Source organism: Pelophylax lessonae (genome assembly GCF_965119305.1).
Source record: "Pelophylax lessonae genome assembly, chromosome: 4".
In the NCBI taxonomy this organism is placed as follows: domain Eukaryota; kingdom Metazoa; phylum Chordata; class Amphibia; order Anura; family Ranidae; genus Pelophylax; species Pelophylax lessonae.
This window is the reverse complement of record NC_138771.1, coordinates 579,243,184-579,387,362: the sequence shown is the minus strand read 5'-3', so window position 1 is coordinate 579,387,362 and position 144,179 is coordinate 579,243,184. Positions and strand designations below refer to the sequence as shown.

At 45.7% G+C, this 144,179-nt stretch overlaps 2 protein-coding genes across 4 annotated transcripts; both read left to right on the top strand.

Annotated features, from left to right (window-relative positions):
- The first annotated feature begins 56,939 nt into the window (after positions 1-56,939).
- Positions 56,940-64,602, top strand: LOC309553968 (volume-regulated anion channel subunit LRRC8D-like). 2 transcript variants are annotated; one of them, XM_082255482.1, is made up of 2 exons: positions 56,940-57,140; positions 62,258-64,602. In XM_082255482.1, the coding sequence occupies exons 1-2, from the start codon at positions 57,125-57,127 to the stop codon at positions 64,597-64,599; spliced, it is 2,358 nt and encodes a 785-aa protein (XP_082111608.1). In that variant the 5' UTR covers positions 56,940-57,124; the 3' UTR covers positions 64,600-64,602. The 2 variants fall into 2 exon arrangements, with proteins under 2 accessions (XP_082111608.1, XP_082111609.1); XM_082255483.1 differs by having other exon boundaries at positions 56,940-57,174.
- A 17,248-nt stretch (positions 64,603-81,850) lies between these two features.
- Positions 81,851-142,390, top strand: MAP2K7 (mitogen-activated protein kinase kinase 7). Of its 2 annotated transcripts, XM_082255505.1 has the most exons (12): positions 81,851-82,046; positions 100,019-100,066; positions 103,661-103,799; positions 113,274-113,340; positions 116,075-116,188; positions 119,856-119,975; positions 127,436-127,543; positions 132,862-133,041; positions 133,147-133,227; positions 133,337-133,479; positions 138,704-138,749; positions 140,379-142,390. In XM_082255505.1, the coding sequence occupies exons 1-12, from the start codon at positions 81,929-81,931 to the stop codon at positions 140,514-140,516; spliced, it is 1,302 nt and encodes a 433-aa protein (XP_082111631.1). In that variant the 5' UTR covers positions 81,851-81,928; the 3' UTR covers positions 140,517-142,390. The 2 variants fall into 2 exon arrangements, with proteins under 2 accessions (XP_082111631.1, XP_082111632.1); XM_082255506.1 differs by lacking the exon at positions 100,019-100,066 and having other exon boundaries at positions 81,854-82,046.
- Positions 142,391-144,179: the final 1,789 nt, after the last annotated feature.

Below are 144,179 nucleotides of genomic sequence, written 5' to 3'. Positions count from 1 at the left end.
TCTTGTGAACATAAATTGGATCAGTAACAATTAGAGGAAGAGCTGTGTGTCTGCAGTACACAGGTACACACCTCTCTTTACCAGCATCTGTAATTACCGCCTGCTCTAATGAGTCACTAATCTGACATACAATTAACAGGGAGAAGCAGATCAGGACTGATAGCCTGCTGATTGCACTCTGCCTTATGGAATGTCTGGGAACAGAGCGACACCTTGTGGTGAAAGACACTAGAAAAGAAAATGCCATATGAACACATGAGAATACAGGTCCTTCTCAAAAAATTAGCATATTGTGATAAAGTTCATTATTTTCTGTAATGTACTGATAAACATTAGACTTTCATATATTTTAGATTCATTACACACAACTGAAGTAGTGCAAGCCTTTTATTGTTTTAATATTGAGGATTTTGGCATACAGCTCATGAAAACCCAAAATTCCTATCTCAAACAATTAGCATATCATGAAAAGGTTCTCTAAACGAGCTATTAACCTAATCATCTGAATCAACTAATTAACTCTAAACACCTGCAAAAGATTCCTGAGGCTTTTAAAAACTCCCAGCCTGGTTCATTACTCAAAATCGCAATCATGGGTAAGACTGCCGACCTGACTGCTGTCCAGAAGGCCATCATTGACACCCTCAAGCAAGAGGGTAAGACAAAGAAAGAAATTTCTGAACGAATAGGCTGTTCCCAGAGTGCTGTATCAAGGCACCTCAGTGGGAAGTCTGTGGGAAGGAAAAAGTGTGGCAGAAAACGCTGCACAACGGGAAGAGGTGACCGGACCCTGAGGAAGATTGTGGAGAAGGACCGATTCCAGACCTTGGGGGACCTGCGGAAGCAGTGGACTGAGTCTGGAGTAGAAACATCTAGAGCCGCCGTGTACAGGCGTGTGCAGGAAATGGGCTACAGGTGCCGCATTCCCCAGGTAAAGCCACTTTTGAACCAGAAACAGCGGCAGAAGCGCCTGACCTGGGCTACAGAGAAGCAGCACTGGACTGTTGCTCAGTGGTCCAAAGTACTTTTTTCGGATGAAAGCAAATTTTGCATGTCATTCGGAAATCAAGGTGCCAGAGTCTGGAGGAAGACTGGGGAGAGGGAAATGCCAAAATGCCTGAAGTCCAGTGTCAAGTACCCACAGTCAGTGATGGTCTGGGGTGCCATGTCAGCTGCTGGTGTTGGTCCACTGTGTTTTATCAAGGGCAGGGTCAATGCAGCTAGCTATCAGGAGATTTTGGAGCACTTCATGCTTCCATCTGCTGAAAAGCTTTATGAAGATGAAGATTTCATTTTTCAGCACGACCTGGCCCCTGCTCACAGTGCCAAAACCACTGGTAAATGGTTTACTGACCATGGTATTACTGTGCTCAATTGGCCTGCCAACTCTCCTGACCTGAACCCCATAGAGAATCTGTGGGATGTTGTGAAGAGAAAGTTGAGAGACGCAAGACCCAACACTCTGGATGAGCTCAAGGCCGCTATCGAAGCATCCTGGGCCTCCATAACACCTCAGCAGTGCCACAGGCTGATTGCCGCCATGCCACGTCGCATTGAAGCAGTCATTTCTGCAAAAGGATTCCCGACCAAGTATTGAGTGCATAACTGAACATCATTTTTTGAAGGTTGACTTTTTTTGGATTAAAAACACTTTTCTTTTATTGGTCGGATGACATATGCTAATTTTTTGAGATAGGAATTTTGGGTTTTCATGAGCTGTATGCCAAAATCATCAATATTAAAACAATAAAAGGCTTGCACTACTTCAGTTGTGTGTAATGAATCTAAAATATATAAAAGTCTAATGTTTATCAGTAGATTACAGAAAATAATGAACTTTATCACAATATGCTAATTTTTTGAGAAGGACCTGTATATGGAGATTTTATAAGGTCCTTGGTTAAAAATGCCATTGTCTGCTTATTCTGTAGAGACCCCCTCTGTCATCTTAAAGTGGTAATAAAACCTAAGCCAAAAATGTACTATATTGCTGGTTACCAATTGGTGTATATAAAGAATATTTTTGATATACAATATATCAAATAAGCAAGAAAAAATGTGCAAGTTAATATGTGCACATTTAAAAACACTCCTGGATTGAAAAACTGCAGCAATAATCAATAAAGTCCATATATTGGAGTGCTTGGTCTTCTAATGGTGATAACCAAACTCTTTGTGCACTAAGGAAGGTGCTCAAAGTGACTGGTGTAATAGATTGCACTCGCCAGAGTGCCCAACCCCACACAGGGGTCAGGGCTGGCCCAAGACATTGTGCTGCCTGGGTCCGAGAATTAAATGCTGCCCCCCCCCAAAAAAAATTCACGCCCTCCAAGAGGCCCCTACATTCTATAGGACTATGAAAGCAGTCAGAGGGATGTGAGTGTGTATGGAGTGACAGCAGGAGCAGGACAGAGCAGTAGACACTGGACAGATGAGCGCACCAGGCTTTCTACTATCTATAGTGCCACAGTGCCCTACAGGGCTGCGGGCATGGTACAGGAGAATGCGGGGCTGTGGGCATGGTACAGGAGAATGCGGGGCTGCGGGCATGGTGCATGAGAATGCAGGGCTGCGGGCATGGTAAAGGAGAATGCAGGGCTGTAGGCAAGGTGCAGGAGAATGCAGGGCTGTGGGCATGGTGCAGGAGAATGCAGGGCTGCGGGCATGGTGCATGAGAATGCGGGGCTGTGGGCATGGTGCAGGAGAATGTGGGACTGCGGGCATGGTACAGGAGAATGCAGGGTTGCGGGCATGGTGCATGAGAATGCAGGGCTGTGGGCATGGTGCAGGAGAATGCGGGGCTGCGGGCATGGTGCATGAGAATGCGGGGCTGCGGGTATAGTACAGGAGAATGCAGGGCTGCGGGCATGGTGCATGAGAATGCAGGGCTTTAGGCATGGTGCAGGAGAATGCAGGGCTGTGGGCATGGTGCATGAGAATGCGGGTATAGTACAGGAGAATGCAGGGCTGCGGGCATGGTACAGGAGAATGCAGGGCTGCGGGCATGGTACAGGAGAATGCAGGGCTGCGGGCATGGTGCATGAGAATGCAGGGCTGCGGGCATGGTGCAGGAGAATGCAGGGCTGTGGGCATGGTACAGGAGAATGCAGGGCTATGGGCATGGTACAGGAGAATGCAGGGCTGCGGGCATGGTGCATGAGAATGCAGGGCTGCGGGCATGGTGCAGGAGAATGCAGGGCTGCGGGCATGGTGCAGGAGAATGCAGGGCTGCGGGCATGGTACAAGAGAATGCGGGGCTGCGGGCATACTACAGGAGATGCAGTGCTGTGGGCATGTACCATGCCCGCAGCACTGCATCTTCTGTAGTATGCCTGCAGCCCCGCATAATGGCAGGTAGTGTGGCTGTGGAGCAGTCTCACTTACCTGTTTCTAAAGGCGCCCGGTGCCAACACGTCACCGTGCATGCGCCGCCGCTGCTCGGGAAACCCCGTACATGTTCGGCTATTCCCGGAAATAGCCGAACGTTTACGGTTTTCCCGAGCGGCGGCGCATGCGCAGTGTGCATGTCAGGCCGGCCGTGGACCTTTTTTTTTTTTTTTAGCAAGCCGAAGAAGAGAAGAGGCGGCCGGAGGCCGCCCCTCTCTAAGTGCCGCCTGGGTCCCATGGTCCCACCGGGACCCATGGTAGGGCCGGCCCTGGCAGGGGTATTAGGCAGGGTATATTGTAGCTCCTCTACTTCCTTGTTGCTCTGTGTGAGAGGGAGAGGGAAGGGACCGTGCTGCTTTCCGGTATCCAGCTCTCCTTGGTTAATACTCCGGTGGTGTAGTGTATAAAATAAACAAGGGGGGACATATAGTGTAATACTGTATGGTACGTTTATTTCAACACATAAAAGAAAGGTACGCACATTCAAGTGAAGAAAATCAGCGTTTAAAGCATATCTCTCTCAGGGGAAAGATCAAATAAGTAGCCGGCGGTATCTCGTGTAGTATTCCAGAACGCAATGCGTTCCACGGCAGATTCGGATCGGGAAGTGACGCAACAACGCTGACTTATATACACCAATCAATTTGCACTTTTGAGTGTCTATACCTGATAGGTGAACACTGCACACCCATTTGTACCCACCAATCACTTTGCACTTTAGTATGTAAATTTATGAGGTGACCACCATACACCCATCACAATATTTATATGAAATAAAATAATATATACTTTTTACTGTTTATTTATTCATCTATTATCTATTCACTATTGTCACTTTGCAAAATGTTTTAGATTTGTTATTGTGTTTATATGTGTGGATACATTTTATTAGTTTTATACTTTACCTTTCACACAATACCACATCACCTTTATTGCACTTTATATCACTAGTCACTTTATATTTGTTCAGTGAAACTGTGGTCATTAATGTTTTATAGATTTGATACATATATTATTTTCAAGATTTTTTAAGTATTTATGTACCATCTATTTATTTGTGATATTTAATAAGATTGAAGCCATCACTTTATCCCTATTGGGCAGCGCCAATTCCCTACCCCTTTATACACTCATAATGAGCTAGTATGTATTACATACTAGCTCATTATGAAACCTTACCTTCGCACGAAGCCCCCGTAGCGCTGCCCACTCACTGGTGACACGGCCAACATGTTCAGCCATCTCCCTTAAGGGTTTACGTTCTCTGGCCATCTGATTGGCTGGAGCCGCGATGACGTCACTCCTGCGCAGGAGCCACCGTTCACGGCACAGGGCTCTGAAGGAAGGACAGGGATGTCACTGGCTTCATGCAAAGTAAATATCTACTAAACGGTGCATGTTTAGGAGATTTTTACACTACCTATAGGTAAGCCTTATCATTGGGATACCTACAGGTACAAGTTACAGAGGAAGCTTTACTTCATCTTCAAGAGAGTAAAAGATTTGGGAGAAACTGTCTAAATTTTGACATACCTTTCCAATTCTTTTGAATATCCTGGAGCAGGGGTAAGCAACCTTTTGAGAGATGGAGGTCTACCTGAACAACATGAAAGAGATCAAAGTTTACCAGGGTTCATTCCCCCCTCAATTTCTTAAAAAAAAAACAAAACTTAGAAAAATATAATAAAACTGCAAAAAAAAAAACTTAGCTTACCTTAATTGGACAGCGGCAGTAGGGCAGTGCCTGGTGTCAGTAGTTTTTGTAATTTTTGTCTGTCTTTTTTTTTTTTTTTTTTACAATTGTATTTTTGGCTATGATTTTGCTGCCCAGTTTGGGGGCGTTGGTGAAAAAACAGGTCTATACAGACCCCTGATATTTTACATTTGGGACCAAGAAAGGAGATTGAGGACACAGTCCTCAATCTCTATCTCTTCAGCCTCAGCTGCACAGAATGAATAAATGAACAGGAATAACTTTGTACAGAGCTTCCCATTCATTAACAAAATGAAGCATAGTAAACACTGCTTATTATGCTTTAGTTATGAATGAATACAGTGAGTGATCTTTACCGATCACTCACTGTGTTCATTAAGAAAAGGAAGAGGCTGGTAAATTACATATTTGCTGACCCTTCCCTGCTCTACATCCTGAAACCTCCCCCGCAGCATAATGAGAGAGAATAGGGGGGAAGCCGGAAGCTCCCTGGGGGGTGGGGGAGAGGGGAGCGCACAGGAAGCTGAAAATAATAGTAACCTGGACAGGAGGGGTCATGGGGGCAGCATAAAAATGATCTAATCCCCTACATTTTCCTCCTGCAGGTACTGAATGCTGGCGGGAGGGGGAGGAGGAGAAGCAGGATTTCACCAGCTGCAGGAGGAAACTGGAGGGGATCAGTTCCTGTAAATGCAGCCCCTGCAACCCCTCTTGTCTATGTATAAAATGGAAAGTGACAGGAAGGCCACACAAGCCCCCTGGAGCATGGAGCCGGGGTTGCTATTGCAACCCTTGACTCTACCCCAGTGAGCAGACTTCTCACTTAAAGCGGTTGTAAACCCTAGAAACAAAAAAAAAAAAAAAAAAACCTGCAAGACAAAGGCATAATGGGCTAGTATGCATCGCATACTAGCCCATTATGTGTAACTTACCTTAGAACGAAGCCCCGACACGGACCCCCGGACATCGCTGCGGGCGCTGCCATGATCCCTCGCCGACTCTTCGCGCATGCGCGCGGGAGTGATTTTTCCGGCAAGCTCCCGGCAAGTTAATTGAAGGTCCCCCCGGACCTTCAGAGCGCATGCGCCGCTCGCGCGAGCAGCTGCATGCACTGTAAATATCTCCTAAACCATGCCGGTTTAGGAGATATTATTTGTACCTACAGGTAAGCCTTATTGTAGGCTTACCTGTAGGTAAAAGTGTCAAAAAGCGGGATACAACCGCTTTAAAACCTGGTACACAGTAATAGTTTTTTTTTTTTCATCAACCCAGGGAGCTGAAAAAAAAATCTGACAGCTCGGGAGGAGCCACTGTACTAACTTTGCGATGTTAGTACAGCGATCTTCCCTGAGCTATTGTGTGTGACAGGGGGGGATTAACCCCCCCCTTCCCCGCCAGTACACACCAGTCAACACTCACAGCTTGGGCGCTGATCGGCAGATCTTTTTCTGTCATGCCCCTTCGACAAAAGCCAGCGGAAAGGCCAGCTTCTGTTGGATCGGCTGCAGTTCACCTGGGCCAAATGTCGGCCGGACATTCGGCCTGTGTTAACTAGGCTTTACATTTTGTTCAGGGACGTTTATGTGGCTGTACAATTACTGAGCTCCATATCTACACAATATTCCTGCGTACAAATTGGAGTTCCCGGTACAGGCTGGAAATAAATAAATATTTGAACGTGTCAGTTTTCGATATGCAGGATAACCCTACATGGAAAAGCTCACGTTTTATGTCATTTCTCATAAGTATCAGATTCCAATCACTATAAATGTGGAAATACAATACAGTGCTTTGTTATCCCTGCAGATCATTTCCACAACTCTGCAGCTGTAAGATATGCAGAAGGATCCTCTTGCAAACACCTCCTTTATCAGAACTGTATTATTTCTAGTGAGGGGTGGCTGTAGAATCTTGCAGGTCTCGGATAAGATGTGTGGGCTCATTCTCCTGATAGTCCCAAAAAGTGAACTTGTATTGACAGAGAGGAGTCAGTGTCTGCTTAGGTCTGTTTCTCTAAAGTTGGCCAAACGCAACTCGAATTTCAGCCAATTCCTGTAAGTCATCACACGCCTCAACAAAGTTACATTACAAAATCAAAGGAGCCAGCCAATCTGCAACATTCACTGGTTGGGTGTTCTGACAGCTGGGGTGCTTATTGTTGAAACCTCATGTTTGACCGGGGAGATTCGTCCAACCTCGCTGTTAAGCATGGAAGGGAGAATCTATGGATTTCTCTCATTCAACCCACAACCTGCACAACTGTCTCCAAACCCTACTTTGCAGACTGGATTATGTGCCACTAATCACTCATCTTTAGACCCCTTATCCCATGTTCTTTTCAATATCCCCCAATCCTCCCTCGCTAACCTTTCAGTATATTGAAGGCCAATCAGTTACTTTATTGATGGTAAAGCACACAGAAGTGCAATCTGAAGTCACCTTTCATTCATTTAATCCCAGAAAGATTGGTTGCTCCAGACCAGCCCTTCTCAACCAGGGTTCCTCCAGAGGTAGCTAGAGGTTCCTTGAAGTGAGCAGTTTCTGACTATCAGACAAGTAAATCTCAGACCCCAATGATGTTTTAAGTTATCTGTTAAGTGGGAAAAAATGAATTGAAAAGTATTAAGAGAGGTGCATGGAAGCCAGTCAGCCCCCAGTCTGATGTACTTGCCCTCCAGTCTGCCACCAACCAAGTAGACCTGTCTCATGATATAAATAAAGAACAGGGGTTTAGTTGACACGCATTTGCAAACGCATGTGTAAGCTGCAGGGCCACTACACGGCACCCTGTTTTATCTGCAGTCCTAACACTTTTAATTTGAGTGTCTCCACACTGAGAGCACATGGCTGCCAATGGATAGATAGGAGGCAGGTGGGAGGGAGCAGCCCAAACCTCCCCCAACCCACCCCCATCCATTACTGGTCTAGTATCTCAAAACTCTAATAGCGATGTTCTTGTGATGGTACAAACTGAAAACGACCAGCTGAGAAGCATACACCTCCAACCCCTTGGCGGATGCAGTGTAAAACACAGATTGGGACTTTATATGAGGCAATTGGCCTGTATAGCACAATACCTCCATCCCTAATTTCATAAAATATTTGGGACTTTACATGAGACAAGCAGGTCATGCTATGGTCTCCATCCCTATATATGAAAAAACTAGGGGCAAATCAGACTGCATCCACCAAAAAACGCACGAAAATCGTACGGTGGGACATTAAATGAAGCATCAAACTGTTGGCAAGGTGCCTCCATCCCTGGTTACATATACAATGTGGGCTATGTGGGACTTTAGGTAAGACACCAGCAGGTATGCCCAGCGTCTCCATCCCTGTATCAGAAAAAACAAATTGAAAAGGAATAAGAGAGGTGCATGGAAGCCAGCCAGCCCCCAGTCAAGTGGGATTCTTCCCAATGACCACAAATGTAAGGAGCATTCTTCCCATTATGTTTTTTACCTACAGGTAAGCCTATAATAAAACTTACTTGTAGTTAAAATGAATATCTCCTAAACGTTCACCGTTGAGGAGATATTCACCTTGAATGCAGAAGGTGACGTCACCGGCATATACCTTGCCAGGCCTTCAGAGCTTTGTGCCGGCACCGAGGTGTCTCTCTCGCGCATGTGCAGGAGTGATGTCCTAGCCGCTCCGGCCAATCACATAGCCGGAGTGCGTGAACCCGAAAGAAAGACCAGGGGAAAATGTCAGCCCTCTCAGCGGTGCTAGCGCGCCACTGTAGGGCTTAGTTTCAAGTTAAGTGTTTCATAATATGCTAGTATGCGATGCATACTAGCACAATATGCAACTGCCTTACAGGTGTTTTTTTTTTTTTTTTACCAGCTGTGGTTTACTACCGCCATAATCTGTAGATAAAAGTATCTAAAGGGAGACTATGCACATAAGACTTTGAGTTGCACCAAAAAAGTTGAAATTACATTACATAAAAATTTTTTATTATATATTAAAGTTTAAAAAAGACAAGGTAAACAATACATATAACTTTGTATAAGAATTACAAAGACATGTCAGCATTGACTCATTCCAGGGAATATGTGATAGGCAGGATTTTTTTCCCCTGCTGGAGCAAATTGGTTCATGCTTTTACATTACTGTTTTTTTTTTTTTTGTTTTAATTTTACTTCCTCTGGATCAATTGTAGGTATGGGATTGTACATATACGATTGCATTTTCCCTTTTATTAGTTGATCTAGATGGATTTGTGTGGTTTTTTTTTTCAACCAGACTATGTATGTAAGTATGAAACTTTAGAAGCTCGTATTATAGCACTACTGTACTAGTTCGGTTACAGTGACTTCAGTCGGTACAGCTAGCTTGGGGCCGAGGGAATTTCTCTGTCGCTCATTGACAGACGCAGTCCTCCTTGATTAATATCAACTTGGGTTATACTGCCCTCTACAGGAGTAGGACTAGGCAGAAAAGAAAAACGTTCTGGCCACACCTTAGGGGCAGTCCCAGAGGGTATATCCTCTCTCTCTCTCTCTGCTACAGGAAGTCAGTTTTTTTCTGTCTAATTAGGAGTAAGGACCTAAGTTCCTTGCTGGGATCTTTGGTCCTGGCAAGATTTTTTAGAAATACTTTTTTAGGCAGCTTTTCTTCTCCAGTGTTCCTGTGAGATCTTCAAGCAAGTACGCTGAAACTGGGCGACGGGCTGGATGTTGAGATCCAGTGGTCACCCCAGTTCAGCCTGCGAGCGCGTGCAGGCCATAGCTCCGCGCTGGGTCGGCCGCGACATAGTCCCACTGGACGGGGACTGACCCTGCGAGTTAAACGTCTCGCCTTGACGCCAATGACCAGCGGAGTCACGGCGTCCAGATTGGTCGACAGCCCCCCCCACTCCGGTGGAGAGGGGTTCTGTCAGGAGTTGGCGCCCGCCTGGTTCCGGTATGGTGAGTAAAATGTTCCCCCTCTCCCCCTGTCGGGTTTGTTGGTGGACGCGGGCCCCTCTCTGGGATGGATGGACGTGAACCTAACAGGTGTCATTAATCCCCCTCTTAAAAGCTTGGTTTGGGAGCTGACTATCTATTGTCACTATATGACACTGTAAGGGAGATGACTGTAGTCAGTGGCAGACTGCTAAAAGGCATTACTGTTGAGGTATAGAGGTGATAGTATCCTACTTGACACTATACAGGCCGATGCCTATGCCTGGATACAGCATCCGCAGGTCGCCATCCTTCTATAAGCCGGTCACCTCCCGCAGGCCGCACAGCCTCCCGCAGGCCGCACAGGCCGAGGACTACCTCCCGCAGGCCGCACAGGCCGAGCGCACACCTCCCGCAGGCCGCTGCTAACGTGCACAAGCCGCCGCTATCCTCCACAGGCCGCCGCCATTTTCCCACAGATCGCACGGAGCTGCCATATTGGCGTAGCCTCGTGTCTCCAGCATGGGGGCGGCCATGTTTGAGGTGACCAAACACCTCGTGGAGTAATTGGGAGGCTCCGGAAGGCGTGTAAAGGGGCGGAGCCGCCTCCTTTACCCGGGAAAGCAAGCCAAAGACTTCCTGTCTGTAACAGACAGTGCTGGAAGCAGGTTGAATAGAAACTTTTGAGCATCAGGTGGTGAGCCTTGGGGTCTCTCTCTCTCTCTCTGTGGGGTCCAAAAGCAGGTAACACTGAGGGGCGCTGCTGCGCTGGGGACTAAAGAAAAAAAAAAAAAAAAAAGAAAGAAAAAAAAGTTTTCTTTTGTTTAAAATTGCAATTTTTTTATTTTTTGGCAAGTGTCTTGTATAATCATGGACCCCCACCTGATCCCCTCGAGGTGGCTGCAGGACCCTCCAGTTCCTCACAGAGTATTGATGCATTATCAGCAGTTTTGGAGTCTTTGGTATCCCGGGTGGAGATGGCCTGTCAGGGACGGGGGTCAAGAAAGCGACCCCCGCCTACCCCTATTTCATCTGATACTTCAGATTCAGATTCTGAGATGGTCATTGCAGCTGCAGGTCCCTCTGCTAGGGCTGTTGTCTCAGGTAATGTCTCCTCAGATAGTGAGGAGGAGGTTTCTACCTCCGCCATAGCACAAGAAGAAGCGTTGGGGGACGCACTAGTTGTGTCTGTCCGGGAAACCTTAAGACTTGAGGTTACACCGGCAGAAGTAACCGAGATGGAAATTCCTTTTGGTACTAGTAAGCCTACCAAGACCGCGAAGATTTTTCCCTTACCCAAATATTTTGGTAATAAAATTAAAGAGGAATGGGATCATCCGAAACGAATCCTTACTATTTCCAAACGCATTGCTAGACGCTATCCATTTAAGGAATCCCTCATTAAAAAATGGACGGTACCACCAGTGGTGGATCCACTGATTTCCAGACTAAATAAAGCCACTGTTATCCCGTTGGAGGACGCTCTGTCCTTTAAGGATCCGGTGGATCGAAAAGTGGAAGCGGGATCCCGCACTGTTTTTTCCCTGATAGGGTCAACCTTTAGACCAGTGGTTGCCATTGGTTTAGTTTCACAAACATTGACAGAATGGGCACAATTGCTACGCCATGACTTAAAGGGGAGAAGTATCCCCCCGGCAGCGTCTGATTTGATGGAGCAAATTATACAAGGACTACAGTTCGTCTGTGATGCAGCCCTGGATGCCACCCCCTTGTTAGGGCATGCATCGATGTCAGCGGTAATCCTCAGACGTGTGCTGTGGTTAAAGTGTTGGTCGGCGGATCAAGGTTCCAAGAAAGCTTTGGCTAATCTCCCTTTTCAGGGGTATCGCCTATTTGGGGCCACCCTAGATGAGATCATAAAGGATGTCACTGGGGGCAAGAGCACTTTTTTGCCGCAGACTGCTAAAGGACCTCGTAACAGGCGAGGACCTTCCTTTTCCGCTCATAAAAGGTTAGTTCGCTCCGCTGGGGCGAGCGTGAAGGGCAAAGCCCCTTCAGGAGGTTTCAAAGGGCGCTGGTCGGTTAAACAAAAGGCCGACTCAGCCAAACCTGAAGATAAAACTAATACAGCCTGAAGGTGCGCCCCCACCCAGCTCAGGGGTGGGGGGACGTCTTCACCGGTGTTCAGATCCAGGGCTTTCCTGAAACCCGGACTAAGGGGTTCAGGAGATCATACGATCGGGATACAAGATCGAGTGTCGATCACTTCTACCGGTGCAATTCTTCCCTTCCAACATTCTTATGCTACAGGGAGCGGTAGTTTCCGTTCCTTGAGCAGAACGTTTTCTTTACCTTTTCCAAAGATCATTCCCAGTTCCCTCCAGGAATCAGATCCGGTTGAGCGAGCGGACCAGGGAGTCTCTGGTCCGGTGACTCCGGTCTCTAAAGCTCAGCCAGGAAAAGTTATCACTTCCGATAGGAATCAAGTTTCTGATAAATGTGTGGGAACTGAGAGCGATCAGACTTTGTCTGATTGCCTGGACCAAGCAGCTCTAGGGCAGTCCGGTTCGGATCCAATCAGACTATGCCATGGTGGTAACTTAGTTAGATCACCAAGGTTTTCACCAGCTGTGTCTTCAATAGGGCATCCCGGAGGTGGATCTGTTGGCATGTCGGGTCAACAGGAAGGCGCGGAGGTTGGTAGCTCGCGCCCGCGATCCTCTAGTGGACACAGCAGACGCGCTGAGCGCCCCGTAGGGGCAGTATCAGCTACTGTATGTCTTCCCCCCTCTCAAGTTGCTGCTGAGATTTCTCCGCAGGATAGAGGTGGAGGGAACTCCAGTTATCCTGGTAATTCCGGGCTGGCCTCGTCAAGCCGGGTACGCCGACTTGGGCAGACTAGTCGCGGACGCTCCTTGGATGACTTCCTCTCAGGGAGGATCTGCGGTCTCAAGGACCGATCTTCCATCGTGCTTTACAGTCACTGGCCTGGCCATTGAGACCCAGGTACTGAAGGACAGGGGATTGTCAGCTTCAGTTATTCCTACTCTAATTAAAGCAAGGAAAGCGACTTCCAGCAAAGTCTATTATCGCACATGGAAGACTTATATCGCGTGGTGTGAATCTTTGGGATTTCCCCCACGTAACTATTCGATGACCCGAATCTTGGCTTTTCTGCAAAAGGTGGTTGAGCAGAAACTATCCTTGAGCACTATCAAGGGTCAGGTTTCAGCGTTAGCAATCTTCTTTCAGAAGCCTCTGGCTACTCATTCCTTGGTGCGGAATTTCATCCAGGGGGTGCGGCACTTGGCTCCGCCAGTGCGCGCGCCCTTACCGCCCTGGGATCTTAATTTGGTGTTGTCGGTTCTGCAGAAACCTCCCTTTGAAAATATTAGGGAGATTCCCTTGCTTACATTATCCCAGAAGGTGGCCTTCTTGGTGGCTATCACTTCTGCACGCAGGGTATCAGAACTGGCTGCATTATCGTGTCATTCCCCATATCTGGTGATTCATAGGGATAAGGTAGTTCTTCATCCGAAGCCATCCTTTCTTCCTAAGGTGGTTGCAGACTTTCATCTGAATGAAGATATTGTGCTACCTTCCTTGTGTCCTAAGCCCAGTCATCCTCGGGAATGTGCGTTGCATTCCTTGGATGTAGTGCGGGCAATCAGGGTATACCTGAAGACTACGGAATTGTTCCGTAAGACGGATTCACTTTTTGTGATCACGGATGGCCCCAGAAAGGGGTTGCCTGCATCTGCCGCGACTATCTCCAAATGGATTAGGCAGACGGTGGTACAGGCTTATTCTATTAAGGGTCGGAATCCTCTGTTCCCTGTTAAGGCGCACTCCACTCGAGCGCTCAGTACTTCCTGGGCCTACCGCCATCAGGCGTCAGTGGTCCAGGTGTGCAAGGCGGCTACCTGGTCGTCGGTGCATACCTTTACAAAATTTTATAAAGTTGATGTGATGGCATCGGTGGATGCCTCATTTGGCCGCAGGGTTTTGCAGGCCGCAATTTGAGGAGACCGGTGGTCTACCTCGAGGGTTTTTTTCCGTTGGAATTTCAGTTGAGTCTCATCTTTTGATTGATGAGCCTTAAAGACTTCTAGTTGGCACCGGTTGGGCCTTCTAGATTGGATTTTGATTTCCATTTTCCCACCCCTCATTTGTGGCACTGCTTTGGGACGTCCCGAGTTGATATTAATCAAGGAGGACTGCGTCTGTCAATGAGCGACAGAAAAAAATGGATTTTTGTAAGATCTTACCGTAAAATCCTTTTCTCTTAAGCTCATTGACAGACGCAGTACCCGCCCCTCTGTTTTTGAGTTGGGTTGGGTTAAATTCTCTAAACACTGCTTTGTGACATAACTGACTTCCTGTAGCAGAGAGAGAGAGGATATACCCTCTGGGACTGCCCCTAAGGTGTGGCCAGAACGTTTTTCTTTTCTGCCTAGTCCTACTCCTGTAGAGGGCAGTATAACCCGAGTTGATATTAATCAAGGAGGACTGCGTCTGTCAATGAGCTTAAGAGAAAAGGATTTTACGGTAAGATCTTACAAAAATCCATTTTTTTCCTGGGAAAAATATATAGCTGTCAATTTTAACCTGTCCTTCTGAAAGCCATTTCTAGATGTGATGCTGAACCAGAGGCTTCAGTATTTTGGTCTTGATGAACCAAGCTGCACTATCACCTAAAGCCCAATTGATCTTTCAGCTTAAATCTGCTTGTACAATCCATGTGCATCAACATTAAAAGTGTGCAGTTTTGCTTTAGGAAAAAGCTACAGCCTGAGCAGCAAAGTCGGTCCCCTCTCTTTGTGGAAGGAGTGATTCCTCTGCAGAGGTTTGACGCACTCCTTGCTGAGCCAAAGCTCCAACAAGTCCAATGGTCAAATAATGAACCATTTTTCACTAAAAGATGCAGAGGCTGGTTGTGCTGTGTGAAATCTGTATGTAGCATTGTATAGCAATGTGTTTCAGCAGAAGTCAACTTCCGATAGCAAAATCGAGTCGGGTTGAGTGCTGCTCGGTCATTCACAGGAAGCCTTGCATTTTCTGAATGAGTACAAGGCTTCCTCTGGCTGACATAGAGAGGCTGGCAGATGATGTCACGATCTTCAACTCCAATCAGAGGAAGCCTTCTATTTATTCATAAAATACAAAGCCTCCTGTAAATGAGCTGCACTCATATATATATATATATATATATATATATATATATATATATATGTGTGTGTGTGTGTGTGTGTGTGTGTGTGTGTGTGTATATATATATATATACACACACACACACACCTCATAGAATTAGAATATCATCAAAAAGTTAATTTATTCCAGTAATTCAATTAAAAATGTGAAACTCATATGTTTTTATATAGATGGGTTGCACACAGAGTGATTTTTTTATTTTTTTTATTTTGCATTTCTTTCTTTTAATCTTGAGGATTATAGCTTACTGCTAGTAAAAAAAAAAAAAAAAAAAACAGTATCTCAGAAAATGTGAATATTACAGAAGGCCAATTAAAAAAAAAAGTTATCATCAAAAAGTTCATTTATTTCAGTAATTCAATTCAAAAAGTGAAACCTATATTTTTATATAGATGGGTTACACACAGATTGATATATTTCAAGCATTTCATGCTTTTAATTTTGATGATTATGGTTTACAGCTAGTGAAAACCCAAAATTCTGTATCTCAGTAAATTAGAATATTACATAGGACCAATGAAAAACTGATTTTTATTACAGAAATGTTGGCTTACTGAAAAGTATGTCCAAGTACAGTATAGTATGCACTCAATACTTGGTTGGGGCTCCTTTTGCATGAATCATGCATCAATGCGGTGTCGTTTGGAGGCGATCACCCTTTGGCACTGCTGAGGTGTTATGGAAGCCCAGCTTGCTTTGATAGCGGTCTTCAGCTCGTTTACATTGTTGGGTCTGGTGTCTGTCATCTTCCTCTTGACATTATCCCACAGATTCTCTATGAGGTTTAGGTCAGGCAAGTTTGCTTGCCAATCATGCACAGTGATACCATGATCATTAAACCAGGTATTGGTATTTTTTGCAGTGTGGGTAGGAGCCAAGTTCTGCTGGAAAATGAAATCAGCATCTCCATAAAGCTGGTCAGAGGGAAGCATGAAGTGCTCTAGAATTTCCTGGTGGAGGGCTGTACGGACTTTGGACTTGATAAAACACAGTGGTCCAACTCCAGCACATGACATGGCTCCCCAAATTATCACTGACTGTGGAAACTTCACACTGGACCTCATGCAACTTGGATTCTGTGCCTCTCCACTCTTCCTCCAGACTCTGGCAACTTGATTTCCAAATGAAATACCAAATTTTCCACAGTCAGTGATGACTGATTTGAATTCAATTACTGAAATAATTTAACTTTTTGATGATATTCAAATTTCTCTATCGCTCATTGACAGACGTAGTCTTCTTGATTCTCAAGAGCTGGGTTATGTTGTCTCCGCAGGAGTAGGACTAGGCAGAATGACAAAACGTTCTGGCTCCACCCTAGGGGGCAGTCCCTGAGGGTATATCCTCCCTCTCTCTGCTACAGGGAATCAGTTTTTTTCTGTCTAGTCAGGAGTAAGGACCTAAGTTCCTTGCTGGGATCTTTTGGTCCTGGCAAGACTTTTTTTTTTTTTTTTCTTTAAGAAAAAGACATTTTTTAGGTAGTTTTCTCCAGTGTTTTTTTCCTGTGAGATCTTCAAGCAAAAATGCCGGACTGGGCGACACTTGTGGTCACCCCAGCCGGCCTACGAGCGCGTGCAGACCAGGCATTGCGCTTGGTCGGCCGCGACATATTCAAGTAAGTATGCGGGGCCGGGCGACGGGCTGGATGTGAGATCCAGTGGTCACCCCGGTTTCTGCCTAAAAGCGCGTGCAGACCAGTGCGCTGAGTCGGCCGCGACGGAGTCCCAGTAAAGGGACTGACTTTGCGAGTTAAAAGCTCGCTTGGACGCCAGGACCAGAGAGTCGAGGCGTCCACAAACCCCCACCTCGGTGGAGAGGGTATTATGAAGAGAGGGTGCCTGTCGGTTCGGTATGGTGAGTAAAACGTTCCCTTTTTTCCTCATTTATGAGGCAGTATATATTATGGGCCCCTCCAGATATGGTCAGTATATATCTGACACTTACAAGTCCCCCTTGTAATACAGCATGTGTTTGTGGGAAGTGGACTTGGTTCAAGAGCTAACACTCTACCCAGCAGACTGTAACATTACAGCAAACATAGGAGGTATAATCCTACCTTATGTGCAGTGTATCTCTGTAGATCCATATGTCACCTCTCAGCAGAGTGCAGGTGGATGTGCTGGGAAGACGATATCGGCGGTCCGCCGCCATTTTGCCGTAGACCGAATGCATGTATGGCCTCAGGTCACGCCGGCCGCCATGTTTTTGGAGTCTTATGTCTCTTCTATGGGGGCGGCCATGTTTTGTGAGCCCAGCTTCCTCGTGGAGGGCTGGGAACGCCGGAAGGCGTACACAGGGGGCGGAGCCACGCCTTCTGCCCGGGAAAAAGCAAACAGCTCCTTCCAGTCTGTGTAAGACAGACGCTGGCTGCAGTTTGTTGGAAACTGCACTGCATCGGTTGGTGAGCCTTGGGGGTCCCTCTCTCTCTCTCTCTGGGATCGAGAAGCAGGTACTCTGAGGGGCGCTATTGCGCTAGGGGGAGACACACAAAAAAAAAAAAAAAAAGAAAAAAAGGTTTTTTTGTTTATTGCTGGCAAAAGTGTCCTGTATTAACATGGACCCTGCCACTCATGTATCTCCTCCGGATCCCCTCGAGGGGTCTGCGGGATCCTCCAGCACCCCATTGACAATTGAATCTTTGTCAGCCATTATGGAAACTTTTGTGTCCCGGGTGGAAGTGGCTTGTCAGGGACAGGGCGCAAGAAAGCGACCCCCGCCTAACCCCTTATTATCTGAAACCTCGGATTCAGACTCTGAGCCTATTTCTGCAGTTGCAGGTACTTCATCTGGTATTGGTGTCTCGGGTCCTGTCTCTTCAGACAGTGAGGAGGATGTTTCGGCATCTGCCATAGCCCGAGAGGAAGCGTTGGTAAACGCACTCATTGTATCTGTTCAAGAGACTTTAAGGTTACAGGGTATTCCATCAGAAATAGCTGAAACTGAGATCCCTTTTGGGACTAAAAAGCGCATCAAAGTGGCAAAGGTTTTTCCATTGCCCAAATGTTTTGGCAATCCAATCGATGAAGAATGGCGTCTGCCAAAACGCACTTTTAATATTTCCAAACGCATTGACAGGCGTTATCCGTTTGAGGAAACCCTTATTAAGAAATGGACAGAACCACCTGTGGTGGATTCACCAATTGCTAGATTGAATAAAGCCACGGTTATTCCTTTAGAAGACGCTCCGTCTTTTAAAGATCCAGTGGATCGCAAGATAGAAGCTATGTCTCGCACCATGTTTTCCTTGATTGGATCAGCTTTCAGGCCAATAATTGCTATTGGTCTGGTTTCGCAGGCTGTAACTGAATGGACCAAGTGGTTACGCCGGGACTTAGAAGAAGTCCCTCAGGCGGTATCAGATTTGTTGGAGCAAATGATACAGGGGTTACAGTTTGTATGTGATGCGGCGTTAGACGCCACTCCATTAATGGCGCGAGCATCAGTCTCAGCAGTGGTTCTCAGGCGTACACTGTGGCTAAAAGGTTGGATAGCCGACCAAGGTTCCAAAAAAGCATTGGCTAATATCCCCTTTTCAGGAGAACGTCTATTTGGAGCCAACTTAGATGAGATCATTAAGGATCTCACCGGTGGAAAAAGCACCTTTTTACCGCAAAATTTTAAAGGTAGAGGAACTCGTCAAAGACGAGGGCCTTCTTTTTCTGCTCACAAGAGGTTTTTTCGTCCAGCGGGTGAAAAAACTAAGTCCTCCAAGGTTCCTACAGGAGGCATCAGGGGTCGTTGGTCGGGCAAGCAAAAGCCCGCCCCCTCCAGACCTGAAGATAAACCATCCAAAGCCTGAAGGTGCGCCCCCACCCATAACTGGGGTGGGGGGACGTCTTCGCCGGTTCCCGGATCCATGGCTTTCCAGAATCCCGGACAAATGGGTTTGCGAAGTCATAAAGTCAGGGTACAAGATCGAGTTTCGATCTCTCCCACCGGCGCGATTCTTCCCTTCCAATATCCGACTATCTCCGGATCGTCTAGAAGATCTGCGGAGAGCAGTCACAGATCTACTACAACAAGGAGTGGTAGTCCACGTTCCTTGGACAGAACGGTTTCAAGGGTTTTATTCAAACCTGTTTACAATACCCAGGAAAGAGGGCAAAGTGCGTCCAATTCTGGACTTAAGAGCACTCAATTCTTTCGTCAACATAAGAAGATTCAGAATGGAGTCCATTCGCACGGTAGCAGCCTTCCTGCATCCAGGGGATGTCCTAGCGTCCATAGACATCAAGGACGCCTATCTTCACATTCCCATTTTCGCAGGACATCAGCGTTTTCTACGCTTTTCCGTAGAGGAGAACCACTATCAGTTTGTGGCGTTACTTTTCGGTCTCGCCACGGCTCCGCGGGTCTTCACAAAAGTGTTGGCCCCAATGTTGGCACTTCTGCGCCAAAGAGGTATATCGATTCTAGGTTACCTAGACGATCTTCTGCTTCATGCAGAGTCTCCTCAGACCTTGCTACAAAACATAGAAATTACTATGATTTCTTTACAGGAATTCGGGTGGCTGGTGAACCAGCAAAAGTCTTTTCTGGTTCCCACCCAGAGGCTCGAATATCTGGGTCTAATTCTAGACACAGTCAGGACAAGAGTGTTTCTTCCGGTAGGGAAACTTCGAAAGATTCAATCAGCAGTCCAGTTGTTACTGTCCAACAGCTGGTCTTCCCTTCGGACTTGCATGAGGGTTCTGGGGTTGATGGTGGCTTCATTCGAAGCAGTCCCATTTGCCCAGTCCCATACCCGAATTCTTCAGCAAGAGATTCTCCTCAGATGGAATCGGAATCCGGAATCCCTGGACAATCAGATACGATTGAGCAAACAGACCAGAGAGTCTCTGGTTTGGTGGCTTCGGTCTCCAATGCTCAGCCAGGGAAAGTCATTTCTGCCAATATATTGGACGATAGTGACCACGGATGCCAGTCTATCCGGATGGGGAGGAATTCTCGGTCAATTATCTGCCCAGGGACTTTGGTCCCCGGAAGAATCCAGATTACCGATAAATGTATTGGAACTGAGAGCGATCAGACTTTGTCTGATTCACTGGACCGAGCAGCTCCAGGGCAGCCCGGTTCGGATCCAGTCGGACAATGCCACGGCCGTGGCTTATGTCAATCACCAGGGGGGCACCAAGAGTGTCCGAGCGGCCAAAGAAGTGGCTTGCATTCTTCGCTGGGCGGAACGATTTGTTCCAGCAATCTCTGCGGTGTTCATTCCGGGGGTGGAGAATTGGCAGGCAGATTATCTCAGCCGTCAGACCCTGGATCAGGGGGAATGGTCCCTCCATCCAGACGTTTTCCACCAGTTGTGCCTACGGTGGGGCACCCCGGATGTGGATCTGTTGGCATCACGATTCAACAGGAAAGTTTAGAGATTCGTGGCTCGCTCCCGCGATCCTCTAGCAGAAACCGCAGACGCACTGATCGCCCCGTGGGGGCAATACCAGCTAATATATGCCTTCCCTCCTCTCGCGTTACTGCCAAGACTTCTTCGCAGGGTAGAGGAGGAAGGAATCCCAGTAATCCTGGTAGCTCCGGACTGGCCTCGTCGAGCTTGGTACGCCGACATGGTCAGACTGGTGGCGGACGTCCCGTGGAGACTTCCTCTCAGAGAGGATCTACTGTCTCAGGGACCGATCCTCCATCCTGCTTTACGATCGCTGGCTTTAACGGCCTGGCTATTGAGACCCAGGTGCTGAAGGACAAAGGTTTGTCAGCTTCAGTTATTCCTACTCTAGTTGAAGCAAGGAAAGCGACTTCCAGAAAGATTTATCATCGCACATGGAAGTCCTACATTGCATGGTGTGAACCTTTGGGGTTCTGTCCTCGGTCTTATTCGATTAGTCGAATATTGGCTTTTCTGCAACAAGGGGTTGAGCAGAAACTGGCCTTGAGTACTATCAAGGGTCAGGTCTCAGCATTAGCCATCTTCTTTCAGAAGCCTTTGGCTACTCATTCCTTGGTGCGGAATTTCATCCAGGGGGTGCGACATCTGGCTCCGCCAGTGCACGCGCCGTTACCCCCCTGGGATCTTAATTTAGTGTTGTCGGTTCTTCAGAAACCTCCCTTTGAAGATATTAGGGAGATTCCTCTACCCACGTTGTCCCAGAAGGTGGCCTTCTTGGTGGCTATTACTTCTGCACGCAGGGTGTCAGAACTGGCCGCATTATCTTGTCGTTCACCATATCTGGTGGTTCATAGAGATAAGGTGGTTCTTCGTCCGAATCCATCCTTCCTACCAAAAGTAGTTTCAGAATTTCATCTGAATGAAGAAATTGTATTACCTTCCCTGTGTCCTAAGCCCAGTCATCCTCGGGAATTTGCTTTGCACTCCTTGGATGTGGTCCGGGCGATCAGGGTATACTTGAAAACGACAGACTCGTTTCGCAAGACGGATTCACTTTTTGTGATCCCAGATGGACCCAAAAAGGGGTTGCCTGCATCTGCCGCGACCATTTCCAGATGGATCAGACAGACGATAGTGCAGGCTTATTCTATTAAGGGTCGGGAGCCCCCGTTCCCTGTTAAGGCGCACTCCACTCGGGCACTTAGTGCGTCATGGGCCTTTCGCCATCAGGCGTCAGTGGTCCAGGTGTGCAAGGCGGCTACCTGGTCGTCGGTGCATACCTTCTCTAAACATTATAAAGTTGATGTAATGGCATCGTCTGATGCCTCATTTGGCCGCAAGGTTTTGCAGGCCGCAATTTGAGGAGACCAGTGGTCTACCTCGAGGGTTTTTTTCCGTTGGAAAATTTTTTCTTTAGTCTCATTCTTTGTTTATAATCAGCCTTTAAAACTTCTAGTTTGGCACCGGTTGGGCCTACTAGATTGGATTTGATTTTGTCAATCCCACCCCTCATTTGTGGCACTGCTTCTGGATGTCCCAGCTCTTGAGAATCAAGAAGACTACGTCTGTCAATGAGCGATAGAGAAAAATGGATTTTTGTAAGAACTTACCGTAAAATCCTTTTCTCTTAAGCTCATTGACAGACGTAGTACCCGCCCCTCTATCATTGAGTTGGGTTGGGTTAATTTCTCTGTACTGCTTTAAACAGAACTGATTCCCTGTAGCAGAGAGAGGGAGGATATACCCTCAGGGACTGCCCCCTAGGGTGGAGCCAGAACGTTTTGTCATTCTGCCTAGTCCTACTCCTGCGGAGACAACATAACCCAGCTCTTGAGAATCAAGAAGACTACGTCTGTCAATGAGCTTAAGAGAAAAGGATTTTACGGTAAGTTCTTACAAAAATCAATTTTTTATGAAATGCACCTGTATGTGCGTATATATATATATATATATATATATATATATATATATATATATATATATATATATATATAAAATATTGAAGGGGATTGCTGAACATAAAAACGTATTGGAGAAATCCAATTAAACAGACATTCACAAAAATCTGTCAAAACATGTCCATAATTACAGTTTTGGGCTTTACTGTTAGCGCCCTTCCTCAGATCAGATTATATCTCTTCACAGAATCGATACTCATGATTTAAATACTACATCTTTTTTTGAGCCACCTGTCACATTAATCAGATACCCTGTTTACCTGAAAATAAGACCTAGCCTGATTTTTGGGGATAGCTGCAATATAAGCCCTACCCTGAAAATAAGCCCCAATTAAAATCCTTGTAAAAACATGTAATCCATTTTGTAAAAAGATCATATGTGCACTGTCTGTTTGTAACTTTATTGGGGAAAATACCTTATTTACAGCTCCACTGGGCGCTCACGTGACCAGCGGGAGATCTTCTCCTCTCCTCCCGGCTGACGTCAGCACCCCCTCCCTCTGCAGTGCTCAGAGCAGGGCTGATGTAAGCTGGGATCTCGACCCCTCCCTCTGCAGTATTCAGAGCAGGGAGGTCAAGTAAGTGCCCAGCGGCGCTGTAAAAATTGTATTTTCACAAAGTTACAAATGGAGGCTTACTGGACATTATATAATTACATAATTTTTCAATGAGTTTAACCAAGGTTTATTTTTGGGATTACAGAATGTTATAATGCTGACTCCTGAGCTGACAGGGGAAGAGAAGACAGGGGACACAAAACCTTTTAAAAAATATTTTATTGTTTTGTTACAGGTTTTTTTAAAAACGTAAAGCGAGGTAAATGACACAGCACAAGGACTGTGCTGTCTATCATGCTTTAAAGGATCAGGAGATATATATATATATATATTGTGAGGGACTAGCTCGGTAGCGGGTGTGGATAACCCCTTTGGGGGGGTTCGTCACACAGGGAGATAGCCGAGGAGTGGTTTAAAACAACAGTTTATGGTTTATTCTTCCAATTTCTTCAAACAAGTGCATGCAGCAAAAACATCAAAATAAAATAAAACACAAAATAAATCCTGGCCGCTGTGGGCGTCTACCTTCTCACACACAGGAACCTGCCTAAGGAGTCTTCCCAACCTACTGTTGGGCAGACACTGCTGATCCTACAGCAAACACTCAAATGTCCATTTGTGTTTTCTTTACACAGAAAAAGTTCAACACCTCACCTTTAGGGCTCTTTCACACGGGCGGTCCGATCAGATCCGCCTGTCAGTTTTTTAGGCGGATCTGATCGGATCCTCCATGCAGCTCTATGGGACAGCGGGTGTCAGCGGAGGTCACCTCCGCTGACACTCGCTGCCATCCGCATCCGATCCTGTGCTGAAATCTGGAGGGATGGAAACCCTATTTTTCCATCCGTTCAGTAATCGGAGCGGAGCGGATCTGATGAGAGCGGACAAGCGGTCCGCTCTCCTCCGATCCCCCATAGAGGGCAGCGGGTGCTGAGACACCTCCCTCTCCGCTCTGCAAGCGGAGACGGAGCTGTCATCCGCCCGGCTCAGCGGGGATCGCGGATCGATCCCCGCTGAGCAACACGGATCCGCCTGCGGAGGCGGACCGTGTGAAAGAAGCCTTAGAAGTCTCTCGTCTGACTGCTCTCCCCAGCTTACACAGCCTCAGGAGACAGCAATCAATAGACTCCCTTTGAACAAATTATAGAGGTCTTAATTGCCTCATTCTGAACAGCTGAAAGTTTTCTCAACTTCCGTACACCTTCCTGCCTACCTCTGCAGCCGACACCTGATAGTAATTGGTGAATTGTCTAAACCAAGCAGAAATATATCTCCCGTCGGTGACAACACCCATAGATTTACCTGACTTCCTGTCACAATATATATATATATATATATATATATATATATATATATATATATATATATATATATTTTTTTTTTTTTTTTTTTTAAGGGTTACAACCACTTTAAGATCGTCCTTGTACATACCGTTAATAAATAAGACATCCCCTGAAAATAAGCCCCAGTGTGTTTTTTGTAGCCAAAATTAATATAAGATCTGGTCTTATTTTCGGGGAAACACGGTAATACAAATCAGTCAGTAACATGTTAATTATTTAGCAGGCAAGAACAGGGGCTCCAGTGTATCACATCAATCCAATCACTTCCGGCAAAGGCATCCACATATTGACCTAATATTATAAAAAAATATAAGAATACCAGAAATACATATATTAATCCAAATGTATCCATAATCAGTCCGAGTAAATATCAAGCTTAAATGAATCAATAAATCCCCTATACTAGTTAAATAAAAAGATGTAAGTCCAATTCCGAGTTTAACCCTTTAGGTTGTAAACTATCAAGTGTATGTATCCATTGGACCTCCCGTTTTCTCAACATTAGTTCCCGATCACCTCCACTACAGTTCTTGGGATCAGTGGCGTCACTAGGGTTGGTGTCACCCGGTGCGGTAACTCATGGTGTCACCCCAACCCCTTTTAATAATGTGTTTTTATTTAACTAATGTAACTCGTAAATCATAGCTCCCATATAACACTAAATGTAATGGCAATAGCGACATTAATAACTAGGAGAATTAAAATGACCTTTAAATTACAATATTATGCATCCTCCATGCATCTCTATGGGGCAGCGGATGTCATCGGAGACACCTCCGCTGACACCTGCTGCCATCCGCATCCGATCCTGTGCGTGAAATCTGGACGGATGGAAACCCTATTTTTCCATCCGTTCAGGGATCGGATCGGATGATTGCAGAGAGGCGGTCCACTCTCATCCGATCCCCCATAGAGAGCAGCGGGAGCTGTGACACCTCCCTCTCCGCTCTGCAAGCGGAGACGGAGCCGTCATCCGCCGGCTCAGCGGGGATCGGCGGATCGATCCTCGCTGAGCAGCACGGATCCGCCTACAGTGGCGGACCGTGTGAAAGAGCCCTGAGAGCCTGCCAGACTGGTTGATGTGTTTTTTGTTTGGACTACTTTATAGACTGTAGATATATATATATATTTAGCCTGCTCTGTTTCCCCCTTGTTGCAGTTTCTCTCTTTTTGCAGTGGAGACAGTGCTGAACTGGAAAGCTTCTCCAACAGAGGAGGAGCAACAAGCATTTTGGGGGAGACCAGGGATGAAGGAGGACTGCAGTGCAACTGGCTGCATTGGCAGCTGTACTCTGTGAAAGTGAAACTGCTCTTGATGAGAAAGCACTGCAGGCTGCAGCCACTACATGGATGGGACTTGACTACATTGCTGGATGGAGTGGAGAGAGCTGTGAGCAAAGCAGCAGAGCCCACTGAAAATTTGTCTTTGGTGGGCCAAGTCCAGGCTGGACTTCTGGGGAGTGGAGACCATTGCCAAAAGTAGGGCTGCAGCCTGCATGCAGAGAGAAGAGTTTGCGGTTACTGAGTCTGTCACTGTGCTAGCCAGCCTGTGCATAATGCAGCATTAATAAGGGACAGACAAATTGCACCAGTGCCACCAGATCAATTATTTGCACTAAGTTCACTTCACATCACCCGGCCTGGCCGCCCGCACATGACTACTCACCTCCTCTCCCTAGTCCCCGCGACTGGCTCCGCCCCCGCCCGCTCTGCCTGAACGTGAGAGCAGGGAGTGAGGGAGGGGAGGCTCAGGGCGCGCGGCCCGGCCCAGAGGAGGCGGAGCAAAGAAGTCCAGCCTAGGCACTGGCTGGCAGCAGACTGAGTGACACTGACACACTCACTGTCTGTCTGACACAGTACGTCTATGCGGCGGCGGCGCAGCGGCGATGCCGGCCCGGCGGCCCGCACAGTAAGAGACAAGAGAGGCAGAGCGGTGTCACCCTCCACCCGGCGGACACCCGGGTGCGGCCCGCCCCCCCCCGCACCCGGCTCGTGACGCCTCTGCTTGGGATATATATATATATATATAGCTAGTCAGTACACAGGCATGTGCATACATACACCTTATTGTCTGCTTGTGCTAACTTCTTCTTTTTTTCCCCAGTGTACAAGATTACAGAAGGATAATATCAACACAAATTCAGGAACTTACACAAATTGCATTTAGAATACAATTTAATGAAAAAAGATTCTGAATTTGAGCAGTTCTGCAAAGAAGAGTGGGCAAATATAGCAAAGTCTAAATGTACAAAGTTAGTATAGACAAATCCCAACAGACTAAAGGCTGTAATTAAAGCAAAAGGTGGTTCAACAAAATACTGACATAAGGGGGAGATCCTTTTTCCAACTCAGTGTTTCGGTTTTTGAATGTTTTTAATTTTTTCCTGACCTGTTATATCTTTCACTTGGATGTTAGAAGTTGCACTGAATAAATACAGCTGGATAAAACAAAAACTGTCTTCATTTCAGGCTGCAAAGCAAAATAATTTAAATATGTTAAAGGGGTTGATTCATTTCTATACCCACCGCATAGAAAATTGTCATTTTTCTGATTTCTTAGATATTGAATTATAAATTATAATGTATTTTATTTGTAGTCTTTGACCTGTCTCCTGACCTGTGTGTTTTTGTTTTTTTTCACAACCAGTTTGTATTGTATTTTAGAAATTAGGACACAATTATTTTCCTAATTATGCCGCGGCTTATATTGGTGCCTTGCCAAGAGTTCAATGAAAATTCAAAAGCTAGAAATCTGGTGAGGAAGGTGTGGTTGGATCCATTTCTCCACTGTCTACTACTTCTGGACATCCTCTTGAGAGAAGTAGATTGAGGAATAATCAGAGCCCTTAATGCTAGAGCTTCATAATCCAAATGGGCTATGAGACATTAAAGTGTAACTCCACTTTTGTTGAGAAAAAACAATCCCCTCTGGGTGATCTATGTACAATACATGGATTTTAACAAATGCAGATTCCTACCTTTTGTTATTCTGAAGAAATCCCTGTTTGTGCCTCTGTGCTGAGTGGGTCTAATGGGAGTGGTTTCATACTTATCATTCAGCTGTGGCAGCTGCAGGGCTCTAATGAGAAAAGCTGCTGGGCCTGCATCCCTTTAGATGTGATTTCCTATTGGGAGTATTTCATTAAAAATGACATTTTTGTTGCAGGGGATGCCTGAAATTTTACTTGTATCTCAGGGCAGACTTCTGGGAAAATTGGTGAGCCAATCACACAAACAGGAAATTATGTTTCTGGGGTGTGGTCAGTAAACATTCTGTGTACAGAACAACTACAGGTAGCCATATTGGATTGCATTCTAAGAAAATTACAGCGACTGCAGATAGAAAAGAAAAGGTCATTTTTAATAACATAAACAATAACTCACCCTAGCAGTGCGCTCCGAGTCGCATGCGGTGTCTGTCATCGCATAATGTGGACTGGCACTTAGTGTTTGTTTTCCTATGGGACACCTTCCTTGATTCTTGACCGACTTGAACACACCACCTCTCCTCTGGCCTTATGTATTGATGTTAATTGCAATTAAGTATGTACCGCCCCTAGTTTTAGGAGCGGTTTTCACATTATATAAGTTTGATTTTATTGTACATGTACATGCTACGAGGAAGGCGTAAAGCCGAAACGCGTCAGTATTTGTCATGTTGTCACCACTATCCCTGTTGGAATAAAGAATTTTACTTGGAAGAAGCCTTTTCGTGTGCCGGCTTTATTCATATATCATTTTTAATAACATTCAATTACAATATGATTTGTGTCGGAATTGTATACGCTTTGTTTTTTCTTTATTTGCCATTTTCTTTCCCCACGAAAGTGGAGTTACCCTTTAAACATACTTCGCATTCCTTGTAGTCTCATGTTTATTGTATCAGGTGACTTCTGGTTCATGTGTCTTGGAACAAGATCCAGAATAGAGCACTTCATCTCCATCCTGATCAAATGTTTGTAATCCCCATGGACCATTCTGGAGAACCTCTACTGGCTTTTTCATCCACTGAGGAAATATTTCATCTGTTTGCAAGGAAATTAGGATCCGAGCCATACAGAGTAATTTGCCATCAGGGGTATGTATTGTATGTGCTCCATCTGGTGGATCAATATATTGCTCTTTTAGAGGTTTTTGTCTTTCTGCCAAAGGTTACTAAAGTCATTTTAAGGAAAATTGGCCAAAAGTGTCTAGATGTTGGATTAAAACCAGAGCTAACAAAAAAGCTGCCTGAAGCTATGCATTTTTTATGCTTCCGGGCCAGGCTGGCAAGCATAACAAGAGGCTGAACCTGTTAAACTAGAAATGCTAAGTAAAGCTCTCCTCTGCCTTCTGATAACCATATTGGTCAAGTAACGTTGGAAGAATTGTCCTTGTTCAGCTGCCCACATTAGTATGTGCAGGCTTACCTGTAAGATCACTTCAAGGATCTTCAGATATAAACTTTTTTCCATATCGTTAAGATTTTATGTCTAAATTCTCATTATATACAATATGTAGGATATCCATATTTCCTAATCACATAATCAGGCTTTGCTTACTGCTTGCTTGCTTTGCAGTGCTACCATTGTTGTGCTTTACTACTCCTCACAGTGCAAGTAAGCCAACTTAATAAAACCAATGCACTCCTTGTGTGGGTCTTCTCTTAGTATTTGTTAACCACTTAAGCCCCGGAAGATTTTACCCCCTTCCTGACCAGTGCCTGTTTTGCGATTTGGCACTGCGTGACTTTAACGGACAATTACGGGGTCGTGCAACGCTGTACCCAAACGAATTTGGCGTCCTTTTTTCCCCACAAATAGAGCTTTCTTTTGGAGGTATTTGATCACCTGTGCGATTTTCTTGATCATGCGCTATAAACAAAAAAAGAGCGTCAATTTTGCAAAAATAACAATATTTTTCACATTTTTTCAAAATTTTTTAACATTTTCGGGCAATTTGTTTTATGCTACATATGTTTGGTAAAAAAAAAAAATCGCAAAAAGCGTATTTTGATTGGTTTGCGCAAAAGTTATCGCGTTTACTAACAAAGGGAAAGGTTTTTGTCATTTTTGTTGCTTTTTTTTTTAACGCGTAATGGCGGCGATCTGCAATTTTTTTTTTTGCGGTACTGCGACATTGCGGCGGACAGATCGGACCCTTGACTGACATTTTTGACACTTTTGGGGTTACCAGTGACATTTCTACAGTAATCAGTGCTATATATATGCACTGTTACTGTAAAATTACACTGGCAGTGAAGGGGTTAACTTTTTTTTGAGAGGGGGGGGTTATGTGTGTCCCTAGGGGCGTGATTCTAACTGTGATTGGCTGTGGCTTGAGGTGTATGAACAGTGATCAACGGTCCTACATAGTAGAACCGTATGATCACCATTCCTACACAGGGGAGAATGACAGGCGGCTTGTTTACATTAGCTGCCTGCCTTTCTCCCTCTGCACTGACGATCGCCGAGTGACCGGGGGGGTCACAGCGCTCGCTCCCTAGACCCTCACAGGCCAGCGACGTAGTACTACGTCGCTCTGCCTGTGAGGGGCTGACCGCCGCAGTAAATAGTCGTGCGGCGGTCGGCAAGTGGTTAAAGCCCAACTCCAGCCAAACTGTCATTATTTTTACATTTTGGACAGGGTATGGTAGTGATAGAAAACCTGATCAGGTTTTTGCTGCAATCTGTAATCCCATTAGATTAGATGTAGGGCCAGGATGATTCCTCCTGTATTGAATTGTACTGTAACTGTATTGTCTTCCCCACACTGTAAAGCGCTGCGCAAACTGTTGGTGCTATATAAATCCTGTATAATAATAATAATAATAAGGATGTGATATCATTTCTTTCTGGTGGAGGCCATCAAAAAACTCCTTTTTCAGTTAAGGCTCATTCACACAACGTGTGTTGGGGTGCATTGCTTAACATAGGCCCAACATTATGACAAGCTGAAATCTGCTGTTTCCAATAGGCCCAGTTCACACCAATGCGCTGCACTGGGCGAAAATGAGATATGCTGCATTTAAATTCATTACATATGCGTCACAGCTTACTGCAGTGCACATTATATTTAAAAAAATAAAAATAAAATAAATATTTTGGCTCTTTCCCATCAATACAATGCATTTAAAAAAAAAAAAGCATGTCAATGTGCATTCACTCAAGTATATAACAGCAGTAAATGCAACCTAAGTGCTGTGAAACTAGCCTTAATACTAGGTTCACATCTATGCAGTTGATGTGGTTTTGCGACACGTTTTTCATTTTATAACATGCGATTCTAAAGCGCCTTGCAGTTTTTATACATTATGCATTTTTATTTTCTCTTTAACAAACTGTGAATAGCTGGTTGTTAAGGAGTGGGTTGGGAAGCCGGCCGCCACATCCTTAAAGCGAAGTTCAAGCCTGTGTAAAAAAAAAAAAAAAAAATTAGAAGTCAGCAGTTACAAGTACTGTAACTGTTGACTTTTAATATAAGGACACTTACCTGTCCAGGAATCCTGCGATGTCGGCACCCCTAGCCGATTCGTCAATTGGCTTTGGGTGCAGGCACCAGCATCTTCACTAAGGGAAATAGGAAGTTTCCTAATGCGCATGTGAGCAAGTTGTGCTGCGTTTTTTTGAATGATCCCTCTGTCTTCTGGGACCTGTGTGTTTCCCAGAAGGCAGCGGGGGAGGTGGGCCTGGAAATTTCATAAATTGCCGTGCGGCGATCTTACACAGAAGTGGGAGCGGGTACCTGGTTTTGACAGATATCCACTCCCCCCTTCCTCCCAAAAATTGCCAAATGTGGCAGTGAAGAGGGGGGGGGGGGTATCAACGAGGAGCTTCCCCTTTTGGGTGGAGCTCCGCTTGTAACAACCGGTGTGTCATTAGCTGTCATCTGACAGCTCAATGTAAACTTAAGAATTTACGGCAATAAAAAATGGTGTGAGGTCCCCCACCCAATCCATGCCAGGCCCTTTGGGTCTGGTATGGATTTTGAGGGTAACCCATGCCATAATCCAAAAGAAAGACTAAATTGATTCTGCACTCTTCACCACTAAAGATGGCTCCCCCTCTGTCATGCAGAATGTAAGCAAAGTAGGGAAGTGCAGGATGGTGGCCAAATATAGCCATGCCCCCAACTTATCATGGTATTTTGGGCTCTAGGAGGACCTTTATAGGTGGCTGCAGTTACTATTCTATGTTTAAAATCTAAAGTTTACCACATATGTTTTAATTTGAATGTGAGACTTTTGTACATAAAACTTTAGATTTAAAAAAAATAAAAATGTGATATAAGGGACATAAACTATACAATCAATCAATAGGAACTGCATGACCAGGAACAATTCCCTAAAAATTAGCCTAAATTGTAAGTTCTCCTTGTCAAAAAATAAATAAAAAGGTAAGCTAACACACCATTCCATTCCCTCCCCACCCCCTGGTTCCCACTGCACTTACCTTTGTGGGTGAGGAGCTGTCACTGCCCATGCAGCCAGCACCATGGTCTTCCCTCTTATTCTTTCCTGAGCCCTTTCACACTGCATGCAGGAATTTTGGTGTGCTTTCAAAATATGCATCAAAACCAGTCTAATGGAAGTCTATGGCACAGTGTGGGTAACCGGCACAAAAACTGCTGGTACACTGTGCTGCATCCACACTGCAGGGAAACTGCGATAGATTGGTGTGAAAGGGGCCTTAGGGATGCCAAGATAGAGCAGAGTGATTCTGATTGGTCAGCGCTGACACATGACCATTTTGACCAGAATCACTCTTATCTGCAGGGGCTGACTGGCAACTTTCAGCCCAGAGGGCAAGTACAAACCAGAGGCCCATTATGCCGCGACTCAGCCCCCCTCCCCCTTTTGCTCTTCTTGGCCTTCTCCTGACCCCCATTCCAGGCTGAAGCTCCATTCCAGGTACTCTCTACTCGCCGTCCAAATCTGGTTTCCCGACCTGGCCAACAGGGGCGGTTGGGGGGAGGTTGGGACAGTTCAGTTGGGGCTGCCTGGGGGAGGAGAGTCTCCACTGGGGCTTGGAACTGGCTTCTTCTCAGACACGGCTTACACCATCCATGCTGGGGGGGGGGGGCTGCTCTCTGTCCTTGTCTTTATCCTGCACTCAGTAGGTCAGCTGTGGGGACTTTTTACTTCTCAAGGTCTGTGGCCGAAGTGGTGCAGCCTTTTTATGGGACATCAGAGTGGGCCAGAGGGCAATTGCCCCCCCCCTGCCCCAGTCCTCCCCTGCTTATCTGTCCCTGAGTACCTAAGTAAATAAGGTTAAGAAAACCAAGGCTTTCTAATCCCAGAATTACAATGTTGGCTGCATGAAAGTGAAAGCTCATCATCCACCAAAGTAAGTACAGAGGAGACTGGGGAGGGGGGTGTTTAGCTTTTAATAAAAAAAAAGTGTACTTAAGTTTGAACCTATCATTAGCTCCATCTAATGGCTATAATTTTCCTAAATTCATTCCATTTTGTAACAATGAAAAACATTCAACCTGGAGACAAAATAGCCTAATAACATTTGGTTTTGCCCCCATTTGCACAGAACAAATGTAAATTCCGTTTCACAAGACGAATAGCCCGGCAAATGTTTAATAAATGTGAAGTACTATCAGAGGAACATGATGAAGGATAACCTAGATAGAGTAGCAATACCTAAGCATTTCAGGAAAGCCATTTTCCTGTATAGGAGGCATATAGGAGTAATAAACCGAGTTCCATGTGGATAAGCATTAGGGTATTTCTTAAGCATTAAGTGCTCGTCCAAAAAACATTATAGAGAATGTGCAAGTTGACTAATAACCAGAGCGTTCAATTGGGGACACTAGATGGCACTGTATATGCATATTGGTGTAATCCCCTCCTATAGCTCAATCGGCTCCAAAAAAGAACTGTATCAATGCAGCCATACAACCTGCTTTACCAGGATAGTAATAGTGAACACTGCAGCTTAAAGCGGTATTCAACCCAAAACCAGAAATGTCATATTTTGCAGCTTACCAATTATTAGATGTGGTGATCTGGCAAGTAGCACACCTCCTGTTTTAGAGTGGCTATACTCCGGATGAAGGACCACAGGGGGAACCTTTTGGATAGCAGCATTGACAGTCTGGGGGTAGGGGAGTATTAGATGGACTAGCAGATTTAGGTACACTTACAAATTTAAGCCAAACTCCAGCTGGTACTTTGTAAGTAGTTACAGAAAATTAAATGTTTGCTTTTGAGTTTAAAGTGGAGTTCCGGCCACAAAATCAATAAAATCGATTTTGGGCCATCCGCTTGCTAAGGGGAACCTAAAAAAGAAATGAATACTGGCATCTTTTTTTTTTTTTTTTTTTTGGTCACTTACCTTATTATAGAAGAAAATATACTCACCTTCCTTCCACTTCCTCCCTCTGCGGCCGCGGCCCGCGCCGTCACTTCCGGTTTGTGATGATTCCCGTCATTGCTCCCAGGAATCAATGCACCAGCCCCGCTCGTCACTTCCGGTGCAGGCTCGGCATTCACTGCTAAACAGCTTCTGGGCATGCCCAGAAGCTGTGCAGGGATGCCGCGCCTGCACCAGAAGTGACGAGCGGGGCCGGAGCAGTGCATTGTGGGACTCCGACGTCACGGAAGAGGACACAAAGAGGGACACTGCGGCTTCAGCTGCCCACACCTGAGATGGCAGCGCTGGAGAAGAAATTTTCAAGGTAAGTATTTCTTCTTGCAGGTAAGTGCGACCCGGGACAGTACAGAGGCTATCCATTGTAGAATGTAGTAGCCCTGACTGTCCCAGGGGTATTTTTATCTAAATTTGACCCCCGAGGCCGCAACTCCGCTTTAATACTGCTTTAAGTGGAGTATTCTATTGTATTATTCATTTGCATTAAATACATATGTCTTTCTTTGTAGAAATGATTCTACATAAACCTAATGGCATTTATTCATCCAAAACGTAGGGCACCTGGGTAAATATATGGAGGTGATCAGAGAATCTCTTACTCTGTCTGCCTCTGTATCTAACTACTTCTGGACTGCATTTATACTGCGGCAGGGAAGCCCAGCTGTGCAAAATCACGTATCTGTATGTGGTTTTGTGCACGCAATCTGGGGCATGTGCGTCGCTCCCGCTGTGGTTGCACACAGTAGGAGCCAATCAGCAGATCCGGCGGCCATCGCTCAGTAAACAAGGCAGACCGCTTTTCTGTCAGGGAGTAAAAGAGATCTTGTGTTTTAGCTAAGCAGAAACACAGATCTCTCTTTTCTTCCAGTGCATCCACTCCCCCCACAGTTAGAAAACACTCCCTAGGAGCACACTTAACCCCTTGATCGCCCCTGGTGTAAACCCCTTTCCTACGAGTGTCATTTATACAGTGACAGTGCATTTTATTAGGACTGACAACTGTATTGGTGTCACTGCTTCCTAAAAAGTGTCACTTGGTGTCAGATTTGTCCACTGAAATGCTGCAGTCCTGCTAAAAAACACTGTGATGACCAATCAGTGTAATATTTACATTGGAGAGCCCACCCACTTTTCTTTATTCCAATCCAGGGAACATCCTATTACTTAGTTGCAGGGCACAAGAAGCAACAGATTTAGGGTAGAAAGGGGTTTGATTGTTACATAGTTACATAGTAGGTGAGGTTGAATAAAGACAATAGTCCATCCAGTTCAACCTGTGTAGGTGTGTGTGGCCGTAATCATCTCTCATACCCATACTCATTGTGATTGATCATTTTTTAACCCTTTCTACTGCCTCCCCCAGTACATTTGATTTCCATCTTGTATAATGACCTGTATCTTAACCCCTCACCTCCCTTATCCTGTACATTTGAACAAGAAGCATCTTTCACTGTATGTGACCTTTACAAATGACCTCTCATCTTCTCTTCCCTCTGTGTATGACGTATGTTTCTGCTGTATATGATTAGGACACGGGACAGGTATGAGTTCCTGGTGACCCATGGACGTAAGATGGTGGATAGAGGGAAGGAGGATTAGTATCCTAATGCCCCGTACACACGTACCGATTGTCGGCCGTAAAGATTCGGCCGACGACCGATCGGCCAATTGTATGCTTGTTAGTATGATGCTTCCGACAGCCGACAGCGCATTTTCGGCCGAACAGAATCTGTTGTGCAGGCATTAAAATTTTTGTATGCCGACACCAGAATGGCCGATTGTTCGCCAGTCAGTACAGAATTCGGCCGACAATCAGCAGATTTGCAAGACTGGGCATGCTCAGAGAAGAAAAAACACAGGGAAAGTTAACCATCACATGACATCACTTCTGCAGTCGGCGGACAAAATTCTTGTGCAGTCTTTTGCACTTTTCAGCGGACAGGACAGCCCTGGACAAAAGACGGCCGATCGGTCGGCCGACGATCGGTACGTGTGTACGAGGCATAAACCCATTGTGTTTCACAGTTCTACAGGAGGAGGATTAGACCTAGCTGTTCACCAAAACTAGGGGGCTCTCCTATGTACAGAGATCCTCTCATTTACAGGACGTTAAGAATATGTAAATGGTTGGCTGGACATAGGTTCACTTTAAATCATAAAATAAAATTCTACATCTATCAACCGAATAGGGGCATCGGAATTTTGGGAATATTTTTCATATGGTGACACAAAAATTCTTTGTCATTTTGAATCCACTCCTCCAAGTATATTGCCCATCAGATACATTGTATTAGGAAGGTGTCTCCTATTTATTTTTTTCAAACCAGGGGAATGCAAATTAAAACCCCTAAAACTAAAGCTGGCAATATACATTTTCAGAGCTTCTGAAATTCGGTTGAGAACATTTTTCTATCTTGTCCCTTCAAATTTTCTCATCACTACACGCAAAATGGAACACCGATTTGACCCCCACCAACCATTAGGGGAAAAAAAAGTTCCTAATACGAATATTTTTAAATGAAAAGCTACTGGTGTATGGCTAGATTAAGTATTCTGTTGTCTGCTTCTATCTAGAAGTCAATGCTTGAGTTGAAACGGAGGAAAAGCAATTTGTTTTTTAACCCCTCCCTGCCCAGCCCCAGTGTCCCTTGAACTGGGTCTTTTCACTCAGTTGGGTGTGAAGTACTGCCCAGACAGGTAACCACTGTGATTGGCTGTCAAAGGGGTCATATGATTGGGAGCTGGTCCCGCCGGCTGCCCATGACAGCTTGGTCACTGTGTTACAAGTGCGCAGTGTGTGTGCTCTTGGCACACAACCCTCGGCCATCCGTGGACACATGTGAATGTTAAAGCCCACTCATTTGTCACCTTACACAGTATTACATGGGCAGCAAGAGGTTAAAAGAAAACATAGGGTTATTTTATATTGTACTTTAGAACTATGCATAGATTTCCTATTGTGTTACAAAAATTGCAAAGTGAAACAGTTTGTGAATGACTTTGTTGTATTATTTTATATTTTAATTAAAGCAGAGCTGCACCCAAAAGGGAAGCTCTACTTGTCTGCCTTAACAGGTACTCGCTTCCACTTCCGGCTCACCCCCTCCTCCTCACCCCGCAGCCGGGCTATTTACAAAGTGCAGCGCGATTCGCACATGTGCAGTAGGAAACCGGCTGTTCGCTGCTGGCTTCCCTTAGCCAAGATGGAGGTGCCAGCGCCCAAGAACTGATTCTTGAATTAGCTCGGGTGAGGACACTGCTGGATGCTTGGACAGGTAAGTGCCATTATAGTAAAAGTCACCAACTTAAAACTGTAAAACTGTGTGCTTTAACATGCAAACATTTTTTTGTTTATTAATCTTTATATCTTTCCCTCCCTCCCTCCCCCTCCTCCCTCCCTTTCCCTCCCTCCCTCTCCCCCTTTCCCTCCCTCCCTCTCCCCCTTTCCCTCCCTCTCCCTTCCCTTCCCACTCTCTACACCACCCAGTTAGATTCATAGAGTTCATCTGTACATTTTAAATATCCTCTATTTCAGGTGCTAGTCCAGGAGTTTCTATCCATTCCTTCCATATTTTTTCAAACTTTTTCCTACTTCCTTTTCTTATGTAAGCCATTTTATATTATATATTATATTATTAACTTTTCTCAACCAATCAGTTATATATGGTGGTTCAGACTTTATCCATTTCCCTGTTATAAACTTTCCTAGCTTGATACAGACACCTTAAAACAGCTATTCACTTTGCTACACACGTATGTCACTCTCTGCTCCATAAACCCCAAGATACACCACACCGGATCCGGCTGTAAATTTATTTCAAATACTGAATTTATCCTATCCAACACCTCCTTCCAGTATATGAGTAGCTTGGGGCACCTCCATAACATATGAATCATATCTCCAACTGCTGTCTTACATCTGGGGCAAGATGCATCTGACCTTCCCCAACATGCAAACATTTCTACTTGCAACACTCATAAACCTCTACATATATTGCATGCTAGCATTATTTGCTATTGTATTCTCACTATGGGGTTACATAGTAGTTGAGGTTGAATAAAGACATCAGTCCATTCAGTTCAACCTGTACAGGTGTGTGTGTGTGTGTGTGAATGGCCTGATCATTTCCCATAACTCTGAATGTTGTGATCTGTGAGATGTATGTCCAAGTGTCTTTTAAAAGTACCCATACTCCCCGCAGCTACCACCAATTGTGGAAGAGAGTTCTACTCTCTCACCACCCTTACAGTGAAGAACCCTTTACCCAGCTTAAGGTTAAATCTCCTCTCCTCTAATCTCATTGTGTGGCCACATATCCTCTTGCACTCCTTAAGACTAAATAGCTTTTTACCTATGCTGGGATCACCATTGAGGTATTTGTAAATCGCTATCATGTCCCCTCTCAGGCGTCTCCTCTCCAAGGAGAATAAATTAAGTGCTTGTAATCGCTCCTCATAATTAAGGTCCTCCAATCCCCTAATTAGTTTAGTTGCCCTTCTTTGAACTCTCTCCAGTTCCAGCACATCCTTTCTGAGGATTGGCGACTAGAACTGGACAGAATAATCCAGGTGTGGCCGGACCAGGGTTTTATAAAGTGGTAGGATTATAGCTTTGTCTCTGGAATATATCCCCTTCCTTATGCATGCTAATGTTCTGCCGGCTTTGACAGCTGCAGCTTGACATTGCATGCTATTACTTAGTCTATCTTCCACTAGAACCCCCAAATCCTTCTCCATTCTGGATTCCCCCAGAGGTTCCCCTCCAGAGCATAATTTGCGTTTATGTTTTCTGCCCCCAAGTGCAATACCTTACACTTCTCTACATTAAATCTCATTTGCCATGTAGTTGCCCACTCTGTTATTTTGTTCAGATCATTCTGTAAGATTTCTATATCTTGATGAGAAGTTATTGCCCTGCATATCTTTGTGTCATCTGCGAAAACTGAGATTGAGCTACTGATTCTGTCCTCTATTTTATTGATAAATAAATGGAACAAAATTGGTCCTAGGACTGAGCCCTGGGGGACCCCACTTACCACTCCAGACCAGTCTGAGTAGGACACACCCATGTAATCAGTTTTCTATACAAGAACAAACCTTGAGGTCGATGCCTGCAGACCTTAGTTTGTAGATTAAGCGTTTGTGGGGAACTGTGTCGAATGCCTTAGCAAAATTCAGATACACCACATCCACAGGTCTCACCCCTATCTAGCTCACAGCTCACCTCATAAAATAAAAGATTGGTTTGGCAAGAACGCCCATTTGTGAACTTGTGCTGATTACTACTGATGATACTGTTGACCTTAGCAAATTCTTGGATATAGTCCCTTATCAACCCTTCCAATAATTTACATACAATTGATGTCAGGCTGACCGGTCTATAGTTTCCCGGTCCTGGTTATTTATTAGTGTTAATGTTATCAAGTCTTTCCTTGATTTCGCCCTGGTTTACTAAAGGCAACTAGGCTGTGCACTCTGCAAGTTCTGTTGCTCCATAGCTTAGTAAATGAGGTAAAGATTCACTTTGCAAAGAATACCCAATCACAGGCAAGGAAAATTTTTAAAAAATGCATTTTTGCTTGCACATGATTGGATGATGGAAGTCAGCAGGGCTTCTGCTCATTTACGAAGCTGTGAAGCAACTGTACTTTGCAAAGTGCACAGTCTATTTGCCTTTAGTAAATCAACCCCTCTAAGTCTGCTGTATGAACTTGTTCTGGGCCTCCGTTCACATTTGGGAATGAGTGTTTTCAAGAGATTTTTTTTTTTTGGCACATTTTTGGCACATTTGTACACACATATTTTTCGAGCATTATCAGACTTTCAATGGAAAGCTAGTTACTTAGAGGAGGAGGAAAAAACTTATGTTTTCAAACATTTTTGAGGGACTTCCATTGAAATCTTTCGGGTCCAAGTGAGACTGTCTCAAAGAATCTCTTACTTTTTTGTGCTTTGAGCATCACAAGGCTCAAAGTATGGACACCTTTGAATATAATGGAAATCGCGATGTTGAAGATTGAAGCATAAAGTCTTTTTTAGATCTCAGAACCCCGAAAGCGTATCCAGAAAATGTGGACATTGGTGCAAATAAAAAGTAACACAGACAGTACTTGATTATTCTTTTCAGAAGTCTCTAGAAATCCTAACACAACATCTACCCTGAGGAAAAACAAAACGTATTTGAAATACATTGAAGATTTATTCTCAAAATTGTTATATTTGATTGTTCTGCACATTGGCATCTAAAAAATGCAGAGAAAGCAGCTAGTCCTATGGAGGAAATATGAAAAGCTTGTTTTTCAAGTTTGAAATCTATAAATGCAATTCTTTGTTCTGAATAAGGTTATTTTTAAAAGTATCACGTGAGAGGAGCGGCTCCGTGACTTGTCAAACAGTTTGTGTCAATAGATGGAGAAGAGGTTGCATGACGAGAACTTAAACGGTACCTGGGATTGGCCCATGCCGAATAGTGGAGGAAGTATCGCAGAGGAATGCTCCATGAGATGGACCAAGAGAATAGGGGTTTTCAATGAAGATTTGGAGAAAGAAACAAAGAAAGTGAAGGGTCCTGGTGCTATAAGGTACTGTGCTTTTGATTACCTAGAAAGACAAATTCTAAAGCTGGGCATACACTTTGAAATCTGATTTTACAATCTCTCTACAATTTGCTTTAGATGTACCAAAACTATGTAAGAGGTAGACACACCTAAACTATCCATTCAATTAGAAAAAAATCAGGCAGTTATAGCTGAACATGTTTCGTAATACAAGCCTTCAACATCATTGATAACTTTGGCGCAGCTCCTGATACCCAAAGGTGGACTTCCATGGATTTCTATCCTACATTCCTTACTCTTTAAAACATGTCATTGTTAATTTCTTATTTACTGTTTATGTTGACAGAATTATTTTGCACTCTTTTATATTACATTGTTACATTTTATTGTAATTCTGAAAACTGAATAAGAAAAGGATTGAAACAGAGAATAAAATCAGGCAGGGCCTTACACTACGTAATTGACGGTAAATCTAAAAAAGATTGTACAATTAGGTTCCCTGTTTATTCAGCCACATGAATGCCAAAAATAATTAATTAATAAGTCAGGACTCTCTGCAGGCCAGTCAAGTTCCTCCACCCCAAACTCGCTCATCCATGTCTTTATGGACCTTGCTTTGTGCACTAGTGTGCAGTCATGCTGGAATAGGAAGGGGCCATCCCCAAACTGTTCCCATAAAGTTGAGAGCATGAAATTGTACAAAATGTCTTTGTATGCTGACGCCTTAGGAGTAGGGATGATCGAACCTTTGAAAAGTTCGGTTCGACCAGAACACCCGAATTTCCTAAAAGTTCGGTTCGGATTCCAGAACCCCATTGAAATCAATGGGACCCGAACTTCTGGAATCAAAAAACACCATTTTGAAGCCCTAAAACCCAATAAATGCCCCTAAAAAGTGGCTAGGGTTCTGGGTCATGCCCCAGGGACTATGAATCAGGCAAAAAAAGTTCTTAAAAATTGTCGTTTTTGATAGAGTTATATATATATATATATATATATATATATATATATCCCAAGAACTGTATATGTATGTATACCCCTAACCCAGAATCTGCATAGTGGGGTCACCCTGACATGGCAGCGTCAGTTCACCCTGACATGGCAGCGTCAGTTCACCCTTAACTACACTACGGTCAGCCTGACATGGCAGAGTCAGTTCACCCTTAACTACACTACGGTCACCCTGACATGGCAGCGTCAGTTCACCCTTAACTACACTACGGTCACCCTGACATGGCAGCGTCAGTTCACCCTTAACTACACTATGGTCACCCTGACATGACAGCGTCAGTTCACCCTTAATTACACTACGGTCACCCTGACATGACAGCGTCAGTTCACCCTTAACTACACTACGGTCACCCTGGCATGGCAGAGTCAGTTCACCCTTAACTACACTATGGTCACCCTGACATGACAGCGTCAGTTCACCCTAAACTACACTACGGTCACCCTGACACCTAAAGCTATCCCTACAAAAACTAGATTTTTGAGTCTAACTATAGTGGTATATAGTACCCCAACTACACTGCATATTCCTTTCCTCACACTAATAATTGCAAAATGACACTGGAGCAACACAAATGCTTCCACTCTCTTCCACAGGCTCTGTATTACAGTGCTATGTTATATACTGGGGGGCATATTCACTCCTCATTGGGCTCTGGAGCCCGTAGTCACTCCAATCACATTTTACTGAGGTTTCTGGGCCTATCATGGGCTTTTAAAGCCCAGTTCCTGTCCCATTGCATTCTGGGCGGTTCTGATGGCCGAATTCCAAAATTTTACCGTAAAAAGTTTGGAATTTCGAACACCCAATGTTCGGGTTGAACCGATGGTCGACCCAAACTGTTTGATCATCCTTACTTAGGAGTTCCCTTCACTGGAATTAAGGGGCCAAGCCCAACCCCTGAAATACAACCCCACACCATAATCCCCCCTCCACCAAAAGATTTGGACTAGTTCACAAAGCAAGGTCCATAAAGACACGGATGAGCGAGTTTGGGGTGGAGGAACTTGACTCCCCTGCAACCCAATAGAACACCTTTGGGATAAATTAGAGTGGATACTGCGAGCCAGGCCTTCTCGTCCAGCATCAGTGTCTGACCTCACAAATGAGCTTCTGGAGAATGGTCAAACATTCCCATAGACACACTCCTAAACCTTGTGGACAGCCTTCCCAGAAGAGTTGAAGCTGTTAAAGCTTCAAAGAGTGGGCCAACTCAATATTGAACCCTACAGACTAAGACTGGGATGCTCATTTGGCTGTACTTCTCAGTTCGTCTTGCACTCCTGTGACCCGTTTTCAGCAGAGAGCGGACTGAAAGTCAGTCAAGACTTGGGTGTCATCACGATTATAGAGTCGGGATCCACCCACATGCCTGGACCGCCAACCGGCTCAGCCTCTCAGTGAGCTGCTGAGAGCCTGAGCCAGCCACTCCTGCCCCCACCCCAGCCCTGCGCTCCAGTTAATGTGGGGGGCGGAGGTCAGAGAATGTCAATCAGCAGCTCTGTGATAACCAAACGATCGGCGGGCGGTGTTTGATTGCTCAGTTTTCAGCGTTAGAGTCACCAGGGGACAGATGCTGCATTCACCTGGGTAAGTATGAATCTAAAAAAAAAAAAAAAAAACTTATAAAAAAAAAAAAAACTCATGCATCTTATTTAAAGTTCACATGCATGTAAAGGCAAGTGTTCCAATACTTTATACAATATAGTGTATATATGAGCTGACTGATCCTCAGGTCTCTCTTGCTTTCACTGCTGAGGCTGCTGCTGGAGGAAATAGCTGAGTGATGGCCAAACACTAAATATGAACAAGTGCTGCCTGTTTGTTTGGGGGGTTTGGCAGGTTTTTTGTTTTATGTTTTGAACGGGCTGTACACTGAAACTGTTTTTTTATTGTCTTGCGGAATAACCGTGCAGGACAAACCTGCCTGGACTGTTACTGGGTGTCCCTATCCCATGCATGGTTTACTGCTGCCATTACCAGTTGAGTCTGTTCCCCTTACAACACACATAATAATACCATGTCACTGATAAGTATAATTTGGTGCATTTAGGGTACTGTGGATCCTTGCAGCCGGAGCTGTTCGCGTGCCTGCAGTATTTCACAGGTACACTCCTCTCTATACCAGCGTCTGTAATTACTGTCTGCTCTTGTAGGTCATGAATCTGTCATACTGTTGAAAGACAAAGACAGATCAACACTGATTCAGCCAATGCACCCTGCCTTATATTTATTTATTTATTTATTTTTAAATTATAGAACGACACCTTGTGGAAAAAAAGAAAACTATAGAAGCCTTTAAAGGTATGTACTACAAGTAGATGGCGACCTCTTGTGGTAGAAAAAGGTCAACAATTCTAAAAGTACACACAATGGTATATGGCGCTCTCTAGACTGGACCAAGCTGGGGACCCATACAGTATGGTACAATACAATCAATGAATCATTGACCATACAGTATGGTACGGTACAATCAATGGGTCATTGACCAGACAGTATGGTACAATACAATCAATAGGTCATTGACCATACAGTATGGTACAATACAATCAATGGGTCATTGACCATACAGTATGATACAATACAATCAATGGGTCATATGAGTATATTGGGATGGCCAGCAGGAGCATGGAGTAGCTCTTAAACAAAAGCCCAGAGGAAAAACAGCGCCAACTAAGTGTAGCCGTGGCAGGTTTATTGGAAGTTAAAAAGTGATTGTACACTCACAAAAGTAGGTGAACACAGGCATGGTAAGGTATAGGATCATCTACTATTCCCCGGTGGGTACTGTGACTTCAAGGTGGTGAAGGCTGCCGCAGGTCAGTAGCGCTGGTGGCAGCCAACATAGCGTCCAACTCGGAAGTGCTCAAGAGGACTTGTGAGTGGGTGACGTCACTTCCAGGTCCAGGAAAGCAGGAGAAGCACACGTTTCGGAGCATGCGTGCTCCCTCATCAGTTTATGTCAGGGGCCATGTTGGGTGAGGGTTATAAGGCTGGCGGAGGCAGATGATGGGCGTCAATCATGTTATCGCAACAGGTTTAATGACTAGATGTGCATATAAAAAGGGCCAAACAGGATGTAATACCAGCAGATAACCAGTAAGCAACCTATACACTGCACCATGTATGACACCCACAATATTTAATAAGAATCCTATATATATCATAAAATGTATATAAAACATAGATAAAACATCCAATATATGGAGAAAAAAAAAGGATTAATAAAAAAATGTTTTAGGGTGGAATGGTGGGAGAAATTAGAATTAGAATTAAAATTAAAAATAATAAAAAAAAATATTAAATAAAAAAAAAAAAAAAAAAGGAGGGATAAACAAGAATATGGGGTTATCTACGCATATGGGCACATAAATATGCGTTTACGTCTGACCCCAACCGTGTGCATTCATACATGACAGCACTGTGTATGTATGTGTGTGTGTATATATATATATATATATATATATATATATATATATAGTGACAGGAAGTCAGGTAAATCTGTAGGTGTTGTCACAGAAGGGAGATATATTTCTGCCTTGTTTAGACAATTCACCAATTACTATCAAGTGTCGGCTGCAGAGATAGCCAGAAAGGTTTAAAGACGTTGGAAAGCTTCAGCTATTCAGAATGAGGCAATTAAGGCCTCTATAAGTTATCCAGAGGATGACTACTGATTGCTGCATCCTGAGGCTTTGTGCGTTAAGGAGAGCAGTGAGCTGAGAGAGCTGAGCTGAGGTGAGGTGGTGTTGACTTTTTCTGTGTGAAAAGAAAACAAATAGACTATTGGTCTTCTGCTGTATGACCAGCAGTGTCTGCCCAGCAGTAGGTTGGGACAGACACCATAGGTAGGTTCCTGTGTTGTGAAGGTAGACGCCCCAAGTGGCCAGGGTTTATTTTAACTGCCCGCATCCTCCACCATGTGTAAGGGGTTAGCTCGGTAGCGGGTGTGGGTGACCCCTTGGGTGGGTTCGTTACACAGAGAGACAGCCGAGGAGTGGTTGAAAACAACGGTCTATGGTTTATTCTTCCAATTTGCTGGAAACAAGTGCAAGCATCCAAACAGCGTAAATCAAACAAACATAAAATAAACCCTGGCCACTTGGGGCGTCAACCTTCACAACACAGGAACCTACCTATGGTGTCTGTCCCAACCTACTGCTGGGCAGACACTGCTGGTCATACAGCAGAAGACCAATAGTCTGTTTTCTTTTCACACAGAAAAAGTCAACACCACCTCACCTTCAGAAGTCTCTCAGCTCACTGCTCTCCTTAACGCACAAAGCCTCAGGATGCAGCAATCAGTAGTCACCCTCTGGATAACTTATAGAGGCCTTAATTGCCTCATTCTGAATAGCTGAAGCTTTCCAACCTCCTTAAACCTTTCTGGCTATCTCTGCAGCCGACACCTGATAGTAATTGGTGAATTGTCTAAACAAGGCAGAAATGTATCTCCCGTCTGTGACAACACCCACAGATTTACCTGACTTCCTGTCACAATATATATATATATATATATATATATATACAGTGGGTACGGAAAGTATTCAGACCCCCTTAAATTTTTCACTCTTTGTTATATTGCAGCCATTTGCTAAAATCATTTAAGTTCATTCTTCTTCCTCATGAATGTACACATAGCACCCCATACTGACAGAAAAACACAGAATTGTTGATATTGTTGCAGATTTATTAAAAAAGAAAAACTGAAATATCACATGGTCCTAAGTATTCAGACCCTTTGCTCAGTATTTAGTAGAAGCCCCCTTTTGATCTAATACAGCCAGGAGTCTTTTGGGAAAGATGCAACAAGTCTTTCACACCTGGATTTGGGGATCCTCTGCTATTCCTCCTTGCAGATCCTCTCCAGTTCTGTCAGGTTGGATGGTAAACGTTGGTGGACAGCCATTTTTAGGTCTCTCCAGAGATGCTCAATTGGGTTTAAGTCAGGGCTCTGGCTGGGCCATTCAAGAACAGTCACGGAGTTGTTGTGAAGCCACTCCTTCGTTATTTTAGCTGTGTGCTTAGGGTCATTGTCTTGTTGGAAGGTAAACCTTCGGCCCAGTCTGAGGTCCAGAGCACTCTGGAGAAGGTTTTTGTCCAGGATATCCCTGTACTTGGCCGCATTCATCTTTCCCTCGATTGCAACCAGTCGTCCTGTCCCTGCAGCTGAAAAACACATCCACAGCATGATGCTGCCACCACCATGCTTCACTGTTGGGACTGTATTGGACAGGTGATGAGCAGTGCCTGGTTTTCTCCACACATACCGCTTAGAATTAAGGCCAAAAAGTTCTATTTTGGTCTCATCAGACCAGAGAATCTTATTTCTCACCATCTTGGAGTCCTTCAGGTGTTTTTTAGCAAACTCCATGCGGGCTTTCATGTGTCTTACACTGAGGAGAGGCTTCCGTCGGGCCCCTCTGCCATAAAGCCCCGACTGGTGGAGGGCTGCAGTGATGGTTGACTTTCTACAACTTTCTCCCATCTCCTGACTGCATCTCTGGAGCTCAGCCACAGTGATCTTTGGGTTCTTCTTTACCTCTCTCACCAAGGCTCTTCTCCCCCGATAGCTCAGTTTGGCCGGACGGCCAGCTCTAGGAAGGGTTCTGGTCGTCCCAAACGTCTTCCATTTGAGGATTATGGAGGCCACTGTGCTCTTAGGAACCTTAAGTGCAGCAGAAATCTTTTTGTAACCTTGGCCAGATCTGTGCCTTGCCACAATTCTGTCTCTGAGCTCTTCAGGCAGTTCCTTTGACCTCATGATTCTCATTTGCTCTGACATGCATTGTGATCTGGAAGGTCTTATATAGACAGGTGTGTGGCTTTCCTAATCAAGTCCAATCAGTATAATCAAACACAGCTGGACTCAAATGAAGGTGTAGAACCATCTCAAGGATGATCAGAAGAAATGGAAAGCACCTGAGTTAAATATATGAGTGTCACAGCAAAGGGTCTGAATACTTAGGACCATGTGATATTTCAGTTTTTCTTTTTTAATAAATCTGCAACAATGTCAACAATTCTGTGTTTTTCTGTCAGTATGGGGTGCTATGTGTACATTCATGAGGAAGAAGAATGAACTTAAATGATTTTAGCAAATGGCTGCTATAATAAAGAGTGAAAAATTTAAGGGGGTCTGAATACTTTCCGTACCCACTGTATATATATATATATACACACACAGAGTGTGTGTGTGTGTGTGTGTGTGTGTGTGTGTGTGTGTGTGTGTGTGTGTGTGTATACACACACAGAGTGTGTGTGTGTGTGTGTGTGTGTGTGTGTGTGTGTGTGTGTGTGTGTGTGTGTCAGCAAGGGGAATATAGGACACTGTAGAATGTAATGCAACATCTTTATTGTAGCTGCTCTACCTTCCAATGTGTACATTGTTCCAGTATATGAAGGGGCTGGCATGTGAACTACAGGACAGAACTGACTGGATATTTATTTTAGGTCTTTGTATTTTTGTTTTACATTGAGAAAAAATGTTCTTCAAGAGACAGGATTTAGGACCATGTTTACAACATTAAAAAGTGGCACTTGGACTCCTACTCCCCCCTTTTCTGGCCCAGTAACATATACATTATATTACCAAAATGGCATCCCAGTCCCCTGTAGGGCTCAATATTGAGTTGGCCCACCCTTTGCAGCTATAACAGCTTCAGCTCTTCTGGGAAGGCTGTCCACAAGGTTTAGGAGTATGTCTATGGAAAAGTGTTTGACCATTCTTCCAGAAGCGCATTTGTGAGGTCAGGCACTGATGTTGGACAAGAAGGCCTGGCTTGCAATCTCCGCTCTAATTTATCCCAAAGGTGTTCTTATCAGGTTGAAGTCAGGACTCTGTGCAGACCAGTCAAGTCCCTCCACCCCAGACTGGCTCATCCATGTCTTTATGAACTTTGCTTTGTGTACGGGTACAAAACATTTGGTGGAGGGGGGATTATGGTGTGGGATTGTTTTTTAGGGGTTGGGCTTGGCCCCTAAGTTCCAGTGAAGGGAACTCTTAAGGCGTCAGCATACCAAGACATTTTGGACAATTTTATGCTCCCAACTTTGTGGGAACAGTTTGGGGATGGCCCCTTCCTTTTCCAACATGACTGCGTACCACACCGCACAAAGCAAGGTGCATAAAGACGTGCATGAGCGAGTTTGGGGTGGAGGAACTTGACAGGCCTGACTCACAGAGTCCTCACCTCAACTAGATAGAACACCTTTTGGATGAATGAGGAGTTGCGAGCCAGGCCTTCTTGTCCAACATCAGTGCCTGACCTCACAAATGCGCTTCTGGAAGAATGGTCAAGAATTCCCATAGACACACTCCTAAACTTTGTGGACAGCCTTCCCAGAGGAGTTGAAGCTGTTATAGCTGCAAAGGGTGGGCCAATAGACACCAAACTGAGTATGTGCAGAGTGACTTGTCAGGAGATGGTTAGGGGACAATGGAAGAAGGGTGGAATCAGAGAAGACCGGATCAAGCATCCTTTTTACTCAATGTGGAGGATAAACCCCTTAAGTTCCACAGTGAATATAACAGGCATGCTTTACTACATATACAGACTGATTTTACTGTTGTGGGTTTAGTAACACCTTAATTGTTAGGGAAAACAAGAAAAGTTAATTGTTAGGGTTTACATATATTTTAAACAGATATTTCATGTGAAAAAAAATTAAAAAACAAAGTACATGCCCTTACAATATTTTGACACATACATTAAAAGTTTAGGTAAAATACATAAAAAGACTGTGAGATAAAATTACAAACACAAGTGGAAATAAATTCCCTATTCTACTCACATCCACCTTCCAGTAATGTGCAGGTTATATCCCTCGCCAGCTGCTGTCTTCTTCTCCCCGGGTGCTGGATTTTCCAATGGTGCTGGGTTTTCCAATGGTATAGCTTCACTCCAACCCCTGATGAAGAGAGTTGGTGTTCAATACATGCATATTCTCTCAGCCATGCTATTATTTAATTCTCATCTGTTATAATAAAAAAAGTGATTGTGAAATGTATAGACTATTTTAATTTTGAGAATGCCTAAAAAGTCCCAAAAAACTATGTAAGAAAAGAAAAGCAATCACTCCCAGCGCTCAGGGGTCCTCCACAGAAAGATGACTATACAGGCGACACATCACATATGCTGCCCAATGCTTGGCAGATGCAGCCCTCCTCAGATGAGGGAATCCAATGTGGAACTACAAAGACAACAAAGAGGAAGGCGCAAACACCTGGTGCATTACCCGAGAAAAAACGTGTTTTTGTACAAAGACAATAGAACCAATAAAATGCATACACACAAAAGTGCAGTATGAAACAGCATTTAAGTTGGAAGATGCCATATCGTGCACGGTGCGAGTGCTTCAACAACCTCCCATGTACCAGCAAGTTGACATGTTTCGGGGCGCACCCCCCTTCCTCAGAGCTGTGTCAAAAAACTGTGTGTAGCTGGGATCAGACTACCAAATTCTGAAAGTGCAGACTTATCTTTGTTCCTTTGGATTGTCTCTACGTCCCTCTAGTGTTGGATCCAGGATTGAAAATTACAGCGGCTGCAGATTGAAAAGTAAAGGTCATTTTTAAGAACACTCAATTACAGTATGACTTGTGTTGCAACTGTATACGCTATATTATTTTTTCTTTTTTGCTATTTTTCCCCCCAAAGAAAGTGGAGTTACCCTTTAGGGCTGACTGGGTTTCGTCTTGCCTAATACATCAATCAGTGCAATCAGTTGTACGATCTCCTTTAAGTTCACCATAAACCTTGCAAACCAATAGTACAATCTGCTTTGGATATATCTGATTGGATATACAGTACATTTTTGGTAAAACTAAAACTATAAGCAGATTGTAATATATGTGGCCAGTCTTAGATTTATCAACAAACTTTTTGATGCATGGTTGTTGGTAAATCTAAATGTGCCCATACGCTTTGGGGTCTATGTATAAAATGTTTGTTGTGCAGTTGTGACAAGCTTTCGCACACTTTAGAATGAAGATTGCTGTATTTTCTCTAATATGTAGCTCCTACATCAGTGATCTCCAAACTGCAGCCCTTCGCTTGTTTTTATCTGGCCCTCAGGGCACTGTTTCATCCACTGATATCAATAATGGGGCATACGTCCCTCCCACTGACACCAATGAAGGAGCACCATTCCTTCAACTGACACCAATGAAGGAGCATAATTGCTCCAAATTACACCAATGAAAGTGCACAATTCCTCCCACTGACACCAAGGATGGGACACAATTCCTCCCACTGACACCAATGAAGGAGCATAATTCCTCCAAATTACACCAATGAAAGTGCACAATTCCTCCCACTGACACCAAGGATGGGACACAATTCCTCCCACTGACACCAATGAAGGAGCATAATTCCTCCAAATTACACCAATGAAAGTGCACAATTCCTCCCACTGACACCAATGATGAGACCCAACTCCTCCCAATGACACCAAGGATTAGACACAATTCCTCCCAATGACACCAATGATGGGGCCCAATGTCATCAATGATGGGTGCCAATTCCTCCCTAAGACACTGATTATGAGACCCAATTCCTCCCGCTATTACCAATGATAGGACCTTATTTTTTCCTACTGATGCCTTGTTCTATTTTGCTCCCAATGGCCACAGTCTGGCCCTCCTAAAATCTGATGGACAGTAAACTGGCCCTTTGTTTATAAAGTTTGTCCTATATCCTCAGCTCTACCCAGTGGCCATGCTGCATTTTTATTCCATAAATACTTCAATCAGGGAAAAAAAACTCATTATGGCTACTGGGTGGCACTCACGATATAGGAGTAACATCCATTCAAGAAAATATGGCAATTTTCATTCTAATTGTGTGGATGTTTGTCACATCCATACAACAAACTTTTAAAAATAGACCCATATTATATAAGATGATTGTACAATTGTCTTTATATGTACCATCAACTACGTAGTGCAAGGACCTGCCTGGTTTGATACAAATTGAATAGCATGTCCTCCCTTTTACAGTTTTGGAAAATGTAAAGGTGATTGTACAATCAGATTAGTTTATGACCATCCTTAAGGAGATCAGTTTGTATGGTGTGTGGCTAAGGGCCATCTTTAACACTGGACAAAAGAAGCAGCTGGCCGGGGCCCAGTCATTGTTGTAGGGCCCAAAGCACTTGCTCCTTGAGTCCACACCGCTCCGAAATAGTTTTTCCAGCATGCACACTCCGCAATGTGTGGCCTCCACCCCTAGAGTCTACAGCATCCTGCCCAATCAGCAGCACATGGAGAGAGCAGTGAACTGGCTCAGATAGCAGGGTGGCCACAACCAGTGTTGGAGGAGCATAGGGCGAGAATCTGGAGTGAGGCTGACTGTGCCTGGCCGGGGCTGTGCTGACTGTGTGTTGAGCTGGCGGTGGGGGAAGGAATGTGACAGTGGAGGAGAGAGGTGCTGACTGTCTCTGGGTACCCGACAATGACCTGCACTGGGAGGACAAACTTTGTTTAAGTCTTACTTGTCCTGTATGACTTCTCTATTCCCGGCAGGCAGTGGCGTACCTAGAGCATTTGGCACCCGAGGCGGATCCTATATCTGGCACCCCCCCCCCCCCCCCCCACTTTAAAATGTAAAAACACCTGCAAAAAATTGTAATGTCTCCAAGGATATTTATTGCACAAATTTCCCAGCCCCCCTATCACAGTGCCCTTTGCAGTCTGCCCCCCCCCCCCCTGTCTCTCTAATCACAGTTCCCCCTTTTGCACTCTCTGCCTCCCCTGCACAGTCCTACCTTTGGCATAGACAGATAGCTAATACTATTATCAATGTGTTTAAGTTTGAGTAGGAGATTGGAGACATGCTAAAGGAGATAGTCAGAGACTGAGGACATGATGCAAGAGATGGTAAGAGACTACGGACCTAAAACAAAAGAAATCAGATACTGAGGACATGATACAAGAGATGGTCAGAGACTGAGGACATGATACAAGAGATGGTCAGAGACTGAGGACATGATACAAGAGATGGTCAGAGACTGAGGACATGATCCAAGAGATGGTCAGAGACTGAGGACATGAGCCAAGAGATGGTCAGAGACTGAGGACATGATCCAAGAGATGGTCAGAGACTGAGGACATGATCCAAGAGATGGTCAGAGACTGAGGACATGATCCAAGAGATGGTCAGAGACTGAGGACATGATCCAAGAGATGGTCAGAGACTGAGGACATGATCCAAGAGATGGTCAGAGACTGAGGATATGATCCAAGAGATGGTCAAAGACTGAGGATATGATACAAGAGATGGGCAGAGACTGCAGACATGATACAAAAGAAGGTCAGAGACTGCAGACATGATATAAGATAGAAGAGCATTAGGGGGGCCCGGAGAGCACAGGGCAAGCAGAGAGCACTGGAGGAGCTGAAGGGCGCGGGGGGGGGGGGGACTGGAGAGAATTAAGAGGGGTTTGAAAAGCATTGTAGGGGGGTTGGAAGGCGCAGGGGTGGAGAGCACTGGGGGGGGGGGGAACAGGGAAAACCAGGGGGATGGAGAGCATGGGGGGAACTGGAACTCACTGAGGGGGGAGTCAGGGAGCACAGGGGGGTGGAGAGCACTGGGGGGAGATGAAGAGCACTGCGGGGAGCTGAAGAGCACTGGGGGGCAAGAGCAGGGGGGGGTGTTAAGAGCAGGGGGGGTGTTAAGAGCAGGGGGGGGTGTTAAGAGCAGGGGGGGGTGTTAAGAGCAGGGGGGGTGTTTAGAGAAGGGGGGGGGGTGTTAAGAGCAAGGGGGGGTGTTAAGAGCAAGGGGGGTGTTAAGAGCAAGGGGGGGTGTTAAGAGCAAGGGGGGTGTTAAGAGCAGGGGGGGTTGTTAAGAGCAGGGGGGTTGTTAAGAGCAGGGGGGGTGTTAAGAGCAGGGGGGGTGTTAAGAGCAGGGGGGGGGTGTTAAGAGCAGGGGGGGGGGTGTTAAGAGCATGGGGGGGTGTTAAGAGCAAGGGGGGGTGTTAAGAGCAGGGGGGGTGTTAAGAGCAGGGGGGGTGTTAAGAGCAGGGGGGGGGTGTTAAGAGCATGGGGGGGTGTTAAGAGCAAGGGGGGGTGTTAAGAGCAGGGGGGGGGGTGTTAAGAGCAGGGGGGGGGGTGTTAAGAGCAAGGGGGGGTGTTTAGAGCAAGGGGGGGTGTTTAGAGCAAGGGGGGGTGTTAAGAGCAGGGGGGGGGTTAAGAGCAAGGGGGGGGTGTTAAGAGCAAGGGGAGGGGGGGCTGGAGAGCACTAGGGGGCCAGCAAGTTGTATAGGAGAGAGGATGGGACAGCTGCATATAGATGATTTGATCTTTACATATTCCTTCTGCTGCCGCTAACTGACTGCAGGAGGGAGAGGAGAATCGGCCATTCAACAGCAGCAGGAGAAATACGGAAAGATAAATCCTTCTATATCCAGTTGTCCCATCTCCTCTCCTGTCCAGACAGTTACACAGAAGGAGGCTGCTCAGTGCTCACCTTCTTCCCGCCGGCCGCCGCCCCCGCGAGCAGCGCGGACTTTAGAAACTGCAGCTTCTTCACACTGACTGATATTCCGAGCAGCCTGACACCCGGGGCGGCACCCCCCCCCGTTAGTACGCCACTGCGCGGCAGGTCCTTCTACTGCAGGCAGCATGACATTTATTCCTGAAAGGCCATCCCCAGGATCCAATCAATATTAAAGACGGCCCTGGTGTGGCTAGATTATTATTTTTATTACAATCAGGTTGCAAAAAGTAATTTGATGGATGGTCTGTGGGATCTGTTACTAATGGACAGGCCCACTTTCAGTCATATGGTACAGATATGATTGGTAGGCATAGGCCTCATGCACTCTGGGCATCAACAACGCAGCTTTTAAGTTAAGGGTATTTGACTTTTTTTTTTCTGTCTCTAAACGTCCCTCCAAGTTAGCCCATGTGTCTATGCACACAAAGATGTTTACTGGCATTTAGAAACAGGAGCATTTAGAGGTAGAGAAAAACCCATCACTTGTGCATTTAGGAGAGGGGAGTGTTTCAGCAAAAAAAGCCTGATGCCCCTGAACACTAAATGGGTTTAGCGCTTGAAAATTCAATTATGTCCGTGGGCAGAATAAATTAATATTCTGGCCAATGAAATGATTGAATGCTAAAAAGCAGCTTTAGGCGTGTATTTTTTGCTGCTTCTCTCTTGCCAGGAAAAAGATGTTCAGAAGAGGAGGGAAAACACGCATGCATGGGGCCATAGTGAGTTTAAAGTTTTGAGGCACATGACTACCATGTGACTACACTGGTGGTGGACATATTGGGGCTTATGCCTGAGTAAGGTTGTCACCTTTTTGGGCAAAAACTAGGGCCTTACAATCTCTTTCCTATTAGTAACATTGATAAAAAGGTAAATTTTCACTAGCTAGGCCAGTAAAATACCACCCAGGTGGTGACCACCTGTATGAGAATATTGTTGCCCATAGAAACCCATCAACTTGTCATTAATGCTGATAGAAATTTGTTTAGTTGCTACAGGCAACAAGATATTTTCTTGATAGGAAACTTTCCAAACTTAAATAGGATATTAAGGAAATATTAGGATAAAGATTATTGAAGAACTGGGTATGATTTATGGCAATAGAATTGGCAGACGTGTTTCCTTGGTTACACAAAGGAGACTTGCAATTAATTCTTCCGTGGATGTGTGTTTGGGAGGAACGCCAGTGATATCTGGCGGACATTCATCATTATGTTTTTATGAGAAACGGGACTTCTTTTGGTCCCATATGGATTGTATATACAGTACATGGTTTGATTTGCCCAAGAGATCTGATATAGATTCAGGGCTATCTTTATTATTGATTGGACCCTGGGCAAACATTTCCCGAATTCACTTATCAACTATTTGCGGGCAGTGCAGGCTCAAGGGGAAGCTGCCTTGGGCCCCACAACAATGACTGGGTGCAGGGCAGCTGCCCCTTTTGCCCTGTGGTAAAGAAGGCCCTGTATAGATTTACTGTGCCCAATCAAAATCAGATAATTTTTTTTCTATGTTCTGAATTTAGAGAAGATCTAAATGTCCATTGCCTACATACTGTGAGCTAAAAGGTTTATCTCTTTATCATTTCAGAATGCTGGGAGGTATGCATCTGTACGGAGCACCCAGCCTGCAGAAGAGGACCCTGTGAAGTCACACTGACTAGCCTAAAGACTTCATAAAAGAAATGTGGGGATAACAATGGGGGTTTCCCCTTGCTGAACTGCAGTTTGCAGCTTTCTGCTCCACCTTGCCACCATAAATTTGCTTATTGGACTATGAGTGGATGCCATCATACTGCTAAGTCCTGTGGTAACAAAAGATTTGGAGGGGAGGAAAAGGGGACACAGGCACTGGCTTTTCCATAAGTGTCAACTGCTAAAGAGCTGAATACATTGCTGGAATGGAGGGAATTTGAAGATATAGGTTGTCCAAGAAGTATTTGTGCTCTTTTATTGTAGGGACCAACAACTGGGATCTGACAGGGCTAGCTGAACTCCTGGCAAATGGCTACATCCACATAATAAGGGAGCTGTATTACCTGCTAAAAAAAATGTATTTTTGTCTATTCAGTCCTGAGATTTAAACAGCCCCACACACATATCCAGATGAAAAACACCACTTACAAATAAGGCATACAGTGCTATCCTATTTCTACCTCTTCCTCCTGACTGGACAGTAAAGGTGAAGCAGTAAACAGCGTTACACAAATGTTGGCATTCATTCTCAGGGGATTATCAGAGTCACGAGAGTGACCATGGTAGATCCAAAGATGGGGGACATTTTATTATCCTGGACATGGGCATTACTAAAGACCCATCCCACACTATCCAACACTGAAAAGAATATTGGGAGAAGTGTGCAGAGGGTTATGAAAATATAAAGATCAATCCATGCAAGAAATGTATTCAGTAGTGCTCTATATCCCTGAAGCAGTTCTTGGCTCTGTTTCTGTCACCTTGTAGGTCTTCCATGAGACTAGTGTCTCCATAGTGGATTCTCCATAAACATTCATAAAGAATGCATAGCAAAGAGAAGAGACCAGGACACTCTGCTCAAATCTGGGAGCAGTTGCAGTGGTAGATCAGAGATTGGGGACATTTCCTTTTTCTGGACATGGACATCTCCAAGGACTTGATGGGATATCAAACCCTTTGCACCCTATCCAAAACTCAAAAGAGCATTTAGGTGGAGCGTGCAGAGGGTTAAAAGAATATAAAGAACAATCTTTGCAAAAATTGTATCCAGCAGTGTGATCATCATGAAGCAGTTCTTGGCTCTATTCCTGCCACATTAGAGTTCTTCAATGAGACTTGTCTCTATAGTGGACCCTCCATAAACCTACATAAAGAATGCACTGCAAAGAGGGGAAACCTGAATGCTTTCCTCAAAGCTGAGCACCAGTTACCTGATCTGGAGAAGGGGAACATTTCCTGATCCTGGACATGGACATCACTAAAGAACCGACTGGGTCCTTTCCACTGTATCCAAAACTTAAAAAGAATATTTGAGGTGGAGATCTGCTTAATACACAATAATCCTTTAATTAGCTTGTATGAGTTGTTAGGCTACATATGACTGACGTGGGTGTAAACTAAAGACCTTAACGGGGTGAGGCCAAGACACAGACTTAGTTGCAGTGGGGAAGGAAAGTATTCCAGTAGTGTCTCCAGACTGAAAAATCGTGCCTTATATTTTAAGAAATATTAGCCGTGGGGAACGAGGTGAAGGGGCTACACATCCTTTTGACTGCTCTGCAGAGATTGCAAAATATTCACGCTGAGACTTGTCTTGGATTGAGAAAGATCAACATCTGCTGTTTCTTCCTGGTTTACAAAATGCTTGCTCGAAGAGGTAAGGACTGTCAGTTCAGCAGCACTCGATCAAGGTAAGCAAGACTCCGAGAGTCGTACAATGACACCAATGATAGGGAATGCTGAGTGCAGTGCAGTTTATAAAAACTGGAAGGTGACTACGTGTGCTGAGCAAACATGAGCATAGGCAAGAAAAACCGACCCCACCCATCTCTAGAAATTCACTAGATTATTTAAAAAAAGCACTTTATAATTAATTTTATGATACAGGCTACACCATTATCCAAAGAAACAGAGAATAGAGAAATACCTAATCTGGGTGGAATAGGAGGGGCATTGGAATGTACTGGTGATACTTATCTGAGTTTGTCATTCAGGACTCCACCTGTTGGCTGCTGAGTATGCTGCGCAAACAAGTATTATGACTATCTATGCACACAAGAATATTGATCTATAACAGGGTTCTCCAAACTATGGCCTCAGGGCCAAATAGAGCCCAGTGGAAGATTTTCAGACTCTGCTGGGTTCTATTATGTAGGGGTAACTGATGTAAGAGGGGCCCTGATGTAAAGTGGACTTTGATAGGGACTGAGATGAATGGGGGACGTAAATGTATTCGGAATTTCTTTGGTTTGTTTTACTGAAGTTTTTTCTCTGTTCTAATGTACATCCCCAATTTTAGAAAAGTTGTGATGCTGTGCAAAATCTACATAAAAACAGAATGCAATAATTTGCAAATCTCATAAATCAATATTTTATTCACAAAAGAAAATAGAAAACATATCAAATGTTTAAACTGAGAAAATGTACCATTTTAAGAAAAAACGTAAAGTAATTTTCAAATTGATAACAGCAACAAGTCTCGAATTTGGGGCAGGGCAACAAAAAGCTGGCAAAGTAAGTGATACTAATAAGGAAGAACTGGAAGAACATTTTGAGGCTAATTAGGTTAAATGGCAACAGGGCAGTAACATGATCGGGTATAAAAAGAGCATCTTAGAGAGTCGGAGTGTCTCAGAAGTAAAGATGGTTAGAGGTTCACCAATCTGTGAAAATGTGCATCTAAGTATTGTTGAAAAATTTCAGAATATTGTTCATCAACATAAAAAAATTGCAAAAACTTTCAAATATATCATCATCTAGAGCAGTGTTTCTCAACTCCGGTCCTCAGGGCACACTAACAGGCCAGGTTTGCAAGAAAACTGAAATACATCACAGGTGATATAATTTGCTGCTCAGTGATTGCAGTATTCTAGACTGCATCTCCCCAAGGAAATACTTAAAATTTGGACTGTTAGTGTGCCCTGAGGACCGAAGTTGAGAAACACTGATCTAGAGTACATGATATCAAAAGATTCTGAGAATCAAGGAACAAGGTTCAAGTGCAATATTGGATGCCTGTGATCTTTGGGCCCTCAGACGGCACTGCATTAAAAACAGGCATGATTCTGTGATGAACGTCACTGCATGGGCTCAGGAATACTTCCAAAAATCACTGTCTGTGAACACAGTTTCCCGTGCCATCCAAAATTGCAAGCTAAAGTTCTATCATGCAAAGAAGAAGCCATATCTGAACATGATCCAGAAATGCCGCCGTCTTTTCTGGGCCAAAGCTCATTTCAAATGTTGGAAAGTGGAAAACTGTTCTGTGGTCAGACGAATCGAAATTTGACATTCTTTTTGGAAACCATGGGCACAGCATCCTCCAGACTAAAGAGGAGAGGAATCTTCCAGCTTGTTAGCAGCTCTCAGTTCAAAAGCCTGCATCTCTGATGGTATGGTGGAGCATTAGTGCCTATGGAAAGGGCAGCTTGCACATCTAGAAAGGCACCATCAGTGCTGAAAGATAGATCCAGGTTTTGGAGCTGCTTATGCTTGGGCAAGAATGAGACAACATTCCTCTCCCAAAACTCCAGCAACTGGTCTCCTCAGTTCCCAGATGTTTACAGTGTGTTAAAACATGATGGAATGCTACACTGTGGTAAACATGGCCCTGTCCCAACTTTTTGGAGACGTGTTGCTGCCATCAATTTTAATATTGGTTTCTTTTGTTCGTAAAATTATATATTTTCTCAGTTTAATCATTTAATGTTTTCTATTTTCTATTGTGAATAAAAAAATCATTGCATTCTGTTTTTAAGGAAATTTTTAACGCACCCCAACTTTTTTGGGACTGGGGTTGTATATCATGCTGATTAAAAAAAAATTCCCAAGTAAAAATTATTAATTTTAAATAAATTTGATTCAATCATGTATAAAAAAGGTTTTTTCAGCCCATGAATATTTGTATGATGATGATAACGCCTTTATGCTGAAAAGTTTGGAGACCCCTGATCTATAATACAGCCAATATAGCCTTCAATGGCACTTTTCCATAATTAGGGGGCAGACACTAAAATTTAAGAGAAAAAAATGGATCAAAATTTTTTTAGATTTTCTACATCATCTGAGGCTTGTACTTTTAGCAATGTATGTAAAGCCAAAATGTTTTTGTTGTTTTGGAGAATGTAAGGGAAAGGTAAAACCCCTGTCAGATTATTTGTGGATCCATTGTGGAGATTTTCTTTAATTTCCTGTCCCTAGAAGCACAACAAAAAGAGGTGAATAAGGCTCTTTGACAGGAGTCTAGATTGCAGTGGCGGCTGGTGCTCCACGGGCCCGGGGGGGTGGCAGGCGGACCACTCCATACCCCCCGAACCTCGCCAGCTCGCACACCACCCTCCCCCCCCCATCGCTGGCTCACTTACATTAAAGTGCTAAAGATGCCCTGGAACACTGCTGCCTAACCCCATTAGAAGCCTCCCATCAGCTTCATCTCCGGTGGCGGCGGCTTCCCTGGCGTCTCCTCCCTCCTCCTCATTGGCCAATAGCATGGCCTCTCCTTTTGGCCAATCGGCAAATGGGTCTCGTGACCCGCTTCCTGATTGGCCAGGAGGAGGATCCGTGTGACAATAGCGAATTTTCATTCGCTATTGACGCACAACTGGGTGGGCTCGAGCCCACCCTTTGTTTTAGCCTGTGAGAGCCTTTGGCTCTAATCACATGGTTAAAAAAAAAAAATCCCCATTGAACTAGATTAGGGGGCCGAACGCATGGATGGGGGGGCGGTGCCCCTGCGCCCCATGTACACCAGCCACCACTGCTAGATTGGAAGATTTATCCTTACCTCTAGTTCTGGTAGAATTGGTGTCAGTTTGGATTTCCTCTCACTTTCTGTCTTGGTGTAAATAGGCACCAAGACAAGAGAGAGAGAGAGAGAGGATCTTCCCAATGGAGAACATAGAAAGCAATAAAACTTTACAGATAACACTTAACAGACATTAACATGATTTGAAGGGAAAACTATAAGGCTGGGTTTACACTTATGCGATTCCAGTGCGGGTTCCCGCATCGCATCTTATTCGAAGGCAGTTCACCCTGCTCTCTGCAAACCACTGTGGGTGTCAATGTAAAGTAATGAGATCCCGAAATCGGTTCGCAGAACAACCATGCGATCCGATTTACAGTGAAAACCAAATAAAGGGTCCTGCACCATTTTGGTGCGAATGCGATGCAATTTCAGCCATACAGCACAGACATCGTATGTGATGTGCACAGCAATGTGAAGGGAATCACATGTGATGTCTGGTATCGCATAAGTGTGAACCCAGGCTAATGGTCCGTGGTCAGTTTTCTTTTATATTTCTTTTGTAAAGCTTTAGGCCCCTTTCACACTTGTGCGATATGTCCTGCGACTTGGGACTGCAAAGTCGCATGACAAGTCGTACTCCATGATTTTCACTGAGTACCGTTCATATCTGTGCAACTTCAAAGTAGTCCCTGCACTACTTTGGTCCAACTTTGATGCGTTTGAGGACCAAAGACCTCAAGATTACACAGGCATTGCTTCAAGTCCAGTCAAAATCGTGGCAAAAAATTGCGGCAAAATCACACAACTTTTAGGTCGCACAAGTGTGAAAGGGACCTTAAACTGATGTTTTTTTTAAATATTTACATAAATTCAATATATTGTATAAACAAATGTTTAAGCCCCCGTTCACATTAGGTCGCTCCGACTTAGGGGGCGGCCTGTGAAGTCGCATGCAGCATGACTTTGGCGCGACTTGCACGGACTTCATAACATGAATGTCTATGCAAGTCGCCTCCAGGTCGCCCCGAAGTAGTACAGGACCCTTTTTTCTAAGTCGGAGCGACTTGTGTCGCTCCTATTAGAACGGCTCCAGCACTACACAGCAGGGAGCATGAGGACCGCGACTTGTGAGGCTGACAAGTCGCCTGACAAGTCGGATCAATGTGAATGGACACTAAAGCTCACAGAACTGGGAAAAAAAAAAAAAAAACGACCTTTGCTGTAGGGCACTCCCCAGACTGCAAGGGTTAAATGCTAATTTTTACTAAGGGTGTCCTCGCTTACAATGCAGAACTGTTGGTCCTGCATTGTACATGATGACATCACATCTGAGTCTGTCAGATGGAACGCAGAAGACAAGAGGCTTTGGGGGACCTGTCGCATGGTAGGAGTAGCCTGCAGGAGCAAGGGAAAAGGTAAGTAAAAGGTCATTTTTACTGCTACTCTAGGCAACAAAATGAGCATTTACCTGGTACCTTAGGCAAAAAGGATAATTTTTCAGTTCTCCAGTGGTAAATAGGATAGTGTTCTTCAACAACCTGAGTTTTTCTAGAAATAGAGTACAGTGATAGTTTCAGATCATCTCTTTCTAATTAAAAAAAGGACCCTGTAAAGAGCCATTAAGAGCAGAACGAGAAGGATGTATATTTTAGTTGTATTTGAGCTTTAGATGTGTATGAAACATATTTTTGGGGAAAACAGTTATGATGAGCATTGTAAACATGTGACAAGGCTCTTATGTTTACTCATGGGCAAAAGATGACGTTTGCCCATTCTCACTGTGGGTACAGCCTATAGCCTGGCCTCTGTCAAAAAAAAAATAGGAATCAGAATGGTTAGAGAACTTTTCTCATTTGTTACTGTTGCCTTGAAAATTTGCTAGTATCCATCTCAGCTCCACTGGACCAAACTCAGTTTTTGCTCTATCGATCATCTCTCTGTCCAATTACAGACCAAGTTGCAACCAGATTGTTAGGGTTTTTTTTTTTTTAATTTCTCCATGATAAATAATTTGTGTCTTATTTCAGGAATGTTAACTGTGAACGAGGCCGCCAGTTTGTCCGAATCCCAGGCCCAATTCAAGGCCCTGAAACCATGGTGGGATGTTCTCATGGATTATCTTCTTGTTCTTATGCTTATGGCGTCCTTCTTTTCTGCCACGCTGCTTATAACAATGGATAAGGTTGTGTGTATGCCAAAGACAAAAGAGCCTGACAAGTATTTATCAAGTGAGTTAAATGAAGCAAGAATTACTCCTTCATTATCTCCAAAAAAGATTGGCCATTTCACCAACTTGGACTATCAGCAGTACATGTATGTGAGTGTTGTTTGTTACCACAAGGTGGTACCTTGGCAGTCCAAATATTTCCCTTATATGACACTTATCAACACTTTGGTTTTACTTGTTAGCAGTAATTTTTGGTTTAAGTACCCCAAAACCTCTTCTAAAGTTGAGCACTTTCTTTCCATTTTGGCCAAATGCTTTGAATCTCCATGGACTACTAAAGCACTTGAGGAAACTACCGACCAACCTCCACCAGAGAATAACCGTATGAAATCCAGCAGCACACGCTCTATGGACTATTCACCCAAAACACCACTGCTCGGTGAGATTAGATTTCCTGCCATTCAAGCCCCTGTCTCCACAATATTGGATAAAAAAGAGGAAGAACAGGCTAAAGCTTTGTTTGAAAAGATACGTCATTTCCGTTGCCATGCTGAAAACTCGGATGCGGTATACAAAGTTTATGTAGGACAGACTGTGTTTAAAGTGATGACGGTGCTATTAGTGCTTGGGTATGCACTTAGCTTGATAGGATCTTTCAGTTTCCAGCATAACTGTAAACCTGGCATACAGAATCTCATGGGATATTCTATGTTCACCTGCACACACAACTTGGCGTTCATACTTGAAAAAATTCTGTTGACTTATGTTCTATTTCTCTGCCTATATGCATTTTTGTCTTTTTTTGCTTTATTTTGGCTATTTAGAAGTTCACTCAAGACATACTCTTTTCAAAAACACAGTGATGGGACTGGTTTCGGAGATGTTCCTGATGTTAAGAATGACTTTGCCTTTATGTTGCACATGGTAGACCGCTATGACTCATTGTACTCCAAAAGATTTTCAGTATTTCTGTCAGCTGTGAGTGAAGGACGGCTCAGAGAGCTTGCACTGAACTCCGAATGGTCAAAGGACAAGTTGAAAGATACAATTGGAAGGGATGCCAAAGGACGGTATGAACTGCAACTGTCAATGTTACCCGCAATACCAAGATCTGTTTATGAACTAAATGAAGTTGAAGTTCTTAAGCTGGAATTAATCTCATGTGCAAGGTTTCTAGGAGCAGTGTCCCAGCTGAAGTCTCTCTCCGAGCTCCACATAAGCCATTGTTCTGTCAAAGTGGACCCTGATGCACTTAGTTTTCTTCAGCAAAGTGTAAAAATCCTTCATGTCAGATTCACAGATTTGGAAGAGCTCCCATCTTGGATTTACTGTTTAAAGAACGTACAGGAACTGTCCCTATCTGGTAACCTCAACTGTTCCAGCAATAAAACCATTCGTCTACAGTCCCTGCATGGACTTCGTGGTCTTCGAAATCTTTCTTTGACAAGCAACTTATCCCACATACCCTCAGCTGTAATGGATGTAGCTGGCCAGCTGTCTAAGCTAAGCATCCAGAATGGAGACACTGAGCTTGGCTTATTAGGCCAGCTTAGAAAGATGAACCGCTTGGTGGAACTCAAACTCCTTCATTGCAAGATCTCAAAAATCCCTAGTGCAGTTTCTGGCTTAACAAGTTTGCAGTATGTAGATATGACATCCAATCTCATCCAGAATGTTGATGAACTTAGTACCCTTCAACGCCTTCGAAGTCTGACCATATTGAGATTGTGCCACAATTCCATATTTCAGCTTCCACCATCTATTGAATTTTTGCGTAATTTGGAGGAACTTTCCATTTCACATAATAAGCTTGATAACTTGCCAGTCTCGCTCTTTAACCTAGTTAAGTTGAGATATTTAGATGTTGGCTATAACCTTATCAGATTTATCCCTCCAGAAGTTGTTCACCTTACACGTCTAGAGACGCTGGCAGTTACAGCTAATCAAATTTCTTACTTGCCGCATGAGTTGTTCCGCTGCTGTAGGCTTAGGTCTCTCTATGCAGGTTCTAATAAACTGTCCAATATACCCTCTGAGATTGGACAGCTGCCTTTGCTGTCTAGCTTGGATATTACGGGTAACAATCTAACAACCTTACCAAAGGAGATCTGCAACTGCTTACAAATGAAAAAAGGGGGACTGGATGTGGAGGAGCATGTGCTGGCAAGCTTACCTGAGGAACTGAGGGTCAAGTATATGTGAATGGTTATCACCATTTTGAAAGTCTACTCTGCTTGTATTTTAATGATGGACAATGTCACAATATACGCTTGATATTATTGACCAGCATATTTAGTCTCATGCTCTGGATCCATGGTATGCCTTCTGAATTCCTAGCCAAATATATTTTATTATTTGATTGTGCTGTTCATAGGTAGTGGCTCACGACCAAGGTTATGTGTTTCTTCTGTTTCTCCAATATTACAGCAAATGTATTCTGGTAAAGGACAACTTTAAGTCCCTTAACCTACAAGAACTGCCCACTGTGTTGAATACTTACCTTCAGTCCCAGTCAAGCAATTTCTATTGCACGGCCCCGCTTGGAGCCACCCAGCCTTTTTCCTGAAAACAGCTGCTTTGTACTACACGTATACTGCAGCTCAGGTCTGGGAAATCTGTTGCACCAGTGACCCCTTGGAACTTATAGTTGTATTTTAAAGTATATGTGAACCCAATCACTAAAATGTATTATACGATTTAACACATTGATGTAATATCTAAAGTGTTTTTTTAAATCTTTTGCATCTGCAGCTTTTATTAAAATAATACCTGCTGATCCTGCCATGAAGGTCCGTATTCATGCAGTTCCTGTTATAGGGCGACAGCTCTCTCTTCATGGTGCACCCGTACTGCCACCCTGAAAAAAAATACAAGTGTCTATGCTGACACACATTGCACAAATATGGTCCACTGTACTCACAATCAACAAAGCTCTTCTAAAAAAATGATTGGTAAACAGAGCATGTGCAAGCAAACAGAATGTGACTGGTGGATATGAACAGTGCTAAGATGCCAAAAATGATAAATAAATATGAAAACTATAAAGTTAACAGAATAAATTATTTCTCACCATAGTGGTCCTTGAACTTGTGCTCCTGTGGGGGTCCTTTCTACACTTACCCTTTCTTTCTGCTCAGGCCCCTCTGTGTGCTCCTCCTGTTAAGGTATTCCTTGCTCTCTCCTCCTCTTGCAGAGGTCTTTCCTGCACTTACTTTACCTCCTCTCCTGCTGAGGCCCACTCTGAGCTCTCCTCCTGATGAGGTCCTCCCTTCTCTCTCTTTCTCCTACTGAGGTTCTTCCTGTTCTCTCCTCTCCTGTTAAGGTCCTTTCTGCACTCTCCTCCTCCTGCTAAGGCCCTCCCTGTGCTCTGCTCCAAATTAGGTAATCCCTGCTCTTTAATCCTTTTGCTAAGGTCCTCTCTTCTCTCTCCTCATCTTGCTGAGGTCTTTCCTGCACTTTCCTCCTCTCCTCCTGAGGCACACTCTGAGCTCTCAACATGCTGAGGTCCTTCCTGCTCTTTCTTTCTCCTGGTGAGGTCTTTTCTGTTCTCACCTCTCCTGTGAAGGTCCTTTCAGCACTCCCCTCTTCCTTCTAAGGCCCTCTCTGTTCTTTCCTCCTGTTTAGGTCCTCCCTACTCTCTCCTCCTCCCATTGAGGTCCTCCCTGCTCTCTCCTCCTCCCATTGAGGTCCTCCCTTCTCTCTCCTCCTCCCATTGAGATCCTCCCTACTCTCTCCTCCTCCCATTGAGGTCCTCCCTTCTCTCTCCTCCTCCCATTGAGATCCTCCCTTCTCTCTCCTCCTCCCATTGAGATCCTCCCTTCTCTCTCCTCCTCCCATTGAGGTCCTCCCTACTCTCTCCTCCTCCCAATGAGGTCCTCCCTGCTCTCTCCTCCTCCCATTGAGGTCCTCCCTACTCTCTCCTCCTCCCATTGAGGTCCTCCCTGCTCTCTCCTCCTCCCATTGAGGTCCTCCCTACTCTCTCCTCCTCCCATTGAGGTCCTCCCTACTCTCTCCTCCTCCCATAGAGGTCCTCCCTGCTCTCTCCTCCTCCCATTGAGGTCCTCCCTTCTCTCTCCTCCTCCCATTGAGGTCCTCCCTACTCTCTCCTCCTCCCATTGAGGTCCTCCCTGCTCTCTCCTCCTCCCATTGAGGTCCTCCCATCTCTCTCCTCCTCCCATTGAGGTCCTCCCTGCTCTCTCCACAGGAACACTAAAAGAAATGAAAAAAATGTATTCCTTATAATTCATTATTGGTTTTTACTATTAAGATGTTTGTACAGTTATTACTTCTTTTGATATATCTGTTATAAATATCCTTGACAAGTGGACATCTACCCTCAGAAGAAGTCTTTATGTTGAAACGCGTTGGGGCTTCTGTGTCCAGTATTTTCTACATTTGTGTCTATACTGGGGGTTCTCCCCGCACATTCATGTTCATTTGTATGTCTTCATGGTTTTACTGTTCGCCCAACAATGGTTTTTTCATTTAAGTGTTTTACTGCTTTTTGTATCAATAAAATTCTTATTTTAGAGTACTACTTTTTTCATTTTCAAATGTAAATCCTTCACTACCTTCACTTTTTGATATCACACAGTCCCAATTCCCCCCCATTGTCCATTTGTGGACTTTTCACTACATTAATAAACAACTACCCTTACGAGCCAGCAGCTGAAATTTTGCGCAGTATACAGTAGATGTATACACTGAGGAAATTACATTTAGGGGCTCATTCATAACACTATGCACTACCAAGGGCCTATACACTGCTAAGTTACTCCACATCGTGGCCTGCATTTGTGGACCATTTATTAAATGCATGCTGTGGTGGTGACATCCCCGAAAGTGAAGGACTACAAGTCCCAGCATGTACCACTAAGATCTAAGGGTATGACCCCATAGATTTCATAGGTTCATGCTGGGACCTGTAGTTCTTTACTAGTTGGGAGGGGGAGTCACATCTTCAGCCGCTGAGGGGCCTGTAGTTCTTCACTTTTTTGTGGGGGGGGGGGGGGTCACATCCCCCAAAAGTTAAGGTCTATAAGCCCAAGCATGAACCCTTCCCTGATATTTAAGAATGTGCCCGCCTCCCATCCCTCAGAGGGTGTCATCTAATCTGTCCTCTCCTCATCAGCCAGAATCCTAGAATTTTACGCACCAGCACTGCAGTATCTCATGGTGACGCAGAGAGTAGGGTGACCACATTTCCAAACTGCCATTCAGGGACACCCCTCCTTCCCAAAAAAAGATGAGGGGGGAATGTAGTCTCGGGGTTGACGGGGAATTCGGCAACGGATGATTTGTCCAGCAAATGGCGGTTGTGCGCACTTAAATCATCCCGACACCATGCTTAATTATGGTGTCAGGATGATCAAATCACATTATTTCTATTACTACATTGTAATTTAAAATGAAATAGTTCATCTCACCATAATGCAGAATCAGTGGGAACCCTGAGCTTGTCACTTGCCACCAGATGCAGCATGCGACCGTCGCCTGCCACCAGATGCAGCCTGTTACTTGCCACCGTTGCCTGCTGCCAGATGCAGTGTGTCACTTGCCACTGTTGCCTGCCGCCAGATGCAGCGTGTCACTTGCCACTGTTGCCTGCCGCAAGATGCAGTGTGTCACTTGTCACAAGATGCAGTGTGTCACTTGCGAATGTCGCTTGCTGCCTGATGCAGTGTGCCACTTGCCACCCATAGCCTGCCGCCAGTTGCACTGTGCCACTTTCCACCCGTAGCCTGCCGCCAGATGCAGTGTGCCACTTTTCACCTGTAGCCTGCCACCAGATGCAGTGTCCCACTTGCCACCCATAGCCTGCCACCAGATGCAGTGTGCCATTTGCCACAAGATGCAGCGTGTCATTTGTGAACGTCGCTTGCTGCCAGATGCAGTGGGCCACTTGCCACCTACAGCCTGCCGCCAGATGCAGTGTCCCACTTTCCACCCGTAGCCTGCCACCAGATGCAGTGTGCCACTTGCCACCTGTAGCCTGCCACCAGATGCAGTGTACCACTTGCCACCCATAGCCTGCCACCAGATGTAATGTGCCACTTGCCACCCATAGCCTGCCACCAGATGCAGTGTGCAACTTTCCACCCATAGCCTGCCACCAGATGCAGTGCCACTTGCCACTCATAGCCTAACGCCATATGCTGTGTGCCACTTTCCACCCATAGCCTGCCGCCAGATGCAGTGATACTTGCCACTCATAGCCTGCTGCCAGATGCAATGTGCAACTTGCCACCGATAGCCTGCCACTAGATGCTGTGTGCCACTTGCCACCCATAGCCTGCCACTAGATGCAATGTGTCACTTGCCATCCATATCCTGCATCCAGATGCAGAGTGCCACTTGCCACCCATAGCCTGCATCCAGATGCAGTGTGCCACTTGCCACCCATAGCCTGCCACCAGATGCAGTGTACAACTTTCTACCCATAGCCTGCCACCAGATGCAGTGCCACTTGACACTCATAGCCTGCCGCCATATGCTGTGTGCCACTTTCCACCCATATCCTGCCACCAGATGCAGTGAAACTTGCCACTCATAGCCTGCTGCCAGATGCAGTGTGCCACTTGCCACCCATAGCCCGCTACCAGATGCAGAGTGCCACTTGCCATCCATAGCCTGCATCCAGATGCAGTGTACCACTTGCCACCCATATCCTGCAGACAGATGCAGTGTGCTACTTGCCACCCATAGCCTGCCACCAGATGCAGTGCCACTTGCCACCCATAGCCTGCCACCAGATGCAGTGCCTCTTGCCACCCATAGCATGCCACCAGATGCAGTGTCACTTTCCAGGGCCAGCCGCAGCCTGCCACCAGTCCGACACACCAGCCCTGGCTGGGGAATGTGACTCCTCCCGGGTGGGGATCAGGGGGGTGTCACATCTTTAGCTCTGAGGGGTTCATGTTGGGACCTGTAGTCCTTTACTTTTGGGGGATCACATCCCCCATAAGTGAAGGACTTCAAGTCCCAGCATGAACCCCTAAATCTAAGGGTGTGACCCCATAGATTTTACAGGTTCATGCTTGGACCTGCAGTTCTTCACTAGTTGGTGGGGGGGGGGGTGCGGAGGCCAAGGGGTGTCACATCTTCAGCTCTGGGGGGTTCATGCTGGGACCTGTAGTCCTTTACTTTTGGGGGGGGGTCATAGCCCTCAAAAGTGAAGGACTATAAATCCCAGCATGAAACCTGCCCTGATATCTAAGGATGTGTTCTCCTCTCATCCCTCCGAAGGTGTCATCTCATTTGTCCTCTCCTCTTCTGCCAGCATGCTCATCTGCTGACCATCCTCTCTGCAGTCTGCACTACAGTCAGTGCCACAGGATGTTTCATCTGCATGCTGCTGGAGAAGATAGAGCAGGTGGGTGGACCTAAGCATTAGACGTGGAGCACGGGGGAAGATAAATCCTCCTTCGCTCTGAATTCTGGGGCCTCAGCCTCGCTCTCCTTCTCGTGATGTCACTGGTTGCTAGACGCCAGGTGGGCTGCAGCTAGCAACCAGTTCAGGCAGTAAGCCAGCAGCCGGTGGTGAACAATGCAAAACGGGTCTCAGCCGGCCAGGAGTCCATCAGTACAGACTACAGTGAGTGACAGCTGCAATGCGGCAGCATCAGATCAGCACAGGGGGCGATTCCGGGACACTGTATTGTGCCGAAATGAAGGTGCCTCTGGGACCCAGAACAGACCTGCCCAATGCAGGACTGTCCCGGGCAATCCGGGACATGTGGTCATTCTAGTGGCGAGTCCCAGAAGTGCAGTCTAAGCTGGTGCAGTGGCTTGCACGAGTAGCGCTGCAAGCCACCAAGAATTCAAACACAGGCCCCTAGAGCCCATAGTGTCCTTCTGGATGTGCTTGCAAGGACAGTCAGTAAGTCAGGGTATAGGGGGTCAAATCCCCTCCCCCCATTTCCCCCACCAACCCCCCTAGCACAAATCCCCCCATTTCCCCTCCTAGCAAAAGTACCCCCCCCCCTCTAAATTAACCTTCTTTCCACAAATAGCCCCCCTCCTTCCACAAACCTCTCCCCCTCCTGTTTAACTAGTGCTCCTCAATAAAGCACAGGACACTGGCCAGGTCCATAGATCAAATTGTATGATTACTGCCCCATCCACATTTCCTGCTGCCAGAAGATAAGCAGCTCTTGGAGGACATAAGGGGCACTAATCATACTGTGTACAGTCCAATCTATGGATCCGGTGTCACCTGCCATGAGGAGGATCGCTGGAATGCCAGGAGAGGGAGAGCACAGCCATTGTCACTTCTCTCTAAGTGGCTAGGCAGGTTATCCATGGGGGGCAGGCCTGGGAGGTAAAGGTGAAATATGCGGGGAGGACATGGTGAAATCTGGAAGAGGGGGCAGCCCTCCCCACCACCCGTTTAGATCCAGGCATGATATGACTCCTGCCCGCTTCCTCTCTCCTATCTGCATCACCACAAAGGAGGAGGTGGAGCCACAAGCTGCTCTGTAGTGCACTCACTGCCAGCTGCCTGTCACATATACACAGCAGTGAGGGACCCGAGAAAGTCTAGAAGCGAGTAGTCTGCCGATGTGGGGTCGAGAGCCAGGAGAGTTGTCAGCCAAGCCAGGTCATACACGGAGGAACACAGGGAACAGAAGTCTGCTAGCAGAGTTGCACCTTGAAGCACAAACAAAAGGGCAAGGACTGCAACTCTTTATGTTATAGATATAGTCAGGTGTGCAGCATCATCACTGTGCGACACCCAGGCAGCAAGCGAGGGATGATGCAATCAGAGTTTATAAGAGGCAGTAATCTGCACATGTCTAACATGGCTGCCAACAGGAGGGCATGGTAAGACCTTGACAGTACCCTCCCCCCAACGGCCCCTCCTCCACCGAGCATAAACGGTTTCTGAGGAAAGCGAACATAGAAAGTGTGGAGAAGGGCGGGAGCATGAACATCAGCGGAGGGAACTCAGGAGCGCTCCTCAGGACCATAACCCTTCCACTGCATCAGGTATTGAACCTGACCACGGAACAGACAAGAATCCAAGATGCAGCTAACCTTAACATGATTGCCAACAGGAATGGGACGAGTGATTGCAAACCAGTGGCTCCAAAAGTGACCTCGTAAAGTGAAAGAAAAGTGAAAGAAATTGGAAATACGCATGCCAGGGGGAAGACCAAAGGCATAGGCCTCTGGGTTCACCTTACGAAGGATGCGAAAAGGACCGACAAAACTGGGTGCCAGTTTTTGAGTGGGCCCCCTGAGGTTGAGATTAAGGGTCGACAACCACACCCTCTTCCCGACCTGGTACGAATGAGCAGATAAACGTCTCCGGTCTACCTGGAGCATCTGACGCAGTGCAGAGACCCATAAAGACTCTTGAATCTGCACCCAAGAGGAACGGAGGGCAAGAAGATGATCCTCCACAGCTGGGGTGTCCTGTGGGCAGAACGACTCAGGCAACACAACAGGTTGGAACCCATAATTGGCCATGAATGGAGACATCCTGGAAGACGAGTTGATGGCAGAGTTCCTGGCAAACTCTGCCCAGGATAACAGATCAACCCAATTGTCCTGATGGTCAGAGATTTAGCAGCAGAGAAATTGCTCCATAGCTTGGTTGGAATACTCAGCGGAACCATTGGACTGTGGATGATAGGCTGAGGAGAAGGAGAGTCGAATACCGAACTGGGAGCATAAGGCACGCCAGAACCTAGAGACAAACTGGCTCCCACGGTCCGAGACAATCTCCTTAGGCAAGTAGTGTAAACAGAAGACCTCCGTGGCAAACACCTGAGTGATAGGCAGCCTCCTTAAAGGAACACAGTAGAACATTTTGGAGAACTGTTTGACAACAATGAGGATAACCATGTAACCTCAAAATGTGGGAAGTTCCACAATAAAATCCATGGCCAGGTGAGACCAGGGACACTCCCCATTGGTAATGGGGATGCAGTAGGTCCAAAGGAAAGTGCCGAAGAGATTTGTTCTGGGCACAGACTGAACAAGTAGCCACATACGTGGCAAAATCAGTGCAGAGAGATGGCCACCAGAACTGACGGAAAAAAAGCCCAAGACATCTGGTTCTTACCAGGATGATCGGCAGTCTTGGAATTCTGGTGCTGTCAAGGTCTTACCTTGCCCTCCTGTTGGTAGCCATCTTGGACAAGTGCAGACTGCTGCCTCTTATAAACTCTGATTGCATCATCACTTGCCTGCTGCCTGGGTGTTGCACAGTGATGATGCTGCACACCTGACTATACATATCGCCTGATGGGTTGCAGTCCTTGCCCTTGCATTTGTGCCTTAAAAAGCATCTCTGCTAGCAGTCTTCTGTTCTCCGTGTTCCTCCATGTATGACCTGGTTTGGCTGATGACTCTCCTGGATCTTGACCCCACATTGGCAGACGACCCCGCATCAGCAGACGACCCGGCTTTGGCAGACTATGCGCTTCTGGACTCCACCCTGGCTTGGATGACTACCCGTTTTTGGACTTGGCCCTGGCTAGTTCCTACTCTAACTTCCTCACTCTTGCTGTGCATTTTTTGTTGTTTGCTCCAATAAACTGCTTTATTTTACCTGCATCCCCATGTGGTCTGGTTTCCTGGTACCCTGACAGCTACGTGTGCAACAGTCTGATGCGCAACCCCTCAGGTACAAAACATTTGCCAGCAGGTCTCTCTGTGGGAGTATCAGGTTGGGAAGCCAAGATCTGATCCCCAAGAGGAGAGGTTAGGTTTGTGCGGATGGCATCCAGGATATGATCTGAAGGTATGACCGGTGTTGGCATGGAGTACTCCCTGGACAACTCAGAATACTAAGCATCAGCCTTAACATTCTTGGAACCGGGCAAATAGGAGACCACATAGTTAAAACGAGACAAGAATAAGGCCCATCTGGCCTGACGGGGTGTGAGCCTCTTAGTCTCTGAGAGATACGTCAGAATCTTATGATCGTGAGAATGAGAACAGGAAGCACAGAACCTTCGAGCAAGTGTCTCCACTCTTTGAGAGCCAGAATAATGGCCAAGAGCTCTCTGTCTCCAATCTCGTAATTGCATTCAGCTGGAGTCAGCTTCTTGGAGTTGAACCCACAAGGGGGTAAGGGTCCATCGGGTGCCTGACGCTGATACAGGAGGATGACTACTCCCATCTCAGACGCATCTACCTGTAGGACAAAAGGAAAACCAGGATTGGGATGAGACAGAATGGGAGCTGAAGCGAAAGCAGACTTAAGGGCTTGAAAGCTTTGATGGCAGCAGGCGTCCAATTGTGGGAAATGCTTCCCTTCTTGGTCAGATCTGAGATAGGTTCGGCTAAAGAGGAAAGATTCCCGATAAATTTCGGATAGTAATTGGCAAACCCAAGGAAACGCTGAATGGAACTGAGACCATTGGGGCAAGGCCATTGTAGAACAGCCGAAACCTTCTGTGAGTCCATGGAGAACCCTTCAGCAGAAATGACGTAGCCCAAGAAGGCAACCTAAGACAGGTGGAATTCACATTTCTCAAGCCTACAGAAAAGCCCATTCTAGTGTAACCATTGCAGCACCCCTATGACATCCAGTGTGATTCAATTTAGTCCGAGTAAATCAAGATGTTGTCCAAATAGACTACCATACATTGCTGCAACATATTATGAAAGGCATCATTGATGAGCTCCTGGAAGACAGCAGGCACATTGCACAAGCTAAAGGGCATCACCAGAGATTCGTAATGGCCAGTTCTGGTATTAAATGCGGTCTTCCACTTGTCGCCTTTCTTGATCCTTACAAGGTTCTATGCGGCCCTTAGGTCAAGTTTGGTAAAGGCTGTTGCTCCCTTGAGGTGGTCGACCAGTTCAGTAATCAGTGGAATCGGGTATGTATTCTTGACCGTGGTCCAATTGAGGCCCTATAATCAATGCAAGGTCTCAACTTACCTCCCTTTTTCTTTACGAAGAAAAAACTGGCACTCGCTGGAGAAGTGGACATGTGAATGTGCCCCCAGGCAAGCGCATCCGCAATGTACTTCTCCATGGCCTTATTCTCTGCAACCGAAAGAGGATAAACCCTGCCATGAGGGGGAAGGGCACCAGGTTGCATGTCTATAGCACAATCGTACGGATGAAGAGGAGGAAGAGCACCAGCGTGCACCTTGTCAAATACATCATGATACTCACAATATTCAGTAGACAACACTGAATCCGAGGAGGAGCAAAGTACCTTAGCAGGCCTATGTATACAAACAGCGCCACACTGTGGAGACCAAGAGAGGATCTCGACTGACTGCCAATCAAAGGTCGGATTGTGTGTCTGAAGCCAAGGGTACCCCAAAACAACGTAGTAGTGCAGGGACGAAATAACCTGGAAACAGGTTAATTCCTTGTGAACAGCCCCTATCTTCATATCAACCGGAACAGTCTCGTGGGTAACCTGTGCCAGTTGCAGGGGTCTGCCGTCAATCACCTAGATCAATAGTGGAGAAACACGAGGCTGCAAGGATATGGAATTCGCAACAGCAAACGTACTGTCAATAAAATAACTGCCAGCACCAGAGTCTACCAACGCCAGAGTAACCATTGAACCCGCTGCCCAGGAGAGGACAACTGTGATTAGCGGTTTTTCTTCATGGGAAACTGGGGATGAGGAAATTCCACCCAAGCTCTGCCCCTGACAGGACTTTAGGTGGGAGCGTTTCCTGGATGGGTCGGACAAGATTTCAAGAAATGCCCACCAGGACCGCAATACAGGCACTGGCCCTCCTTCCTCCTAAAGGCTAGCTTAACCTCAGAAAGGCGAGTGAACCCCAGCTGCATGGGTTCACAGCCAGATGCACCATCCCCTGGAGGCGTGGGGGGTGAGGGAGGAATGGGTGGGAAAGAAAACGTAGGAGCCAATCTGGTAGGAGGTCTCTCCCTGAGCCTGGTATCGATCAAAATCAGGAAGGAAATGAGAGTCTCAAGCTCACCAGGGAGATCCTTGGCCACAATCTCATCCTTCAATGCCTCGGAGAGACCAAGAGAGAAGACAGCCACCAGAGCTTCATTATTCCTGCCTATATCTGCTCCCATGGTACGAACTTCAATGGCATACTCGGAAAAGGTTTGTATACCCTGTTGAATGGACAGGAGCTGCTTTGCAGCAGAGCAAGGAGGCACATTGAATACCCTACGAAAGGAGGCAACAAAACTTGGGTAATCGAGTATCACGGGATTATCGTTCTCCCATAAGGGATTCTCCCAGGTCAAGGCCTTGTCCAAGAGCAACGAGATTAGGAAGCCCACCTTGGACCTATCAGAAGGAAACATTTGAGAATCCATCTCATAATAAATGCCCACTTGGTTTAGGAAGCCACAACACTGACTCGGTTCACCCCCATAGCGCTGCGGAAGGGGGACTGAACCAGTCATCCCTCTGGTAACAGCAACTCCAGCTGCAACTGCAGGAGCGGCAAGAGGAGCAGCAGTAGGTGCAACAACAGGAGGCCTGGCAGTACCAGGAGCAAGGTGTGGTATGCGTGCAAGCAACGTCTGCAATGCCTGAGTGAACTGACCCAAAAGGCGATCTTGTTGATCGAGCCTGGTAACCAGCATGGGGAGCGTGGGAGTACCTGCATCGTCAGCATACTGTCAGGGTGCCAGGAAACCAGACAACATAGGAATGCAGGTAAAATAAAGCAGTTTATTGAAGCAAACAACAATAAATGGAAGCGAGATCAGGAACAAGCCGGGGTCAAGTCCAGAAGCGGGTAGTCATCCAAGCCAGGTCAAGTCCAGAAGCGAGTAGACTGCCAACGCCGGGTCCTCTGTCAATGCGGGGTCAAGAGCCAGGAGAGTCATCAGCCAAGCCAGGTCATACAAGGAGGAACGCGGAGAACAGAAAACTGCTAGCAGTGATGCTGCAAGGACTGCAACTCATCAGGTGATAGATATAGTCAGTTGTGCAGCATCATCACTGTGCGACACCCAGGCAGTAGCCAAATGATGATACAATCCGAGTTTATAAGAGGCAGCAGTCTGAACATGTCCAAGATGGCTGCCAAAAGGAGGGTAAGGTAGGACTCTGACACCCTGTGACCGCTGCCCAATTCTCACAACTTGTGTGCATTGCACCTCTGAGATTTGCGTCTCTCTTGTTTGGCAGATGGTTGTGCGGGTCTGCACCACTGGTCCTGACCCCAGCGGTGTTCTCGGCACTCCCCATTATCTTCCAAAGGGAATAGCTACTACTGTCGTTAGCAGTTCAGAGATGGTCCCTACCTCCCAGTACAAATATAGTCTTCTGGGCTGGCAACTGCTCTGCTCCAACTTCAGCAACATGTTACCGCAATGCGCACACTTGTCCCACATTCGCAGCCACACGGATACATTCAAACATCTGTAAATTATAAATTAAAACCCGCGATTATGATGTGAAGTGAATACTAAAAAATAAATAAATAATGTGCCAATAGGATAACATTAAAATAAATGTGAATGAATACTATGTATGCAGCTGCTGTGTCTCTAAGTATAAAAGACTTAGGTAAAATGGATGGACAAAATTAAAATTAAAAACAGCGCTAGCATATGGAATGAATAAAATTGATTAGAAATAAATTATACAAATTGGTAGGAATAACAGCAAAAATAAATAGTCCTTTTAAAAGGGATTAAAATCAAAAAAAAGTGCTTGAGTGCAGATATTCAATTCAAGGTGCTCAAAGGTGACAGGTGACCCCTCTTGGTTCCCTACTCACCACAATAGTAGATAAATATTGCTTGAAATATCAATAGAGATGTTGCACCCAGCCTCCTTCCGAGGATATCACAAGACTGCTAGTGTCTCCTAGGTGGGATTGGTCAAATTCTCCTCCGTGGACCCCAAGTAGAAAGACAAAAGGGACCGCATATAGTGTAGTAAGTTTTTAACATTTATTATCCCAATGTAATAAAAAACATACTCACAAACCAAAGTAAATAGATCACAGTGTATGAGAAACAGATGATAGTGGACGCCGCTTTTAGTGTGCGTTCCACTGCCGATTCAGGAAGTAAACCAGGAGTGACGATGCGTCCGAGCCGGAACCAAGGGGGGTCACCTGTCACCTTTGAGCACCTTGAATTGAATATCTGCACTCAAGCACTTTTTTGGGATTTTAATCACTTTTATAAGGACTATTTATTTTTGATGTTATTCATACCAATTTGTATAATTTATTTATAATCAATTTTATTCATTCCATATGCTAGCGCTGTTTTTAATTTTAAATTTGGCCATACATTCAAACATCTGCCACATACCAGACCAAGATGCTTCGCTGCACAATGCCAGACTTCCTTTGGGCTCACTCCGGCATCTTCCATCTTGCTCTTCCACACACGTGTCTTCTCAGCTACACCCAACGGCGGAAGTGACGTCACAGCTCCCTTCCTCTGTTCCCGGACGCGACTCCGCCCACTTCCCCAGACTAGCTGATTCTCCGGCAGTGGCTTCTCCTGTGAGGCAGATCTCTTTGGCGTGCTCTCTCTTGCACAGTGCAGTAACCCCTTCGCTGCTGCCATAACACTACCCAGCCTGCACGAATGGTACTGCAATGCACGTTGTGTTCCCTGCTACAGACACACATACATCTGCCTCTTCTGTCTGTACTTGAGCTCCGGTTACACCTTTTTGTTCACATGTCAGCTGAACTCCCTCAATGCTACTGAAAACTGCCCTGCTTTTACCGACTGCATAGCAGACAATTTCTTCTACAGCACGTGTATTGACACAACCCTTGACGCGCCGATCCCTGCTTCCCAGGTTACTGCTTTCTTCACCATAACTTGAAAGCACACTTGCACTGATCCCTGTAAAGCAGACATTACTTTCTTCCACAGTACAATACATCCTTTCTTCGCTGACTCTCCAGCATTTTACAAAAGAAGACATGGCATTTCTTGGGTATATATTCAGTCGTTGCCATTAGCAACCACTGCTGTAACTCAGAGGAAGATTCCGAACAAGCCCCCAAATGTAGCACTGTCCCCATAGGGCTTGCTGTGTGAGGACGTCTTGGGCCTCTCTCTGATTAGCTTGTAGACAGTCACTAGGGGATTTTTCACACATCAATCCTTACTCCCATTTGCTCGTTACTCAATAAACAGTCCAGGGGATTTGGTTTTATATTTATTGTGGAACTTGGATGGGAGAAGGGAATAGTGGGATACTCCAACTGAACTATTCACAGTAGATAAGGACAACTCTCACTTGGCCTCACCAGATTATTTGTGGAAGCAGACACACTGCCTTAGCCATACTGCCATTTGTATGGAAGAATTAAGTCTTCTTGCGCTCTTTAGCAGCAGACTTGATGCAACTACTCAGGACGCTCCCTAGTAGAGTTGAGCGAACACCTGGATGTCCGGGTTCGGCGGGTTCAGCCGAACTTGAAAAAAAAGTCCGGGTTCGTGACCCTAACTTAACCCGAACTTTACCCCGATCCCGAACCCCATTGAAGTCAATGGTGACCCGAACTTTTGAGCACTAAAATGGCTCTAAAAAAAACATGGAAAGGGCTAGAGGGCTGCAAATGGCAGCAAAATCTTCTTAAGAGCATGGCAAGTGTTCTGCAAACAAATGTGGATAGGGAAATAACTTAAAATAACATAAAAAAACAGAAATTTTTTTTATCTTGATCTAGGAGGACGAGGCACCTATTGGAGTAGGAGGTTGAGGTGGCGGTGGATGTGGCGGCGTACGTGGAAGCGGCGGTGGAGGAGGACGCGGTAGCCAACACTGGTTTTTGTTTTTAATTTTATTTCTTTTTAAATTAGGGTACACCCCAAAAGAGTGAGAAAGATCAAAAATATAACAATGGCTGGGTAAGGCCAGTATACATGTCTATTCTGCACAAGGTATAGAAAAGTCCTGTGGGATCCATGCCTGGTTCATTTTAATGAACGTGAGCTTGTCCACATTGGCTCTGGACAGGCGGCTGCGCTTGTCTGTGAAAACGCCCCCAGCCGTGCTAAATACCCGTTCAGATAATACACTGGCTGCAGGGCACGCCAGCACCTCCAAGGCCTAAAGGGCAAGCTCAGGCCATGTGCCCAATTTGGAGACCCAGAAGTTGAAGGGGGCAGACCCGTCATTCAGTACGTGTATAGTACGTAAGGAACGGTAAGGAACTGTATATTGTATATGGTAAGGAACGGTGATGGCGGCGGGGGGGCTTTTTTCCCCCTTCTGGGTTGAGTCTGGCCTTGGAAAAGGTATGTGTCCCTGGTTGTGGGCCGGGCTCTTCCAAAGCTGTCTAAGTTCTGAGGCCTTCTGGTATGGACGGGGCTGCACTGGTTTTGCCTGGAACTGGGATTCTGAAAAGCCTGTGGTGTATGTGCCCCTGGAGTGGCAGTCCAGGGGTGCCATAATTCACAGTGGATTGTCGCTCTTTTTTTGTTTATAACGCAAAAAATAAAAATAAAAATTGCACAGGTGATCAAATACACCAAAAGAAAGCTCTATTTGTGGGGAAAAAAGGACGTCCATTTTATTTGGGTACAGCATCGCACGACCGCGCAATTGTCTGTTAAAGTAACGCAGTGCCGAATCACAAAATATAGCCTGGTCATTAAAGAGGTTGTAAACCTATATATATATATATATTTTGTAACCTGAAAGAGAAACACATAATGAGCTAGTATGCACCGCATACTAGCTCATTATGAAATACTTACCTTAAAACGAGCCCCTGCCGTGCCGCCTGCTTACCTCTATGATGGGCGACATGTCCAGTCGCCTGTCTTCCGGGATCGCGGCATCCGGCCATCTGATTGGCCGGAGCCGCGGTGACGTCACTCCCGCGCACGTGCGTGGGAGCCGACGGTCACGGCACGGGGCTCTGCAGAAACGGCACCAGCAGCCGTTCCTTCAGAGCGCATGCGCCAGTGATGTCACTGGCTGCATGTAAGGTAAATATCTCCTAAACGGTACATGTTTAGGAGATATTTACAGTACCTATAGGTAAGCCTTATCATAGGCCTACCTATAGGTACAAGTGTCAGAGGGAGCTTTACTTCCTCTTTAACCTCTTTACCTCCGCTCACATGGAGGCTACTGCGGCACTTTGCCACGATCCCGTCCAGCGACGTAGACCTATGTCGCTGGACTCCTCCCCCTGTAGGCGGCGCTCACGCGCCGCCGGAGGCGCGCTCCCGCTGTTTTCATTCACAGCGGGAGTCGGGCCAGTGGAGGAGCAGCGGCGATCGCCGCTGCTCTTACCCGATCGTCGGGGATCGAGTCTTGAGATCCGCCCGCTGTGTGTAAACACAGCGGGCGGATCTCCATAGTGACAGGGAGTGACACATCGGAGTGTTCAGCATAGCTGAACCTGCGATCTGTCCCTGTCTCACAAAGTCACCTCCCCCCCCACACGTCAGTAAGCACCAGGCATACATTAACCCCTCCCTCTCCAATAAAATTAACCCCTTCACTGCCAGTGTCATTTTTACAGTAACAGTGCATATATATAGCACTGATTACTGCAGTAATGTCACTGGTACCCCCAAAAGTGTCAAAAATGTCAGTCAAGGGTGCGATCTGTCCGCCGCAATGTCGCAGTCCAGCAAAAAAAATTGCAGATCACCGCCATTACACGTTAAAAAAAAAAACACCAAAAATGACAGAAATCTTTCCCGTAGTTAGTAAACGCAATAACTTTTGCGCAAACCAATCAAAATACGCTTATCGTGATTTTTTTTTACCAAACATAGGTAGCAGAAAACAAATTGGCCAAAAATTTTAAAAAAATTTGATTTTTACATTTTTTTGGGGGGGAATTTCATATAAAAAAATGTGAAAAATATTGTTTTTTTTTCAAAATAAACGCACTTTTTTTGTTTATAGCGCAAAAAGTAAAAATCGCACAGGTGATCAAATACTATCAAAAGAAAGCTCTGTTTGTGGGGAAAAAAGGACGTAAATTTCGTTTGGGTACGGCGTCGCACGACCGCGCAATTGTCAGTTAAAGTCGCACATCGCCGAATCGCAAAATGTGGCCTGGACGTAAGACAGCAAAATCCTCCGGTGGTAAAGTGGTTAAGCAGGAAAATCTTCCAGTCCAGAAGTGCTTAAAATGTTTTTTTTTATGACATGTAAGTTCCCAATAAATAACTACAACAAAGGGGCTTCCAGTCACTTGTAGAACAATATACAGCCACTTAAAGATTTGCACTATAAGTATTAAAATAGTGAAATATTCCCACATCAAATGCAGATACTGAACTTTATTATTAGCTAACAATTTACACCGTGACCGGAGCTTTACTTGGCCAAAGAACACTCTCCCCCACCTCAGCTACAGCCTATCAGCAACAGCACGCATGCGTAGTACACGGACTCCCTCGGTCGAAGAGGAGTCTTTGACATGCGCAGTACGGAGGCAGCGGGAGCGCGCCCGCTCCGCCAGCTGTCAGTCTCCCCCCCTCTTCCCCCAGCGATGTCAAGCTGTCGTCTGTCAGGGCGCCGCGCATGCGCAGAGCCGATCTGTCAGTCTTCCTCACCCCCGCGCACGCGCATTGGCCTGTTTGTTTATTATTAGTGCGCGGAGGGAAGATGGCGGCGTCCTCCCTGGAACAGAAACTCTCTCGTCTGGAGGCCAAGCTGAAGCAGGAGAACCGAGAAGCCAGGAGGAGGATCGAGCTGGAGATCAGCCCGCAGCGTGCACGGCCTAGTAAGGACGACAGAGGGGAGGGGAAAGGGCAGCAGGGAGTATGGAGGGCCCTGTGTGGGGGAGGGGGGCAGGATGCTGGGGGCCCCTCCAGGTAGGCAGTCTGACATCTGATGGAGCCCCCCTGGCTGATGAGTGGAGTCAGGAACTCTGTTCAAGGACTGGCTGTGTGCTGTACATGGAGGAAGGGACAGGAGAGGGGGCTGGAGTCAGACATGGCCATTACAGGAGGGGTCCTAGGTGGGTGGAAGGATAGGAAGAGCACTACACAGAGATCCTGGGGGGAGGTGAGGACATGGAGGTAGGTAGAGGGATGGTGAGATCAGGGGTGGGCACTACACAGAGAGCCTGGGGGGAGGTGAGGACATGGAGGTAGGTAGAAGGATGGTGAGATCAGAGGTGGGCACTACACAGAGATTCTGGGGGGAGGTGAGAGCATGGAGGTAGGTAGAAGGATGGTGAGATCAGAGGTGGGCACTACACAGAGATTCTGGGGGGAGGTGAGAGCATGGAGGTAGGTAGAGGGATGGTGAGATCAGGGGTGGGCACTACAGAGATCCTGGGGGGAGGTGAGGACATGGAGGTAGGTAGAAGGATGGTGAGATTAGGGGTGGGCACTACACAGAGATCCTGGGGGGAGGTGAGGACATGGAGGTAGGTAGAGGGATGGTGAGATTAGGGGTGGGCACTACAGAGATCCTGGGGGGAGGTGAGGACATGGAGGTAGGTAGAGGAATGGTGAGATCAGGGGTGGGCACTACAGAGATCCTGGGGGGAGGTGAGGACATGGAGGTAGGTAGAATGATGGTGAGATCAGGGGTGGGCACTACACAGAGATCCTGGGGGGAGGTGAGGACATGGAGGTAGGTAGAAGGATGGTGAAATCAGGGGTGGGCACTACACAGAGATTCTGGGGGGAGGTGAGAGCATGGAGGTAGGTAGAAGGATGGTGAGATTAGGGGTGGGCACTACACAGAGATCCTGGGGGGAGGTGAGGACATGGAGGTAGGTAGAGGGATGGTGAGATCAGGGGTGGGCACTACAGAGATCCTGGGGGGAGGTGAGGACATGGAGGTAGGTAGAAGGATGGTGAGATTAGGGGTGGGCACTACACAGAGATTCTGGGGGGAGGTGAGAGCATGGAGGTAGGTAGAAGGATGGTGAGATTAGGGGTGGGCACTACACAGAGATCCTGGGGGGAGGTGAGGACATGGAGGTAGGTAGAAGGATGGTGAGATCAGGGGTGGGCACTACACAGAGATTCTGGGGGGAGGTGAGAGCATGGAGGTAGGTAGAAGGATGGTGAGATTAGGGGTGGGCACTACACAGAGATCCTGGGGGGAGGTGAGGGCATGGAGGTAGGTAGAGGAATGGTGAGACCAGGGGTGGGCACTACAGAGATCCTGGGGGGAGGTGAGGACATGGAGGTAGGTAGAGGAATGGTGAGATCAGGGGTGGGCACTACACAGAGATCCCGTGGGGAGGTGAGGCCATGGAGGTAGGTAGAAGGATGGTGAGATCAGGGGTGGGCACTACACAGAGATCCTGTGGGGAGGTGAGGACATGGAGGTAGGTAGAAGGATGGTGAGATCAGGGGTGGGCACTACACAGAGATCCTGTGGGGAGGTGAGGACATGGAGGTAGGTAGAAGGATGGTGAGATCAGGGGTGGGCACTACACAGAGATTCTGGGGGGAGGTGAGAGCATGGAGGTAGGTAGAAGGATGGTGAGATTAGGGGTGGGCACTACACAGAGATCCTGGGGGGAGGTGAGGACATGGAGGTAGGTAGAGGGATGGTGAGATCAGGGGTGGGCACTACAGAGATCCTGGGGGGAGGTGAGGACATGGAGGTAGGTAGAAGGATGGTGAGATTAGGGGTGGGCACTACACAGAGATCCTGGGGGGAGGTGAGGACATGGAGGTAGGTAGAGGGATGGTGAGATCAGGGGTGGGCACTACAGAGATCCTGGGGGGAGGTGAGGACATGGAGGTAGGTAGAGGAATGGTGAGATCAGGGGTGGGCACTACAGAGATCCTGGGGGGAGGTGAGGACATGGAGGTAGGTAGACTGATGGTGAGATCAGGGGTGGGCACTACACAGAGATCCTGGGGGGAGGTGAGGACATGGAGGTAGGTAGAAGGATGGTGAGATCAGGGGTGGGCACTACACAGAGATTCTGGGGGGAGGTGAGAGCATGGAGGTAGGTAGAAGGATGGTGAGATTAGGGGTGGGCACTACACAGAGATCCTGGGGGGAGGTGAGGACATGGAGGTAGGTAGAGGGATGGTGAGATCAGGGGTGGGCACTACAGAGATCCTGGGGGGAGGTGAGGACATGGAGGTAGGTAGAAGGATGGTGAGATTAGGGGTGGGCACTACACAGAGATCCTGGGGGGAGGTGAGGACATGGAGGTAGGTAGAGGGATGGTGAGATCAGGGGTGGGCACTACAGAGATCCTGGGGGGAGGTGAGGACATGGAGGTAGGTAGAGGAATGGTGAGATCAGGGGTGGGCACTACAGAGATCCTGGGGGGAGGTGAGGACATGGAGGTAGGTAGACTGATGGTGAGATCAGGGGTGGGCACTACACAGAGATCCTGGGGGGAGGTGAGGACATGGAGGTAGGTAGAAGGATGGTGAGATCAGGGGTGGGCACTACAGAGATCCTGGGGGGAGGTGAGGACATGGAGGTAGGTAGAGGAATGGTGAGATCAGGGGTGGGCACTACACAGAGATCCTGGGGGGAGGTGAGGACATGGAGGTAGGTAGAGGAATGGTGAGACCAGGGGTGGGCACTACAGAGATCCTGGGGGGAGGTGAGGCCATGGAGGTAGGTAGAAGGATGGTGAGATCAGGGGTGGGCACTACACAGAGATTCTGGGGGGAGGTGAGAGCATGGAGGTAGGTAGAAGGATGGTGAGATTAGGGGTGGGCACTACACAGAGATCCTGGGGGGAGGTGAGGACATGGAGGTAGGTAGAAGGATGGTGAGATCAGGGGTGGGCACTACACAGAGATTCTGGGGGGAGGTGAGAGCATGGAGGTAGGTAGAAGGATGGTGAGATTAGGGGTGGGCACTACACAGAGATCCTGGGGGGAGGTGAGGGCATGGAGGTAGGTAGAGGAATGGTGAGACCAGGGGTGGGCACTACAGAGATCCTGGGGGGAGGTGAGGACATGGAGGTAGGTAGAGGAATGGTGAGATCAGGGGTGGGCACTACACAGAGATCCCGTGGGGAGGTGAGGCCATGGAGGTAGGTAGAAGGATGGTGAGATCAGGGGTGGGCACTACACAGAGATCCTGTGGGGAGGTGAGGACATGGAGGTAGGTAGAGGAATGGTGAGATCAGGGGTGGGCACTACAGAGATCCTGGGGGGAGGTGAGGACATGGAGGTAGAGGGATGGTGAGATCAGGGGTGGGCACTACAGAGATCCTGGGGGGAGGTGAGGACATGGAGGTAGGTAGAGGAATGGTGAGATCAGGGGTGGGCACTACACAGAGATCCTGGGGGGAGGTGAGGACATGGAGGTAGGTAGAGGAATGGTGAGATCAGGGGTGGGCACTACACAGAGATCCTGGGGGAGGGGGGGACATGGAACTACTTGGAAGAGTGCTGGATCGAAAGGATGGTCACTCCAAAAAATGATTTGGGGAGGTGGGAAATGAAGGAAGATGGAAGTCTGGAGAGCTCAGAGTAGGTCCCTTTTAGGAAGAACATTGTGGAAGGGAGAAATTGGAGGTCGGTGGAAGGATGGTAGCTTTGCTCTTTACAGAAAGAGCTCTGGACAGATGAGGACATGGCAGAGTGCTGGCCTCATGGATGGTCATTGCAGAAAGAGCCTGGAGGGAGGTGAGGACATGTACTGTCATGAAAGAGTTCTGGACTCCAGACTTGGGGAGGTTGGAGATGAAGGAACATGGAAGGATGGAGTAGCTTTGTTCTATACAGAAATAGCTCTGGGGAGGTGAGGACATGGAGGTAGGTAGAAGGATGGTGAGATTAGGGGTGGGCACTACACAGAGATCCTGGGGGGAGGTGAGGACATGAAGGTAGGTAGAAGGATGGTGAGATCAGGGGTGGGCACTACACAGAGATCATGGGGGGAGGTGAGGGCATGGAGGTATGTAGAAGGATGGTGAGATCAGGGGTGGGCACTACACAGAGATCCTGTGGGGAGGTGAGGACATGGAGGTAGGTAGAAGGATGGTGAGATTAGGGGTGGGCACTACACAGAGATCCTGGGGGAGGTGAGGACATGGAGGTAGGTAGACTGATGGTGAGATCAGGGGTGGGCACTACACAGAGATCCTGGGGGGAGGTGAGGACATGGAGGTAGGTAGAAGAATGGTGAGATCATGGGTGGGGACTACACAGAGACCCTGGGGGAGGTGAGGGCATGGAGGTAGGTAGGATGGTGAGATCAGGGGTGGGCACTACACAGAGATCCTGGGGGGAGGTGAGGACATGGAGGTAGGTAGAGGAATGGTGAGATTAGGGGTGGGCACTACACAGAGATCCTGGGGGGAGGTGAGGACATAGAGGTAGGTAGACTGATGGTGAGATCAGGGGTGGGCACTACACAGAGATCCTGGGGGGAGGTGAGGACATGGAGGTAGGTAGAGGAATGGTGAGATCAGGGGTGGGCACTACAGAGATCCTGGGGGGAGGGGAGGACATGGAGGTAGGTAGAGGGATGGTGAGATCAGGGGTGGGCACTACAGAGATCCTGGGGGTAGGTGAGGACATGGAGGTAGGTAGAAGGATGGTGAGATTAGGGGTGGGCACTACACAGAGATCCTGGGGGGAGGTGAGGACATGAAGTTAGGTAGAAGGATGGTGAGATTAGGGGTGGGCACTACACAGAGATCCTGGGGGGAGGTGAGGACATGGAGGTAGGTAGAAGGATGGTGAGATTAGGGGTGGGCACTACACAGAGATCCTGGGGGAGGTGAGGACATGGAGGTAGGTAGAATGATGGTGAGATCAGGGGTGGGCACTACACAGAGATCCTGGGGGAGGTGAGGACATGGAGGTAGGTAGAAGGATGGTGAGATCAGGGGTGGGCACTACACAGACATCCTGGGGGGAGGTGAGGCCATGGAGTTGGGTTGAAGGATGGTGAGATTAGGGGTGGGCACTACACAGAGATCCTGGGGGAGGGGGGGACATGGAACTACTTGGAAGAGTGCTGGATCGAAAGGATGGTCACTCCAAAAAAAGATTTGGGGAGGTGGGAAATGAAGGAAGATGGAAGTCTGGAGAGCTCAAAGTAGGTCCCTTTTAGGAAGAACATTGTGGAAGGGAGAAATTGGAGGTAGGTGGAAGGATGGTAGCTTTGCTCTATACAGAAAGAGCTCTGGACAGATGAGGACATGGCAGAGTGCTGGCCTCATGGATGGTCATTGCAGAAAGAGCCTTGAGGGAGGTGAGGACATGTACTGTCATGAAAGAGTTCTGGACTTAAGACTTAAAGTGATTGTAAAGTCTCGTTTTTTTTTTTTTTTTTTTCAATAAAAAATATCAAACATGTCATACTTCCCTCCTCTGTGAAGAGGTTTTGCACAGAGCAGCCCCGATCCTCCTCTTCTTGGGTGCCTCTTCTGTTCTCCTGGCCCCTCCCTCCTGTTGAGTGCCCCCATAGCAAGCAGCTTGCTGTGGGGGCAACCGAGCCGAATCACAGTTCCCTGTGTCCATACAGACACAAAGCTGCGGCCCGGCCCCACCCTCTCTCTCCTTATTGGCTGCCTGACTTTGACCGCAGCGGGAGCCAATTGCGTCGCTGCTGTGTCTCAGCCAAATGGGAGGTGGAGCTCTGGACGGCTGAGACACTTGTGGACTTTGCTGGAGAGAGATGGCTTAGTTAGGAATTAGGGGGTGCTGGGGAGGCTGCTACACACAGATTTTTTTATTGTAATGCATTAGGATAAAAAACCTTCTGACTTTACAACTCCTTTAAGGAGGTTGGAGATGAAGGAACATGGAAAGATGGAGGACTCAGGATTGGTCTCTTTAGAAAGAGATTGTGAAAATGAGGGCATGGAGATAGGTGTAAGGATGGTAGCTTTGTTCTATACAGAAAGTGCTCTGGGTGGTGAGGACGTGTAGAAACATGGAAGGATACTGGACTCAAGGGTCATCATTAAAGAAAGAGCCTTGGGAACATGGAAGGATGAAGGGCACAGAGTAGGTCCCTTTTAGAAAGGATATTGTGGAAGTGAAGACATGGAGGTGGGTGAAAGGATGGTGAGATCAGGGGTAGACTCTACACAAAGAGCATTGGTGGAGGTGAGAGCATGTCATGTCATGGGCAAGTGCTGGATTTAAGACTTGGGGAGGTTGGAGATGAAGGAACACGGAAAGATGGAGGGCTCAGGATTGGTCTCTTTAGAAGGGACATTGTGGAATTGAGGACATGGAGGTGGGTGGAAGGATTATAGCTTTGCTCTGTACAGAAAGAGCTCTGGGGAGGTGAGGGCATGTATTGTCATGGACGCGTGCTGGACTCAAGGATGGTCATTGCAGAAAGAGCTTTGGGAAAGTGGTAGATGTGGGAACATGGAAGGATGGCGGGCTCAGAGTTATGCCCCATACACACGTGCAGATTATCTGAAGACTTTTGTCTGCAGACTTACCAAAACCATATAATATGAGGTCAAATCTAAACACTTTCAATTTGTATGCAACCCGGCAGGCCCTTGCACTACATAGAAAAGGTAAGTCTGCAGACAAAAGTCTGCAGATAATCTGCACGTGTGTATGGGGCATTAGAAAGGACATTGTGGAAGTGAGGACATAAGATAGGTAGAAGGATGGTAAGATAAAGTGTGGGCGCTACACATAAAGCCTGGGGGGAGGTGAACACATGGAGCTACTTGAAAAAGTGCTGAACTGAAGGATGGTCATTGCAAAAAAAGATTGAGGGAGGTGGGAAATTAAGGAACATAGAAGGATGGTGGGCTCAGGGTAGGTCCCTTTTTTAAAAGGACATTGTGGAAGTGAGGACTTGGAGGAAGGTGGAAGGATGGTAGTTTTGCTATATATGGAAAGAGCTCTGGTAGATAGATGAGGACATGGCAGGGTGCTGGCCTCAAGGATGGTCATTGCAGAAAGAGCCTTGAGGGAGGTGAGGACATGTATGGCGCTTTTCCACTGCATGGAACCGAACAGTTCGGCTCGCTTTTGTGCTTTTCCACTGCTGGTACCGCATGGTATGGTGAAGGAACAGTTCGGTACGGTACGACGGTGCTTTTTCACTACATGGAACCGAACGGTATGGCTCTCAAAAACAGTACCACCTCGATTGTGGTTCCAATAGGTACCATACCCGGTACCATATCCCACAATCCTTTGCATGCAGTCACTACTAGCCACTGATTGGTCAGAGAATCCCACCCACCCCGTTGTTATACCACCCCCTTAACTTTAGTACTAGTTTAGTGGAAAAGCAAACCGTACCGTACCGAACCGTTCCAACACCGTGCCATGCGGTACCAGCAGTGGAAAAGCAAATCGGGCCAAGCAGGGCCGAGTAGAGCCGAGCCGGTACTTGCAGTGGAAAAGTGCCAGTAGTGTCATGGAAGAGTTCTGGACTCAAGAATTGGGGAGGTTGGAGATGAAGGCACATGGAAGGATGAAGTAGCTTTGCTCTATACAGAAATAGCTCTGGGGAGGGGAGGACATGTAGTCACGTGGAAGACTACTGGACTCAAGGATGGTCATTGCAGAAAGAGCCTTGGGGTTGGGGAGGTGGGAAATTTGGGAACATGGACGGATGGAGGACGCAGAGTGGGTGCCTTTAGAAAGGACATTGTGGAAGTGAAGACTTGGAGGTTGGGGGAAGGATGGTGAGATCAGGGTGGGCACTACACACAGAGCATTGGGGAAGGTGAGGACATGCAGTGACATAGATGAGTGCTGGACTCAACTATGTGCATTACAGAAAGAGGGGAGAACATGCAAGAACATGGAAAGATGGAGGGCTCAAGGCTCGTGCCTTTTAGAAAGGACGTTGTAAAAGGGTGGAGGTAGGAAGGATGGTGAGACCAGGGGTGGGCACTACACAGACAGGTGAGAACATGTAGTCACATGGAAGAATGCTGGACTCAAACATGGCCATTACAAGAGGAGCCCTAGCTAGGTGGAAGGATGTAGAGATCAGGACTGGACAGTATAGAAGGAGGCTTGGGGGAGGTGAGGACATGGAAGAATGCTGGCCTCAAGGATGAGAACTCCAGAAACAGACTTGGGGGAGGTGGGAGATGCAGGAACATGGAAGGATGGTGGACATGGAGGTAGGTAGAATGATGGTAGCTTTGCTCTATACAGAAATAGCTCTGGGGAGGTGAGGACACAAAGGAGTGCTGGCCTCAAGCATGGTCGTTGCACAAAGTGCCTTGAGGGAGGTGAGGACATGTAGTGTCATAGAGTTCTGGACTCAAGACTTGTGGAGGTTGGCGACAAAGGAACATGGAAGGATGGAGGGATCAGGTTTGGTACATGAAATGATAGGTTGGTCACTACAGGAAGAACCTTGAGGAAGTGTGGACATTCAGGTAGGGGGAAGGATGGTCTATACAGAAGGTGCTTTGGGGTATGAGGGGCATTGAGGAGATGAGGACATACAATGCAGGTATACATATTATCCCTACAACAAAGCTTGTTGGGGGGATGCAGGTTTATGGAAGGATGGGCAGCTGAGGACATGCAGGAACATGAAAGGGTGGGCGACTGAAGATCTGCATTTTATATCCCATTATAATGACATGCCATTATAGAAAGAGCCTTGGGGAGGTGGGAGAAAAAGAAACATGGAAGGATAGCAGACTCAGGACTAGTTAGTACCAAAGGAAGTGAGGACATTCAGGGACTTTGTGGAAGGATTGGAGCTTTGATCTGTAACGAAAAAGCAAAGGGGGTGTGAGGACAATCGGATACGTGGAAGGGTAGGCTTTACAAAAGGAAACTTGAGAAGACGAGGACATACAGGTACACAATAGGAAGATCTCTACAGAAGGAGAACATGCTGGTACATGAAGGATGGGGGCTTCAGGGTTGGTCACTAAAGAAAGAACTTTGAAGAAGTGAGGGCATTCAGGTAGGTGGAAGGATGGTAGCTTTGCTATTTACAGAAAGAGCCATGAGGAGGTGAGAATATGCAGATGAATTGAAGGATGTCCTTTACAGAAGGAGCCTTGGACAAATAAGGACATGTAGGTACCCATAGGGGGATGGTCTCTATAGAAAGCGCTTTGAGCAGGTAGGGACATGCAGGTACATGAAGGATGGTTTCTATAAAGTACACAGAAGGTTGATCTGTACAGAAGGAGCTTTGCAGAGGTGTGGACATGCAGGTACATGGAAGTGAGGATAGCCTCTACAAAAAGAGCCTTGGAGAGATGGAAGATGTAGGTACAAGGAAGTATGGTATTTTGTCAGTAAAGAAAAAAAAAAAGCCTTGGGGAGGTGGGAGATTTAGAAACGTGGAATGGTGGTTTTATAAGAAAGAGCTTTGAGGGGGAGAAGACATGCAGAAAGATGAAGCAATGGTCTTTACAGAAGTAGCCTTGGGCAAGTGAGGACATGCATTTGCATTGAAGCATGGTCTCTACAAAAAAAAGTCTGGAGAGAGATGGAAGATGTAGGTATGTGAAAAATTGTTCTCTACAGCAAGAGCATTAAGAGCAAGCTGGTTCATAGATGGACAGCCTTTAGGAGCCTTGACAAGTGAGCACATGCAGATCCATACAGTAGAATGATGGTCTCTACAGAAGGGGCCTGACAAGTGAGCACATGCAGGTACATAGAATGATGGTCTCTACAGAAGGGGCCTGACAAGTGAGCACATGCAGGTACATGGAATGATGGTCTCTACAGAAAGAGCTCTGTGGCCGAATGATGGTTTCTAAAAAAAAAAAAAAGTCTTGGGAGGGTGAGAGATGCAGGTACATGGAAGGATGGTCTTTATAGGTAATGACATGCAGGTAGTACACTCAAAGACTCTCAGCAGAAAGGTCCTGTGCAGGCAAGCACATGCAGGAACATGGAAGAATGGTCTCTACAGAAAGAACTTTGGGGATGGGGATTGAAGGATAGTTTGTAGCCAGGGGTTTTTATGGAGAGAAGGACAAGCACATACAGGAAAGGATTGGGTCTACAGGGAAAGCCATGGAAAGGTAAAGCACATGCATGGAAGGATGGTGGACTCGGGGATGGTCTCTGCAGGAAGACCCTTGGGAAAATGGTATCATTCTCTATTCAGAGGTGACCAGGGTTACAACTGTCCCAAAAATGTATCGATGTACCCATCTGGGAATGCTGATACTTACCAAGTATTTTTTAGTTGAATTTACCTTGTATACCTCTTGACAGAGTACATTATTCAAAGTCCCCCCCCCCCCCCCCATTAAAAAATGAATTGTTGGAAAAACATTAACATAGTTTTTCATTATTAGTTATTTGCAGAAATCCTAAAATCTTTTGACTGTTAGACCGCATTCACACTGATCCGACTTGGACCGCGACTTGTCATCCTGACAAGTCGCGGTCCGTCACGCTCCCATTGTTCAGTACAGGAACTGTTCTAATAGGAGCGACACAAGTCACTCCGACTTAGAATAAGGGTCCTGTACTACTTCGGGGCAACATGTACCACTGTTTGAGAGGGTGTTTATTAATCGATAATAACAAATATGTACTCTGTTCCTGGAAAAAAATGCAGTTCTAGGTTTCCTTAACTACTGAGTTGTTACCCAATGCCGCGGCATTAAACATGTGATCACAGATGAAGGAAATTGAGGTGATTTGAGGTAGAGACAACTGGTTTGTTGTTTAGCCTAAATTCAATTTCTTTTACGATTTGTTAGTATACTGGATCAAACATGGTGGTGTAGGGTTTTTTTAAAGCGTAAATCTAACAAAAAGTTGTGTCACCAGCATAGGAAGTGGTGGGAGGGAATCTTCCCAACAGGGTCACCCTATCCAAAACAATGATGGGAGTTCTGCCTAAAGGTTCTCCCTTAATACTATAAATACAAATCTAACACCTCGTAATTTGGGTTTCTGTTGTAGTTAAGGTAAAGATACTTATTTACATTAGATATAGTATCTCAGAAAAGTGAGTACACCCCTCACATTTTTGTAAATATTTTATTATATCTTTTCCTGTGATAACACTGAAGAAATGACACTTTACTACAATGTAAAGTAGTGAGTGTACAGCTTGTATAACATTGTACATTTGCTGTCCCCTCAAAATAACTCAACACAGCCATTAACTACCTCAATACCGGGCACTTAAACCCCCTTCCTTCCCAGACCAATTTTCAGCTTTTAGCGCTGTTGCATTTTGAATGACAATTGCGCGGTCATGCAACACTGTACCTAAACCAAATTTGTGTCATTTTTTCCCCACAAATAGAGCTTTCTTTTGGTGGTATTTGATCACCGCCAGGTTTTTTCTTTTTTGGTGCACAAATAAAAAAAGACCGAAAAGTTTGAAAAAAAAAAAAAAGTTTTTTTGTTTTAGGTTATAAAATTTTGTAAATAGATAATTTTTTTCCTGCACTGATGAGCACTGATGACGCCGCACTGACAGGCACTGATGAGGAGACACTGATGGGGTGGCACTGATATGCAGCACTGATGGGCACTGATAGGTAGCACTGATATGTGGCACTGAGAGATAGCACTGATATGTGGCACTGAGAGATAGCACTGATAGGCGGCGCTGATGGGCACTGATAGGCGGCGCTGATGGGCACTGATAGGCGGCGCTGATGGGCACTGATAGGCGGCGCTGATGGGCACTGATAGGCGGCGCTGATGGGCACTGATAGGCGGCGCTGATGGGCACTGATAGGCGGCGCTGATGGGCACTGATAGGCGGCGCTGATGGGCACTGATAGGCGGCGCTGATGGGCACTGATAGGCGGCGCTGATGGGCACTGATAGGCGGCGCTGATGGGCACTGATAGGCGGCGCTGATGGGCACTGATAGGCGGCGCTGATGGGCACTGATAGGCGGCGCTGATGGGCACTGATAGGCGGCGCTGATGGGCACTGATAGGCGGCACTGATGGGCACTGATAGGCGGCACTGATAGGCGGCACTGATAGGCGGCACTGATAGGCGGCACTGATAGGCGGCACTGATGGGCGGCACTGATGGGCGGCACTGATGGGCGGCACTGATGGGCGGCACTGATGGGCGGCACTGATAGGCGGCACTGATAGGCGGCACTGATAGGCGGCACTGATAGGCGGCACTGATGGGCGGCACTGATGGGCACTGATGGGCGGCACTGATGGGCACTGATAGGCGGCACTGATGGGCACTGATAGGCGGCACTGATGGGCACTGATAGGCGGCACTGATAGGCAGCACTGGTGGGCAATAATGGGCACTGGTGGGCGGCACTGATAGATGGCAATAACGGGCACTGGTGAGCAGCACTGATGGCATTGGTGGGCAGCACTGATAGGGGGGGCACCACTGGCAGGCTCTCTGAGCCCTGTTTGCCATCCCTGGTGGCCATGGTGGGCATCCCTGGTGGTCATGGGTGGGCATCCCTGGTGGCTCTAGTGGCATCCCCTCCCCCCAGGGCTGCACTGGTAATCAATCATCTGATTACCAGCACAGACCCCCCCTGTGATCAGTGAGTAATTAGAAATACTCACAGATCACCCCGGCTGCAGAATCGATCCTCTAATCTTCTCCTCACTGACAGGATCTGTCAGGAGGAGAAGAGATCGAAGCCGTTACAACGGCTGTATTGACATTACATGACGGCTGTTATTGGTCACAGCCGTCATGTGATCAGGAGGGCCAATCACAGGGCCCTCCTGCCGAGGCTTGTTGCTCTGTGTCCTAGGGACACAGGCACATCGAGATCGCGCCGCTGCGCGTGCCCGCGGCGGCGCGATCTCTCTCCTTCTGAAGGACGTTCCGGAACGTCCATTCAGAAGGACGAGACTCCCACCCGGCCGTATATGTGCTATGGCCCGGGTGGGAGGTGGTTAATGTCTAAACCGCTGGCAACAAAAGTGAGTACACCCCTAAGTGACCATTTCCCAAAGTGTCAATATTTTGTGTGGCCACCATTATTTTCCAGCACTGCCTTAACCCTCTTGGGTATGGGTTTCACCGGATCTTCACAGGTTGCCACTGGACTCTTCTATTCCATGACGACATCACGGAGCTGGTGGACCTTGCGCTCCTCCACCTTCCATTTGAGGAGGGCCCACAGATGCACAATAGTGTTTAGGTCTAAAAACATGCTTGGTCAGTCACCTTTTATCCTCCGCTTCTTAGCAAGGCAGTGGTTGCCTTGGAGGTGTGTTTGGGATTAGTATCATGTTTGAATACTGCCCTGCGGCCCAGTCTCGGAAGGGAGGGGATCATACTCTGCTTCAGTATGTCACAGTACATGTTGGCATTGATGGTTCCCTCAATGAACTGTAGCTCTACAGTTCTGGAAGCGCTCATGCAGCCCCAGACCATGACAATTCTTTACTGTAGGCAAGACACACTTGTCTTTGTACTCCTCACCTGGTTGCCGCCACACACGCTTGACACCATCTGAACCAAATAAGTTTATCTTGGTCTCATCAGACCACAGGACATGGTTCCAGTAATCCATGTCTTTAGTCTGCTTGTCTTCAGAAAACTGTTTGTGGGCTTTCTTGTACATCATCTTTAGAAGAAGCTTACTTTTGGGACGACAGTCATGCAGACCAATTTTATGCAGTGTGCGGTATATGGTCTGAGCACTGACAGGCTGACCCTTCAACCTCTGCAGCAATGCTGGCAGCAATAATACGTCTATTTCCTAAAGACAACCTCTGGATCTGACGCTGAGCACTTGCACTCAACTTCTTTGGTTGGTCATGGCGAGGCCTGTTCTGAGTGGAACCTGTCCTGTTAAACCGTTGTATGGTCTTGGCCACTGTGCTGCAGCTCAGTTTCAGGGTCTTGGCAGTCTTCTTATAGCCTAGGCCATCTTTATGTAGAGCAACAATTCTTTTTTTCAGATCCTCAGAGTTCTTTGCCATGAGTTGCCATGTTGAACTTCCAGTGACCAGTATGAGAGAGTGAGAGCGATAACACCAAAGTTAACACACCTGCTCCCCATTCACACTTGAAACCTTGTAACACTAACGGGTCACATGATACCAGGGAGGGAAAATGGCTAATTGGGGCCCAATTTGGACATTTTTAACTTAGGGGTGTACTCACTTTTGTTGCCAGCGCTTTAGACATTAATGGCTGTGTGTTGAGTTATTTTGATGGGACAGCAAATTTACACTGTTATACAAGCTGTACACTCACTACTTTACATTGTAGCAAAGTGTCATTTCTTCAGTGTTGTCGCATGAAAAGATAAAAAATATTTACAAAAATGTGAGGGGTGTACTCACTTTTTTGAGATACTGTATGTCCGAATATTCAGCTGTGATGGCATTTTGAATGTATTGCATGCATATAGTGCCGACAACATATGGGCCATTGAAGCCTATGTGTGACGTCTAGGGATGCACTGATACCTGTTTTTACCGGCAAATACGAGTATTGATACTTGCACTCACCGATATCAATTATTGATACCTTTGCGGTTCAATTTGAGCTCATACAAAATAAATAGGCTCACCTTGCACTGCAAAGAATCGCATGTGATTTGAACATGAATGCGGTGCGATTCCTGTCTGAATTGCATGCGGTTTCCTATACCGCTCCTGTGTGAATCCAGGCTGAAGTCACTATGACAAGCCTGGGTTCACACTACATTCCTGTTCAAATCACATGTGATTCCTTGCAGTGCGATTTGAGCACATTTATTTTGTATTATATTGGTTTTATGTATAGGAACATTTGCATGTGCGAATACTTAGTGTTTGCACCAATAACGGTATCAGTGCAACCCTAGTGACGTCACCGCTGCCTGCTTTACTAGCTGTTGTTGGAGGATGCTCTCCTCTGCCCTGCAGCTGCTGCTGGCTGACACAGGAGATTACTGATCAGAGCGGCCTAAAAGTAGCAAAGTATTTACATCTTTCCTACACAGGTTAGTTAGCATAGGTAATAGGAGGGGGAGGAGACAGTTTTAAAGAATAGGTTTACCTTTAGTAACATGTTGCACCTTAAATACTGGTGTATTTAACATGTTTAATGGGTAACCTGTTCCTAATGCACTAGTGTACCCTGAATCCCCCATCCTCCATGGTGACAGTGAGCGGGGGATTGTCTCCCCCACCCACTATCACAATTTAAAAACTCTTCAGCTGTACGGGGCTCTGCCCACACAGCCACGTGACGTCACACAGATCTGTGAATTGATGAACTACAAGTCCCATCTTCCGCGGCAGACAGCTTGTAGTTCTCAACTGCAAAGGTGCTGCTGAGCATCTCAAAGTTTGCTGACACTCCTGGTCTCAGATGCAATGCTCTTAAAGCTCCTAAAAATAAAAAAATTTTAATTTTTTTTCCTACAAAAAAGTGCTTATTTTATTTTTGTTTTTAAGTGAATTTAGCCATCAAGGCTAGTTAAGTGTAAGCTGGAATTTCATTTTAAGTATTCCATTTTCTTACAGTGGTCTATACATCACACCAAAAAAGAGGGGTAACTTAGGCCCCTTTCATACAGGCGGACCGTTCAGATCCACCTGTCAGTTTATTTGGCAGATCTGAACGGTCCCCTCATGCATCCCTCTGGGGCATCGGATGTCAGCGGAGACATGTCCGCTGACATTTATTTATTTCAGGTACTTGTATAGCGCTGTCAATTTACGCAGCGCTTTACATATACATTGCACATTCACATTGGTCCCTGCCCTCAAGGAGCTTACAATCTAAGGTCATCCGATCCGTTAAATCTGGATGGATGGAAACCCTATTTTCCATCAGTCCAGCAGATCGGATGGGATTGGATGAGACCGGACCGACAGTCCGTTCCCATCCGAATCCCCCATAGAGATGTATGGGGCTCTGACAGCTGTGTCTCTGCACACGGAGCGGAGAACAGCTGTGATTCTCCTGCTCAGCGGGGGATCGGCGGAGTCTGTCCGATGGACACATAGTGAGAAAGAGCCCTAAGGGGGAGAGAGGGACAGCTAGGAGCCATTATTAGGTTAATGTTTTAGTGCTCAGGCTCTAACGCTGGCCATACATGTGTGGATTGGTGGGCTGAAAAAAAAAATCTATCAGATTTCTTCATGCACTCTAAACAGTGGAGATGAAAAAAAATCTGCTGCTGTGGCTACTCTAAAACCTGAACAGCAGCTGCATTTGATTGGATGCAGTCTCTGTTCATCCTACAGCCCCTGTTCATCCTACAATTTTCCAATCGTATTGTTGTCGCATGGACAGGTGCCGACACTGAAAATTCAGTTCCTGTATAGCCTACTTTCGAGGAGAATGGAATTGACGAACAACCTGCCACCACTAAGAAGTGCCAGTTCAATTCGGGCAAATTCAGGATGAGCAGATTTAAAGATCTGTGTGGCATAATTGTTTTTTTTTCCTCCCATTTGTCATTTTTCTAGCTATTTTTAGTTTTTTTCAACTAGTTTACTTTTGCAAAAGTAATCAAGCAGATTAAGGCAACCTGCCCCCATCCCTGGCATATGAATATAGCTGTACAAACAATTTTTGGCTTGTTGTGTTGATCCATTCGATTGATTTTTTTTTTTTTGTGATCAAAACGCACTTGAAATTGCTGGAAGCATGTCATGTTTGACCAGCATTAGAACATGGAAATTGGTTAAATGAAAACCTAAGGGAAGCCATTGATTTCCAATCAGAATCTTAATAAAACAGAGAAGTGTTTAAGTGCCGGTTCACACTGTTCCGACTTGTCAGCCGACTTGGTCGCCTGACAAGTAGCGGACCGTGCTGTGCAATTGGAACCGTTCAAATAGGAGCGACTCAAGTCGCTCCGACTTAGAAAAAGGTTCCTGCACTACTTCGGGGCGACATCGGAGCGACTTGCATTGACTTCCATTATCTGAAGTCATTGCAAGCCGCGCCGAACTCGCCGTGCACGGGCAACGGCATAACTCGCCCGAAGTCGTGTCGCCCTAGTGTGAACCGACACTAAGAGTCGGTTCACACTGGGGCGACACGACTTGGGGAGGCGACTTGTCAGTCCCGTGCACCACGACTTCGGAGCGACTTGCAGAGACTTCACATAATGGAAGTCTATGCAAGTCGCTCCGGGGTCGCCCCAAAGTAGTACAGGACCCTTTTTCTAAGTCGGAGCGACTTGTGTCGCTCCTATTAGAACGGGTCCTGTACTACTCAATGGGCCGCGACCGAGCGCAACTTGTCAGGCTGACCAGTCGCGCTAGTCTGAATGGGCTCTAACACATTTGTTTTGCTACTGAAGGAAAATACAATCAAGGCATGGGAATTGCTATACAGATGAAAGGCTGTACGCCCGCTGTTAATGTAGGCGCACAGCTGGAATTGGCGTGATAAAAATGGATACCACTTGCTCTAGTGGATTTTCGGTAGGGTTTAGTGATCACGTAGAGCTCACTGGGCTTGGTGCTCCCCAGAGACCCATCTACAAAAGGTCTGGGTGTAGCCAAAGATCACGTACATTCCTTGACAACGATAAGCAAGGCAAAAAAAATTAGGCATGTTCCATGTTCATTTTAGGAGTACGAAGGTGGCTCCTGGATTTTTTCCAGCATTGTGTTCACCTAGAGATTAAATGTTTTCATTTTATGTGTACAGGGAAATGTGTTTAATATCTTCATATTCTCCATTTTCATTTGACCTTTTCTCTGCCATCCAGTCTCCATTGCTGTGTTTCTTCTTTTCAGTCATTGTCCCTCCCGTGTTACTCCTTCCCATGTTCTCTTGTTCATATGTCCTTTCTCCTCTTCAAACTATAATCTCCTCTTGTTTCCTGTTCTCTCCTGGGTTGCTTTGTATTTTATGTTGATTTTTTTTTTTTCCCCTATTTCTCCCCTAGTTATTCTCATCACTCTAAGCCCCACGCCCGCTCCATCCCAGCGAGCAGGTATCGGATCGCCCTTCTCAACTCCTTACTTGCTCCAGGCGCAGCTAACTTCCCCTTATGTCACTCTTAACATGTACCCCCCCCCCCCTTTAAATTAATTTTACTGTGTTTTCTTAATCTGCCCCTTCATGTGTATCTACAACCCCTCTTCCTCACAGTTTTCTGCTCATGCTTGGCATCGCTCTCCCACCTGTCTTTGTGCATGGGATGGGGAATGTTGCATGCAGTGTGGATCTGGCATGGAGACGACTTTGTACGGAGCATGAGCTCAGGGAAACCTAACAAACCGGGCAAGCTTGGAAAACAGAAGGTAGAAATGGGCTCCTTTTATGGCAAATGTAATACTGTAAGGTAAGATGGAGATGGCTTAAGAAATACTGTAAAGGTATAGTGTTCCTTTTTACGTCTGTAGAGGTTTCTACCGGAGGAAAACCATTAAAAGGTATTTGCTTACGGCTCAATTAGTGCGGTGTTGAAGTGTCTCCAAAGTGGCATGACAAGTCGCACTAGTGAGAACGGAGCCTAAATCTTGCCTTGTGGCAATGTACAAATCTTGCTGCACCTACTCAGAACTAATGTTTGAGCGATGGGTGAATACTGATGGGCTAAACCATTTTCTTGGATATTACTCCTCCACTATATTGCCGTACATTTGTAGACACCTGACCATCACCATATGGCCAAACGTATGGGGACACCTCTCCAAAAAATTGCGTGTTTAAGGATACTGTTAAACCTACTAGACAGACCTTTAGAGAAGGGGTGCTTCTGGCCCTGTGGAGAAGTCCCTTTTCTGATGTGGGGGAACTCAAGTGGCCTGTATAGAGCCCTGACCCTCCTTCCGGTGTAATGGGCAGAGCCCTGACCCTCCTTCCGGTGTAATGGGCAGAGCCCTGACCCTCCTTCCGGTGTAATGGGCAGAGCCCTGACCCTCCTTCCGGTGTAATGGGCAGAGCCCTGACCCTCCTTCCGGTGTAATGGGCAGAGCCCTGACCCTCCTTCCGGTGTAATGGGCAGGTGCCAATAAAGCCTTGGACATATGGTGTACATTCTTTTATAAAACAGGGCTTTCTTCTAATTTAAAAATGGTCATGGCAGGTGGAGAGGACATATGAGCTTTGTTATAAAGATATGTAGATTGTAATTTTTAAGCTAATGAGTGACAGACTTTATGCATCCATTGATACAGGGCTTGTGCATGCCCAAATTGTGGTTTTGTTGGATGTGGTTGTAAAAACAGATTTTACCTTACTGCATTCTCTAAGTTAAGGTAAACAACATTCTGTGTTTAGATCCCCAATACAATCGAGCCTGATCTTGATCCAGCGCTGTGACCGAGAGCATTGGCTCGCTGGTCACTTTCCTCATTGGACATGGAGGCAGCAGTGGGAGCAATGGCTGCTGTCAATCACAGCCTTTAAAGAGGTTGTAAACTCATACACACTTTTTTTTTGTTCGACCTGAAAGAGAAACATATAATGAGCTAGTATGCATCGCATACTAGCTCATTATGAAATACTTACCTTAGAACGAGTCCCCGCCATGCAGTCCATTTACCTCTATGACGGGCGACATCTCCAGTCGCCCGTCTTCCGGGATCGCGGCATCCAGCCATCAGATTGGCCGGAGCCGCGGTGACATTACTCCCGCGCACGCGCGCGGGAGCCGATGGTCACGGGACTCTGAAGGAATGGCACCAGCGGCCGTTCCTTCAGAGCGCATGCGCCAGTGACGTCACTGGCTGCATGAAAGGTAAATACAGTAAAACCTTGGTTTGAGAGTAACTTGGTTTAAGAGCGCTTTGCAAGACAAGCAAAATTTTCAAATAAATTTTGACTTGATATACAAGTAGCCTCAAGTCACAGCTGAGTATAAAAGAGAAGAGAGGCACCTCTAAGTGTAGTAATATGGTTAAATTCAATGAAGGTACAACATTTAGCAACTCACATGGTGGATGATTGGAACAGGCACATCTAAGACCATCATAGACCATCCTCCGCACCGTCATCCCTTCAATGCTGCCCCTCGCTTTCAGATCGCTTTACTGCAGGGTGGTCTTCCCGGTCAGGATTACAGACTGGCAGCCGGCGGTGCAGAAGATAGTCTATGTGGACAGCTTTACCCTGGATGCCTGCATACTTAGATGTGCCTGTTTTATTCATCAACCATGTGAGTTGCTAAATGTTGTACCTTCATTAAATGGAACCATATTGCTACACTTAGAGGCGCCTCTCTTCTCTTTGATACTCTGTAGCTCCTGCTGGATTTTGCTTCCAATCCCCTTGTGGAAGCGGCTATTTGTGGATGGACATTTTATGGTTATATAACCTATCGCAATGCTATAATCTTTTTATATGGACTATAAACTGAAGGACTTATGAATAAATGGTTGTGGAACGAATCATCTGAGTTTCCATTATTTCTTATGGGGAAATTCGCTTTGATATAAGAGTGCTTTGGATTACAAGCATGTTTTCGGAACGAATTATGCTCGAAATCCAAGGTTTGACTGTATCTCCTAAACAGTACATGTTTAGGAGATATTTACAGTACCTATAGGTAAGCCTTATCATAGGCTTACCTATAGGTAAAAGTGTCAGAGGAGGGTTTACTTCCTCTTTAAGGAGAGAGCAGGGCTGGGGACAAGCCATGCTATGTGTTTCAATGGGCACATTGAGCCTGGTTCAGGATCGAGCCCGCACAAGTGCCCTCCTTGGTAAGCGGTTTCGGACAAGCATGCCAAGTGATATCTTTTGAAGTTTCGTTCTTACCCTCAGGAACCCAAAATGCTATTAGAAATCAAATGGTGATCGATCCCATTAGTGTTCACCCAAGACAACAGTTCTTAATAGGCTTACAATTCTACATGTACTTTGAATGGTGTGGAGCCCCTACTGACAAAAGGGAATAAGAAATCTACAAAGCGGTTTCTTTTTTTTACTGTCATGCCTTACAAGATCAACCTTTGCCTGGAAAGCAGAGCTGCAACATCAATTACAAGACAACCAAGATGTGCACAGGGCACATTGCATGGGGTATAACAAAGTTAATGGGGTTTGCTGTGTATGATACAGAACAAAAATTGCCAACTTAGAGATGTTCAGTTTGTAAGACCCAGAGCTTAGTAAATCGGTCATCTGTCTAAAGTTATTAAATTGAAGCAAGAAGCTAAGAGCAGAATCCTAGAGGTGCCTCCATAGTTCCCTGGGAGCCCAAAACCAAGGTGCCAGCTTTGACTCGGCTCTGGATTGTTGGTCAGACGCAGCATGTTTTGTTGAACATTGGGCAATGGAGCCAAATTCTGATTCCTGATTGGGAAGTTACGATTTTTCATATTGATGTTTTGGATGCTCCTTATGTACTCTAAAGACTACACAGAGGCCCATGTCTGTGCAGATGCCTCTAGAGGTTTGCTCTTTAGCTCTCATGCCACTACAATAAATTCAGTGAAGTGACAGTTTTGCTTTTCTGTAAGGAAAATATATTGGGTTTTGAATGGGGTGTTCAGGAAATAATGGGGCACTGCTGTTGCTCGTAGCTTATCTCTGTTCCCCAATCTTTGTCCCTTCTGTGTACCACCCTCTTTTCGTCCAGCCTTACAACTTCCTCTTGCCAATGATGGACACAGTCGCTCCGACAGCTCCGCACATCATCACCCGTCACTGCCCGTCCGACCACGACACATGTTGAACATACCACAAACCAACTACTTGACACAGCGGAGCTTGGAGAGGTGAGAACATGGCTTTGTCACACTGCAGTGTAACTCTTTTGTTGAAATATTATGTTGTCTGTGCAGACATCTTCTTTTAAAGTGACGCTAAACTACAGTGGGTAAAATAATGATTTGATCCCTTGCAGATTTTGTGAGTTTGCCCACTTACAAAGAAATGAATGGTCTATAAGACCGCATTCACATTAGTCCGACTTGGACTGCGACTTGTCAGCCTGACAAGTCGCGGTCCGTCACGCTCCCATTGTGCGGTACAGGAGCCGTTCTAATAGGAGCGACACAAGTCGCTCGGACTTAGAAAAATGGTTGTGTACTACTTCGGGGCGACCTGGAGGCGACTTGCATAGACATTCATTTTGTGAAGTCCGTGCAAGTCGCGCCGAAGTCGCGCTGCACGCGACTTTACAGGTCGCCCCCTAAGTCAGAGCGACGTAGTGTGAACCGAGCCTTACTATTATAGGTGTATTTTAAATGTTAGAGACAGAATATCAACAAAAAATCCAGAACAAACCCATGATACAAATATTTTCAGTTGAGTTGCAGTTCAGTGAGTAAAATAAGGTTGTGATATCCTACCAACCAACAATATATCTGGGTGCCACAGACTGGCTACCGTATGCGCTCATGTGGTACACATATTAGTCCTGTCAATTTTAAGAAGGTGCTCCTAATGACAACTCGTTATGTGTATAAAAGAAACCTGTCCACAGAATCTTTCTTCTATTCAAACCGTACCATCATGGGCAAGACCAAAGAGCTGTCAAGGAATGTCAGGGACAAGATTGTAGGCCTGCACCAGGCTGGAATGGGCTACAAGACCATCAGCAAGAAGCTTGGTGAGAAGGAGACAACTGTTGGAGCGATTATTCGCCAATAGAAGAAATACAAAATAACCAGCAATTGCCCTTGCTCTGGAGCTCCATGCAAGATTTTGCCTTATGGGGGGAAGGATGTTCATTAGAAAAGTGGGAGATCAGCCATTAAATACACAGGAGGAGTTGTGAATGATCTCAAGGCTGTTGAGACCACAGTCACCAAACAAACCATTGGTAATACAATACGCCGCCATGGATTGAAATACTGTAGTGCACACCAGGCCCCTCTCGTCAAGAAGGCCCATGTACTGGTCCGTCTGAAGTTTGCCAGTGAACATTTAAATGATTCAGAGAATGATTGGGAGAAAGTACTGTGGTTAGATGAGACCAAAATTGAGCTCTTTGGGATTAACTCGACTCGCCGTGTTTGGAGGAAGCAAAATGCTGACTATGACCCTAAGAACACCAACCATACAGTCAAGCAGAGTGGTGGAAACGCAATACTTTGGGGCTTTGGGGTTTTTCTGCTAAAGGTACGGGCCGACTTTGCTGCATTGAGGGGCCAATGGACAGGGCCATGTATTGTAAAATCTTGGAATCTTCTTCCCTCAGCCAGAACACTGGAGATGGGTCTTGGATGGGTCTTCCAGCATGACAATGACCCAAACCATACTTCCAAGGCAACAATGGAGTGGCTCAGGAAGAAGCACATTAAGGTCATGGAGTGGCTTAGCCAGTCTCCAGGGAAAAATGCAAGAAATGTTGGACCCGGCGCTACCACTTTTTAAAATAGTATTGTGCAAATATGTGCTTTATGTGCTATAAAAGTGCATGTAGTGCAATCAATACATAGAAAGTGCTACGTGCCGTTAAAAACATCAATAGGTTTAACCTGGGCTGTGCTCAGTGTACCACATTAAAAGTGTCATATATCATACATCTGCATAAAGTGCCAAGTGCTAATAATACCAAGTGCCACGTGTTGTGATCCGTGCTAAAAACAATATATGGCGCCGGCGGATGGTCCACCAAAAAGCACCGCTGCTTACCGCACTCTTAAGCCTTTGACTCGACACTTCTTGGTCACTAGAACAAAGAATAAACCTCCATTGCGTAGCATATGTTGTGTATAGCAAAATAACTTAGCATCCACTCACAGTTTGGGGAGTTCACTATCAGCTTGAAAGGTGTTCGCCGGGCCGCTTCCGCGTTCCACCGGCTCAAACCACCATTCCCGGAAGTGACGTATTGACGTAAACAAGCCACGCCCTACGCGTTTCGTCATACGACGTCATCTGGACCTTAATCCTACAGGAAATTTATGGAGGGAGCTAAAACTTCGTGTTGCCAAGCGACAGCCAAGAAACCTTAAGGATTTAGAGAAGATCTGTAAAGAGTGGACCAAAATTCCTCCTGAGATGTGTGAAAACCTGATAACCAACTACAAGAAACGTCTTGCCTCTGTGCTTGCCAACAAGGGTTTATCCACCAAGTACTAAGTCGTGTTTTGCTTGGGGATCAAATACTTATTTTACACTGAATTTAAAACATTTGTATTCTATGTTTTTTTTCTGGATTTTCAGTTGATTTTCTGTCTGTATTTAAAATACACCTATAATAAAAATTATAGACCACTCATTTCTTTGAAAAGTGCTCAAACGTACAAAATCTGCAGGGGATCAAATAATTAATTTTCCCACTATATCTTTATTCTCCAATAACAATCTGTACACATCCACTATGTATTTTTTTCCAAGAAATTGTTTTACTTAGTTTTTCTGCCACCTTGTAATTTCCTCCATGAGCTCCCAGAGTGTATGCTAATTAAAGCACTAGTAAAGTCTACTTTTTCACTTCTACCTACAGCTAAGTCTGTAATGAGGCTTACCTGTAGGTACAGTGATTATCTCCTACATGTGCATCGTTTAGGAGATATTCGCATTTGTAGCAGCCAGTGATGTTCCCTGCACGTGTAGTACACGCTGAATGGACGGCACACTCTATCCATTCATTGCGCTGTGCCGCGAGACATTGCGACCCAGCCATTCAAATGGCCGGAGTGGGGTGCAAACCTGGAAGAAAGACCAGGGGAAGGTGCAAGCCCTGTCTGGTGACAGTGCACAACTGGAGGAGGGATCGGCTTTACAGGCAAGTCTGTCATAATGTGCTAGTATGCGGTGCGAACTAGCATATTATGACATTAACCTGGAGGGGGACTTGTAGTGTTTACTACCGGTTTTAAAAGGGTGGATATTCGTGCACAGTCTGTGAGCAGCTGCTTTAATATCTGCTCAGTGTAACCACCATATATATTCAGTCCAGTACTTCATCTTGTTTTAAGCCCAGATAAATGGAATGTTTTTGGACTCCTGAACTGTATAGGCTCAGTTTATAGTCTAATACATTTATTTTGGACAATTAAGCCCTAGTTAACGTATACAATTTTGGACGCGTTCCAGATCGCATGGAATCGCAAAACAAGTGAAATAACATAAATGTGTACATACTGTACACATACAGTATATGCAGCCCAAATGCGATGCAATTCCATAAAGGGGCCTGTGCGAGGCGATTTTGAGTTCCATGTAGTTTAAGGGGAACGTCAAGCATAGGTGTTCCAAGATAATGCGATTCCAGTGTGATTTGGACAAGTCAGTGCTGTTTTTCAGACCTCCTTTATAGGGAGAGAGGTCCAAATCACAGCTTCATCCAAATTGAATGCACAACCATTGGAATCACAGCTGAACACGCATCAAGTCGCACTGGGTGTGATCTTTGAAATCGCAATAAAAAACTTAAATTGCACTGCATAACTGCGAGCCTAGCCAAACTCCTGGATTGGCACTTAAGTCTTAGATTTACCCAGTTACGAACCAAAGGAAATTGGTGGAGAATGGCCAACCCAGATTCCAGATGCCTTCTCCAATTACAGCTATAGATCCTTCAGTAATAGGATAATCCTTGGGCCCCAGCGAAATTCTTCCAATTTCCAAATCTTTATTCCATTTCATTTAGTTTTGCAGAACTAGAAAATAAGGATTTAAAACAGATCATGTGTTCATCTATTCTTCACGGACTTCAGTGTATAAAGATGGAAACCAGTATAATGAAAATAGCAATGCGTTGAATTGTAACTCCACTTTGAATAAATAGAATCCTATGTGAGTGATCTAAACATAATTGCAGATTCTTGCCTGTTTCTGTGTTGTAGGCACTTTAGCAGGTCATGCTACTGAGTTTCTAAATCGGAGGTCTCAAATTTTCAGTACGAGGGCCACATTGTATATTTTACAAATATTTGTGGGCCAAAAAAAAGGGATTTTTGATTTACCGTAAAATCCAGTTCTCTGATGTTCATTGGTGGACACAGCTCCTCATCTTCTTGAATACGTGGGTTATACTGCCCCCTACAGGAGTAGGACACTAGGCAGGAAAGAACTGGACTACCCCTTTGGGGCCTTTGGGGCAGTCCTAGGGGTTATACTTCCACTCTCTGCTATAGGTACTTAGTTTTGTTACAAGCAGCGTCAGAAGAAAAAACCCAATTCCATTGAGGGGTGGGTGCCTTGTCCGTCAATGATTGCTCGGAGTTCCAATACATTGATCAGTAGCCCGGACTCTTCCTGAGTACAATCCGTGCCGAGGACGCCTCCCCAACCGGACAGGCTGGCATCCGTGATGACGACCGCCCAGTGCAGGGGGAAAAAAAGATTTTTCCTTGACAAAGTGCCGGAGAACAAAGCCACCAAACCAGGGACCCTCTCGTACTCCGGCTCAACAGGATCAGATTGTGTAGAGACTGTGGATTCTTGTTCCATTTTATCAGGATCTCTTTCAGAGATCTCGCGTGGAACTGAGCAAACGGAACCGCCTTGAAGGTAGACACCATCAGGCCCAGCACCTTCATGCAAGTCCGAAGAGATGACCGTCTGCTGGACAGCGGAAGCCAAATTGCCTCCTTCAATTTCTGGAGTTTTTCCAGAGGAAGAATCACCCTGGCTGAGAGTCAGACCCAGATAGTCCAGACTGGTGGACGGAACCAGAGTAGACTTCGGTTGGATTCTAAATCTTCAGAACTCCCGCAGAGTAATCTGCAAGTTGTCCTGAAGAGCAGGGACCCCAGGAGCTCAAAGTATCCTAACAGGAAGAAGGACCCTGCCAGGCGCCCCCCACCAGGCCCAGCCCCCTCGTTTGAACGTCCGGTTGCTGGCGGCGCTACCTACCCACCCCCATCGCCAGCTCAACACCCCAGACTGACCTATAACGGTATGTCCACCCCATAGGAGGGGGCATATGAGGGGTGACCAAGGCCTGCAGAAGACCACGGAGAAAGAGGAGGGGGGCGTTTGCCTGGGAAGGAGGGGAGCCCGGGGGTCCGACCATCCCAGGGAATGGCCCACGTCCACCCCAAAACTCTCTAGGGGTACAGGGGGGACAGCTACTTACCACACCAGGAACAGGGTGGGCTCCGCTTCGGACATACCACCGCTCCATAGTAATGTGGGTGCTGTCGGCCAGGAGGAACACTGCGACTCAGGCCAAAGCCATGACGTATGCGCCCTCGTGAGACATTTAACTCGCAGGCCAGCCCCCCTCCAGTGGGGCTATGTCACGGCTGACCTAGCGTGGAAATGCGGTCTGCATGCCCTCACTGGCCAGACTGGGGGGACCCTCTGGATCTAGATTATCCAGTCCGTCGCCCAGTCTGGCAATTGATTGTAGATTCTTATCAGGAACAAAATAATAGAGAGGAAAAAAATTCCATCTAAAGTCCTTACTCGTGACTAGGCAGAAAAAAAACCTATAGCGTAGAGGGGGAGTATACCCCCTGGGACTGCCCCATAGGCGTAGTCCAGTTCTTTTCTGCCTAGTGTCCTACTCCAGTAGGGGGCAGTATAACCCACGCAGTCAAGACGAGGAGCTGTGTCTGTCAATGAACGAAAGTGAAATCTGTTTTATAAATTCATTAATACGTTTTATTTTGCACTTTGTAATAGCCATGATTTGAAAATCCAAATAAATTTGAGATTATCAGAATGTCCCCTTACATCAGGTTCGCCATCAGACCCCTCTTTGGCGGAGTCCCCATCATAGTCTCTTCCTACATGTGTGCCCCCATCATAGTCCCTCCTTACATCTCTGTTCCTGTCGGAGCGCCTCTTTACATCTCTGTTCTGAAATTGCACAGAGCGGCTCTGATCCTCCTCTTCTAGGGTTTCGTGCTGCCACTCCTGGCTGCTCTTCTTCTCAGTGTGCCACTATAGAAAGCCTCTTCCTATGGTGGCACACCTATGGGCTCGATCCTAAGCTGCCCCACCTGCCTCCGTAGACCCAGTGCGGCTTCGCTCCGCTCCCTCGCCACAAGATTCGACCAATTGCTCCCACTACCTCAGCAAACCCTGAGAGAGCAAGGAGAGTCGCTGCAAATAGACACAACGCTGGATCAAGTGGGCACTCAGGTAAGTATAAGGGGGGGGTGTGTGAAGGGGGGGTGAAGGAGCGTTAATAATACCTAAACATTTTTTTACTTTACTGCAGGGAATGCATCAAGGTAAAAAATGGTTAGTCTTTAGAACCACTTTATTCCCCCCTTCCTCCCACGTGTGCCGCCCTCAGATTTTCCCCTTACATCTGTGTCCTGCTTTAGACCAACTGATCTGTTTCTCTGTGCAAGTCTAGGGATACCAGCTGCTGCAGGCCAGATACATTTTATAGTGATCTGGATGTGGCCCATGGGCCATACTTTATAGACCCCTGTTCTAAATGAAAGTGATAAGTTGGAAAGGACTGCCTGCTATAATCATGTTATCGGTTTTGGGGCCGTATTACAAGATATACATTGCATCACCTGTATACCTGTAGATGCTTAGATAGCACTGTTGAAACAAATGTGATCTTCTATGATCCTGCCACCTGCAACAGTTTATCAGCAATAGTAAAAGACATGTTTCAGTAAAAAGTATATCTAAAGCCAACATTTTTTTTATTTTGGTGAGAGTATGGAATGCTTAAAGTGTTACTAAACACACAGTTTTAATTTACATTGTCCTTTCTATTTCTGTATGTGGATGGTGGCACTAATTATTTTAAAAAAAAAAATCTAAGTACCTTTTTTCCTAACCAATATACAGCCATGACCCAGATCTTTACCAGCCTGTGTGCAGGGAAACATGGGTAGGAGGATTTTTTTGGCAGTAACATGCTGTGGGTGGATTTCTGCCAGTCACAGGCTGTATCACGCCATTCCAGCCTTCTGTCTTAGATTAACAGGGTGGAGAAGCCTCCATTAGTCTATACAAAATATCCCGCCTCCATTGTGTTTATCTGGTTAGTGGGCATGGAGGAGGAGGGAGTGGGCTGTCATTTACCACTATGTATACGCACATGTGTGACTGCAGTCACATGGGCTGCTCGGATGTAGTAGAAACTCACTAAAAAACTGAGCATGTCCAGAGTTGCCTCCACAGCTGAAAAATCCCTATCTGAATTGGGAACATGGACAGAAGGTGGAGGTTAGGGTTGCACCAATACCAGTATCGGTACCAAGCATTTGCTGGAGTACTTGTACTTACGCAAGTTTTTTATGATGTGGGTTTAGTGACACTTTTAAAATCCCTGTCAGTTTCAGTTTTTTTTGTTTGGCGGTGTCCCATTGTGAAAATTTCCCTCTGTCTTGTAGACCCAGCAGGAAGTATGATCTAGTGTCTCACCAAAGGGGACGCTAATCCCTTCTTAGACAGTTTGTCACCGAACCAACTGTCATTATTGGAAGTTTTCCCTTCCTCTCTTGGTCTAGTGATAATATAACCATTGGGATTTTCTCTCTCTTTCAGTATTGGTCACCTGGACAAACGGGCATGGATCTCTCGAACGGTTCTAACCTCTCACTACTCTAGGAATTGTGGTCTTTTGAGCGTACTCCCAGCATCGCAGAAACAAGTACTCCTTCCTCTTTCATAAACCGCTGCATGCACCACAGCAGCAGCTAAGGTAGCAGAGTTGGGATGGGGAGGAAGATTACATGTCTGGCTGTGCGAGAGAGCACTCATTCCTATGATGCGGGGTTGCACTCAATGGCCCACAAATCCTATCTTCTATGTAGGATGTGGCAAATGGTCTTTTTGGCCAGGCTTCAGGAAAGCCATACTTTGCCCACAGGTATATTTTTATTTAAAGTAAACTCAGTCTGTCTCTGCTGAAAGGCTGTTTTCCAAAGCTAATAATCTGTTGTTGGGGGTGATTTTTGGTGGGCTAAATCACCCTCTTTATTTGTATTTGGAAACTTGCACTCAAGTTCCCTTTTTTTTTATACCCACCAGTTAAAGTCTCACTTCTGCATTCTCCAATATCGTTTTTTTTTTATTGCCGATATTTTCGGACATTTAAAGAAAATTTTTATATATTTTTTTTTTTTTTCTTTTAAAGGTACTCCTGTGGAGGGATCTGGGGGTCTAAAAGACTTAAAACATTCAAAACACCAAGTTTGGCTGTTTTGAATGCTGTCATTTTTTTTTTTAATTTGGTGCCAAGTACCCAGAAGTGATGTCATGACATCACTTCCTGTTTTTTACAGGGAGACCCGATCAGAGCCGAATATGGCTTTGATCGGGTCTTCAGCGGCCGTGCAGGTAGGATGTCCGGGTCTCCCGGTGGGACGGGAGACCCGGACGAGCCGCGGAAGGAGGTGGGAGGAGGGGACGTCCCCTCCCGCTCCTTGTAATCACAGCCGTGCGGCTTCTCAGCCGCATCGGTTGTCATTACAAGACAGCCGACCGTCGGCTTACAAGACAGCCGACCGTCGGCTATGGACGCCGGTACCGGGGTGATGCCTCTAGCTGCAGGCATCACTCCGGTACAAGCACTTTCCCAAAATATCGGCAATATCGGTAACCTCCGGGGCCGATTCCAATATATTGGGGAAAGTGCATATCGGCCCCCCCAATATATCGGCTTTGCCGATTAATCAGTCAATCCCTAGTGCAAATCTTTTAGCTGCTGTCCCTTGGAAGAGCTAATGGTAAGAAGGCTCCATTGGCAAAGCGTATACCAGTACTAAATGCTCCAATACAACAGCGCCAGTAAGACACGATCTGACATGTTTATAATGCAGTGAATGTGACATTCATCATTTACTGGTGGTGATAAATTTGTGTCATTCATACACCTGCACCAGAAAGATTCACCTGCGGTAAATGTTTGGTGAATGTCCAATTCACTGCATTTTATCATGGCTATGTTGGATACTAAAACTGCAGCCAAATTCCCCCGGGCATAATCCACATCTTATACCTACAGCCCCTCTCTAGGAGAGCACTGGCTGCCGGGGTGCTTTTTACTGGTACCCCAGGCAAAAGTTTTGAGCAGTGTGATGGCTAAATGGCTATCACTGTTTCCATTGAGCTTTGGGATCTGAGTTTGAATCCCACCTGGGACTCAACCTGCATGGAGCAAACAAATCGAATGTCTATCTCTGCCCTTGTTACTGCAGATCACGGTCTCATCATTATTTACTGATTAGCTGATTATTGTTTACTTTGTATGCCCACCCTTTTTATATTTGTGATCTTTTAGTTTTTATGTAAACATGAAACTGCATCAGACTAAGAGAATAATTATAATGGTCAGGGTATTGGGATTCATTCTTTTTCTTTTTTTTCAGCACTGAAATTGACCAGAAGCTGCAAGAAATCATTAAGCAGACTGGCTATCTGTTAATTGATGGACAGGTGAGCTAAAGACACGAAGATCATTGTTATAGATATTGCTTTACTTGGTGTAGGTTAGGAAGCCCATAGTAATTAGGTACAGAATAATTTGGTTATACCATGTTCATAGCCCAGTCTCTCCAGCTTGTCCAATCAGAGAACACTTTGCATTCATTCAGAAAGTGCAAAGCATTCTCTGATTGGCGCCCTCCGAATGCAGCAAGGCAGCCACTCGCCATGGGACTGTAGATAAGTGGAGATCATTGGAGTAGCAATGTCTACTTTGGTGATTTCTAGCTTCCTGGGGGTTCAGCCAGATATGGTATATACACAGTAACAGTGCTTTGGTCCAAGCTAGACCAGTGTAACCATGTATAAAATATCCATACCTGGGCAACTTCTTTAACCACTTTAATACAGGGCACTTTCACCTCCTTCCTGCCCAGGCCACTTTTCAGCTTTCAGCACTGTCACGCTTTGAATGGCAATTGCGAGGTCATGCAATGCTCTACCCAAAAAAAATTACCATTTTTTTTTTTTTTTTTTTTTTTTTTAGACAGATAGATTTCTTTTGGTGGTATTTAATCACCACTGGGTTTTTTATTTTTTTGCTAAGAGCCCGAAAAAGTTTTTCTTAGTTTCTGTTATAAACTTTTGTAAATAAGCAAGTTTTCTCCTTTTACTAATAGGCACTGATGAGGCGGCACTAACATGCAGCACTGATATTGGGCATTGATGGGTGGCACTGATGAGGAGGCACTGAGAGACATTACTGATGGGCACTGATTTGCTTAGCTGATGGGCACTGATTGGCAGCATTGGTAGGCATCGCTGATGGGGCTGCACTGATGATCACTGACCCCCCCCCCCCCTGTCATTAGAGCCACTATCAGCTTTACTCTACTCGCGCCCTGTCAGTGTAAATAGAGGAATGCAGATAACTGGCACTTCCTAGTAACACTGTGATTGGACGCAGCTGATCACATGGTAAAGAGCCCACGTCATGGACTCTTTACCATGATCGAAGATGCAGTGTTTCAGAGCGACACATCGCACTACCGTTCGCCTCGCTGCTGAGGGCACACATGAGCAACTTGTTCTGCTGGACCTCATATGACTTTCAGTCAGAACGGGAGGGCTGTCACTTTGCTATAGGCCAGGCGGAAAGCTCTTAAGCACAGTGTAAATAAACAGAAAACATTGTAATCCTTAACAATAATTTTTCTTGTATTTGCTCCCTTTATGGTGTTATATATATACCCAGTTATCAGGAAGTATAATAGGATTGTACAGCACCTCCCCCTTGTTGAGAAAATGGGGTGTGTCCTGGGGGGGGGGGTGACAAAACTGTTCCCCATATGTACAGTCAGTGGTGTTGCCCTAGGTCTAGAAGTGTGTTACTGACAGAATCGCCAGGTACACCTGAAGGGGAAAGGAACAAATTCAGCCACCACATCTTAAGGACTGCTAAGCTGCAATATATCATTTTTTTTTTTTTTTTTGGGGGGGGGGGGGGGGGGAATGGTGTTAATCCTTTCTAGAATTGTTGTAGCTAGTTCGTTGTAGATGGTTGTCATCCCCCATCAGCTACGCCCCTCTTTGATTTCAGCACATTTACCATAGTCGCAGGATGAGGTTAAAGTGGATCTAAAGCCTCAAGGTTTTTTACTTCATTGCAATCTATGCATTAAACTCCATTCATACCTGAGCAATTCGAATCGCTGTGATTCAAAATTGCGGCAAATCACGGGATGCTTGTGCAATGTCACTACTTCTCAATGGCACCCCAATCACGGAGCGATTTCGCAGCGATTGTCAGCCGAAGACGCCTATCACACAAAAGAAGTTACAACTTTTGTGGACAGGTGTCCCGTGATTCTTTTTGCGCGATTTTAACATGATTCATAGAGTGACAATTGTGGCAAAATCGCAACGCGATTGGGGTACCATTGGAAGTGAGGGGGATCGCAAGAGATATGGATCAGGTGCAGAATCCCAACGATTCCGCCCATGATCCGGGATGGAGCCTAAAGGTAAAAAAAGTAATGTGCACCCCCCCCACCAATTCCTACCTGAGCCCGATCCGATCCAATTATGTGCACGAGAGCAGTGGCTCTTGCCACTGTCTCCCTCCTCATTGGGCAGATTGATAGCTGCAGTCATTGATTCCCACTGCTGCCAATCAATGCAGTGACAAGGGAGCGGAGCCAATTTACCTGGTCTTTGTCAATAGACACAGACTGGCCGGCTCAAGGGGAGCGAGCAAACATTGGTGCCCCCCAGGGAAAGTGGCTTTTCCTGGGGGCACTTGCCAAAGAGGAGGGGCCTGGAGCGCCAGCGGGGGACCCCAGAAAAGGAGGATCGGTGTGGCCCTTTGCACAAACACAGCAGGTAAGTATAACGTGTTGTAAAACTAAGGTTTATAATTGCCTTCATTAGTAAATCTCTCGGATCTGTATAAGACAGTGTAAAGGCAGTGTAGTAATTCACCTGTGATGGGTAGAAGATAATTGCATAAATACAGAACAGCTCCGGGTCAGTGCAATGGGGCAGTAGAGTAGTTTGGATTTTGGTCAGGTCATAATTCTGACGCAGACTAACTATTGTGTGATGACTATCTGGATTTGATGAGACCATATTTTCTGTACTCTCTTGCTGCCTGTTATAAATATAAAAAAAAATGTTTAAAATCCTACATTGTGTATTATATATGACAATGACTAAATTGCAGCTTTCACCGTTTTCTTTTTCTCAGAAATACCAGGCAGATATAAATGACTTGGAGAATTTGGGAGAAATAGGCAGTGGAACCTGTGGACAAGTCTGGAAGATGAGGTTTAAGAAGACCGGACATATCATCGCTGTGAAGGTATGTGATCATACCTATCTTGTATGGACTGTAAATAATATACTTATGACTAATCTGAAAAACCACAGAAAATGTTGGACCGTTTTAGCTTGACCTTATGATAATGATGGGGAGTTGACCTTACAATGATAATGATGGGGAGTTGACCTTACAATGATAATGATGGGGAGTTGACCTTACACTTGGCCTTTCTTTTTAAGGAAGATAACAGGCTATGGATTAGAGGATCAGTCCATATTTTAGTTATACTGGGTGTAATCTGCTGAGATTAGGGAACCCTTGGCTTGTTTTGAGTTCTCTATAGGTGATATCTGCCGTAATTCTCATTCTTGGTCTGCGGGGGGTTTGGTGTTTTCTGCTCACCTTGTGTGCATCTTGGCTCTTGTTGCTTGCTTCATAATATAAAGAAATTTAGCACAGAAATTAAGACACCCCCCCCCCCCCCCCCGTCATGATGGGCACTGCTGACCCAGAACACAAGCGCAGGGATCTCTCTGAGAGGTATTGGTTTTGCATTGACCTACCTTTTACACGATTGCTGGAGGGCTAGCTTTGTCAAGTCATATAATGAACCTTGCGCTCCATATATGTATATGTAATTGTGCCCTTTATGTGCCTCTTTGCTGATATGCTGAATAAATTGTTTAAAAGTTAGATTAATATACTTTTTCATCTGGCTTCCATAGTGCAGGAGGTGATGTCATCCTGCCGACCAAGATCATGGGAAGACCCTGCAGCACAGTGCTGGGAGAGGCTTCTCAGTAAGACCAGGACCACGTTACATTCCCCAGGTCTTGCTGGAAGGAGGATGACATCACCCTCGCCTAGGTGCCATAGATGGAAGCAAGGGAAAAGGTAAGTATGCCATCTAACTTTTTCCCCTGCATGTTTTTTTTAAAAGTTTTTTTAGGAGCAACGTCTGCTTTAGCTTGAAGAAGAATGAGGTTCAGCCTCTTACAAACCCCAGCAGTTTTGCGGCCCAGGAAAGGCAAAACAGAACCTTCTGGGCTGTTAAAGAGGAGTTCCGCCTTCCCCTAAAAAAAAATTAAAGTCAGCAGCTACACATACTGTAGCTGCTGACTTTTAATATTAGCACACTTACCTGTCCTGGAGTCCAGCAATGTCGGCACCCAAAGCCGCTTTTTGTGTCGGCTCTCGGGTGCTGCCGCCGCCATTCTGGGAAAGGGAACCCATCCATGAAGCCTTGCGGCTTCACAGCCGGGTCCCTACTGCTAATTCCTATTGGCTCGGCGGCAGGGGGAAGAAGGAGGGAGCCGAACTTCCGGGACACTGCGCCACGGCCCATGTCCCCGGAAGAGGGGAAGGGGTACCTGTCAGAAACTGGTACCCGTTTCCCCCTCCCCCCTGAAAGGTGCCAAATGTGGCACCGGAGGGTGGGAGGAAGCAAAAAAGCGGAAGTTCCATTTTTGGGTGGAACTCCGCTTTAATGTACAGTTATCTCTCAGGGAAAATAGTATAAAAGTATATCTAAAGCCAAAGCTTTTTTATTTTTTTTGCGTTGTCTCTGCTTTTGAATAAATCCTCATTATTAGCCTTGTGTAGAATTATTCCCAAAACAGAAAGATATGGTAAATCCAAAATTTGACATTTGTCCCCAGAACAATTGACAGCAGCTAAGACAGCCCATACTTTTATAATTTTTTTTCTTTAAACCGGCAGGTTGAACAAGAAAGAAATGATCTGATTCCCTCATCCACACATTCAAGGTGGATGGGGGGAATCCCTGCCGCTGTGGCATTGTGTTCTTAGAGTAGGGAGCCTTTCCCACTGTCGGAATACAATAAGTGCTGCCAGCTAGAGCCAGCAGCACTGATTGATCGGGAACACCCGACAGGCTGGTTATAAAGAAATTGATTGGTCGATTGACTTCTGTACAACCAGGGTTCCCATACATGGATCGAAATGCAGCTGTTACCTGCTGAACCAGTCGAATTGCGATCTATGTATGGCCAGGTGTAATGGCGATTTCCCCCTCACATTGGAGAACACAGTCTTAAAAATAAATTAAAATAAAAAATCAGGCATTTCAAACCTTTACTATTATATCCATATCCCAAAGAAAAGGTTGTTGCAATGTTAAACAGATATTAAACAATACTAATAAGTGAATACATTTATGTGTATAAATGACAAAATAAAGAACTAAGTGCACCACACTGTGTACTAGTGGTATAATATATATACCATCAGTTGACCAAAAATATATTCAGAATCACATAATGGACACACTAATAGTGATGATTAAATACACACAGAATAGGTAAAGTGGATGTAAACCCCATTCCTGAAATTTGAACTGGACACATATATCTGTGGTGTTTATCTCTCTCCAAAGCTCTAAGTCCCCAGTTCCTCTGTTATCAGCATGATAACTTCTGACAAGCTCTCCTACACAGGAGATAAAAGCAGCTGGAAATTGTTTGTCGGGGTGGGTGCATAAGATTAGCAGAGAGCTGGTCTATTCACAGCATAGCTGTGTATGTTTAGTCCTTTCTCTTCCTATGTGGAGGGGGTTGCCTTTCCTCCAAGCAGCTGTCTCCTAGTGTATGCCAAGACTCCACACCCAGTGCTGGAACAGGAAAAAAAAATTTTTTTAACACAATGTTCACTTGTAGAAAGCTGAAGACCGCAGATATACAAATATAAAGGAGGAGAGTAACCGCGCTAAGTGAAAAAGAAGCTGCAGGTTCAAGTGTGACCAACACCCAATAAGTAATATAGTTAGACAAGCTGCGCTATTTACTTGAAGAGGTGTCGTTCAGACATATGTGATATCAATAATCATAAGCAAACTTAAATTGTGAAAGAAAAAAAGAAATAATGATTATATTATATAAAAAATGTATATCTCCCAATATTGAAAAAAGGGAAATTATATAACGAATACAATAGAAAAAAGTTCATATAGTCTCTTAATCAGGAGAATCCCAAAAGGTAATGAAGATTGATATTCGCCAAACTTCACTAGGTGTATAATGACCACCACCAGTAGTACAAACTGCTTACCAGAATGTAATTCTATGCAAGCCAAACAAACGGGGATTTAACACCCAAGATCTCCAAATGGCTAGGCACTCCAAAGGTAGATGCTCCACTACACCTCCAGGGCTTGGACCAAGATCATATATTGGGATCATCCAACATCAGACTGCATACATATGAAAAAAGATAAATGGTACCATAGCGTAACACTGATAAATAGTAATCGAGCATTAAAGAAAAAGCACTTACAAACGTAATAGAAAGTGAGCATATAGTGTATCACACAAGCCGTGAAGGATCCCAAAAGGTAGTAGATAAATTCCGATAAGCACCAGACTCCCGCCGCTGTCAATCAAAGTCACTTAGCCAATCAGGAGAGAGAGGGGGCAGGGCCGAACGGCAGCTCAGTGTCTGAATGGACATACGGAGCTGCAGCTCTGCTTGGGTGCCCCATAGCTGGCTGTGGGGGCACCCGTCAGGAGGGAGGGACTTGAGACGAGGAGAATCCGGGCTGCTCTGTGCAAAACCAACAGCACAGAGGAGGTAAGTATAACATGTTTGTTATTGGAAAAAAAAAAACTTTACAGTCACTTTTAAGGCCTACAGGGAGCATGATAATATCTGATTGAATTCTGAAGACCTAGTAACTTTCTTTGTCTTTCAGCAAATGCGCCGTTCAGGAAACAAGGAGGAAAATAAACGTATTTTGATGGATTTGGATGTTGTACTGAAAAGCCATGATTGCCCATACATAGTACAATGTTATGGCACTTTCATCACAAATGTAAGTTTATTGATTTATTGTATACAGCCTGGAATAGAGCTCAGATGAATTTGCAGTCAATTTGGGTTGTGAACATTGATCCAGATTGGGTTCCCATCTTCTCTAGTGTGTTATATGTTTTTTTTTTTATATAGTGTATGTATAGCAGTTTTTTTTTTATCCAGGGTTCTATGGAACCTTAGTGTACCTTCACAGGTTATTAGGGGTTCTTGAGTGGGGAGCAATTTCTATCTCTCAGATAAGTAACCACTTACACCAATGATCTTTTAAGCTACCTGTAAAGGTGGGGATTCTTCCCACTGAACACAAATATAAAGAACATGCTTACCTGAAAATCACACTCTTTCGTTCATTGACGGACACCGCTCCTCATCTTCTTAAATACTTGGGTTATATTGCCCCCTATACTCCCACTCTCTGCTATAGGTACTCAGCTTTTTTTTTGCCTAATCAGGAGTAAGGACCTAGTTCCTTGCTGGGATCTCTGGTCCTAGTGATTTTTTATTTATTTTTTTCTCTCTTTTATTATTTTGTTCCTGATGAGAATCTACAATCAATTGCCAATGGCCGGCGAGTACGTGCAAGACCGCAGCTCCACGATAGGTCGGTCGCGTCATAGCCCTACTGGACAGGGCTGTCTTGCTAGTTAAGTGTCTCGCGAGGGCGCATACGACCTGGCTTCGGTCTGAGTCGCAGCGTTCCTCCTGGCCGACAGAATCCATTTGACGATGGAGCGGTGGTCTGTCCGGAGTAGTGCCCACCCTGTTCCTGGTGTGGTAAGTAGCTATCCCCCCTTTACCCCTGGAGGGTTTTAGGGTGGACGAGGGCCCCTCCCTGGGATGGTCGAACCCCCGGGCTCTCCTCCTTCCCAGACAGCGCCCCCCTCTTTCTCCGTGGTTTTCTGTAGGGCTTGGTCACCCCCCCCCATCTGCCCTCCCCTAATCCCCCGCCCCCCCATGGGTTGGACGTACCGTCTTAGGTCATTCTGGGGTGTTGAGCTAGCGAGATGGGGGTGGGTTGGAAGTGTGCCAATCCCTGGTTATTTCTCTTCCTGATCGATGCATGGGGTGCAGTTGGTGCGGAGCTGTAAGTGCCTGATCGGTGGTGGTGAGTTTTTTTTTTTTTTTTTTTTTGTGGGGTTCTCTCTCCCTCTCTCTGCTGTAGCAGCAGTAGTGCTCTGTGCTGGGCCTTGTGGTGCCACCAGCGCGGTAGGGTGTCCCTTGCAGTGTGATACTTTTTTGTGTGTGTTCCCCTCTCCATTAATGGTGTCCCTGGAGCATATTTCACCACCTGATCTCCTCTCAGAGGCTGCCGGGCCCTCCGGGTCCCGACAACTGACTGCACTGACCGGGGTCCTGGAGTCCTTGTGTCCAAGGTAGATTTGTTCCTAGAAAAAAAGGGCTAGCAAGAAGTGTCCCCTGCCTTCACCTGCTTCCTCTGTCTCATCAGATACTGAATCTGATTCAGCCACCGCGAATGCGAGTTTCCCTTCTGGGTCTGCGTCCACACACCCTACATGCTCAGATATGAGGATGTATCCTCTGCTCCTCTAGCCGCACATGAAAAGGCACTAGTGGATGCACTGATTGTATCAGTGTGGGAAACCTTAAAGATGGAGGATGCGACTAACATAGCATCAGAGGTACGAGTCACCTTTGGCACCCACAGGTCCTCCAAGGCAGCGAAGGTGTTCCCCTTTCCTGCTTTCTTTGACAATTTTTGTCACAAAACAGTGGGGTAGCCCAAAACTGTTGCAATCCCTAAGCGTTTTGCAATGCGGTACCCTTATGAGGATTCCCTCCTTAAAAAAAATGGATGGTTCCTCCTGTAGTGGACTCCCAGTTTCCAGGTTGAATAAAGCCACTGTAATTCCAGTTAAAGAGTCCCGGTCTTTACAGATCCGGCTAATAGGAGGTCGGAGGCCTTGACCCGCCATATGTTCACTGTGGCTGGTTCGGTACTTAGGCCGGTATTTACTTTTGCCCTGGTGTTGCAAGCTATAGCTGAGTGGGCAAAACTTTTACGATGGGACCTGGAAGGGGAACAGCTCCTCCTGCCTTTGTGGAGTTGGCGGATCAATTAGTCCAAGGGATACATTTTGTCTGTGATGCCTCTTTGGATGCGGCTCCCTTGATTTATAGACTGTCTGTCTCAACAGTGGTTCTGCTGCATATTATCTGGCTGTAATGCTGGACTGCGGACCAGGCTTCTAAGAAGGCCTTATCCGATCTTCCATTTGTGGGGGATCGCTTGTTGGAGCTTCCTTGGAAGACTTCATCAAAGGCCTCACAGGAGGAAAGAGTACTCTTCTTTTACAGGCTTCCAAGGGTAAGGAGCCCCGTTGCAGACGGGGGGTCTTTTCTGCTCACAAGCTGCCTTTTCATCCCTCAGGGTCTCAAGACGGGGGTTCTAAGCTCTTCAGGGCCTCCGCTGGGGGTTCTAAGAGTACCTGGTCTGGCAAGTCACAAGCGGGTTCTGCCAGACCTGTGGACAAGGTTTCCTCTGCATGAAGGGATGCCCTCACCTGTGTCTTGGGTGGGGGAACGTCTTCGCTGGTTTCCGGATCTGTGGACCTCCTTGATGCATGACAAGTGGGTCCACAAAGTAATTCGCTCCGGCTACAAGATCAAGTTTCGATCTTATCCTCCGGAAGGATTCTTCCCCTCCAAGCTGCACTTGTCCCCAGAGGGGGGATTGTTCCGGTTCCGACATCGGAACGTTTTTAAGATTTTTACTCCAAACCGGTTTACAGGTCCCAGGAAGGAAGCCAAAGTACGTCCAATTTTGGACCTCAAGGCGCTAAACTGCTTTGTGCGGGTACAAAAGTTCTGAATGGAGTCCATTTGCACGGTAATGGCATCCCTACACCAGGGGGATTTCCTCGCTTCCATTGACATCAAGGACACCTACCTTCATATCCCAATATGTGCAGGCCACCAGCGCTTACTCTGCTTTGCCGTGGGCGAGGAGCATTATCAGTTTGTGGCGTTACTCTTTGGTCTCGCCTCAGCTCCTCTGGTCTTCAGAAAAGTATTGGCCCCCTTCGCTAGCATTTTTTTGTCAGCGGGGGATCGCGGTATTAGGGTACCTGGATGATCTGCTTTTGCGAGCAGAGTCTCCGACTGCTCTTCTGGACAACTTGGAGATTACTTTGCGAACTCTGCCGGAGTTCGGTTGGATTCTGAATCTTCAGAAGTCTGCTGTGGTTCCGTCCACCAGTCTGGACTATCTGAGTCTCACTGCCTCACTCTGCCTCGGCCCGGGTGTTTCTTCCTCTGGAAAAACTCCAAAATTGCAGGAGGCAATTTATCTTCTGCTGTCCAGCAGACTGTCATCACTTCAGACTTTCATGCAGTTGCTGGGTGTGTTGGTGTCTACCTTCGAGGCAGTTCCGTTTGCTCAGTTCCACGCGAGATCTCTGCAAAAAGAGATCCTGGTAAAATGGAACAAGAATCCTCAGTCTCTAATCTCTCTCTAATCTGATCCTGTTCAGCCAGAGTACGGGAGGGTCCCTGGTTTGGTGGCTTCATTATCTGGCACTTTGTCAGGGAAAATCTTTTCTTCCCCTGTACTGGACGGTCATCACCACGAATGCCAGCCTGTATGGGTTGGGAGGCGTCCTCGCCATGGATTTTGCTCAGGGGGTCTGGACTTGAGAGTCCAGGCTATCAATCAATGTACTGGAACTCCGAGCATTCAGACTTTGTTTGAGTCATTGGAAGATTCGTCTTCAGGGGTGTTCGGTACAAATTCAATCGGACAATGCCACGGCCGTGGCTTATGTCAATCACCAAGGGGGCACAAGAAGTGCCTTGGCCGCTTGGGAAGTAGCCGGTATTCTAAGAAGGGCAGTACTTTTCATCCCAACCCTCTCTGCTGTGCACATTCCAGGAGTGGAAAATTGGCAAGCGGATTACCTCGGTCGACAGGTGTTGGACCAGGGGTAATGGTCACTTCATCCGGAGGCATTTTATCAGCTATGTCTCCGGAGTGGTACTTGCGAGGTGGATCTGTTGGCCTCTCTTCTCAACAGGAAAGAACAGAGGTTTGCGGCATGGTCTCGGGATCCTCTAGCCGACGCCACAGTTGCCTTAGTAGCTCCTTGGAGTCGGTATCGTCTGATTTACGCCTTTCCTCCTCTCAAACTTTTGCAGAGACTCCTGGATCGAGGCAGAAGGGATTCCGGTCATTCTAGTGGCTCCAGACTGGCCTCACCGGTCTTGGTACGCCGATCTGGTATGGCTGGTCACCAATGCTCCTTGGAGACTTTGTCTCAGGGAAGAACTGCTGGCCCAAGGGCCAATCTTCCACTCTGCTTTACAGTCGCTGGCTTTAACGGTTTGGCTGTTGAGGTGCTGAAGGACAAAGTTTTATCTGAATCTGTGTTTCCTATGCTCCTAAAGGCTAGAAAATCTACCTCTAGGAAGATTTAACATCGCACTTGGAAGACGTACTTTGCTTAGTGTGAGTCTCTTTGTGTTCACCCTCGCTTGTTTTCGGTGGATCGGATCTTGGCTTTCCTCCAACGGGGGATTGAGAAGCACCTGGCCTTGAGTACCATCAAGGGCCAGGTTTTCGGCCTTGTCGGTTCTCTTTCAACATCCATTGGCCACACATTCCTTGGTGCGTACCTTTTTATCCAGGGAGTTCAAAACTTGGCTCCTCCAGTGCGGTCTCTATTGTCGCCCTGGGGTCTCAATTCGGTGTTGTCGCTCTTCAGAAGCCTCCTTTTGGAAATATTTGGGAGGTTCCCCTGCTTTCATTGTCTCAGGCGGTGGCCTTTTTGGTGGCTTTTACTTCTGTGTGCAGGGTGTCTGAGCTGGTGGCGCTGTCTTGTCGTTCACTTTACCTGGTGGTTCACAGGGATAAGGTGGTTCTTCGCCCATGTCTGTCGTTCCTTTCAAAGGTCGTCTCTGATTTTCATTTGAATGAAGACTTCGTGTTGCCTTCCCGGAGTCCCAGGCCTCAGCAACCTAAGGAAATTGCCTTGCATTCCCTGGATGTGGTTCAGGGCAATCAGGGTGTACCTGGCAGCTACGGAGTCTTTTTTAGGAAGTCATACTCGCTATTTGTCCTCACGGATGGACCTCGCAAATAGTTGGCTGCTTCTGCTGCGACCATTTCCAAAAGGATCAGACAGAGTTTGATTCAGGCTTATTCCATTAAGGGTCCGGTTCCTCCTTTCCCTTTTAAGGCGCACTCTACTCAGGTGCTTAGTGCCTCCTGGGCCTTCCGTCATCAGGCATCAGCAATGCAGGTTTACAAGACAGCTACCTGGTCGTTGGTGCACACGTCCCCAATCTTTAAGGTGGATGTGTTGGCATCTGCGGATGCTTCCTTTGGCCGCAAAGTTTTGCAGGCTGCTGTTTAGAGGACTTGGTCCTCTTTGAGGGTGTGTTTAATTTTTTCAGGTGAGCGCTAGTTGTTTTATGGTTGAGTTCCATGTTACCTGGTTGGATATGTTTAGTCTTGGTAAGTATTTTTTCTTGCTGTTCCCACCCCTCATGTTTGACACTGCTTTGGGACATCCCATGTAGTCAAGATGATGAGGAATTGTGTCCGTCAAGGAATGAAAGAGAAAATGGGATTTTTGACTTGCCATAAAAACTATTTCTCTGCTGTTCATTAACAGACACAGCACCCACCCCCCTATGTAGTTGGGTTTTTTCTTCTGACACTGCTTGTAACAAAACTGAGTGCCTATAGCAGAGAGTGGGAATATACCCCCTAGGGCTGCTCCATAGGCATAGTCCAGTTCTTTTCTGCCTAGTGTCCTACTCCTGTAGGAGGCAATATAACCCATGTAGTCCTGTGTCCGTCAATGAATATCAGAAAAATTGATTTTACGGTAAGTCAAAAATCCCATTATTGTTCAGTGAGCTGTAGCTATAGTAGTTATTAGCAGGGGTTCCCTGTGACCAGAAAGTATTTTCAAGGGATACACCATGTTAAAATGTTTGAGAGAGGCTGATCTTAAGCCGCTTTTTTTTTTTTTTTTTTTTTTTTTTTTTATTTTGAACATAGAAGGGAAGGGGGAAAACTCCTGCCATAAGTAGATTTATGTAATTGCCGAGTCCCTGTACCTTGTGAGTCAAGCCTTATCTCCCCTCTTCTCTGTAGATATTACTGCTTCCATTCCTATCCAACTGAAACATTCCAACCTTTTTAAAGTGTTTCGGAGGGGATTTTTACATTAAACCAAGCGTTTGGTTGAGCATTTGTGAAAACAGATACTGATGTTGGGTCAGAAGACTTGGCTCAAAGTTGACATTCTAGTTCATGCTAAAGGTGTTCAGAAGGGTTGTGGTCAGGGCTCTGTGCAGTTCCCTACACCAAATGAATCTAAACCATGTATTTATGGAGTTGATTTGTGCACAGGGGCACTGCCATGCTGGAGCAAAAAGAGCATTCACCAAAGTGTTAAGAAATAGTCTGCATGCGGTCTAAAAAAGAAAACTCCACTGCTGGCTATTGTATTCAGGCATCTGTGGCTCCTGCAGCTGCCAAACTGCATTGGTGCTGATAAATGGTTACTACAAATGATGGGATGCAGGCACTGTGCTCGGTCAATATTTTTCCAACCGGCTAAGTGGATTTGTAAAGCCTAACTTCACCTTTAATACCATGTTACACTCATATCTCAATCCCAAAACTGTCTCTCTGACAGCTAGTGGGGGTTCTTCTCCTCTGCAGCTGCACTCCACCCATGGTGATCACCGCACTCATAGTGACACTTCCCTCTGCTCTTGAACTGATAGTCCATACTTTGGTATGGTCAGATCTAGAGAAACAGTCTGCAGGGGCCTGGCATTGCACTCACAATCCACTCATTTGCAAAAAAGTTATAAATGCACATGCATTTTTCTGCAAACGTACACTTTATTGTCAAAAGTATTGGGACACCTGCCTTTACACGCACATAAACTTTATTAGCATCCCAGTCTTAGTCCGTTGGGTTCAATTTTGAGTTGGCCCACCCTTTGCAGCTATAACAGCTTCAACTCTTCTGGGAAGGCTATCCACAAGGTTTAGTAGTGTGTCTATGGGAATGTTTGACCATTCTTCTAGAAGCTCATTTTGTGAGATCAAGCACTGATGTTGGATGGGAAGGCCTGCCTTGCAGTCTTTGAATTTATCCCAAAGGTGTTCTATCAAGTTGAGGTCAGGACTCTTTGCAGGGGGGTCACGTTCCTCCACCCCAATTTCGCTCATCTATGTCTTTATGGACATTGCTTTGTGCTCTGGTCCAAATCATATCGAGCCAGGCCTTCGAATTTCAGCCTCAGTACCCGAGAGATTTCTTTATCTTGGTATAAAGTGCATGCTGTAAGATTTATCTTCCTTGAGTTAGTGCTATATAAAGTAGATTGGAGCCAGTGCCTCTGTGTTCATTGAGCTGGCATTTTGTGGTGTTAAGTTAAAAAAATGACCTTTTTTTTCTTTTTTTGTTTTAATTAAAGACTGATGTGTTCATAGCCATGGAGCTGATGGGAACCTGTGCAGAAAAACTGAAGAAAAGAATCCAGGGTCCCATACCAGAGAGCATTTTGGGAAAGATGACTGTAGCCGTGAGTAAATCCAAACGATCAGCGCTCACACATTACTTTCATTCAGCCAGTCTGCATTTTTAGATTTCTTTGCTGTGTATCTCCAGCTGTTTGTCTACATCCCAAGTTTTGTACTTGGCTGTCAGAGAATTCTCTAGAGTTTGGTTAGAGAAAGGTGAAGGCAGACAGGCTTGCGGGGAACCTAAGTAGGGCTGCCGCGACGCGTCGACTACGTCAACGACAAAAAATTGTCGACGTGCGGAAAAAGCGTTGACGTCACACGCCGCGGGGCCGCTTGAAGCATTGCCGGCCGGGTGAAATTCCCCCGCCGGGCTCCGTCGGAGACGAGAGGTGAGCGCTGACCGTCTCCAGCACCCCTGTACTCCCTGTACTGCCACAGCTTCTGCCGCAACACATTCGCCATCCTCCCCGATCACCCAGCTGCGGCGCTACACCGGCTTGTAATGGCCTGTACTAGGTGGGAGGGCTTACTGGGGGGGTCTGTACTGGGAGGGGGGGCTTACTAAGTGGTCTGTACAGTACAGACCACTTAGTAAGCCCCCCTCCCAGTACAGACCCCCCAGTAAGCCCTCCCACCCAGTACAGACCACTTAGTAAGCCCCCCCCCCCTCCCAGTGCAGACCCCTCAGTAAGCCCTGTACTAGGTGGGAGGGCTTACTGGGGGGTCTGTACTGGGAGGGGGGGCATACTAAGTGGTCTGTACTAGGTGGGAGGGCTTACTGGGGGTCTGTACTGGGAGGGGGGCTTACTGAGGGGTCTGTAGTGGGAGGGGGGCTTACTGAGGGGTCTGTATTAATTACAGGATTAATTAGCTAATCAAAAAAACACTAAATTAAGCAAAAAAAATAAAATAAAAATAATCGTTAGATTAGTCGACTAATCGTAAAAATAATCGATAGATTAGTCGACAGACAAATTAATCGTTAGTTGCAGCCCTAAACCTAAGCTAATGCTGTTGTCTTTGGATTATAGGATGTAGGGACCGGAACTCCTATTTGAGTAGCATGGACATTCTCCTCACATTTTTCCACACGACTTAAAGTGGTTGTAAAGGCAGAAGGTGTTTTTTTTTTTTTTTACCTTAATGAATTCTCTGCATTAAAAAGAGGCGCTACAGTCATTTTTGTGTTTATTAAAACTGTAGCTTTAATAAACACACTTACCTGTCCCAGGATCCAGCGATGTGCTCACCCGAGCTGTCTCTCCCCTCGGTCTTCTGCCCCTGACATTGGCATCTCAACTGTGGGCACCCGGCTGTGACAGCTGAGCTTGCGTATAGTCCCGCGGTCTTTTGGGACCTGTGACCTGAAAAGAGAGGGAGAGGAGAGCTAGGCGACCCGAGCTGAAGTTGGAGCAGGTACCTGTGAAAACCAGGGAGAAGGCCTTAAATCTGAACTTCCCCTTTTGGGTGGAGCTCCGTTTTTTTAAGGTAAAAAAAATCCATCTGCATGCATCCCCCCCCCCATTTCCCTTATACTTACCTGAGCCTGATCTCAAACCAGTGAATTGCACAAGAGCAGAGGCTCTCTCAGCTCTTCCCTCCTCAGTGGCTCAGATACAGCAGCGGGAGCCATTGGCTCCTGTTGCTGTCAATCACAGCCAGGAAGGAGTGATCAGGGCTGAGCCACGCTCTGTGTGTCTTATGGACACAGAGCAAGGCTCGGGAGTGAGCACGCATGAGTGCCACAGAGCATTCCTTTGAGGACACTTGGCAGGGGAAAGGAACCAGGAGCGCCAGCTGGGGACCCAAGAGGAGGAGAATTGGGGTTTTTAACCACTTGCCTACCAGACACTCTCACCCCCCCTTCCTGCCCAGGCCAATTTTCAGCTTTAAGAGCTGTCACATTTTGAATGACAATTGCACTTTAATGCAACACTGTACTCATATGAAATTTTTATAATTGTTTCATACAAATAGAGCTTTCCTTTGGTGGTATTTATTCACCACTGGGGTTTTATTTTTTGCTAAATAAACGAAAAAAGTCCAAAAACAAGCGGACAAGTTTTCTCCTTCATAAAAACTCAATATATAATAAGCGCAATTTTAACCACTTAAGGACCGCCCGCCTCAATTTTACATTTTACGCTTATTTGACGTTAAATACGGGGGTTATGGCAGCAGGTAGCTGCCATAACCCTGTTATTATTTTTACAGGTTGAGAGGTCCTCTTTCATATAAAAGTGATCCCAGCGGCGGATTCGCCGCAGGATTACATTTATGGGCGGCTTGAGAGGAGCCCCTCCCGCCGCTTCCTGGAACCGTCGGTAGTGGGGAAAACGATCCGGTCCTTTCCCCTCCTAGGCAGGAAGTCGAGTGAGGGCAAGCTGGTTATACGTTGCTTCCTCCCAACCGCCTTAAAGGTCCCATTTTTTTTTTTCATGATGACAAAAAAATGACTTTTTTTTTTTTTTTTTTTTTGCTTTTTAGTGTAGATGTCATATCTGAGGTCTTTTTGACCCCAGATCTCGCATTAAAGAGGACCTGTCCTGTTCATTTCTTTTACAAGGGATGTCTAAATTCCTTGTAATAGGATTAAAAATGATAAAAAAAAATGTTTGACAGTGTAAAAATGAAAGGTAAAATAGGAAAAAAATATTTTAAAGTGCCCCATCCCTCTGACCTTGCGTGCAGAAGCAAACGCATACGCAAGTGGTGCCCACATATGTAAACTATGTTCAGACCACACATGGGACATATCACCGTGATCATTTGAGCGGGATCCCTAGCCCTAGCCCTCCTCAACTCTAAACTGGTAACCCGTAGAAAGTGTCGCCTATGGGGAGTTTTAAGTACTGTATATGCTGGCGTATAAGATGACTTTTTAACCTTAAAACATTCCCTAAAACCGGGGGGGGGGGGGTTGGTTGTCGTCCTATACGCCTAGTATAAGATAGGACTACCAAGCTGGGCCAATAGAAACGTTCCTAATCTGTCAGCCTGCTGGATATGCGGTAGCATAGCTTCGGCTACATACAGTATACCACGCTGAGCCAATCACGGAGAGCAATGTATTCTATTAATACAAAGCCAGCTCGGATTGGCTGAGTCAGAGGTTGTAACATTATCGGCCCGCCGCTCTGACTCCATCAATCTGAGCAGGCTTTGTATTCATTAATAGAATACATCACTCACTGTGATTGGCTCAGCACAGTATACTATATGAAGCCAAAGCTAAACCTGGAGTCCTCCTTAAGGTTCACATTTTGTACTCCTGTCTGATTAGTGGGTGTAAATGGCTGCTGGACAAGACCCCATCATGGGGTAGGGGGGTAGTTTTAACTGGAAAATTAGGGGGGGAGTCTTATACGCTGGCATATACTGTACAAATATTTGTCGCCATTCCATGAGCGTGCGCAGTTTTGAAGCATGGCATGTTGGGTAGTTATTTACTTAGCGTAACATTATCTTTCACATTATAGAAAAAAATTGGGCTAGCTTTACAGTTTTTTTTCTTCTTTTTTTTTTTTTTTTTATTCAAAAAAGTAGCATTTGTAAGACCGCTTCGCAAATACTTTGCGACATAAAGTGGTCCCTAAGTGGTTAATTAAACCTAATGTGATAAATCTGTGTGCAAACTAGTACTTATTCTATCAAAATCAGTACGTGGTCAACACAATAAAAACTTATGGCAAACCATATAAACCACTCATTAAACAAAATGATCAAAGTGTGTCCACCTGTGACTTTAAATCAACAACAATGGAACAAATCCAGTGTAGCGCAATCAATATTAGAAGTCGCAATCTATATATGAAAAACTCCACCGTCGTGCAATTCTAAATAGTGTTCAAAAAAATCATATCCAGTGACTTCAGTGACCACCACCTCTAGCTGGCATGTCAGCTCACCTCAAAGCAATGACCCCACTACAATCACCTGTTCATTTTTCTCTCTGGATACCACTGGGATGCTCCTCCACAAGATGTTCCACAAGGTGGAAGGAGCCGCTATTCAGGACGTTTTTTCATGTATGTATCAGCTGGGAGAGCTGATATGCTTGCGTGTATCACATTATGTGAGTTTTTTTTTTTTTTTTTTTTTTAACCATGTGTATAGTTTTAATTATTCTAAGCTGAGAGACCTATGGTTTCTCCTTATTATTTTCTGGCCCTACATTAATGATTGAGATTCCTAGAAGAGTCCAGTCTGGTCCAGGAGCATCCCAGTGGTATCCAGAGAGAAAAATGAACAGGTGATTGTAGTGGGGTCATTGTTTGGAGGTGAGCTGACATGCCAGCTAGAGGTGGTGGTCACTGAAGTCACTGGATTATGATTTTTTTTTTTTTTAAACACTATTTAGAATCGCACAAAAGTTGATTTTTTTTTTTTTTTATGTGTGTGTGTATATGTGTATATGTGTGTGTATGTATGTATGTATATATATATATAATACACACACACACACATATATACGTGTGTGTATGTATGTGTGTGTGTGTGTATATATATATATATATATATATAATATTGGGACTTGTAATGCTGATTGTGCTACACTGAATTTGTTGCAAAGTTTTTTTTGTTGTGCACTGATGCGGCGACACTAATAGGCTGCACTGTAGGCTGCATTGATTGGCACTAGTTGGTGGCACTGGTGGGACTGCAAGGATAATCAGGACACTGATAATCCATGCTCTGATTATCAGTGTAGATGTCCCTTTCACACAAGCTGGTCATCCGCTCCCCTCTCCTCTCACAAGGAAAATAATGCCTATAACCGGCTTGTATTTACATCATGATCAGCTGTGATTGGACACAGCTGATCACGGGGTAAAGAGCCGCTGATTGGCTCTTTACCCTGATCTGTGATCAGCTGTGTCCTAAGGAAATGCCCCCTCATAGCCGTGTCCTCTGCCCCGCCCCCACAGCAGTGTCCTCGAGATCTACCTGATGGCTGCCCGCTGTTGACAGGAGGATTGCGATCGACGGGTTGCCGACCCCAGGGTTACCCTATCATTGACGCACTTCCTGTCCTAGGGTGGCAATTATCATTCTAATGACTGGAGTACAGAACACCCTGCCCTCCTGTTCTCTATAACATAGGTGAAGGTGTTCTGTCATCCTCAGAAAACTGGAAACCAAGTAACTTAATAGGAGTGCAGCAAAAGTAGCATGTATGGGAAATTGGCTTGAACGTTTGCTGATCATATCAGCAGGTTTTTTTTATTCGTCAAATATACCCAAAAGCATTCAATGATTTATGTAGCAGACCAATAGGAATGAAATAAGAGATTTTCATTGTTGGGGGTTACATAAACTTAAAGTATAGTATTCTAAGCAGCTTCCTGCAACCTGACTTCTTCTTTGATCCTTCTAGATTGTAAATGCCTTGTATTATCTGAAAGAAAAACATGGAGTGATTCACAGGGATGTCAAACCCTCGAATATACTTTTGGATGCTAGTGGGCAGATCAAGCTATGTGACTTTGGAATCAGTGGGCGTCTTGTGGACTCAAAGGCCAAAACCAGGAGTGCGGGTTGTGCTGCTTATATGGCTGTAAGTAGACTGGGGGATTTTGGTAAAAAGAATGGAAAGATAACCATTAGATTTGGTACTATTGCTGGGAATGTGATTAGTGCTTACATTTCTTGTATTCTTCAGCCTGAGCGAATTGATCCCCCAGATCCCACCAAGCCAGACTATGATATCCGAGCAGATGTGTGGAGTCTTGGGATCTCATTGGTAAGCCTTTTCCACAGTACTCTATTACCCACCAATCTCTGATGATCTTACCCACACTAGCACTTACTGTATTCTTTGTTTTCTCCTTATCTTGCCTAATGTCTCTTAGGTGGAGTTGGCCACAGGTCAGTTCCCTTACAAGAACTGCAAGACAGACTTTGAAGTTCTCACCAAAGTCCTTCAAGAAGAACCTCCAGTTCTCCCTCATAATATGGGGTTTTCTCCTCTTTTCCAGTCTTTTGTCAAAGATTGGTGAGTTTAAATAATTTTTTATTTTTCCAGGGTTGAACTGCTATGACCATAATAGCTAACTAATGAAAGCCTGTACAGCCATGGACCAGGAGTTCATTTATACCTCTTGTATCTCGGCCACAGATCTATGATCAATTTTATATCGCTTACACTGCATTAAAGTGGAACTTTAGTGGCAGACTTTCTGCCTTTCCTGTTTCTCATTGCTCCATGCATGAGTGCTGACATCTTCTCTTCTGCTTCTTCTTGTTTACTGGCTTTCCTCTCCTGCCATGGTAGGCCATTCCTGATGTAACTCCCATGCTTAAAGAAGTATCCAAAGTGTGAACTGCACTCCACATGCACCATAGACACTTTATACTATTAAAAATAAATACATTCTAGGGGAGAGGGCAAAGGGTTCTTTTACAGAAACTTTTACAGAAAATGTAAAATCCAGTATTTTTTGCTAGAAAATTAGTTAGAACTCCCAAACATTGCATCCTAGAGGATAAATTGGTGGGTTTTGCAATTTTGTATGTCACACAATATTTGCACAGAATTTTTCCAGACACAATTCTTTTTGAGTTGCACTATTTTTAAATTTTAATGCAAAGAAACAGAATACATAACCCAATTTTTTTGGTAAAATAAAAAAAGATGTTCCTCTGAGTAAATAGATACTAAACATGTCATGCTTTAAAATTGCACACGGCTGTGCAATGGCGACAAACTATGTAAATTTTACTATACCTAGGCGATGCTTTAAAACCCTTTACAGGTTACCTCTTTAGATTTACATAGGTCTGGTGCTAGAATTACTGCCCATGATCTAACGTTCGCGGTGAGACCTCACATGTGTGGGCTGAATGTGCATGCAAAACCGACACATGTGTTTACCTTTGTACGGGGGGACAGGGGCACTTTAAATTTTTTTTTTTAATTTTTACACTTTCGATTTAAAATTATTTTTTGACCACTTTTATTGCTGTCACAAATAATGTAAACATCCTTTGTGAGAAGTACTTTTTTTTTTTCTTCTTCTAGAAGACCCCAAACCACTCTGTCCTTGAAAGCATTTGAACACACCAAGATCGGTGTGTTCAAATGCTTTTGATTTTTAAAAATGGCGCAGTTGACATCCGGGTTAACCGGATGTGATATTGTTTTGCTTGCGTTTTATCTAGCAAGGTTACTTTGTGGTATAAGCAAGGAAGCTCAGACCTCTGCAGTATATAAATGTGATTTTACTATACAAAAATGCTGTAAATACAAAACTATTACAATATTCGGAATCCCATACAAGACTGATAGATATACAGGTACCTATAACAAGCCAAATGCTATCTACTTCCTAGCAAACAAACAAACTATGGTCTATACCAGTAAAAGTACGCTTTAAAGTTTCTTAACGCCAGTTACTGTGTGTTTGTGATCTCCATTGACGACGAGGACTTGGGCTTCTTCTGGAGATCAAGCAAAAGCTCCTTTAGGTATCTTTGATACAGACTTTTCTTCCTTGGTCTTAAGGGCATAATAGAGTCCTCTCTATCAGTCTCTGCTGCTGGCTTTATTTGTTCTTTTGTTGACAAGAGTTACAAACTTGTTTACCTTAACCGACTGCTCCAAATGTAGTTTTCAATTAGAGAGGTATTCTCAAATTCTACCTCAAGATGGCACTCTAGTATCATACATGCCATGGGTTACATATATATATATATATATATATATGTATATATATATATATATATATATATATATATATATATATCGGGTATTGTTTACAACAGTTACACAGCAATACACTGAACAACAGTCAACTAAAATACAACAATGGTATCTAAGTTCCCATTGTTTGCGGACAGCCTGTGTACTTGTTACCAAGGCATTCATTTGAGAAGCATCCTCAAGCAACTTCAACAGTAATCTGATTTTTGTTTCTATCTAAAGAGATTGTTCCAGTCTTATAGAAAAATCATTCATGGAATATATTTTATATCAAACACAGCACAGAAGTCAAGTCATTTTTTTCAGGTTACCATAGCCGAGAGCTGAACAAAGCTGATCCGCTCTTTGTTTGGCTCTCCGATCAGCTGGCATTAGTGGCATCGATTGTGGCTCCTGGTGTGACGAGAGCGATCCCGGTAAAGCCATGGGAGGGGAGGAGGGGAATGTCCACTCCCACTGCTTGGATTGCTTTTACAAGAGAGCCGATTGTCAGCTCTAAAAACTGGTTCTGGGATGATGCCTTCAGCTGCAAGCATCATCCCGGTACCACCACTTGAAGGCAGTGGCGTACCAGGTACTTGACAGGTCGGTAAGTAGTTTAAAGAGAAGTATGTCCAAAGTTTTTTTGGCCATACTTCTCTTATCGGTCACTGGAGTGCACTTTTGCTTAAAGCCCACTGTTGGCTGATGTCACAGAGCCACTATGGTCTCTGAAGGTATCCTGACAATGTAGGGACCCACCCAGATGCCTGGCCGGCAGCTGACTCAGCTTCCCAATTCTGTCCTAAGATTCACAAATGTAATTTTCCCCACGCTCACATTAAAAATGGCTGTAGTAATGCTGGGGCTGTAATGACCACCAGCTGTAGACATTTAAAGTGTAGAAATGTCATCGGCACACCAGGGATTCCTCAAAAGGGTCCAAATAGATCCTTTTTGAAGAATCCTTGGTGTGCTGATACCGTTCTACGCGTTTGTCCTGAGATTCACAGTTCACATTGCAATGAAAAACAAAAGAAAAACGATGTATTCACAATGACAGAGTTTCATTATTTGTGTCTTTTATATATTCCTGGAGTTCAGCTTTTAAAATCTCGTGGTGATTGTCTAGAGTAGGCAAATAAGTCTTTTTGCCTCAAAAGCTTTCAGTGGCTTCTAGCATACTTATTTAAAATATTAACCTAAAGTTACCATAGTTGACTGCAAATGTTCTATTCTCTGCACAAAGGTTGCAGGAACAGTTTCAGGTTGCGTGAGCTCCATAAGGTTTTACCTCCTTAATGACCAGCCCATTTTTTGCTATTTAGCTGGTAATTGCACAGTCATGCAACGCTGTATGCAAACAAAATTTAGATAATTTGTTTTACACAAATAGAGCTTTCTTTTGGTGGCATTTGATTTACCACTTTGTTTTTTTTAATTTTTTGCGCTATAAATGAAAAAAGACCCAATGTTTTGTAAACTAATTGCAACTTCTCCAATGACACTAATACAGTGATCAGTAGTAATACTATACACTGTCACTGTACTAATGACACTGACTGGAAGGGGGGTTAACATCTAGGCGATCAAGGGTGCCTAACAATGTTTAGTGTGTGTAGTGTGCTGTTTTTACTAAGCAATGTGCCACTTTTTTCCCTTCTTGCAAAAAATGGCACATCGTTGCTGCCTGAAGAGAGCTCTGTGCTTACCATCACAGGGCTTTCTTCCTTCACTCAAAGTGTGACGACCATAAACCATTGGCGGAGACCCTTGTGCTGTAGCGAATGACAGCACAGTCTTCCGGGCCTGCGTGCATGTGTGTGCGGACCCGTAAGAAAGCCGTGTCTGCATGAACAGAGGCAAACACAGAGGTAAGACGTTTCTTGTAGTTGGTTACCAGGTTTGCACACATCTCGGGGGGGATTTTGGTCCAATCTTCTTTACAGATCCTCACCAAAATCGGGAAGGTTTCTTGGTTGTCGCCTGGTAACATGTAGCTTCAGCTCTCTCCATAAATTTCCTGTAGGATTAAGCTGTGGAGACTGGCTAAGCCACTCCATTTTTAATGTGCTTCTTCTTGAGCCACTCCTTTGTTGACTTGGCGGTATGTTTTGGGTTATTGTCATGTTGGAAGACCAATCCACGACCAATCTTCAGTGTTCTGGCTGAAGGAAGAATGTTCTCATCCAGGATTTTACAATACATGGCCCCGTCCATTGACCTCTTAAAGTGGCAAAGTCAGCCTGTACCTTTAGCAGAGAAACAGCCCCAAAGTATCGTGTTTCCACCTTTGTGCTTAACTGTAGGAATGGTGGACTTAGGGTCATAGTCAGCATTTTTCTTCCTCCGAACACCGCGACTTGCGGGCGCTGCAGGATTTCAATCCATTGCAACGTATTGTGTTACCAGTGATTTGTTTGGTGACTATGGTCCCAACTGCCTTGAGATCATTCACAAGCTCCTCCTGTGTAGTTCTGGGCTGATCCTTCATTTTTGTCATGATCATCCTTACCCATGAGGCGAAATCTTGCATGGAGCTCCAGACCGAGGGCGATTGATGGTTATTTTCTATTTCTTACATTTCCGAATAATTGCTTTAACAGTTGTCTCCTTCTCGCCATGTTTCTTGCTGATGGTCTTGTAGCCCATGCCTACAATCTTGTCCCTGACATCCTTTGACAGCTCTTTGGTCTTGCCCATGATGGTGAGGTTTGAATGAAAAAAAGAGATTCTGTGGACAGGTGTCTTTTATACACATACCGAGTTTTCGCCAGGAGCAGCTTCTTAAATTGACAGGACTAATATGTGTACCACATGAGCACATACGGTAGCCAGTCTGTGGGAGCCAGAATTATTGTTGATTGGTAGGGGATTGAACACTTATTTTACTCACTGAACTGCAACTCAATTTATAACATTTGTGTTGTGTTTTTGTCTGGATTTTTGGTTGATATTCTGTCTCTATCATTTAAAATACAAAGCAATGAAGGGTCTACAATTTTAAGTGTAAGTGGGCAAACTTTTATAAATCTGCAGGAGATCAAAAAATAATTCTCCCTGCTGTATATTGAATGAATTTTAACCAGTTCAGCAGGAACCGGCCGAATTTTGATTCATGTATGGTGGTTCCTGTTCATGAGAAGATGCTCTATTGATGCAATTTTTTATGAATGGGCTATTTGGGAACTCTTTCTGAATCAGCACATGCCACCAGTGGGTTGTAGCGCTTGATCAGTGTATTCTGACAGTGGGAGAGTCCGGTGTCAAAAAAACAAACACCGTAAAGGAGGATTCCCCCATCCACCTCGAGTGTGTGTGTGTGCATGGGGAAATCGTCTGTTTTTTTTTTTTTCATTCAGCTGGCTGAGCAAAAAAACTGGGTAATGTATGGCCAACTTTAGACACTTGTGTAAATAAAGACACATTTTGTCCAGGCAAGCTATGACTGTTGCACCTTGATTTTGAACTAGATTTGTGGCTGGACAAAAGCTCTGTTTTTTTTCTAATGGTTGTTTTTGTTTCCCCTACTCTGTAGCCTCACTAAGGATCACAGAAAAAGGCCAAAGTATAATAAGCTTTTGGTAAGTAGCTGGATGGTGGTCTCTAGTCAGATGACACTTATTTAGAGCCTCATCTAGATTTTACTCCTCTCATCCAATCAATACGGTGTAAAACTTGTTATAAAAAAAATCTTCAGGAATTTTTGTTCTTAAAGAGGAGCTTAAGCCTGTAAACAAAAATCTAAAGGTCAGGAGCCCCCCCCCCCCCCAAAAAAAAAAAAGTGATAGGGGGGAGAAGGAAAGGCATAACGTCCCCTTTTGGGTGAAGTTCCGCCTTAGGAAAACGCACACACAAGCATGCTTCAGCAGCTGATTGTGTAAATCCCTATTTTGCATGTAATTCTTGTGAACTATATATATATATATATATATATATATATATATATATATATATATATATATATATATATATATATATATATATAGTGTGTGTGTGTATATGTATATATGATATATAAAAAATTTATACAGTTGGTTTGGGCTGCTCATTCACAAGAATTACGTAAATGTATGTATGTGTATGTGTGTGTGTGTGTGTATATATATATATATATATATATATATATATATATATATATATATAATATAGTATGTATTTACATAAAAAGTACAGTAAAACGGCAGGGAAGGGCACTGGGGGGCAAACTAATATGATTTATTTTTTGAATGGTAATACATTTGAATTTGTCGCCGGTTCCACCCCCCTGCGAACGTCCCGTCGCAGGAGACGGAAGCCGGGGCACGGAGACGATCGGGAGGACACCGCCGAGACACATCGCTGGATCCCGGTGACAAGGTAAGTAACCCCGCTTACAGGATCCAGCGATGCTTCTGGCAGAACCCCGAGTGTGGCTCAGGGTTACCGCTTTTGGCTCTGAAATGTAACCCCGAGCCACGCTCGGGAATACTGCTAAGAGGGTTAAGGTAAAACATGTTTTAAAGTATTCTGTCCTCCCCCTTCCCTGTGGCAAGAGAAGAGATCCAGCACTGTGCACGACTGCGACTCTTCAAACAAGGATTCGGGCAGCAGCAGGAGCCATTGGCTGAAATCTTCCAACACCCTGAAGAACTATCTAATCTGCTCTCTTACTTGGGAAAACTGAAGGGGATACCCTTCTGTTCAACCTTGTTCAGAGGCAGTGTAGGAAAAAATGCCCACATATGATGTGTTTATCTAAACAGGAATTATGGTAGTAGTAAAGTTTGTAAAAGAGAAAAATTTCACCCAGCAAGGCAATGACATAACATGCTACTATGCATTGCCGCTGATGGGGCTTCCATCTTCACCTGGTCTTCCTTCCCGGTTCTCCGGCCGTCTGCCTGGCCGAGCCATGATGATGTCACTCACGCACACGGGAGTCACAGTTTTCAGCACAGACCTCTGAAGGGACGGCACGTCCCAGGCTGCTGCTCTATGGAATATCTCCTATTCGGTGCATGTTTAGGAGATATTCAATTCACCTTCAAGTAAGCTTTATTATAAGCTTACCTGTAGGTAAAAATGTCAGCCACAACTTCACTACCATTTTTTGAGATAAGCTAGCTACAGTTTTTCTGTTTTAGTAAAAGATGTCTTTCAGTATCTGTGTTAGATTTTAGTTTGTGCATATATCAATGCAATCTTGTAACACATTGTCCTTTTCACTGTAGGAACATTCGTTCTTGCGTCAATACGAGACACAAGAGGTAGATGTAGCCTCATGGTTTCAGGATGTCATGGCTCGGACAGAGTCTCCAAGAAGCAGCACTCTCCTCAGTCCTCAGAATCTTCCTTTCTTCAGCAGGTAGCATCTGGCAAGGGAGGGGGAGGACATACCCCTCCACAACATTCTCTGCGGATGCGGCTTTCAGACTCAAAAGTGGATAATCGTGTATTACGTGGTGTATGGGTAGGGTGGGAGGGGGTACTTCTTCTGAACATTTCTCCCTGCAAGGGGAGGTCAACTCCCACTCCCTCACCATTCTTCTTTTGGAGATATTTTATTATCCTTCACATGTGATCCCGATACTGCATAATTCCCTTATTGTTACGAGAGATTGTCAATCAGCACATTACTGCCCTCCTCTAACTAGGACTCTGCATCAGAGTTGGAGATGTCCATCAGACTTTATGGTTACTGTAGACCTGAATATGCCACATCTTGTATGCAAGTTGTCCTACTCCAAGTTCTTTAACTGTGTACTGTTTAACTCTGTTTAGTCATGTGGTATCACCATCATGGTTCACAATGGAGACTGTATTTAATTTTCAAGATGCTTGGCGTATTTTAATAAGTCACACTATAGTTGGCTTGTTTTCTGTACACTTTAAGTAATTGAATACCTCCAGCACATATTGTCAATGACGTCTTGATGGGGAGGGCAGCCTTGTGACCAGAAGGATGTTTCAGGAGAATAACCACAAAGTTTCAGACCACATAAAATGAATCAACAAGAAGATGAATTTGACTTTATTTATCTATCAATCAAGTTCTCACTTATTTTCTGTAGCTGCGGCTACTGTCAGGGACTTGAATCCATGGTCAATGGTCTAAAACAAGCCATTTGCCCTGTAATGCATGGATAAGAAAAACTAGAGCTTAGTTTCTTCACCAGGACTTTTTGATTTCTCCTCCAGCATTGTTAAAATGATTGTCTAAATGGCACCTTAGAATCCACGACTTGGAGCATGGTCACAAAACTCGGCAGGGAGTCTCCAGAGATCTGTTCCGTGGTGGGAACAACGTGTTGCTGGACTTATCTTGAGACATCTGCCTAAGGTTATGGTAGGATCTAGTCAAATTGACTCCTCGGTGCTTCCACCACACAGACTACAATGGAGGTAGAGGAACTACTTTCACAAAGGTCCTCTGCTGGCTCAGGATGAAGTGGAAGAACCACCTAAGGCTTGGCACACGGTGAGGGAGTGGGAGAAAGCTTAAGACTGAAAACCCATGAAGATTGGGACTCTTCGGGACCTCCAATGAGTTGGTGACAGTGGTATGTTGTTGGACACTTGGGCATTTTTTATGTGCTGCCCTTAGAGATGGTAGATGGGAAGATTGCATGTGAAAGAGGGAGGGGCAGGAACATCTGGGTTCCTGCCAGAAGGAGATTTTTAAGTGCACGTGGAAGTGAGATGAGAGTTGAGAAGGGTGTATGTATGTTTGAAGAGGAGTTTCTAGGAGAACGTATCTGCAATTCATTGCTCTTCTCTGAAGCAGTCAAGCAATGCTCGGTCTGCCTTCAGAACTCTTTATAAATGGGTCTATAGATGCAGTTTTAATGCATTATCCGTTAAATAAACGTTAATGATGTGACTGCCCCCTTTCTCCATAAGGGTGGAGCCAGGAGTGGTTCAATGTGTGGGAGGGGCTTTATATGACTGTACCAAAGCTACATGGTGAAATGGGGGGTGGGGGGCTGCTGGGGGATTTCCCACCGGTTTTAATGTCTGTAATGATATATTCTGCAGTGTGGCAGGCACTCTGCTATTCTGCATTGTAGTGTGGGTGTGTGTATGTGTGTTTCCTTGATCCTTTCTTTCTATCCCCACCACTTTATCCTCTATCCCCCCCCATCCTGCTTCCGTATATCCTCTTTACTATTCCTGTTGCATGTGTCCAGCTGGCTTTTCTGTGGGTAAAGCCATGTTTGAAAAATAAACTCTGCTACAACACTCAGCCTGTGTACTTTGGATTTGATCTGTTTGTTTGATTTGCTCCTCCTTTATATATTAGTCACCTTAAGCCCCCGTTCACACTGGGGCGACCTGTCAGGCGACCTGGTCGCCTGACAGGTCGCCGTAGGTCGCCTGCCATAGAGAAGCTGTGGACCCATTCTAATAGGAGCGACACAAGTCGCTCCGACTTAGAAAAAGGGTCCGGAGCTTCTTTGGGGCGACCCGGAGCGACCTGCATAGACTTCAATGTTATGAAGTCCGTGCCAGCCGCTCCGAGGTTGTGGTGCGAGCAGCGCGCCGCGACCTATGAGGTCGCCCCGGCAAGTCGGATCGGCCCAGTGTGAATGGGGTCTAATAGTGACGGTGTAACCATACAAGTTATGCTGAGAAGCTACTGAAGGAATCCAAAAGCCCTCCCGCTGAATCGGAGCATAGCACCGTGTCCATGTGTCTCATTCCATTACATACTGAGAAAAAATGAGGATGGTTCCTCCTTTCAGGACAATGGGAGGAGTCATGCGAATCACCTTGTCCCATCTGCCATATATACATCCATAACTTTAGGTGGATAGTGCAGATAAAGCATAATCAAAGAGCTATTTATTCCAAACTTCTTACAGCTATTCAGGCTATGGGACCATCATTACAGTGTATGGAGTCAATGACTCCTATAGACTAAGACTTGGGAACCACCTATTTTTGGGATTTGTGATAGAATTTGACAATAATGTATAGCCTTAAAGAAAGAGGGGACTAAAACTGATAAAACACATTGAATATCTAGCCAAAAATGTTTTTTTCTTAAATTTTACATCACAAGACACAGAGGACTTATATTCGTGACTAGTTAGATTGTTCAGCGACCTTCAGGAGAATGGACACTGACCAAAAAACCAGGCATAACCCCTCCCTGCTCACTTAAGCTTCCGTTTTTAGTTGATGAGTGTACATACAGATGTCTCTCTGACGATTTCCTTCTTGGGCTTTAATGCTGATCTCCAGCTTTACTGTCACTTTAAATAGTTTGTTCGGGCCAAGCTGCCCCAAATGAGCTATTTCCTACACTAACTGGTACCCCCACTGGGAGCGCTGTATAAACTGCGTTTAGCCTCAGCTACATACAGTATACAGTTTGCATTCCAGTTGTATGCAAACATTCCCTTTCACACCTAGAACAGGAATGAGTCAGGCTGAACAGCACTTTTGTGTCTTGTGAATGCAAAGCTTCCTCTGGCTATGGTGGAGATCGTGACGTCCCCTTTCTGCCCCAGCCAAAAAAGAGGAAGCTTTGTATTAATTCAGAGAAAACTAAGCTGCATATGAATGGCTGAGTGCCACTCAGCCTGCGTTAAAATGTTATTTTGGGTGTGGAACGGGGTGTTGGCACCCAACAGCTGGATCACAGTGCTGTATAATTTATGTAACTGATAAATCATTATTGAACCATTTTTGCAGTGTGGCAGGGTGTTTATCCTGCTGAAAGAGGCCACAGCCATAAGGGAATAGTGTTTCCTCGAGGGGTTGTGCGTAGTCAACAACAATGTTTAGGTAGGTAGTATATGTCAAAGTAACATCCTCATGAATTATCCTGGACATCTCTTCCCAAGATGAGCAGCACACATGCACCAGGGCCATCCACAATACATAAAAATAAAAAATGTGATTCATCAGATCAGGCTACCTTCTTCCATTGCGCTGTGGTCCATTGTAGGTGCATTTGGCTGTGGACACAAGTCAGCATGTGTACCCTTACCACCAGTCTGCCATTACACCACCCTATACTCAACACA

Coding starts and splice junctions, on each gene's coding strand:
- MAP2K7 (XM_082255505.1), top strand. CDS start 81,929: ATGGCGGCGTCCTCCCTGGAACAGAAACTCTCTCGTCTGGAGGCCAAG. Junction 113,341..116,074: donor ATCTGTTAATTGATGGACAG/GTGAGCTAAAGA, acceptor TCTTTTTCTCAG/AAATACCAGGCAGATATAAA. Junction 116,189..119,855: donor GACATATCATCGCTGTGAAG/GTATGTGATCAT, acceptor TTTGTCTTTCAG/CAAATGCGCCGTTCAGGAAA.